The sequence below is a fragment of the Bos taurus genome, chromosome 21 (genome assembly GCF_002263795.3).
Source record: "Bos taurus isolate L1 Dominette 01449 registration number 42190680 breed Hereford chromosome 21, ARS-UCD2.0, whole genome shotgun sequence".
NCBI lineage: Eukaryota > Metazoa > Chordata > Mammalia > Artiodactyla > Bovidae > Bos > Bos taurus.
Window position 1 is genome coordinate 62,707,583 of NC_037348.1, and position 144,179 is coordinate 62,851,761.

Genomic DNA, 144,179 nt, shown 5'->3' on the forward strand with positions numbered 1-144,179 from the left:
TTCCCTCACATGCATTGGAGAAGGAAATGGCAACCCACTCCAGTGTTCTTGCCTGGAGAATCCCAGGGACGGGGGAGCCTGGTGGGCTGCCATCTATGGGGTCGCACAGAGTCGGACACGACTGAAGCGACTTAGCAGCAGCAGTATTGGTCTGAGAGAATGGGAATACATGGCTTAGTTTTCCAGTAGAATGAGACTGTCCTTAAAGACATAGTACCAACTTTCTACTGAGGGGAAAAACTTCATTTTTCAAGGCCAAAGTATGGGATTATGGGGAAAGAGGATTGGACTTTGGGCTTGACATTTCTATTCCTGAATGAGACCAGTGGAATTAACAGCCTTCTGAGATGTATGATTTGTTCACTGATTCTTAAAACCTATGAGCTTCCATGTTGCAATTAATTATAGAGAGGCTGAACATTCAGGTGGATTATGAGAACATGGGGCTTCCCTGGTGGCTCAGTGGTAAAGAATCCACCTGCCAATGCAGGAGATGCAAGAGATGTTGGTTTGATCCCTGGTCCAGGAAGATCCCCTAGAGAAAGAAATGGCATTCTTGTATTCCAGTATTCTTTCTAAGGAAATTGCATGGATAGTGCAGCCTGGTGGGCTACAGTTCAAGGGATCACAGAAGAGTTGAACATGCAATGCCAAACTACCACACAATTGCACTCATCTCACATGCTAGTAAAGTAATGCTTAAAATTCTCCAAGCCAGGCTTCAGAATACGTGAACCGTGAACTTCCAGATGTTCAAGCTGGTTTTAGAAAAGGCAAACGAACCAGAGATCAAATTGCCAACATCCGCAGGATCATTGAAAAAGCAAGAGAGTTCCAGAAAAATATCTATTTCTGCTTTATTGACTATGACAAAGCCTTTGACTGTGTGGATCACAATAAACTGTGGACAATTCTGAAAGACATGGGAATACCAGAGCACCTGACCTGACTCTTGGGAAACCTATATGCAGGTCAGGAAGCAACAGTTAGAACTGGACATGGAACAACAGACTGGTTCCAAACAGGAAAAGGAGTACGTCAAGGCTGCATATTGTCACCCTGTTTATTTAACTTATATGCAGAGTACATCATGAGAAATGCTGGGCTGGAAGAAGCACAAGCTGGAATCAAGATTGCCGGGAGAAATATCAATAACCTCAGCTATGCAGATGATCTCACCCTTATGGCAGAAAGTAAAGAAGAATTAAGAGCCTCTTGGTGAAAGTGAAAGAGGAGAGTGAAAAAGTTGGCTTAAATCTCAACATTCAGGAAACTAAGATCACGGCATGTGGTCCCATCACTTCATGGCAAATAGATGGGGAAACAGTGGAAACAGTGTCAGACTTTATTTTTCTGGGCTCCAAAATCACTGCAGATGGTGATTACAGCCATGAAATTAAAAAACGCTTACTCCCTGTAAGGAAAGTTAAGACCAACATAGACAGCATATTAAAAAGCAGAGACATTACTTTGGCAACAAAGGTCCATCTAGTCAAGGCTATGGTTTTTCCAATGGTCATGTATGGATGTGAGAGTTGGACTCTAAAGAAAGCTGAGCACCGAAGTATTGATGTTTTTGAATTGTGGTGTTGGAGAAGACTCTTGAGAGTCCCTTGACTGCAAGGGGATCCAACCAGTCCATTCTGAAGGAGATCAGTCCTGGGTGTTCATTGGAAGGACTGATGTTGAAGCTGAAACTCCAGTACTTTGGCCACCTGATGCAAAGAGATGACTCACTGGAAAAGACCCTGATGCTGAGAGGGATTGGGGACAGGTGAAGAAGGGGACAACAGAGGATGAGATGGTTGGATGGCATCATCAGCTCGATGGACATGGGTTTGGGTGGAATCCGGGAGTTGGTGATGGACTGGGAGGCCTGGCATGCTGTGGTTCATGGGGTCGCAAAGAGTTGGACACGACTGAGCGACTGAACTGAACTGATCAACTAAACAACCCATGATGGCATGAGATACCCCCAGACAGATTTAGGTTAACTCAACTGTGAGTGTCAGCTAGAGGAAATGGATACAGAATTGGATTATAAATTGTGCTATATGTGTGTGACTGTATGCTCAGTTGCTTCTGTCATATCCAACTCTTTGTAACCCTACGGACTTATCCTTCCAGGCTTCTCTGTCCATGGGATTCTCCAGGCAAGAATACTGGAATGAGTCACCATTCTCTTCTCCAGGGGATCTTGCCGACCCAGGGATCGAACCTGTGTCTCTTAACATCTCCTGCATCGGCATGCAAGTTCTTTACCATGAGCCCCACCTGGGAAGCCATACAGTGTGCTACACAAAGGTAATTCTTGCAGTTTTCTGAGTGGAATTAGAGAGGATTTTGGAGGCAAACCGTCAATAGTTTGATCCTAGATTCTTCCATATCCTGAGTGGGTTTAGGCAAACAAATTAATGTCTATATATTAGTAAAGATAAGCTGAGCTCTGCTTCAGTAACAAGCCCCGAATCTCTGTGGCTTAATAGGTTTGTTGCCTGTCATACAATACATCTACTGGGGATATGCCTCATCCCATTAGTTGGGAAGCAGGTGCAAAAAGAGTTCCCCCATTTGGAATCATACCTTCCAAAGGCACGGCTTCCCTAGTTGCAGTAAAAGGGGAGGCAGCTGCAGAATGTGTGTCATTTCCTCGCTGCCTGGGCCTGGATAAGACTCAGGTCCTTGTGCTCACAGTCCATATGCCTGACTACAAAGCGGCTGGAGATGCAGCGGAGGTCATGGAACGCTCGTCTCTGTGCCTTCGTTTCCCAGTTAAGTCCACACGGCAGAGACGTGGGATTATACAGCGTTCAGTGTGATCTGAACCCACCGAGCTCTCGTCCCTAGACAGGATGGTTTAGGAAGAAGGAAGAAGGTTTACGAAGAAGGAAGATGGCTTAGGTAAAAGATGAAGAAGGGCCTCTTGCCTGGATCTTCAGCTTTCTGGAGTTCCCATAACTCTTGTTGAAGAGATACAGGTCGGGGTACCCCTGTGACTTGACATTTTAATAGAAATGAAGATAGAAACTAAATTTGTTAAACAGTTTATAGAAGAGAACTTAGCATTTAATCTAAATATCCACTCAAAGTAAAAATTCATAACCCCCCAAATTTAAATTCAACTTTTTCCGCCTTATCTTCTTCCTTCTTTATTTCTTCTTTTTTGATTTACTTCTAAATAAAGTAAGACAAGTTCCTCTTGCTTTTATGATGTGAGTAGACTTGAGATATGTGTGTGTGAGTGCTCAGCTGTGTTCAGCTCTTTGCAACCCCATGGGCAGTATCCTGCCAGGCTCCTCTGTCCATGGGATTTCCTAGTCAAGAATACTGGGTTGCCATTTCCTACTCCAGGGCATCTTCCAGACCCAAGGATCAAAGCGTCATCTCTTGCATTGGCAGACAGATGCTCTACTACTGTGCCACTTAGGAAGCCCAAAGTTGAGATATTCTTGGCCTTTAAGCCATGGCAGACTCTTCTCATGAGAGATATTTCTCCATCTAATGTATTTCTTCACTAAGTATGGAGTAAATTCAAAATGAAATGCTGTGTTAATACCATGACTTCCTTCTGTGGGCTTTAGGATATGCAGAGTATGTAGCTAAATGTATGTTTCATCTCTTGGAACAAAATAAATGGTATGTAAAACTCCACCCCACATCTCTCCATATTTATTCATTAAGAAGTTTTCCAGGTAAACTCTTGGAAGGTTCTCATGTATTGGCTCAAAAGCCACATGAAGCAGAGACAGCAGAACACGAGGGGCAGTGACGTGACAACCACCACAAGCCTCCCAGGCTTGGAGTCTGTGCCAGGCAGTGCACTAAGTCTGGGTGCGTTAGCTGTCAAAGTTTGGTTCTTATCAAAGCAGTCTTTGAAACATGGATTAGGTACAAGTATTTATTTGGGAAATGACCCAGGAAATACACTGTGGGTGTGGGAATAGGAGGCAAGAAAAGGAAGAACTCCTATAAGAAGTGTGCTAGTGATCAGATTATCACAGCTGGGTTACAAAGCTCTCAGGAGCCTGTGAGAGGCACACCCTGTGTGCATGCCCAGTTGCTCAGTCATGTCCAGCTCTTTGCAACCCCATGGACTCAAGCCCACCAGGCTCCTCTGTCCCTGGAATTTCCCAGGCAAGAATACTGGAGTGGCTAGCCATTCCCTTCTCCAGGGGATCTTCCCAACCCAGGAATCGAGCCTGCATCCTTGGTGTCTCCAGCACTGGCAGGGGGACTCTTTACCACTGCACTACCTAGGAAGCCCCTGAGAAGCACATTACAGGTGCTCAGAAACACTTCCTGGAATTTGGGGTCAGATTTGATGATTATGGAAAATGATAGAACTTGAAGAAAATGAATTATCTATGGTAGTATACCAAAAACAGTAACATGTTTTTTTCTAGATTTAGTCCATTGCTTCTACCCTGTGAGTAATTTAAAGTCCATTCCCTCATCACTGAAGCCAGAGGTCCTCAGAAGTAAATTTAAGTAAGCTGTTTTTTTTCAAAGACTATACAAAGGGATCACTTGTTTTAAGATAGCTGCATCCCAGATATAGAAAGTGAACTTAAAATTATCAAAATGGAAAAGGGAAGGAGGGATAAATTAGGAGCTTGTGGTTAACAGATACACACTGATCTATATACACACTGATCTATCTATCTATACATTGATGTATAGATAGATAGATAAATGTAAATGTATAACTGAACCACTTTGCTATACACCTGAACATAACATGACATTGTAAATCAACTATACTTCCATTAAAAAGAGAGATGGATCCAAGATATTGGGAATCAATCATTAATTAAAACACTCAAAGAAAAGATCAGAGAAAAACATATAAGAGAGCACATCTTATGCCAAGAGAATGGAATAGCTAAGTGAGGCTTCAGCCATTTGTTATTTCTGCTTTCCATCACTACCCTAGGGAATGATCTTTACTAAACATAGTCCGATCTTGCTATCTCTCACTTAACAGTCTGCAGCAGCTCCATGCCACCCATGAGAAGGAACTCAAACATCTTGCCTAGGCCATTAGGGCTTGTGCCAAGCTCATGATTCTGGTCCTACCTCCTCTACACACCCACAGACTCTCCTCTACACACCCACATCTTCACTCACACCACTCCTAATTATCTAAGCATATTCTAGCATTTTAGCCTGGGTTTATAGTTGTTGCTCCCTCTCCAAGAAATACCCTTTTTCTAACCACCAAATATTGTCACTTCCTATACTTATTCTCTTCACAGTTCTTCTTCAACTCACAAGGGGGTTATTTCCTAATACCCATCGTAAGTTGAAAAGATCATAGTTGAAATGCATTTAATTCATCTAACTTACCAAACGTCATAGCTCAAGCTAGCCTCCTCTATCATGCCTGGAATATTTACATTAGGCTTCTGTTGGGCAGAATCAGCTAACAAAAGTTCACTTCGTAATTAAGTGTTAAGTATCTTACACAATTTATTGACTACTGTGCAGAAAATAAAAAACAATGATTGCATGGATACAGAATGACTGTGAGTGTATGGGTTATTTACATTTGTGATCATGTGGCCAACTGGGAGCTGTGACATGCTGTCACTGCCCAGCATCAGGAAATAGTCCCCCTACCACACAACCTTAGCCCAGGAAAGGATCAAAATTCCAAATTCAAAGTACAATTTCTACTAAATGTATATCACTTTCACTTGTATGTTGAACCACTGTTTAGTAGAGAGCCATTTGTATATAATCTTTTTTATACTTTTGATATAGTATTTTCTCAAATTGCAAAACCTAGCTTATTTAGATAGCTAATGCACACATGACTATAGAGAATTTTTTTTAAATTTATCTTTGCCCTTTGAGCCTATTACTGTGTCTAGTATATAGTAATATATATACTATATATTACTGGGTGGGTGCTCAGAGAACATCTACAAGAAGAAAAATGGATGGGTGGATGAATGGCTGATAATGTTATCCCATATCTGTGGTCATAGACTAAAAGTGTAAGCACACATTAAAAGCTCTTTAATCATATCTTTAAGCTGTATATTGTCACTCTGCTTATTTAACTTATGTGCAGAGTACATCATGAAAAATGCTGGGCTGGATGAAGCACAGGCTGGAATCAAGAATGCTGGGAGAAATATCAATAACTTCAGATGACACCACCATTATGGCAGAAAGGGAAGAAGACCTAAAGAATCTCTTGACAAAAGTGAAAGAGGAGAGTGAAAAAGGTGGCTTAAAACTCAACATTCAGAAAACTAAGATCATGGCATCTGGTCCCATTCAGTTCAGTTACTCAGTCATGTCCGACTCTTTGCGACCCCATGAACCGCAGCACGCCAGGCCTCCCTGTCCATTACCAACTCTTGGAGTCCACCCAAACCCATGTCCATTGAGTCAATGATGCCATCCAACCATCTCATCCTCTGTTGTCCTCTTCTTCTCCTGCCCTCAATCTTTCCCAACATCAGGGTCTTTTCCAATGAGTCAGCACTTGGCATCAGATAGCCAAAGTATTGGAGTCTCAGCTTCAACATCAGACCTTCCAATGAACACCCAGGACTGATCTCCTTTAGGATGGGCTGGTTGGATCTCCTTGCAGTCCAAGGGACTCTCAAGAGTCTTCTCCAGCACCACAGTTCAAAAGTATCAATTCTTCACAGGTCAGCTTTGTTTAGAGTCCAACTCTCATATCCATACATGACCACTGGAAAAACCATAGCCTTGACTATATGGACCTTTGTTGATAAAGTAATGTCTCTGCTTTTTAATGCTTTTTAAGGTCATAACTTTCCTTCCAAGGAGTAAGCCTCTTTTAATTTCATGGCTCCAATCACCATCTGCAGTGATTTTGGAGCCTCAAAAAATAAAATCTGACACTTTCCACTGTTTCCCCATCTATTTGCCATGAAATGATGGGACCAGATGCCATGATCTTAGTTTTCTGAATGTTGAGTTTTAAGCCAACTTTTTCACTCTCCTCTTTCACTTTCATCAAGAGCCTCTTTAGCCCCTCTTCACTTTCTGCCATAAGGGTGGTGTCATCTGCATATCTGAGGTTATTGATATTTCTCCTGGAAATCTTGATTGCAGCTTGTGCTTCCTCCAGACCAGCGTTTCTCATGGTGTACTCTGCGTATAAGTTAAATAAACAGGATGACAATATACAGCCTTGATGTACTCCTTTTCCCATTTGGAACCAGTCTGTTGTTCCATGTCCAGTTCTAACTGTTGTTTCCTGACCTGCATATAGGTTTCTCCAGAGGCAGGTCAGGTGGTCTGGTATGCCCATCTCTTTCAGAATTTTCCACAGTTTATTGTGATCCACACAGTCAAAGGCTTTGGCATAGTCAATAAAGCAGAAATATATGTTTTTCTGGAACTCCCTTGCCTTTTCCATGATCCAGCGGATGTTGGCAATTTGATCTCTGGTTCCTCTGCCTTTTCTAAAACCAGCTTGAACATCTGGAAGTTCATGGTTCACGTATTGCTGAAGCCTGGCTTGGAGAATTTTGAACATTACTTTACTAGCGTGTGAGATGAGTGCAATTGTGCAGTAGTTTGAGCATTCTTAGGGGCTTCCTTGGTGGCTCAGAGGTAAAGCGTCTGCCTGCAATGTGGGAGACCTGGGTTTGATTCCTGGGTCAGGAAGATCCCCTGGAGCAGGAAATGGCAATCCACTCCAGCACTCTTGCCTGGAAAATCCCATGGATGGAGGAGCCTGATAGGCTACAGTCCATGGGGTCCCAAAGAGTTGGACATGACTGAGCGACTTCACTTTCACTTTCACTTTGAGCATTCTTTGGCATTGCCTTTCTTTGGTATTGGAATGAAAACTGACCTTTTCCTGTCCTGTGGCCACTGCTGAGTTTTCCAAATTTGCTGGCATATTGAGTGTAGCACTTTCACAGCATCATCTTTCAGGATTTGAAATAGCTCACCTGGAATTCCATCACCTCCACTAGCTTTGTTTGTAGTGATGCTTTCTAAGGCCCACTTGACTTCACATTCCAGGATGTCTGGCTCTAGGTGAGTGATCACACCATCATGATTATCTGGGTTGTGAAAATCTTTTTTTTTTTACAGTTCTTCTGTGTATTCTTGCCACCTCTTCTTAATATATTCTGCTTCTATTAGGTCCCTATCATATCTTCTGTTTATTGAGCCCATCTTTGCATGAAATGTTCCCTCGATACCTATAATTTTCTTGAAGAGATCTCTAGTCTTTCCCATTCTATTGTTTTCCTCTATTTCTTTGCATTGATCTCTGAGGAAGACTTTCTTATCTCTCCTTGCTATTCTTTGGAACTCTGCATTCGAATGGGTATATCTTTCATTTTCTCCTTTGCTTTTCACTTCCCTTCTTTTCACAGCTATTTGTAAGGCTTCCTCAGATAGCCATTTTGCTTTTTTGCATTTCTTTTTCTTGGGGATTGTCTTGATTCCTGTCTCCTGTACAGTGTCATGAACCTCTGTTCATAGTTCATCAGGCACTCTGTCTATCTAATCTAGTCCCTTAAATCTGTTTCTCACTTCCACTGTATAGTCATAAGGGACTCGATTTAGGTCATACCTGAGTGGTCTAGAGGTTTTCTCCACTTTCTTCAATTTCAGTCTGAATTTGGGAATAAGGAGTCCATGATCTGAGCCATAGTCAGCTCCCGGTCTTGTTTTTGCTGACTGTATAGATCTTCTCCATCTTTGGCTGCAAAGAATATAATCAATCTGATTTCGGTGTCGACCATCTGGTGATGTCCATGTATAGAGTCTTCTCTTGTGTTGTTGGAAGAGGGTGTTTGCTATGACCAGTGCTTTCTCTTGGCAGAACTCTATTAGCCTTTGCCCTGCTAGGCAATTTGCCTGTTACACCAGGTGTTTCTTGACTTCGTACTTTTGCATTCCAGTCCCCTGTAATGAAAAGGACATCTTTTTTAAGTGTTAGTTCTAGAAAGTCTTGTAGGTCTTCATAGATCTGTTCAACTTCAGCTCCTTCAGCATGACTGGTCCTATTACTTCATGGCAAATAGATGGGAAAACAGTGGAAACAGTGACATATTTTATTTTGGGGGGCTCCAAAATCACTGCAGATGGTGACTGCAGCCATGAAATTAAAAGATGCTTTCTCCTTGGAAGAAAAGTTTTGACCAACCTAGACAGCGTATTAAAAACCAGAGATATTACTTTGCCAACAAGGGTCCATCTAGTCAAAGCTATGGTTTTTCCAGCAGTCATGTATGGATGTGAGAGTTGGACCATAAAGAAAGCTGAGTGCTGAAGAATTGATATTTTTGAACTGTGGTGTTGGAGAAGACTCTTGAGAGTCCCTTGGACTGCAAGGAGATCCAACCAGTCCATCCTAAAGGAAATCAGTCCTGAGTATTCATTGGAAGGACTGATGCTGAAGCTGAAACTGCAATACTTTGGCCACCTGATGCAAAGAGCTGACTCATTGGAAAAGACCCTGATGTTGGGAAAGATTGAGGGTGGGAGAAGAAGAGGACGACAGAGGATGAGATGTTGGATGGCATCATTGACTCAATGGACATGAATTTGAGTAAACTCTGGGAGTTGGTGATGGACAGGGAAGCCTGACTGCTGCAGACCATGGAGTTGCAAAGAGTCAGACATGATTGAGTGACTGAACTGAACTGAAGCATATCTTTGTGTTTTTATTAATTCAGGAAATTGTGTTTGTATTTAATCCCTAAATCCAAGGAGGTAGATATCTTTCCCCAGCTGAAGAGTCTTTGAAATATCAGCCTGCCCTTACTATTATCTTCTAGATCTGTACTCATCAATAAGGTAGCTGCTATCCATATGTGGCTATTGAAAATTTGAGATGCAGCTACCTGGACTGAGACCATGAATTTTATACCTTATTTGATTGCAATTAATTTTAATTTTTAGTTAAAAGCTGATGCTTTATTTAGTTCATGGAAAACTTCATGCTTGAAACATCTTGGATATGGAAATTGATTCTTTTAACTGTAAATTTAAGAAATCTAAATACAGATAATGTATTTTAGATGAAGATTTAGCACCTGAAGTTATAAATACAAGCTAGATTTTAAAAACGTAGAGCTAAAAAATCATAAAATATCATTAATAATTCATACATTACAAATTGAAAAGTTCATATTTTAGATGTATTGACTTGAGTAAAATATATCACTAAAATAATTTTGTAGCTTCTATTTTACTTATTTTACTGTGGTTAGTAGGAAATTTTGAATTGCTAGCATGGTTTGCATTCTATTTCTGTGGCACAGGGCAGCTCTAGATCAGCGTATAGCAGATGCTGGATCTTATCTATTCCCAAGTGGATAGTAATGATCAGTCTTGGTTTGAACTTCCCGTATGCAAATTCTGCCTTTGCAGTGTACAAAGGTAACTTATTTATTGACTTTAGGCTCAGAACCTCACTACTGAACTCTGATCTGAAATGCTGGGGCTGGGATTTTACAACTCCTTTTCCAAACTCTCTGATCATTTAGCTTCCCTTAAGCTTTGGCCAGTCTTCCTAGGTAGCACTAGTGGTAAAGAACCTACCTGCCAATGCAGGAGACATAACAGAAGCTGGTTCGATCCCTGGGTTGGGAAGGTCCCCTGGAGGAAGGCACGGCAATCCACTCCAGTATTCTTGCCTGGAGAATCCCATGGACAGAGGGGCCTGGTGGGATATAGTCCATACTGTTGCAAAGAGTCAGACATGACGGAAGGGTTTAGCACACACAAAGTTGGCCAATAGAAGAAGGTTGGAAGGTGAGGGGGAGAATGGTACAACTTTTTCTCTGTCTTCCTATTCCTAGCAACCTCACCCCAAGAGCAATAATTTTTTTCCAGCCTCAGGGTATTCTTAGCACTCCCAGAATTGATCCCCAGTGCCTACTCTAGGACACCAGAACAGTGGAATACCAGCTACTTAACAGAAATCTCAGTACCAACTTTTTCTTTTTCTTTTTAATCTCAGTCCTAAGGTGGCAACTGTTCTTGTAGTTTTTATTTCAGAGCTATCTGAGCTTTTACTTTGTACACTTTTCATTTTTCAGTACTTGTGTAATTACTTAAATCTCTTGAAATATATAATGTTGTTCTGTTTTTCTGATGAGAACCCGAATAGTACACATATGTTTGAAAATGTAAAGCACAATTAAAAATAACTTAAACACCAAAGAATAAATCATAGTAACAACTGAAAATAATTATTTTTATAATTCCATCTTATGCAATTATAATGAACACACTATGGGCCTTCCCTGGTGGCTCAGATGGTAAAGAATATGCCTGTGATGTGGGAGACTGGAATTCAATCTTTGGGTTGTGAAGATCTCCTGGAGAAGGAAATGGCAACCCACTCTAGTATTCTTGCCTGGGGAATCCCATGGACAGAGGAGCTTGGCAGGCTATAGTCCATGGGGTCTCTAAGAGTTGGACATGACTGAGCGACTAACACATTTATAATGAACACACTATAATCAAATGATGTGAGATGCAGCTAAAGCAAGATTTAAAGTGAAATTTATAGTTTTAATCAGCTTTATTGGAAATAAACAAACAAACTCCTTCAAAACAAAATCAGCGACCTTAGGGTACAAATAAAGACATTTTTAAAAGAACATAAAAACAAACCTTAAACAAACAAAAATGATAATAAAAAGTAGGAGAAGAAATAAATTAATAAAACTAAACAAACAATAGAGAAAAATGAACCAAACTCTTTGCAAATCATATATTTATATCTGATGACACATATTAAGCAAACAGAGAAAAGCTAAAAAATATTGTAATATGAAAGAATACAATTGCAGATAGAGAAGAGATAGAAAGTATAAGAGGAAATTACAAACATTTAATGCAATAAATGTGAAAAACATAAACGTGAAAATAGTTGGAAATATTAAATTTGTAAAACATGCTTTATAAAAAAGCTAGATAACCGAAAAAGAAATAAAGTAATTGAAATACCAGTTAATGATTACTTAAAAAAAATGAACTGTATTTTACATGGAAGTTTATGTCAGGGAAAACTTAATATTTTCTTTCTCTTATCTGATCAACAGAAGAAAAAAAGTGAGAGAATACACTTTATTTTGTGATTCTAGAATAACCTTCTTACCAAAACTAGAGACATATACTATGAGAAAAAAAAATTATGGTAATTTTACTTGTGAATAAATATAATTTATGAATGTAAGTAAAATAATCTGAAATAAAATAATGCAGAATGAATTAAGCAATGTGCAGGTTTAGATTAACCCAGAAACAGAAGGATAATTTTTAGACAAATTAATATGGCTTACCATATTAAGGAGGAGAGTGAAAAAGCTGGCTTAAAACTCAACATTCAAAAACCTAAGATTATGGCATCTGACCCCACCCCTTCATGGCAAATAGAAGGGGGAAAAGTGGAAACAGTGGCAGAATTTATTTTTCTGGGCTCCAAAATCACTGCAGATGGTGATTGCAGCCATGATATTAAAAGACGCTTACTCCTTGGAAGGAAAGTTATGACCAACCTAGACAGCATATTAAAAAGCAGAGACATTACTTTGCCAACAAAAGTCTGTCTAGTCAAGGCTATGGTTTTTCCAGTGGTCATGTATGGATGTGAGAGTTGGACTGTAAAGAAAGCTGAGCACCAAAGAATTGATGCTTTTGAACTGTGGTGTTGGAGAAGACTCTTGAGAGTCCCTTGGACTGCAAGGAGATCCAACCAGTCCATCCTAAAGGAGATCAGTCCTGGCTGTTCATTGGAAGGACTGATGTTGAAGCTGAAACTCCATACTTTGGCCACCTGATGCAAAGAGCTGACTCATTGGAAAAGACCCTGATGCTGGGAAAGACTGAGGGCAGGAGGAGGAGGGGACGACAGAGGATGAGATGGTTGGATGGCATCAGCAACTTAATGGACATGAGTTTCGGTGGACTCTGGAAGTTGGTGATGGACAGGGAGTCCTGGCGTGCTGCGGTTCATGGAGTCGCAAAGAGTTGGACAAGACTGAGCGACTGAACTGAACTGAACTGAAGGCTGAGTGCTGAAGAACTGATGCTTTTGAACTGTGGTGTTGGAGAAGACTCTTGAGAGTCCCTTCCTTGGACAGCAAGGGGATCCAACCAGTCACTCCTAAAGGAAATCAGTCCTGAATATTCACTGGAAGGACTGACACTGAAGCTGAAACTCCAGTACTTTGGCCACCTGATGCAAAGAACCAACTCATTGGAAAAGTCTCTGATGCTGGGAAGGGTTGAATTCAAGAGGAGAAGGAAGTGACAGAGGATGAGATGGTTTGATAGCATCACTGACTCAATGGACATGAGTTTAAGCAAACTCCAGGAGATAGTGAAGGACAGGGAAGCCTGGCATCCTGCAGTCCATGGAGTCACAAAGAGCTGGATGAGACTGTGACTGAACAACAACAACCATGTTAACAGAATAAAGGAATAAAATCATGTTGACAGTAGATGCAGAACGTTAATTAAATTAAAAAATGATCTATACTTAAAAAAAATCTCTTAACAAGCTAGAGATTAACTCTGTTAACTTTTCGAGTCTAAGAGCATACCCACTAGTAACAGTTTGGTCTTCCGTGAGTAGTTAAGTAAGACTAGTGGCTCTCACGTCACTGCTCAGGCTAGCACTGTGTTGGACTAACTAGAACAGAAAGCAAGATAAATTAATAAAAGGACAAGGATTATAAAAGGAGAGACTAAATGAGCATTACTAGCGAAACTATGGAGAAGATTTCCGCAAATTAGCTGGATACGTGTACAGTTTATTTAATCCATTATATTTCTATAAAGAGACATGATTGCAAAAGTTTCTAATACTATTAATACAATAACAACAAAAATGCAAAGCATCATAAAACAAATCCAACTAAAATTTTGCAATCCATAGGCGCTATTAGCTTGACGAACTTAACTATGACTACGTGTGTGCGTGTATTCGTGCCCCGTGTTTATGCTGCGAAGATGCAGTCATGATAAGACGTCACTTCTACTCAATTTGGTCTCTAAATCCAGTGTTATTTTGATCAAAATCTCAGTGAGGATTTTATGGATCTTGATAACTCACTAAAATTTTTATAATAGAGCAAAGGGCAAGATCAGTGTGGTGGGACTTAACTTCTCCGACATGAATGTTATGGAATAGAACAGAAAATTCAGAACCTAACCCATGTATTAATACATATGGAAACAATTTCTGGCAGAGGTGGTGAAAAATATCATTAAGTGTCTTTTCTCAGAAAACGCCAGCTGCCTTATCAGGCAGATACCACAGCGTTTTGACACAATAGAAATTATTCATTTCTACTTCCTGAGAAGCCCTGATTGTCAGGTGCCTCTCCTAACAGTTGTGATTCCAGGACCTATGTTTTCAATGTTGTGATTTCAGCATCTTCCCCATATGGTCTCCCTGTCCGCCTCAATCAACCAACTCAAGCTAGTGAAGAGACAAACATGGGGAGCCACCTGTGGGAGCACTTTTGTGAGCCAGGCTTGGAAGTGTGAACATCATGATCATCCATAGGCTATTGGATTGGACTCAATCCTACTCAACCATCAAAACTCAGGAGTGCCTGGGGTGGGGGGGCAGGGCAGGCTGGGGGAAGGGGGGAGGGAGACGTCCAGTTTGCTGGAAGGAGGAAGAGAAATCAGGTTTGATGAATAGTATATTAGTCCTTGCCACACATTGGAAATAATATTCTATTTGATGAATGGTGCAAGATAATTGGTTTTGCTATGAGAATAAAAGAAAATGAGAGTTCTACTTAACACCGTTCACAAAACTGCCTTCTAAGTGGGTTAAAGACCTAAGCGTAAAAGCAAAACCTCAGAAGATAGAGAAAAACAGTTTTTATGGTCTTACGTTAGGTAAGAGATCTCTCTCTCTCTTTTTAAGGAAGGACATATAAATCTCAAATAAAATTGGAAATTCATAAATAAATTTTACTAAATTTACTAATCATGGAATAAAAAACTGAAAATGTGAAGCAATAAATGTATCCGAGATATCAGTATTCAGAACACATAAAGAAAACCCATAAAACAATAAGAAAAATATAAGCAATTGTAGAGAAAAATTTGGCAAAAGTATGAATAAGCAGTTCAGTAAAGAGGAAATCTGGAGTGTTGAAGACATCAAAAAATGTGTAATATCACTATAAATCAGAGAGAAAAAATGCTGTGAAAATATCCAATTTTTAAACCAAATTGATCATAGTAAGAATTGACAAGAATCTGTAAGTGGGATCTCTTATACACAGCTGTGGGAGTATAAATTGGTACACATACTTTGGAAAATAAATATCAATATTTAGTTAGGTTGAAAATATTTATGTTCTATAAGGCTTTTCTAGTGGCTCAGCAGTAAAGAACCCACCTGCCAATGGAGGAGACATAGGTTCCATCTAAGGTCAGAAAGACCCCCTGGAGAAGGAAATGCCAACCCACTCCAGTACCGTTGCCTGGGAAATCTCATGGACAGAGGAACCTGGCAGGCTATAGTCCAGGGGGTCAGAGAAGAGGTGGATACAATTTAATAGACTAAACAACAAATTAAAGTTCTATAACCCAGCAATTCCATTTCCAACTCTATAGCAGCTCTCACCATATGAGGGAAACAAGTACAGGAATTTTCACTGGCTTTATTTCTAACAAAAGAACATAGAAACAATCTGAAGCTCTATCAACAGGGGAGTCTATTAAAATTCTGTTATATTCATACCCTCAAATTCCGTACAGCAGTTACAATAAATGAAGTGGAGATAGGTGTAACAACAGGATAAAAATCTCAAAATTGCTGTTTAGGGGGAAAAAAAGAAGATTTACTGGATGTTATGTATTATATGATACAAACAATATAAAGTTGAATATGAAGCAAATAGTATATATTGTGATTATAGATAAAAGGGAAAAATGTACAATTCATATGAGAAGGGTAAGTAATACATTTAACTTGGTAACTGGTTCATTTTATGGAGAGAAAGCAGGATATGTTTGGGAAAGGAGTGAACAGAGGCCTTTATTGGTAATCATGAATTTATTTACAAAATGAGACATAAAGCCTCATTAGACATAGAGACTACTACGTATCAATAGATGGATGTACAGATGGTTGGGAACAGTGTTGTTCTTTATATTATTTGCCATCACTTGCTATATGCTAAATATAGTTTACAATTAAAAAAAAAAAGATTCAGAAAAAATTCTTTGATCTTATTCAGGCATCACCTCTCCTTGGGCTTCCCTTGTAGCTTAGTCAGTAAAGAATCTGCCTGCAATGCAGAAGATCCTGGCTGGATTCCTGGGTGGGGAAGATCCCCTGGAGAAGGAAATGGCAACCCACTCCAGAATTCTGGCCTGGAGAATCCTGTGGACAGAGGAGTCTTGCAGGCCACAGTCCATGAGGTGGCAGGAGTCGGACATGACTTTGTGACTAAACCATAGGTTTCTCCTCCATAAAAAGCCTATGAAAAAATCCTTTTTCCGATTCTAATTTCCATTTCCTCTGCCTCAAGTGATGGCTCTTGACTATTGTTTTTAAAATTTATTTAATTTTTTATTTAGTTTTGGTTGTGCTGGGTCTTCCTTGCTATGAGTGGATGTTCTCTGGTTCCAACAAGTGAGGGCTTCTCTCTAGTTGCCGTGCGTGAGCTTCTCACTGCAGTAGCTTCTTTGTTGCAGAGCACAATCTCTATAGTGTAGGCTCAGTAGTTGTGGCCCATGGACTTAGGTGGCCCATAGCATGTGGAATCTTCCTTGACCAGGGATCTAACTCATGTCCCCTGTATTGGCAGGAGGATTCTTAACCAGTGGACAACAGGGGAAGTCTGGTCATTCTTCACTGGACATCTTGTAACTATGTTACTATGAGCTCACCTGGATAAGAAGCCTGGACTTTTGAGAGCAGATTCTTCAAGGGATAAAACTTCAACTTCTTTATGTTACCAAATATGGTCAAATGGAATAGCTTTCTAAATTCTTAGTTTAAGATTTGAAAAGCAAATACACAAATATGTGGCTTAACTTGTATGTTGATGGATGCAGATAGCTCAAAACCTAACCTGCCCATCGTCAGAAGTGGTAAGGATCGCAAAAGAAGAGGAAATTGTGATTGCGGCTCTGTAATCCATGTCATTGTAAAGAACCCCCCTGCAAATATCCTGGGCCAATAGCTTAACAAGAGAGATGAAAAAGCAGAAGATTAGCATGACTGTGACATTTTCCATGCCTCTGATGCCTGTGAGCTGTTTTCAGAAATCATTTTTGATGAACTAGTGATGATAAAAATGAATAAAATTGTAAAGTTACAATAAGCAAGCAATATAAAGGCAGAATATTATTAGTCACAAAATTATTATGTGTAAATTATTATCATTCTAATTGTATTTTCCTTGCAATAGCCATAATAATGTACACATGTATAACATTTTATGAGTCTAAGTCAACTGCACACACTCTAGTATGCCCAGGACAGCCCTGCTTTATGATGTTGTCAACAAAGTTGGGCTTGTTATTGTTGTTCAGTTGCTAAGTTGTGTCCAACTCTTTTTGGCCCCAAGGACTGCAACATGCTAGGCTTCCCTGTCCTTCACTATCTCCTGGAGTTCACTCAAATTCATGTTCATTGAGTTGGTGATGCCATCCAACCATCTCATCCTCTGTTGTCCCTTTCTCCTCTGCCTTCAATCTTTCCCAGCATCAGGGTCTTTTCAAATGAGTCAACTCTTGGCATCAGGTGGCCAAAGCATTGGAGCTTCAGCTTCAGCATCAGTTCTTCCAATGAATAGTCAGGGTTGATACCCTTTAGGATTGACTGGTTTGATCTCCTTGCTGTCCAAGAGACTCTCAGGAGTCTTCTCCAGCGCCACAGTTCAATAGCATCCATTCATTGGCACTCAGCCTTCTTTATGGTCCAGCTCTCTCTTTATGGTCCAAGTTGGGCTTAACAGTTAGTAGTGTCCTGGTTTGAAGACCGTATTTTAAGGCAGATTGATTTTTAAAAAATTAGTGTGTGTCCTTTTCAATGCTAATTGAGAGAGGCTTGGGGTCTCACTTTATCTCTCTGAACTGGTTTCCTGCTGGCAACACCGAAGGTAAAAACACACCTAACCACCCTTCACCCCAGAGTCCATCCACCACCAAGTCAGGCTAACATTAGTCTTCGTTCTCTCTCCTCTTGAATCTCCGTGTCTCCCACATTGCAGGCATATTCTTTACCATCTTAGCCACCATGGAAGCCATTTGAATCTCCAGCCCTGGTCAAAGTGGCCATTTCTTCTTATTAGGATTGACTACATAACTGGTGGATCCCACTGAAAAATAAAACACATGAGAAGGGGAGAGTGGGACAAACTGGGAGTGTAGCATTGACATATATAAACTACTGTATGTAAAACAGATACCTAGTGGGAAGCTGCTGTAAAGCACAAGGAATTCAGCTTAGTGCTCTGGGATGACCTACGTGGCTGGGGTTGGGGGGGAGCGTGGTCCAAGTGGGAGGGAATACGTGTCGATAGCTGATTTACTTCATTGTACAGCAGAAACAAATACAACACCGTAAAGCAATTATACTCCAATATAAAATAATTAAGAGTTTCAAGATGATGACAGATTGTTAAGCCAAAAGCAGGGGCTTTCTATTTGCAAAGGAATGATGCTAAAGCTGAAACTCCAGTACTTTGGCCACCTCATGCGAAGAGTTGACTCATTGGAAAAGACTCTGATGCTGGGAGGGATTGGGGACAGGAGGAGAAGGGGACGACAGAGGATGAGATGGTTGGATGGCATCACTGACTCGATGAACGTCGAGTGAACTCCTGGAGTTGGTGATGGACAGGGAGGCCTGGCGTGCTGCAAATCATGGGGTCTCAAAGAGTCGGACATGACTGAGCGACTGAACTGAACTGGACTGATGTGTCTGCCACCATCCTAATGCCCACCATCCTGGGCACACAGAAAGGAATCAGGCTCTCCTTATTCAGGGCCGTCCCATGAGTTGAAGATGGTACTCAGTGGCCCTTGAATCTTCCTTTTTTCCTGGCCACACACTCACATATTTGCTTTCTTGTCTGTGGCCTTGGCAAAATAACCAGGTTCTACGCGTTTCTATTTCCTGGTCAGTAAATAGGGAGGTCAATGCCCTCCCATGAAGATAATGCCAAGCTTCAATGAGATCATGTGTTCCAAGGTGCAGGGAGTTGACTAGCCTCTCCCTGCTGTGATGACCACCCCTGGCTTGCTTGCTGTCCTTCACTAACCTTCCCATGTGTGTGATGTGCTGGGCTCACAGCTGGATCTGGGATTCCAAGGCTCACACAGCAGATGTGACAGGCATCCTTTGAGGCTCACAGAGAGAGAGACAGACAGTAGTCCACCGAGTCACCTCAGGAAGAGCCCTGGATTCCTGCCATTGTAAGAAGGTGGAGAGAAACACAGTCCCAGTAATAAGGGAACTGACCCCGGGGAACACAGCTTTCTTGGGCCTGAAACTATTGAGCTAAGATCTGAAGACTAAGAAGAGGCCAGAGAGGAGAAATGGATGGGAGAGACATTCCTGGCAGAGAGTTCAGCATGAGCAAAGGCCCTGGGGACATGTGATGCTTTAAGAAAGGATAGGCATTGAGGCTGAGCACACAGTGGGAGGGAAAGCGGAGACCTTGCTGAGGGCAGAGGAGGGGGAGGCTGGGCTGAGGGCTGGGATTGCTATCCTCAGGGCTGGGAGCCCACTGACGACTTTGAAGCAGGGGTTTCCACTGGCCTATCACAGGGGACATGTGGGAACTGGTTGGCCAACCAGAAGCCACGGGCCTATGATCTGAGAATTCCTCTCTAAGTAACTAAGGATTAAGCACTCAAAATACCTGTTTCTTTTGACTTGTTTTGGCTTCAGCCTCCAAGACACTGCAGGAATAAAACATCCCTGGGAGCAAACTTGGATAAGTGTGGCTCAGGTAAGAGCTGTGCATCCCTTTCTCTGCATCCCTAGGACAGGCCAGGGACAGATGGCCCAGAAGAAGAACCCAGAAAGATCATGGCTTCTTGCCTCCAAACCAAGCTGCTGTGGAGACCGAGGCATCTTATAGGGCCAACACACAGAGGCAGGAGCCCAACTCTCCCTCCTTGTTCAAGTAGACTCTTCTCCCCAGAAGCTGGTATTAAATAGACCAGCCCAGCATGGAGCGAAGGGGGCCGTTGTAAGAGTTTCTCCATGGAGGGGGCGTCTTAACTCTTTTTGCCCTTTGATCTGCCCTGGGAAGGACAAGCAGAGCGCCCAGAGGGCACCTGGACAATCAGTTCAGGTTCTGAGGGTCTTTCTCCCTGTTCCCAGTTCATGGAATGCCAGGCCTCCCTGGAAGGCATCTTGATCATTTATTTTGAGCAATGGAAGGCAAACCTTCCATCTTTTTTTCCCCCAAATAATAGTATATAGAAAAATTTAATGTGTGAACCAGACACAGTGAAGTTGATTTTGCAGAAAAGGGAGCAGGGGACCTAGCTTATCCCTACATTGTCCCCAAACCCTGTAGCCGGAACAGGGTGCATCAGCAAAACTCTAAGATGCAGTGTGCGTGTTAGTGGCTCAGTCATGCCCAACTCTTTGTGACCCCATGGACTGCAGCCCACCAGGTTCCTCTGTCCATGGGATTTTCCAGGCAAAGATACTGGAGTGGTTTGCTATTTCCTTCTCCAGGGAAGATGCAGTGAGGCAACCTGAAATCAATGATCTCATGGAGAGATGAGGGAACATAGGCTGGCCTGAGCTAAGAAAAGTTGAATGTGGCATTCAGCCTCCATCCTGACCTTACCCTCTTATTCTCATGGGAGATGTGACATGTTCTGTGGGAGGGCCTCCAGACCTGGGGCCGTGGGTCTGGAGCTGAGCAGCACCGTGTAGGCATTGGTTCCTCGCTCAGGGCCCTGCTGACCCTCTCTCAGGGACCACCCCACTATGTGCTGTAGTATGGCATTCATTTGCCAGGGCTGCCACAGCCAATCATCACAATTGGATGGCTTCAAACAATAATAATGTGTGTGCTCATTCTTCTGGAGGCTGGAAGTCTAAAACCAGGGTGTTGACAGGAAGTAGATCCTTCTGGAGGTTCTGATAGAGAATCCCTTCCATGTCGCTCTCCCAGCCTCCGACTTCCTTGGCAGTCCTTGGCTTCTAGATGCATCCCTCTCATCCTTTTCTCCACTCATCATCACATGGCCTTGCCCTCTGTGGGTTTCTGTGTCTGTTGTGTCTTCTTTTTTTGACTTGTGATTGGATTTAGGGCCCTTCTAACCCAACTTAGAGTTCACCTTAATTATATCTGCCAAGACCTTCCAAATGAAGACACATTCTGAGGTTCTGGTTAGACACAGGTTTTGGAGGCCACAATTCAAGCCAGGACAGGGATAAAAAGAAATTTCCAGCGCAATCCCTGCCCATGAGAATCACAAGAACCAGAGAGGGGCACACTCCTGAGAGACAATGGCTTTCTCACCCCACCTCTCTGAGTCTCGCTTTCCTCCTTGTAAACAGGGAGACACTTGCGCAAAGTCATGGCCGAGGAGAAAGGGTGCAATTTACACAGGGCTCTGGCCTCAACCCACAGCACCAGCTATGATGATTGTTTAGATCTTTCTGGGTGTGGGCAGGGCTCTGCCAGGGACCCCCAGAGGAGCTCAGTCTGACCAGGGAGAGAGGGTGACCCCTCCTTTGAGACACCTGGGAAGCATGGTGGGAAGAAGATGCCCAGATTCCAGGGCCAGACCATCTGAACTGAGACCTTCCAGGGTGCAGCCCAGGCACCGGAAGTCTTGAATACCATGAGGTGAGCCTGAGGCTGAGAACACAGGCTGCCTTTGAAGCATGAGTAAGCACTGCCCACTAAAAGAGGATGGACCTTCCAGGCAAAGGTCTTAGCTTCTGGGAAAGCCCAGGAGTGAGAAACTTCCTGCCTTGTTGGGTGCTGGAAGTTGGTTGGAGCTGCCAGATATCCAAAGGGAGGTGACAGCCATCTCAGCCAGAGAAGATCAGGCGCCTCCAGTGCAGAGGGGGCGGGGACTTCTCTCGAAGGCAGGGGGACCTGGCAGTGGGTGCTTAGCTAGCAGGGTGCCTGATGAACACACCTGCTAAGTCGTTTCAGTTGTGTCCAACTCTTTGCGATCCCATGGACAGTAGCCCACCAGGCTCCTCTGTCCATGGGCTTCTCCAGGCAAGAATACTGGAGTGGGTTGCCATGCCCTCCTCCAACAGTTAGTGCCTAATTAAGAGACAGCGAATCCGACACGACCGGGCAGCAGATGGGTCGAAGACGGAGACCTAAGTGGTGTTTACAGGCCAGGAAGGCACTGCTCCGCAGCCCCATTTGGCTGCTTTGATCCTTAATCCCAGCCTCAGGTGGGTGTCCCCAGAGCCAGACAGCACTAATCAGGGCGACAGCAGTCATACAACGAACGCAAGTGGTGCAGGGTCAGCAAGACAGAGAGAGCAAGAGAGAAGAGGTAAAAAAAAGAGTCTTCACGGGATAAAATTACCAGGCAAGACAGAAGGCTCGGAGCCGCTGGGGCGGGCTCCCCCGCCCAGGAGTCTGCCCTGGCCACCCCAGTCTTCACCCGGGCCAGGCCAGCAGATGCTCCCAGTCTGAGATGGGAGCCTGGGGAGAAGGGCCACCCCGTACCTTACAGTGGGACAAAGGTCAGGGTCTCAGAGACAGGGACTTTCCGAATGCAGAAGAAGAATCTGGAGTCAATGGCTACGGCAAGAGAAAGAGACCCCTGGCCGCCTTGGGTCACTGGAAACCTCACCCCTTCTTCCCTCCTTCTTGTTTAGTCACTCAGTCTTGTCAGACTCTTTTGTGGCCCCGTGGACTGTGGCCCCTCCAGGCTCCTCTTCAGTGGGATTCTCCAGGCAAGAATACTGAAGTGGGGTGCCATTTCCTTCTCCAGGGGAATCTTCCTGACCCAGGTACCAAATCTGAGTCTCCTGCATTGGCAGGTGGACTCTTTACCACTCAGCCCACTAGCGAAGCCCCCTTCTCCCCTGTAACATGTCAAGCTAAACAAGACACAGCCAAAGGCTGGTGTTAGTGCTTAAAGTTTAATGAGAGCTTCAAAACTGTATCTCAGCCATACTTAAATGAATAATTTTTTTTTCTAAAAAAAAAAAAAAAAAAGAAAGGGCGAGAGAAAGGGGAAAAAAAAAAAAAAGATGATGGCTCTGAGATGTATTCTGCCACTCAGGCTTGGATACCGATCAGTTATCTGGATAATTAAGCAGTATCAGCAAGCAACCAGATCCCCGAAACTTGATATTAATCCGTCCCTCTTAATAGTAACACGGCGCTGCCGCAGTAGAACTGAACCGAGACCTGCTAATCCTCTCCCCGCGTTCCGGCATCAGCACACACAGTGCTGCTTTCCCAGAGAGGTTCAGGGCATGCTATCAGCAGCTTAAACCTCATTTCGGCTTTGAATCAAAGTATATTAGGGAAGTCTGAAAGAGTGGAGATGACTGCAGATTTCCCAGTGAGGGAATAATTCAGAACTGCCTTGCCAGTGGCCAAGGGGCACGGCGACCTGCTTTCAGGGTTGTCTCTCTCTTAGGTTTGTGTTCAAACCAAAGGCAGCCAACAACTGCCTCTCTCCCAAGGCGGGGCATCTGGGGTTTTGCTGCCTTGATTCCCCCTCCCCACTCTCACCCCACCTCATACCTCTGGCCTTCAGACCCACTGATGCGCTGTGGGAGCCCAAGAGTGGGGATAAATCTCCACTGGTGTCCATGTCAAGTCTAGGGGGTTCTGGGTCTGCTCCCTTGCTGCCCAGGTTTGGTCTCTCGGCTCTGCTTCTCACTTCATCTCTCTCCTTCCCCTCCGGATGATGCTTTCACTTCTGACTCCTTGCCTCTATCTCTGGGGCCCTCCTGTAGATTACAAACAAATTTCAGTTTTGGTCTGAGGCTTCCCAATGTCTTTACTGTGAGCAAATCTCTTAAGTAGACAGGCAGGACACAGGATCTGGAAAAAAAAACAAAACAAAAAAACTCACATATGTTGATACACACTAAGAAATGTAAATACATTGCTGGGGCTGATGGCTTACAATGATGTCTGTCCTGTAGACATGATTTTGAAAAGCAGCAGAATGACCTTTGTGAAGCACCTGTTTGACCATTTCCCCTGTTACTGAAGCGTCCAGGTGCTGTTTGACCATGTCCCACCTACCTGAGGCATCCAGGTGCCCTGGCCATGCTCTTTGGGAAAGACCAGCATTCTTGCGGGGCCTTGTAGTGTTTTCCTTCTCATACACATCCCACGCTCATCTCCCCCGTGTGCCTTTCAACTTCCATCCAGCCTATGGGCAGTGTCTGTTCTTCCCCAACTCAAGCCATTTAGTCTCTGTCTGAACTCCCTTCTTTGCACCCAGTGGATCCGCCTTGTCTCCCAGGTCCCAGTTTATATCTTTCTTGTCCAGTGTGCCTTCTGTGGCCCCACTTTCCCAGGGCCAGGTCTCAGGGGTGTCATTCTGAGAACTCACTTGGTTGTTCCTTCAAGGCACCTTTGAATAGAGTGGGAATAACAATACTGACCTGGCACCCAGAATGGTTCAGGGTTTAGAGATAAAGGGTGAGAAAAGGCTTGGGTCCATTCCAGAGTGCAAAATATATCCATCATCTGGGGTCACCCCGGCCAGCCTGCTCTTCAGATGGTCCCCAGAGGACTCCAGGCCCTTGTGTCCTTACTTCCTACATCCACCCCAGGGATGGACCCTCAGCCACTTCTGTGAGGAGGCAGCTTTGGGAGGTCAGTTTGCTGAGCACCATAGACTCATGCATTATGGGAACTGAGGCCAGCTTCCATCCCTCTATTGATAAAATAGCAATGAGCTCATTTCTCAGTGACAGAGAGGAGGGTGACGGAGGGAGGGGGTGCACGCAACGGAGAGTGTTGCTACCTTTACCTTTTGACTTATTATTTGTACAAAAATGGGAAAATGTTTTTACAGGCTGAGCCAATGGTGCTACGGAAACTGAATTAGAGCATCCTTAATTAATATGTCAGAATACAAGAAATGATGAAAATATGTATAATTAAATTCTTGTGCTAAAACAGGATTCGAAAATGCGACTGAAATAGCAGCACGGCATTTTTCATTTTACTCTTTCTCCCCCTCCCTCCCTGACCCCCTCCTTCCCCTTTCCTCCGGAAAAAATAATAATAATGCAAAAAAGATGTGTTGAGGCTGTGGCAGCTGCCACCTGCGTCGACCTCGAAGACGAATGGGTGGCTGGCGCTGACAGCCTGGGCACCCCCAAAATTAGACACAAATTGTCGAGATTAAAAATTCTCCCCCAATCAGGTGCCGCCCGCCTTATTTCCATACGGAGACGCCGCAGGCTGTGTGCGTGACAGCTGGACAGGGTGGTTCTCACAGCGCGATAAGGCTGCTAGAGACAGGTGCCCGGAGAAGCCAACGTCGCGAATAAATACACAATTATTCTACATGGGGGCGATACCAAGAGGAATATTTAATTTCTTTATTCACTTTGGCTCCCAGCATGGCACAGAGGTGGCCCTGGGCACGACCCTACAGACTGATGAGGCGATGAACCTGAATTTGATCAGAATGCATGGATCCCTATTCACCTGATCTGAAGCGTGGTAGAGTCCCTCGGGCCCAGATCCCCCTGAGTTGACAAAGTCTTGAGGACAAAGCCACCTGTGTGCCCTCAAGAAGGAGGAACTTGGGCTTCCTCAGACCTTCAGGGGACTCTGACCCTCGGGTACAAGCATCTTCTCCTTTGGGGAATGAAAGGGAACTTCCAACCCTTTTCTGATCCCTGGAGATGAAGTGTCATGAGGCCAATGTTTTTGGTTTATCTGAGGGTGATGTTGGGCCATTTAGGAGATTGCTTTCTGAGGCTTTCTGCCTATTTTATCCCCATGAAAGGTGATGCTCTCACACTGCCCTCCATGGAGGCAAAAGGGAGGCCTTTTTTAAAGGGGTGATGCTTCTTGTGGGAACCAGATGCTCCTGTGAAGGGAACTGAAGCAGGTTGTTCATAAGAACTAGGTGAATAAGACTGGTGTTTTGTGTGTCAAGAGCTGCTCTGTAAATGTGGAACCGGGGTGTCCTGGAGCCTCAGTTTAAGGGCAGACTTTGGAGACAGACCAAGAGTCAAACCTTGGTTTTGCCGCCTAGTCTGTGTGACCCTGGAGAAGGCAATGGCACCCCACTCCAGTACCTTTGCCTGGAGAATCCCATGGACGGAGGAGCCTGGTAGGCTGCAGTCCTTGGGGTCATGAAGAGTCGGACACGACTGAACAACTTCACTTTCCCTTTTCACTTTCATGCATTGGAGAAGGAAATGGCAACCCACTCCAATGTTCTTGCCTGGAGAATCCCAGGGACGGGGGAGCCTGGTGGGCTGCTGTCTCTGGGGTCGCACAGAGTTGGACACGACTGAAGCGACTTAGCAGCAGCAGTAGCAGCTGTGTGACCCTGGGCAATTTACTGACCTTAGGACTCAATTTTCTTGTAGGTAAATTAAGGATGATGTTACTGCTCTCCAAGAATTGTGGTGGCAGGTGAATAACATAATGTATGTAAAGGCCTGAAGGAGATGTGAAGATGGGCTGCCCAGATGGCCTGGCAAGGAAGTGGCTGGAAGGCAGCCTCCAGCTCTCAGACCTGCACCGTTTCCAGAGGGAGCCACGAGCTGGTGGCTGAGATTGGTGGGGGTACCTGGGCCTGGCCATCGGATAGGGGCCCTCTGGCCCTGCAGGAGCAGAGTTCCTTCCAGAGCTGGGCTGGCTGTGGCTTTGCTGGGCCCCCATCTTGGTGCAGCCCTTCTGTCTGCTCATCTGTCTCCTCCTCCTTCCTCTTCAGGTAAGCGTCCTTCTATAAGCATCCAAGTTTCAAAAATCTGTGTCAGCATCTTCTTCTTAAAAACTCAGCCTGGACAAGATCTTCGCTGTACTCCCAGCTTGGTGTGAGGAAACCAAAGGAGGGCTTTAAGAAAATTGCCCTCCCAGGGCTCCTGGAGAAGTCACACTGCAAAACATCTTATCTTTAAAATTGCTGTCAGATGGTCCATGAGTCCAAGTTACCTCTTCCATCTCTGAGCTTCTTAACAACAGCCAGTGCCATTCATTCCCTGGAGACTTGGTCCTTCCAGTTCCCTGCATCTCCCAGCACCCCAGCACACTCAAATCATAGCCGCATGCATTCAACTATTGTTGTGTGGGGCACTTCTTCCTGGCACAGGAAGAACTTTTTTTTTTTTCTTTCCTAAGTACCTGTGGATGTCTTCAAATGAGACCGACAAATGAATGGATATGTTTGTTTAAAGATAAAGTGACATGTCCCATTTCTTTCAATTCAGCACAAATCAACTCAGCCAACACAGCTTGAGTGTATCATATGCTACATTCCAGGAATTGTGTGTTCTCTAACATCACTTGAAGTGTTCTCAGGGTCCCCAACCTTGTCATATCAAGAATGCTTTTGCAGAAACTAGTGCTCCTCTTACCCTAGAACTTTCTGCCTCAACTGGCCAATCACTAGGAGAACCACTGCCTCATGCTCTTTCTTCTCTGACTGTTCATTCCTCACCACCTTCCCATAAACTTTTACCTGTTTCCCCACTGCTCATCTGCAAGGCAGACAATATCCTTGACTCATTTTCTAAGGCAATGCCATTGAAAGGCCAATCGCTAATGGCTAACCATTTTTATGGAAATACTAAGGAGGTACCAAGAGGACTGCAACCCAAGGAAGGACCACTCAAAGCTGGATACCTCTGTGCATGCTCACTTGCTCAGTCGTGTCTGACTCTGTGACCTTATGGACTGTGTCCTGCAGACTCTGCCCAGTGGATTTCTCAGGCAAGAATGCTGAAGTGGGTTGCTGTTTCCTTCTTCAGCGGATCTTCCCCACCCAGGGGTTGAACCCACGTCTACTGTGTTGGCAAGCAGATTCTTAACCATCTGAGCCACCTGGGAAGCCCTGGAGTTGGATCTCACACAGTATATCAGACACACCTCACAGAGTAAGCTGACCATCCCCAGCGTGGTGTCCTCTGAAATGCCTCTTCTTAGCCCTGGCCACCTGCATGGGCCTGGTGCCCATCTCGTGCTCCTATCAGGGACTTCCTCCTCTGTCATGGCCCAGGGAGTTACTAGAAACTATCCCCGATCAATTCTTCACTCTTAGAGGAAATAAAACATCAATTCATTTCACACTATGGACAAACAATGTCACCTGCTATATCAATAAAAAAAGGATATTAAGGCCATCAAGCCAACTGACTGTACCAGTTGAGGGAATTCAGGATGATTAAAAGCAACATACTGGACTTAGATAATTAATCATCAAAGGAATGATTTCAATGAGCCCAGACTCTCACATCTTCCCATACATAGAAGAGTGCTCAAGTCATTAACTTGAGATGTCTGTTTTTACTTTAACTAATGATAATCTTTTAATGTTCCAATTACCTGGTTTTTGTGGCAAAAAAAACTCTATCCTTTCTCCACCCTTACGTCTTCAGAACAATCCCTTAGAGCTATCTGAGAGGCTAACTCCTGGGCTTAAGTCCTCAGAAAGTTCACCAAATAAAACATAATTCTCAAGTTTTAGGTGGTGCATTTTTTTCGGTTGACAGTACTTATACGCTTATATGTAGTAGAAAAGAAGGATAGAAGGAGAAAAGGAAGGAAGGAAGGAATGGGGAGAGCTAATAATATTCTTATACAGAGAATTGTATCTCCTTATTGTCTCAAATCAATCCCTTAAAACTAGGATTTCAGCCTTTATAACCAACAAAGCTATTAAAGTAATTTCTCAAACATAAAACCAATCCTCTCCTGAAGGTTAATTTTGCCTACCCTCCATTGGAATAAAAAGTTCTTCAAGTATCTTTCAAAATAGCCCCTCATTTGTTCTCACGACCCAAACACATGCCCACAGATATGCATATAAGCACATTAAGAATTCACAATGTATTCCAGACTCTTCTAATATGTAGGAGTTCACTGAAACATACAATGGCACGAGGAAGATTCCATTACCCCAGTTTGACAGATGACAAAACTCAGCTAAGAGACTTAAGTGATTTACCCAAGCTGGTAAGTGGCTGTCTGGGACCTGAGTTCAGGGAGACTTGCTCTAGGGTCTCTGCCTGAGAACAAGTCTTCACATTGCTGCTTTCGTTTAGTTGTTAAGTCATGTCCGACTCATTTGTGACCCAATGGCCCAGCAGGCTCCTCTCTCCATGGTATTTCCCAGGCAGGAGTACTGGAGTAGGTTGACATTTCCTTCTCCAAGGGATCTTCCCAACCCACAGATCGAACCCACCTCTCTTGCATTGGCAGGCAGGTTAACTCTGAGTCACTGGGGAAATCCAGTCCTCACATTACACGCCTACAAAAAGCTACAGTCCTGGCATCTGCTCTCGGATGTCCCCAGTACCCAAGAAAAAGTCCTTACTGAGCCTACATCACACAGACTCCACTGGTATTGCTGCCATTTGATGGGAGTGAAACCACACAACTCAGATGCGGACTGAAGCTCACCGTATTTTAATTGAAATCACAGGTCTCAGGACTCAATGAAGCTCAGGCTCCTTATGTCTCATCACGGAAAGAATTCAGTAAGAGAAAAGTGATAGGTAAAAAGCACATTTATTTAGAGACAGTCACATTCCATAGACAGAATGCCCTGAAATTTTGAGTAGTTAGAGTTTATGGGCTGAGTAATTTCATAGTCTAATGAGTGGGAGGATTATTCCAAGTATTTTGGAGAAGGGGCAGAGATATCCAGGAATTGGGCCACCTTTGGCCTTTTATGGGCTTCTCTGGTGGCTCAGCTTGTAAAGAATCCACCTGCAATGTGGGAGACTTGGGTTTGATCCCTGGTTTGAGAAGATACCCTGGTGAAGGAAACGGCTACCCACTCCAGTATTCTGGCCTGGAGAATTCCATGAGTGTACAGTCCATGCTGTCGCAAAGAGTCAGACATGACTGAGTGACTTTCACTTTCATTTGGCCTTTTATAGGTAGCCTTGGAGCTGACATGGCACCTTCTGGTGTGTCATTTAGCTAATGTATTATCAATTCAGTTCAGTTGCTCAGTCGTGTCCGACTCTTCGCGACCCCATGAATCGCAGCATGTCAGGCCTCCCTGTCCATCACCAACTCCCAGAGTTCACTCAGACTTACGTTCATTGAGTCAGTGATGCCATCCAGCCATCTCATCCTCTGTCGTCCCCTTCTCCTCCTGCCCCCAATCCCTCCCAGCATCAGAGTCTTCTCCAATGAGTTAACTCTTCGCATGAGGTGGCCAAAGTATTGGAGTTTCAGCTTTAGCATCAGTCCTTCCAACGAACACCCAGGACTGATCTCCTTTAGGATGGACTGGTTGGATCTCCTTGCAGTCCAAGGGACTCTCAAGAGTCTTCTCCAACACCACAGTTCAAAAGCATCAATTCTTCAGCACTCAGCTTTCTTCACAGTCCAACTCTCACATCCATACATGACCACTGGAAAAATCATAGCCTTGACTAGACGGACATTTGTTGGCAAAGTAATGTCTCTGCTTTTGAATATGCTGTCTAGGGTGGTCATAACTTTCCTTCCAAGGAGTAAGCGTCTTTTAATTTCATGGCTGCATTCAGCATCTGCAGTGATTTTGGAGCCCAGAAAAATAAAGTCTAACACTGTTTCCACTGTTTCCCCATCTATTTGCCATGAAGTGATGGGACCGGATGCCATGATCTTAGTTTTCTGAATGTTGAACTTTAAGCCAACTTTTTCACTCTCCTCTTTCACTTTCATCAAGAGGCTTTTTAGTTCCTATTCACTTTCTGCCATAAGGGTGGTGTCATCTGCATATCTGAAGTGATTGATATTTCTCCCGGCAATCTTGATTCCAGCTTGTGCTTCTTCCAGCCCAGCGTTTCTCATGATGTACTCTGCATAGAAGTTAAATAAGCAGGGTGACAATATACAGCCTTGACGTACTCCTTTTCCTATTTGGAACCAGTCTGTTGTTCCATGTCCAGTTCTAACTGTTGCTTCCTGACCTGCATACAGGTTTCTCAAGAGGCAGGTCAGGTGGTCTGGTATTCCCATCTCTTGAAGAATTGTCCACAGTTTATTGTGATCTACACAGTCAAAGGCTTTGGCATAGTCAATAAAGCAGAAATAGATGCATTATAGTGAGCACTTAATGAGATTCAAGGTCCACTGGAAGTTGAATCTTCTGCCATCTTGGACCTAGTTTGTTCCAACCAGTTTGTGTCCTATTCTTAAGGGCTATATCATTCTTCTAGAAGTTGTGCCCTGCTCCTTCCTGCCTGTTTCAGAAGTATACTAGGCAGTACTTCTGCTCATGACCTTGAAGAGATGTCCAGAATTTGTAAGGAGTCCATCCTTCATTTCTCTGCCCCTTATTCCCATTCATAATAAAGCTGGGAGAATCATTACCCAGACATTTCTCCAGGAGCTCTGGAATTCACTGCTATCCTAGGTCAGCCCATCTAAGAGTCATGACTCTGTAGGAATTTGCTTTGAGTTGATTTGACCATCAGTCCTCCATACCAGCACTGACACCAAGCATCAGCCCTCTCTCAGGGGTCATGTGAAAAACCACACCCTAAAAATGAGGCTGTGGTCACTACTGGCTGATTTTTTTTGAGGGGGGGCACTGTTGAAGAGCCTCAGAAGCAATTTCTAGGTTCTTTTTTCAGAAAGAACAAGACTACTCTGGAGGAAATGGTTTGTTTTATGTTATAGATGTAGAGACTCAGGTAAATAACCCTGTTTATCCAATCCTGAGGAAACTCAAGACCATATGTGACTTCCAGAAAAGACTCTCATCTTGGGCACTCACTCCATCCCAGCAGAAGATCTTTCTCCTGAAATATTTCCCAATTTTCCTAAATTCTTTACTTGTATCTATTTGGCTGTTCCAGGTACATTTTTGCCTAGTCTGAAAAAACTAGGTTTCTCTAGTCTTTTCAGGGTGGGGGAGGTGGGATACATATAAATCGTAAAATTAAATTAAATGTTGATGGCTTTTGAAGTTTTAAGGTTTAGACCTGATGGTTCAGTTGGGTGAGAGTGGTCTTCTCTATTCTCATGTTTCTTATCCAAGAACATTTCTTATACAAGTTTTGTTTTGTTTTGTTTTTGCTGCGAGCAGGAAAGGTTGTAGGTGAATTTGCTGTGGACCAAAGACACATCCTGTTAAGTTTCCCTCCAAGCGGGCTGGAGAACTCCCCTGGTTCTCAAAGGAGTCAAAGGGCTGCCCCAGAGGGCTGGCTGATCACACCTTGTTAATAGGCTTGGGAAGAGCTGGCCCCAGGCTGTCCTCTGGCAGGGAAGTGGCCTGTCTGGACTCAGAGGTGGGAATCTGGCCCAGTTGCTGGTGAACAGGTGCTCATGCCTCAGTCCTGCATCCCTGCTCCCCGGGGAGCTGCTGAGGGAAAAGGGATCAGGTGTTCTCATGGGTGTCCCTTTGGAGCCGTGAAACCTAAGCTCCGTGGCAAGGAGTGGGGCTCAGGCCTCATCAGTAGCCACCCTTTCAGCTGGGGTCTGTGTGATGCCCACGGTATGTGTGTGTTGGGGAAAGAGAGAGGATTACAGGGAAAAGCAAACTGCTCAGCAATAGTGGCATTTTATTCTGTTGTATTTGTTTATCTCCTGTATCCCTACCAGACAGTGTAGTAGAGAGTTCAATATGCTCTGTGAGGGGATAATATTTGTCCGTCTGGCTCACCAGTACTTCCCAAATGCCCGGAATAGTTCAGTTCAGTTCAGTCGCTCAGTCATGTCCAACTCTTTGTGACCCCATGGACTGCAGCATGCCAGGCTTCCCTGTCCAACTCCCAGAGTTTACTCAAACTCATGTCCACTGAGTCTGTGATGCCATCCAACCATCTCCTCCTCTGTCGTCCCCTTCTCCTCCTTCCTTTAATCTTTCCCAGCATCAGGGTCTTTTCAAATGAGTCAGTTCTTTGCATCAGGTGGCCAAAGTATTGGAGTTTCAGCTTCAAAATCAGTCCTTCCAATGAATATTTAGGACTGATTTCCTTTAGTGGGTACTGGTTGGATCTCCTTGCAATCCAAGGGACTCTCAAGAGTCTTCTCCAACACCACAGTTCAAAAGCATCAATTCTTTGGCACTCAGCTTTCTTTATGGTCCAACTCTCACATCCATACATGACTACTGGAAAAATCATAGCTTTGATTAGATGGACCTTTGTTGGCAAAGTAATGTCTCTGGTTTTTAATATGCTGTCTAGTTTGGTCATAGCTTTTCTTCCAAGGAGTAAGCATCTTTTAATTTCATGGCTGCAGTCACCATCTGCAGTGATTTTGGAGCCCCCCAAAATAAAGTCTGTCACTGTTTCCATTGTTTCCCCATCTATTTATCAAAGTGATGAGACCAGATGCCATGATCTTAGTTTTCTGAATGTTGAGTTTTTTTTTTTGTTTGTTTTGTTTTTTTGAATGTTGAGTTTTAAGCCAACTTTTTCATTCTCCTCTGTCAAGCCCAGAATAATTCTTGGCTTATAATAGAGGCTCAGTAAATATTGTGAGAGGAAAAGAGAATGGATGGAGGAGGGAGAAGAGAAGGAAGGGAGAAAAGGAGGAAGAGAGAGGAAAGAAGGGAACGAAGTTCCCAGTATGTGGTTAGTCTGAATTCACCTGAATGGATATAGGCAGGTATAAAAATATCAACAGTATATGTTAGCATGTAAAGTATGTCTGATAAAGAGAGGTACGAACAATCTTCTTGGTGACCTAAAGATGACAGAAGTGGAATTAATTCCAAACAGAGCCAGGAAAGACTTCTCAGATGAGGTGATTTTTTTTTTTTTATTGTGCTTTGAAATGTGAAAGATGATTATTTATGCTTTCCTTAAAATATTTTCAAAATTATAGGCAAAATATTTTCTCATTAGAGAAAACTTAGAAAATGCAGACAAGTATAAAAATATTAAAATCTATCATAAATTAATCACCTAGTTGAAACTGTCATGAGCATTATGATGTATGTTTTATTCCAGTCTTGTTTTTTTTCTGTATTTTTCCTCATAATTGGAACTATCATCTATGTATTGTATAGATTTTAATTAGTACTATATATCATTAATTTTAAATATTAAAAATTCTAAGAAAATATTTTTAATAATTGTATCTAGACCATCACTGGAGAAGGCAATGGCACCCCACTCCAGTACTTTTGCCTGGAAAATCCCATGGATGGAGGAGCCTGGTAGGCTGCAGTCCATGGGGTCGCTAAGAGTTGGACAGGTCTAAGCAACTTCACTTCCACTTTTCAGTTTCATGCATTGGAGAAGGAAATGGCAACCCACTCCAGTGTTCTTGCCTTGAGAATCCCAGGGACAGGGGAGCCTGGTGGGCTGCTGTCTCTGGGGTCGCACAGAGTCGGACACGACTGTGACTTAGCAGCAGCAGCAGCAGCAGACCATCACTAGGCTATTTCATAATTTACTTGACCATTTCAAAATCACTTGATATTTATATCTGCAACTTTTTCTTTATTATGGATAAGGAGTCAGGAGATATTTTTTAAAAAATTCACATTTGGACTCTCCTTAGAATGACAAATGAAAATGGAATTAGTCAATGGAATATACGCTTTTAGGCTTGGATATAAATGAAGGCAAGGAAGGGCAAAGAGAATTTTGTACACTTGACAAAGGTCTCCAGAGTCACATTTCTCTCTGAATCTTGAGTGGAAGATACAATGTGGAGCTGGCCATGGTGGCAGTGATTACGGACAGGGTGGAGATGGTTTGAAGATGATGATGGTGGTTGTCAAGGTGACGATGGGTAATGGTGGTAGAGGCTGCAGTGATGATAATGGTGGGGATGGTGGTGGGGCAGAGAGACAGTGGTGGTGGATGAGGTGGTGTTGGTGGTGGGTGTGACGTCTTGCAGAGGTGATGGTAGCGATGGTTTTGTCGATGGTGAATGCTGATGGTGATGTGCATTTTCTAATGGAAACGTGACAGTAAATAAAGCTGGGGAGAGCTTTCTCTCTTTGACTTCTCACCAACCGGCCAAATTCAATCAAGTTAAAAATGTGTTATCAGTAATAACCATTGTTGAAATCGAAGGACCCCTTTGTGTGTCTGGGATGACAAAAATAATAGGAAAAATAAATTTGCTGGACACCACCATAAAAGGCGGTCTGTGTGAAGACCCGTACTCTACCTTACTACATGAGGTTGACCTCAGTCTTGCTTGTGATCGTATGCTTGTAAAGTCACTTGTTTTATGGAGAAAATAAGTTAACTTGTGATTCTGGTGAGCTCAGGTGACACTAGAGATAAAGAACCTGCCTGCCAATGCAGGAGACATAAGAGACACGGGTTCAATCCCTGGGTCAGGAAGATCCCCTGCAGGAGGAAGTTGCAACCCCTTCCAGTATTCTTGCCTGGAGAATCCCATGAACAGGAGCCTAAAGGGCTACAGTCCATGGGATTGAAAAGAGTCAGACACGACTGAAGTGACTTAGCACAAAGCAATTATATATTAATCATCTTTTGTAATCCACACACCCATACATAATCTCCAAGGAAACATAATCTCCAAAATCATGGATCCCCTTCTTTCTTATTCCACACATATATACATATATATATATATATATATATATATATATATATTTTTATATCAGGGATCAGCAAACTATCACCCATGAACCAAATCCAGTCTACTGCCTATTTTTGTGTGGACCACAAGCAAAGAATGATTTTTGCATCTTTTAGGGGATCATATGAAAAAATCAAAAGAATACTCATATTCTATGACACATGAAAATGATACGAAATTCAAATGTTAGTGTCCATAAATAAAGTTATGTTGGAACATATCTGCACTCATTCACGGAAATGTCTCTGGGCACTTTCATGCTACAGGGACACAACTGAGTATTTGTGACAGAGACATATGGTTCCCAAAGCCTGAAATATTTACTACCTGGTCCTGTACCGAGAAAGTTTTCCAACCTCTGTGCTAGACCATGCCCTGGTAAACAGGCTGCCTCTGGAGACCCCGGCATGGATTTATGTTGTAATCCAACATGAGCCCTGGAGTTTGCCCTGACACTTACTGCTTCTGTCACTTCAACCTCTGAGCTGGGGAAATAGTATTTGCATCATAAATGGGACCAACAGCATTTAAAGATTATTATTACTGAAACAGAGCAGGACCCTACGTTCCTTCCCCCCATGTCCTCAGCCTTTACTATAGACTTTTGTCTATAGTAAAGCTTTAGTCACAAAAGAGCTTTAATTGGAGAAATAAGAACATGTAGAAGTGAAGGAAAATGGTCAAACAAGACTACATAATAATAGTTTTGTCATTAAACAAAGTCAAGAACATTTTGTTTCCCCTTAAGGGCTATAGATAATAATACTCTGAACCATATCCATTGAGCTGTCTTGTAGATACTGAAGCGCCCACCAGGTGGAAGGAGTTAACTGCATAAGCTGTTGCAATTTGGCTTCAAATTAGACCCTGGACTGACCCTGGAACTAAAGATTAAAACAAAAAAGATGACACTGGTCAGACCACTGATGACAAATTTCGAGATGACTGTCAGAGCTGACTGTGCTGTTTCTGCTTATAGCCCCCTCCCTCTGCCTATACACCCCTGAGACTACCCTTTAGCAGCCCATGGCCACTGATTGTCAGTGGTGGAGTCAGCCTTTGGATCCGCATCTCTCCCCGCCTCCAACCCACTCCAGTTGCCAGTCTCCAGAATAAAGCAAACTTTTCTTTCTACCAACCTTGCCTCTCAGATATTAGCTCTACAGCAGTGAGCAGCCAGACCCCACTTTTGGTAACATTACTGTGAAAATGTAGTGTATAAGATCCTGCCTAATCAAGTTGAACTGAAACTTTAGCCTTGAGCTTCCTGGTAACTGGATCAAGAAAGGAAAAGCTGGACCGAGGGACAGGTAATTTGGGGTGAGCAGGTGTAACTATTATATATAGGATGGATAAACAACAAGATTCTACTGTATAGCACAAGTAACTATATTTAATATCTTGTGATATGTCATAATGAGAAAGTATATAAAAAAGAATGTCTATATGTGTATAATAGTCATTGCTATACGACAGAGATTGGCACAGCATTGTAAATCAATTATGCCTCAATAACAGTTAAGAAAATGAGCTACCATATACTACAATCTCACTCCTGGGCAAATATCCTGAGAAAAACATGATCTAAAAGGATGCAAGCGCCCCAGTGTTCATTGCAGCACTGTGTACAGCAGCCAAGGCACGGACGCAACCTGAATGTCCGCTGACAGAGGGATGGGTAAAGAAGATGCGGCACATATACACTCAGCTATTAAAAAGAATGAAACCATGCCCTCCGCAGCAACATGGATGGATCTAGAGACTGTCACACTGAGTGAAGTGAGTCAGACAGAGAAGGAGAAATATCACAAGGCATCCCTCATATGTGGAGTCTAAAAAGAAACGGCACAAACCAACTTACTTACGAAACAGAAAGAAACTCATGGACTTAGAAAATGAAATTATGGTTGCCAGGAGGAAGGATGGAGGTGGGAGGAATAGTTAGGGAGTTTGGGATGGACGCTTGTACACTGCTGTATTTAAAATGGATAACCCGCAAGGACCTCCTGTATAGTACGTAGTACAGGAGCTCTGCTCAAAGTCATGTGGCAGCCTGGATGGGAGGGGAGTTCGGGGGAGAATGGATACACGTGTATGCATGGCTGAGTCCCTTTGCCGGTCACCCGAAACTATCACAGCATTGTTAATCGGCTACACCCCAATGTGAAATAAAAAGTTTTAACAAAGGACAAGGTGTTTATGATTCTCATGGTCCCCAAATAATAAAGTTTATCATGCAAAACAGACTACTGCCTGGCCTAACCCCCTGAAAGGAACTGTTATTCTATGAGATTTTGTGAAGGGGCATGTACAGAGCCTCCAACAATCCCTCACCATTTTTGCAGGAGAGTCTGCTCTCCGGAGAAGCTGAGGTCAAAAAGTCAAAGACATTTGATAAGAGGAGTTCCATGAGCAAAAGTGACAGGGACCAAGTACTAACTGCTCGAAGAATGAATTCCCCCAAAGATAGGTTGTCCATGAGTCTTTGGAAAATGCCTTCATTGTTATTATCTCCTTCTGAGAATTTTTTTTTAAGTTCTCTCTCCTCCTTTACATCATCAGGCCCAGGAGACCTCTGTGTTAGTTTGTGGGACCAGGGGGTGGGCCACAAAGAGGAAGAACCCAGCACCCCCATCCTTGAGCATTTAACCCAACACACAGGCTTGGCTTGGCTAACGCAGATAAATCATAATGTATTTTCAATTAGTTTGCACTCCTACTAGCTGCTGTCCTAAATAATTAGGAAAACAATTCACATTCTGCCAGGCGCTGATCTGAAGTGTTACCCCTGGGATAATTATCTGTCTGCAGTTCAGTTTCCCTGCTCCTTGCAGGTCAGCCCGGCTGCAGGAGGACACCCAGAGAGCATTAATGAGCTCTCATTGAAGATGTTAAAAAGCTTGTATTGATCTGTTTGTCCAAGAAGGAGATATTTAAGCCTCTCTGCTGAGGGCAGGAGAGACAGCGAACCCTATCAGAGAGCCTTTTAGCAGGACTCGAGCCCCTGCCTCCCCCACCAGCCTCCTCCCAGCAGGACTCTATCCGGAGGTCAGATTTTTCAAAACTCACCATGCTGTTTTAGTCTCTGCTCTCCTTGCCACTCTCCCAGTATCTGCGTTCCCTGCATGTGTGTGTGTGTGCGCGCGCGCGTGTGTGTGAGAGAGAGGATGAAGAAAGAAGGCAAGTATACACTTGAGTGAGTACAAATCCCTAAGCCTGTATCAATATAAATGAAAGAACAAATGAATGAGTGAGCAGACTGGCAAGAATAGAAAGCTCTTTCTTACCCTAAGGTGCCAGCTACCAAACACAGAAGGAAACAAGGAATTAGGCAATCACCAATTGGCAAGCATCATAGTAAAACCTGACCCAGGCACCAGAGGATGATGAAGAAAGAATACAGAGCTTCCACATATCTTACAATGGGATACTTCTCCGTTAGAAGGAGGAAAAGGGCACCTTTATGGTGCAGACACCTTTAACCAAATGGTCAACAATAATGGGACCAATCACCATCTCTTGCCACTTGACATGGTGTGTCCAGGAGGACATGGAATTGCTTCTGGGGCGTTTCCTGCACAGCTCCTGAACTGAAGCACCAGGAAGCAGCAGATGCACTCAAATGAAAGGACATTCTGCAGAATATCTGTCCCGTGCTCCTCACAAATGGCAGGTTCATGACAGGTAAAGGGAGACTGCGAGATGGTTCAGATAAGGGAGAAAAGAGGCAGGACAGGGAAACGTAGTGTGGATTCCAGATCCAATCCTGGACCTGAAAATCTATTTTGCTATAAAGAACAATACTGAGATAACGGGCAAAATTTGCATCCTATCCGTGAGTTAGATTGTAGTGCTATGTTGGTGCTAGATTCCTGGTTTTATTGTTGTACTATGGGGATATAGGAGAGTATCCTTATTTCTAAAAAACACACATTGACGCATTTATGGGTAAAGGAGAGCACAATTCACTCTCAAATGACTCAGGAAAACAAATAACATTGAGTGTGTGTGTGTGTGTGTGTGTGTGTGTGTGTGTACAAACCTGCCCATTGATTTGCCTGTCTACCTATCCATCAATCTGTAGAGATCGTGGTAAATATTAACTTAGGGAAACCGGTTAAAGAGTATACAGAAATTCTTTTTACTTTTTTTGCAAGTTTTGTTTCAAATCCAAATGCATTTTTTAATAAAAAGAAAGGAAGGAGAGATAAAAGGGAAGGAAGGAAGGAGGGGAGGAAGAAAGGAGAGAGGGAGGGAAGAGAGTATAAGGAAGCAAATGAGTAGAAATCGGATTTTTTCTCCAGCAACTCTCATCAAGGGTGGGAAGGACTTCATCAGGAACCAGTCCATGGAGGACCCCATGGCCTGAGCCCTGACTCTTGGGGTCTTCAGCTCAGCAGTTAGTACATGAGAAGAGCCCTGATCTGGGGGCTAGGACATTAGGAATCTGGCCCCAACCCAGTGATTAAGAAGCAGTATGACCCAGAGTGAATCCCTAACCTTTTCTGAGTTTGTGGTTGTCCAGTTCTATTGGGCTTGGGGGTTGGACTTTGGAAGTGAAATCTCTATGAAGTCACAGGCTTTCTTTTGATCAGAATAACTGAAGGGGCAGGGTAGACCCTTCCTAGGCCAGGTCACTGTGCTAGCCTAAATAAAGAGGAGCAAGATAGCCTGGAGAGGTGCTGGGGAGGACATTAAACCCCAGACTGGAACACCTGGACTTTGCATCCTGACCCCAACAGGTATCAGTTGTACAGTTTTGGAGAAGTGTCACCTCTCCGAGTCTCAATGTCTGCCTCTCTGGAAGGAAGGCGCTGATGGTGGGCTGCACCCATATACTGCATGGTCTTTCACTGAACGACACCTGAACTGGAAGGCCCTGAACTGGAAGGTGGGAGAGGTTGCTCCAGGGACATAAGACAGATGAAAACAGGTTAGAAGTGGTTCAAGCTTTGGAGTCAGGCAGATATGGGTTTGTACCCCGGGATCTGCTATTTGGTTACTTTACTTACTGAAGTTACTTTACTCGCTGAAGGGTTTTTCCTGTTGGCTCAGACAGTAAAGAATACACCTGCAATGCAGGAGACAGAGGTTCAATCCCTGGGCTGGGAAGACCCCCTGGAGAAGGGAATGGCTACCTACTTCAGTATTTTTGCTTGGAAAACTCAATGAATAGAGGAGCCTGGCAGGCTATGGGACATAACTGAGGGACTAACACTTCCACACTTTCACTTTTTCACTCACTGAGCCTCGGTTTCCTTATCTGGAAAGTGAAGACACTACAGTCTGCCTGAGTAGCTGGAGGTTTGAAGACAGTGACAGATGCAGATGCTCCGGAATAAACAAGCACTTGGGCAAGTTTCAGTCAATCTGAAAGGAAATCCTTCCCGAATACTCGTTGGAAGGACTGATGCTGAAGCTGAAACTCCAATACTTTGGCCACCTGATGCAAAGAACTGACTCGTTGGAAAAGACCCTGATGCTGGGAAAGATTGGAGGCAGGAGAAGGGGATGACAGAGGATGAGATGGTTGGATGGCATCACTGATGCAATGGACATGAGTTTGAGTAAGCTCTGGGAGTTGGTGATGGACAGGGAAGCCTGGAGTGCTGCAGTCCATGGGGTCACAAAGAGTCAGATACGTCTGAGCGACTGAACTGAACTGGACAAGTTTCGCTTCCTCATCTCCCACTCGCACCCATCTCCTCGTACACCCTCAAAACAAGAGATCATCAAATTACTGTATCGGCTGGTTGATGCTGGAACAATTCCATCTTTGTCCCCTGGTCTTACCTAAGCATCAGATCAGTTTCTATTGAAGTGACAACCCGCCCCCTTCCATCTGCCAGCTGAGAATATTTCATGCTAAACTGCTGCTTTTTCTCTCTCAGAAATAAAGACAGCCCCCGCCCCACCCCAATCTCTGCATGCTCAAGGTGGACTCTGAAAGGCACCCAGCTGATGGGTGAAGGGTGTAGGAGCAGGTGAGCCCGGAGGCTCTGAGAACACACCTTTTGTCTCCTGAGAGGTCATGCAGCCGCGGCCCCAATTAAGAGCTTATATCAGAGATCCATCTGCCCAGCTTCAAGATGGCTCTTCATCAGAAAATATATTCCTTTGTCTCTCCCTGCCTGAGTACACAGACCTGTCAAAAGATCAGTGTTAAGGAGCGTGGGATTGCGGGGACCTCAGGAAGAGTGGGAGGGACGTGGTCAGCCCTGGTGGGGATAGCAACTTCACTGGTAGAACCTAAGGCTAACAAATTAACAATAATGGCAATAATAATAAAGCTTTTCTGGATTTAGCTACTACTCAGAGCTGCCAGAAAACCTACCACCAAGAGCATGCGCTTTTGGACGAAACAATAGTTTGAAATCTTTTGAGAGGGACAGTGCCTATCAAATAATGATGCATTATTGATATGGAAATTTTTATATTAACAAATGTGTGCTAGAAATGCTGTGATTTATTATGTTTTTTCTTGGAGGGGAAAAAAAGTAGCTTGCATGTGGCATCAATAATGATATGCTAATGACCTGCTTCCAAATTTAGATTTAAAAAAAAAGTTAATTGGCAAATCTCGGATGGCGCTGAGAAGATGGCATTCTTGGTGGTGACCCAGTTTTAAGGTCCAAATGTAACGTTTAGTACATTTAAATTCCAGATTCCAATATAGGATCTTTATAAGTAGGATATGGACTTGTTTAGGGGGTTGTGGATTAATTATGTTATTGGATCTGTGGTATCTGGATTTACAGCATGCTAGTTAGACAGATAGCACCCATCAAATGTTACCTGGGGCCTCCACGTCCCATTTTTCAGTACGCATCCATGTGAACTCACAGAAAGGAGTGCAGAGGCCAGGTAAACTCTCAATTTTTTTTTTTTAAATATAGAAGCATCTTCCCCGATGAAAACAAAGGTGAATTGTTTTTGGTATATCATCTAAAATAACTTCTGAACTATATTCATTTTCTCTATAACTTGGAAGAAAAGATATTTTCTCATATGAGAGAGGGGATGATATTGGTCCAATAAACTACCAGCAAGGCAGAAATATCATGAGAGAACTGAATTGGGATTTTAAAAAAACAAGAAAAAAAAAAAGTTGGATAATCAAGAATAATCCCAGAGTCTGCCTCAGATTCATTCTTGTTTCCTTTTGATCTTTCTTGTCCCTTCTCTTGTTCACTCTTTCTTTTATTCTCTCTCCCTGCATCCTTTCATTTCTACTGCATGTGTGCGTGCTCAGGTAGTCAGTTGTGTCTGACTCTGTAACCCTATGGACTGTAGCCCACCAGACTCCTCTGTCCATGGAATTCTCCAGGCAGGTTGTAATTTCCTCCTCCAGGGGATCTTCCTGAGCCAGGGGTTGAACCCACATCTCCTGTGTCTCCTGTATTGGCAGGCGGATTCTTCACCACTAAGCCCCCAATTCTATCACATCTCCCCTAACCCATCTCTCATTGTTTCCTCATTCTCTTTCTACTTTCCTTTTCCTCCCTCCCTGCATCTCCTCTCCCCTCTTCCTTTATTTCTCTGCACTTGACATCAAAGCATCAGGATAGTGATACCCTAGGTGATCAGAAGAGGGCAGAAGCCAGTCTGAACTAAGCCCCAGGACTTCTGATTAATCCACAGAGACCATTCAGCAAAGAGAAGCCCCTTCTTTGGTTCTAGATGGACTTTTGACCTCGCCAAGTATCTGAGTTTTTTTAGCAGGAAGAAAAGTCCAGTGAAGAAGCCTAGACATTCTGATGTGTCTCTTGGGGATACTGGCTTTGGGCTCCTGATCCAGGATGCAGACCAATGTGTCAGGGAGTGGAGTCCAAAGGTAGCTTCAAAGAGCCTCCTCTGCCCAAGGCTTTTTAAATATGGATGGTAGATAACATTAGAAAATTCTAGTGATTGTCTTATTCCCATAAATTTGAAGTTGGATAAAGAAATCAGTTCTCAAAAGCTCCGTTACTTAGAACTATACAAAATTAGACAGTGGCAATGTCTCTAAAGAACCGTATGGTAAACAATAGCTAATGTTTAAGTGCTTTACTATGTGTTAAGCATTTTTAATCTAAACATCAAATAATCCTCTATTCTTCTAGCCCTGCTGTAGATAATTGTCTGAAGGGCACGTTAAAAGTCCGTGGCCTTGAAGGACATTGGTCCCGCTCAAAACATCTACTGAGACACTTGGTTCATCCCAAAAAGTTCTTGCTATTTGCTCCTGTCCAAAAATTCCATAAAGACATTTGATCCATGTCGAAAACGTCCTTAAAATTTGGCCCTGTCTGGGAAATTTGGTCCATGCCAGAAAAGTCCTTGCAATTTGGTCCTGTCTGAAATATCCTTTGAGACATTTGATCCATGATTCATTAAATAAAGCAAGCACTTAACTTTGTTTAAATTGTATTTACATTATTTTATTGTAATTCATGGTCAATTTTGAATTTCACATTTATTTTTTTTCTTCCTTGTCATGAAGTTTGGCAGGGTTACTCTTGAATGAATGAAAGAGCAATGGCTCTCAGGTACATATCAACCTGATTATTAGCTTTGTATTTGTTATATCTGTTAATATCAGTTATACAAATTTGATTTTGTCAGCATCATTATGAAGTTGGTGTCTGTATTTGAGTGTGACTATGAAGACCCCAAGTGATAACTTGTTCATTGCTTTGCTTTTGTCTTTTAACACTTTAAATTGAAGGATGATGTACTATTACCAGCTGCTGAAATTTACTACTCCAGCTTTCACTGCAGTGTCCATCCAGTGACCACTGTTCAATACAGATGCATAAACATTCCAAGTTTCCAGTGGAATCCTTTAACTGTTGGTCTTTTTCTGACTCTGACATACATTCCATGGACATACACTCCCAACGTATTCCATTAGGTTATCTATATTTTCTTCTTTATTCTCTACAAGGAACTCAAAAGTTTCATATACTTCTTTCAAACACACAGATCAAAGCTCAGACAACATGGATGCACACGTATGAGTGTTACTTTCTGTTGTCATGTATCTGGTGTTAGATCCAAGGAAGATATTTTTGCCACAATGATTGTGAAAAGTGAGACAGGCATCACTTGGCTTGTCTTTTCAGTTAGGTCATAAATCTGGCTTCAGTTCAGTTCAGTCGCTCAGTCGTGTGCGACTCTTTGTGACCCCATGAATCGCAGCACGCCAGGCCCCCCTGTCCACCACCAACTCCCGGAGTTCACTCAGACTCATGTCCATCGAGTCGGTGATGCCATCCAGCCATCTCATCCTCTGTCATCCCCTCCTCCTGCTCCCAATCCCTCCCAGCATCAGAGTCTTTTCCAATGAGTTAACTCTTTGCATGATGTGGCCAAAGTACTGGAGTTTCAGCTTTGGTATAGCCTAAAGCAGCAGCAATCCTACACCAGGTAGCACTTCCCAGATAGTGCTGGTGGTAAAGAACCTGTCTGCCAATGCAGGAGACACAAGAGATGCTGGTTCAGTCCCTGGGTCAGGAGGAGCTCCATGGCAACCCACTCCAGTATTCCTGCCTTGGAGAATCCTATGGACAGAGGTGCCTGCAGGCTATAGTACATAGGGTCACAAAGATTTGGACATGGCTGGAGCGCCTTAGCACGCACACACACATATTTGGGACATGACACTGATTTAGCAAACTCCACAGGCAGGACTGGACTTCAAAATACCTTCCAGTTGCATGGATTCTTAGTCCCATTTTATAGGAAAAAAACAAACTGAGGCTCAGAGAAGTGACAATGACTTTTCCATGGCCACTGGGTCTAACGCAGAAAGAAAGGCAGAAACAGTCTGTGTGTAACCAAATCTTGTTCAGTCACTAAGTTGTGGCTGACTCTTTGCGACCCTATGGACTACAGTGTGCCGGGCTTCCGGGCCCTTCACTCTCTCCTGGAATTTGCCCAAACTCATGTCCACTGATTCCCTGATGCTATCCTATCATCTCATCCTCTGCCACCCCCTTCTCCTTTTACTGCCAATCTTTCCTAGCATCAGTGTCTTTTCCAACGAGTCAGCTCTTTGCATCAGGTGGCCAAAGTTTTGGTGCCCAAAAGTATTCTTTCTCTATTACCTCCCAACTGTCTGTCCTGAGTCTATGGACCCTGGAGCCCTGGGTGAGAACCCTCTCCAGCCTCAGCACTTCTGGGGCAGCTGATCCATTCTACAGGTTAGTGCCTTTCCTGGAAGCTTGCCATCATCCTTATGCAGCTAGCCACATCCCCTCCTCACTGGGCTTACTCCTATCTATGCTTCTAATTTCAGCTTAGAAAATTAATATTCCCAGAAGCCTGCCTTGACACTAAAAATCCAAATTTGGTGCCCTTTCTCTGTCTCTCATGACATCTGGTATCTCTCCACCCACAAAAATGAGAATTTAACAGCAGTCTAGCTCCATGTCATCTTTTTACCTGCCTGTCTCCCTCATTTGGAACGTGAACAATTTGAAGGAATATTGTTCTCTTAATAAGTTTTGATCAGCAAAATTCAGACACTATTGTCCTAGGCTGAACCTACTGGACTCAGTCTCTGCTTCTATAGAATTTACATGCTCAAGACTGGGAGGATAAACAGATTGAGATCTCACATTACTGAATCTCTAGGCACAATTCCTGGCACATTAGAAGTGCTCAATAGGTGCTTTTTGAATGAATGGATAAACAAATAAAATAGCATATGTGTAAAGTGACTGGCTTCTATAAAGCAAAGTAATGTATTACCTTTGTATGTGAACTATTTAATACATGGGAATTATTTTTCTGCTTCCTGATGAGGAAATTCAGGTGGGGTGAATGCATGCTGGGAGGAAGCAGGCAGAGAAGCCAAGACCAGAAGTTGAGCTGCAAGCTCTGCATTGATACCTACCCCTCATGCATGTGGGCTAAGGCACTTCGGTCAAGTCCACTTTCTTGGTGGACTTGAATGTGGTCCACCAGGCTCCTCTGTCCATGGGATTCTCCAGGTAAGAATACTGGAGTGGGTTGCTGTGCCCTCCTCCAGGGGATCTTCCCAACGCAGGGATCAAACCCATATCTCTGATGCCTCCTGCATTGGAGGGTTCTTTACCACCAGCACCACCTGGAAACCTACCCTCACCTCTTGCCTAAGCAGCCAGTTTGGCTTCCGGAGCTAACAAGACAAAGGGTCTTATTATTTACATCACAAGCTTGTGTCCTCGCTAAGTGCTTTCTGGTGATTTACCGGAGTGTTGATGAAGCAAACAAGGGAAATGACAAGGTACTTTTTTCTTAATTTATTTTACTGTCTGCATCTTGGTTTCCTGGTAGGCAGCTCCAAAGATCCATTTGTCTGTCATCATGCACTAGATGTTGGAGAAATGAGGCTCTCCCCACCCAGGGCCACTGAGAATTGAGAGGAAACGAGGGCGGGGCAGTGGACATGTAGATCAGTGGTTCCTGGAGCAGGGGAACCAGGGAAAGGAAGGGGGAAGAGGTAATGGCACCAGCTGGCGAAGTGGCAGCAACATGAGGAGTAGCTCCCCTGCCACTGTGCAAGGCAGGAAGTCATGGCAGAGGGAGAGGGCACACGTCCTGGGCTGAGAGGCACGTAGAACGTATGCTTCCCTTGCTCACAGCTTAATATCCAGAGAGGCAGCAGGTGCACGCTGCTGCACGACTTTCAGCATCCTGGATTCTAGTTCACAAGCAACTGCTTCCTGACCCTGCCATTGTGGGCGGGTCACTGAATCTGTCTGTACCTAGGCTTCCCTATGCAAACAAAAGGGATAAAAGTGCCTACTTGAGAAGGGCGCTAGGATATTAAATGACCTATTTCTGTGTCAATGCCCAGTGGTCCTCTACTGTCCAATGAGAAAGAGCATCCGTCATCTCCTCCCCACATTTTACTCCCTCTGGCCCTCAACTTTCAGACCTATGATATCCAATTAATAACCAGTGGCATCATAGAGTTATTGACAACCTGAACACAGCTAGTCTGAAAAGAAGTGCTCCACATGTGTAAAATTTTGCCTGTCGATGTTGGAGGCACAAGAGAAGCAGGTTCAGTCCCTGGGTTGGGAGCATCCCCTGGAGAAGGAAATGGCAACCCACTCCAGTATTCTTGCCTGGAAAATCCCATGGACCAAGGAGCCTGATGGGCTACAGTTCACGGGGTCATAAAGAGTCGGAGACCACTGAGTGACTGAGCATGCACCCACACATATGTGTCAAATTCACACACTGGCACTTGAAGTTTTAGTACAAAGAAAATAATATAAATTACCTCATCAATATATTTTACATTGATTACATGTTAAAATAGCAATACTGCAGATATAGTAGGTTAAAGAAAAAATGTTGTCCCTCAGGATATAAAACCCTAACTTCTATGCCTGCTTCCAAACTTAAACTCTGGTAGCCTGTGGGATTACTTTCATTTATGCATTGGGTTTCTGATCCATGTGCATATTGATCTTGCTTTTGATTATTGCCATGTGCTCTCTACTTTTCTCTTTTACTAATCTATCTATCTCACTCTATGTTTTGAGGTTGGGTAGGTAAACTCCAGAAAATGGTGAAGGACAGGGAGACCTGGTGTGCAGCAATTTGTGGGGTTGCAAAGAGCCGTGCATGACTTGGCAACTGAATAACAACATCAGGTAAACTCAGCTTCAAAGTGTGAATGCACCCTAATATTTTCCCTGAAATCAGCATGGCCTTTACTGTGGAACCAAGGCTTTTGGACCTAGAGAGAAGCTACACCTTTTGGTAAATAATATATGGAGACAATCTAGATGAATATTAACTGTGAAAGGTATGCATTATTTATTTATGGTTCAAGGTGACAGGGTTAAGCCTGATAACATCCTTTTAGTAGTATTAGGCTGTGATAAGGCACTTGCTACTGCTGTCCCTTTATCTGACATCCCAGGAGCTCACTGCCAGCACTAAGGGTCCAAGCAGAGGCTCCAGCAAGGACACGGGTGCTTAGATCAAACACATTTGAACATTTATAATTGGGATGGCCTGGGGAATTTTCCCTCTGACTGCCTCACTCACACCCCCTTTGTTTTTCCTAGTGCCGAAGGATAATTAAAGAGTTATGGTAATGATAGACAATGAATATCTGTTATGTGAATGTATATTTGAAAAAAATATGTAAATAGATTAAATTTATGGATGAATAAATGAATTGGTGGATAAATGAATGAGTAAATGAACCAACTAACTTCTGAATAATTTGATGGATGGATGGATGGATAGATCGATGGATGAACAAGTAAAATATCAAATGCATACTTCTTTTTGTATAACTGGATGGATAACTGAAAGAATGGCTAGTTGGTTAGTAGGATGGAAGGATGATGGATGAAGGAATATAAATGAATGAGTGACTTGATGAGTAGATGAATGGATTGATGCACAGATAGATAGATGAGTGGATGAATGGATGGATGATGGATGGATGGATGCATGGATGAATGGATGGATGGTTGGATGGGTGGATGAATGGATGGATGGATGGATGGATGGATGGGTGGATGGATGGATGGGTGGATGGATGGATGGGTGGATGGATGGGTGGATGGATGGATGGATGGATGGGTGGATGGATGGGTGGATGGATGGATGGGTGGGTGGATTAATGGATGGATGGATGGGTGGATGGATGGATGGTTGGATGGGTGGATGGATGAATGGATGGATGGTTGGATGGGTGGATGAATGGATGGATGGATGGATGGATGGATGGGTGGATGGATGGATGGGTGGATGGATGGGTGGATGGATGGATGGATGGATGGGTGGATGGATGGGTGGATGGATGGGTGGATGGATGGGTGGATGGATGGATGGATGGATGGGTGGATGGATGGGTGGATGGATGGGTGGATGGATGGATGGGTGGGTGGATTAATGGATGGATGGATGGGTGGATGGATGGATGGATGGGTGGATGGGTGGATGGGTGGATGGATGGGTGGATGGATGGGTGGATGGGTGGATGGATGGATGGATGGATGGGTGGATGGGTGGATGGATGGATGGATGAGTGGATGGATGGATGGTTGGATGGATGGATGGGTGGATGGATGGATGGATGGATGGATGAATGGATGACTGGATGGGTGGATGGATGGGTGGATGGATGGATGGATGGATGGGTGGATGAATGGATGGATGGATGGGTGGATGGATGGATGGGTGGATGGGTGGATGGATGGGTGGATGGGTGGGTGGATGGGTGGGAGGATGGGTGGGTGGATGGGTGGATGGATGGGTGGATGAGTGGATGGATGGGTGGATGGATGGGTAAATGGATGACTGGATAGCTGAGTTCAGCACAATGTTTAAGTGAAGTTTTTTCTGGTGTTTTTTACCTAATGTGTCTACTTTCCCCACTCTTGACATTCCTTTCATCCTCTGCTGTGCTTTTTTCTATTATTATTGTTTCTGTTATTGTTTTAGTTGCTAAGTCATGTCTGACTCCTCCGCGAATCCATGGTCTGTAGCCTGCAGGCTCCTCTGCCCATGGGATTTCCCAGGCAAGAATACTGGAGTGGGTTGCCATTTCCTTCTCCAGGGATCTTTCTGACCCAGAAACTGATCCCATGTCTCCTACATTGGCAGGCAGATTCTTTATCACTAAGTCACCTGGGAAGCCCCATTTTTAGTAATTACTAATATCAAATATATGATATAATTTACTTACTATGTTTTTCAATATCTTCTCCACTAGAGCATGAACTTCAGGATAACAGGGAATGTTCTCTGCTTTAGGTACTACTGCACCCCTGTAGCCTTTACTAGTGATAGTGCAAGGGGCTCTAGAGGTCCAAAGGGGGCCTCGCTGTACTGAGGACGTTGTTCTGAAAGCCACGAGAGCACAGGGTGACGCGCGTCACAGGACAGCGGCGGGGGAAGGGAGGCACCTGTCCCCATCTCCCCATCTCTCTGGGATGGTGAGGAGGCTTTCTAAAGGAAAGGCCATCTGAGCCAACATTTCAAAGACTGATAAGAAGGCAGAAGGTGGAATTGTTGGCTGAGGTTCTGGTATGTGCAAAAATTTAGGGGTTGAAAGGAGGTTGAGTTTAATGAAGAGGTTGGAAGAATGGCAAGAATCAAGTAAAAGAGTTGTGTATGGACAGAAATCACAGTGTAACAAGTCCTATACTACATGTTGGAGTTTGGATTATGTCTTATTTGCAAGATTTCCATGCAGTAGAGTGATGGACCCAGATATCATACATCCAGGTTCAAGGAGAGTCCAACTCATGGCCTTTGCAGTCTATATAGTAAGGTCTGCCTGAGTCACATCAAAGGGATTTGGACCACCAAGCTTTTCAGTGGGGAGTAGATTTTGATGTCTGTTCTCCCTGTATCTTCAGTTAATTACTCACATGCTAAGGTATAATGAAAAATGATGATTTATTTGGTCTTAATCCTTAGTTCCTGGTGTTCTCAGTTCATCTCCTAAAACAACTGGAATGTCCTAAGTAACAGGGCACTATCTTTCTGTCATTAGCAAGAAACCCTTCCTATCAGATCTGAATTTATGCTAAACACATGACTAAGACTGGGGGGTCCCTAGATGGTCTTTAGGGAAAAGGTATTTTTTTTTTTTTTATAAAAGGGACAAATATGGCTACTCCCAGTTAGCTTTCCTTCTTTCCACTTTGAATACAGACGTGATGTTGGTTCTAAGAAAGTAGTTTATAACTGGAGAGCAGCAGTTGATATACCTGTAATGGAATAGCATAGCAGAAAGATACACCGAATCTGAGTGTTAAATGGTATCGTGAAGCTGCTACTATTCCAGCCTTTCCCTGCTTACATCTAGAAATTTAAGGTGAAAATAGCAACCTCCTAATTGCTTAATTGAATAATTATTGGATTTTCATAATCTACAGAATCCTTTTCTGATACAGTAGAATTCCAGCTTGATCACTCTTTTTGGTATATGTCTGAGGGATTTAATATTCCCTGAATGGTTTATAGCCCCTAACACTTTTTAAAATTGTTTGTTTGGGGACTTCCCCAGTGGTCCACTGGTTAAGATATCACCTTCCAATGCATGGTGTGTGATTTCAATCCCTGGTCAGGGAACTAAGATCCCACATGCCTCATGGCCCAAGATCCAAACACATAAAACAGAAGCAATATTGTAACAAATTCAGTGAAGACTTTAAAAACTGTCCACATAAGAAAACAATCTTTAAAAAATTGTTAAAGTGGGCAATATATTAATTGATTTATCTATCCAACAAATATTGACTGTGTCAACCCAATGTTTTAAGTGTTTGGGGCTTATCAGGAAATGAACTGGACTGAGATCCTTCTCCTTGTGAGGATTAAGGCCCACCTATTCCTTCCCCTCTATGCACTTCAGAGATCTTCACTGGAGTGCATCCAGCACATGAGTATTGTTCCTCACAAGTTTCTCAGCGTCCATGCCAAGATCATCATCAATTTCCTCCGGCAGAGGCTGACCCAGGGAATGTCACTGACACCGTCATCAATCACAATTTAAAAAACACACAGGACATAGAAAGCACAAATGTTTTGCATTTTCAATCACTGACATGGCTATCTTGATATCATCCTGAAAACAGAAAAAAAGTGGACTCACATGACCAGCTTTCCCTTCTGCATCCCCTTCTGCTCTGGACACAAGAAGGCAAGGTCTGTTATCACAGAGAAGGGCTTAGAAAACATCAGAGTTCATCTTCAATGCTGTAGCATTTCAACAAATTCTTTTTGGCCTTTAAATACGACTTTGGGAATTCTCCTACATCTTGCCGTCTTGTCTTTCTTGGATGACAATGTCTCCTTATTTCACTGTATTATTTTTTGTTCATTTTCTCGCAGCCTGCTGTGGATCTTAAAATATTTTTAGAATTGTGGGGAGATGCTCAAAGTTTGGATGTGTGTGAGGCAGACAGTCATATTTATCAGTGCCTTTTCTGACTTGGAAAGAAAAAAAAAAAAAGGTCTACATCTAAATTTAGTGAGGAGAAAATATCCTAAGTTGGGGCCTTTCCTGAAAGAGAGAGAGAGAAAAAAAAATCTCATCTTTTAATATTATAAATATGTCTTCTCAGATGAGAATTGTTAGTGTCATTTGAAAGTAGTAAGATTCAAAGTTGCAGTAAAAGCAAAACTTTTGTAATAAGAAAAAAAAAAGAGTAGAATCTATAAATGGTTTCATTCAAAGGGCTGTTTTTAATGTTGCTGTGGTGACAGATTAAGAAGGAGAAACTTGAACCAGACCTTTGACCAGTTGTGGGGTCAGGGGTTGCCTCTGTCTGTGTTCGGGCTCCTCTGACAACTTCCTGTATAATTTGACTATTATTTCCGTGTCTGGGCACTGTCTGACCCTGGAGTCTGGAAAAATGAGAAAGGCAGCCTGCATTTCCATGCCATATGGGCTGCAGTGAGGGAGGGAGCGTTTAATCAGATTTGGGTGGGAAACATCGTTTGATCCCAGGTTAGAGGAAGAAGCGTGCATGGGCTTTCCAACAGATTGGGGGAGGAAGGGTCAGATGACAGACATGGCCGTGATTTAGGGCACATGGCCCCCGCCAGACGCTGGTGTGGCTGCAACTACATTTTAAATTTGGAAGCAGATCAATTATGAGAGAAGGGAAGAGAGGTGCTGGTGGCATTTCAAACTGCAAGTGGACTTCTGCCATGAAAGTCCAGAAAAACTAAATTTTCAAAATCCAAATAAATGCATTTCTAACACAAACTTAAATAACAAGAAAATGGGCCCTTTGGGCAGAAATAAAGAACTTAAAAAAAAAAATGTAGGTATATATATATGGGCTTCCCTGGTGTCTCAGATGGTAGAGAATCTGCCTGCAACAGGAGATGTGGGTTCGATCCCTGGGTGGGAAATATCCCCTAGAGAAGGAAATGGCAACCCAGTCCAGGATACTTGCCTTAAGAATCCCATGGACAGAGGAGGCTGCTGGGCTACAGTGTGACTCTTTGGATCACAAAGAGTAGGACACGATTGACCAACTAACACATATGTACGTATCTATGTGTGTGTATATATATATACAATATATGATTTACTTACTTAAAATATAACAAATGTATTTCTCTACTTAGGGGACTTAATACAAGAAAATTGTATAATAGTACATCCAAGTTTCTGAGCAGCATGAAATAGTTTACATGGCCATGCAAAGTTCTTAAAATGTTACCAAAGGTAAAGTCTTAACTTTCTAACCTGTAAGATGTTATCATGTTAAACGATATACTCACAGATTTGAAAAGCCCTGGATTTTATTAAGAAAATTCCCAGGACCAGTGACCTCACTTGTTACAAAGGCTCATCTTCTTGACACCCATTGCAGCCTCCTGAGATGGATGGCAATGGGGGAGAGTCCAGGGCAGGTCTCAGATGGCACCCGCTTACCTTTGGATTCATAAAGATAGACTCTCAACAGCAATCAGTAGCCATGTCTGGGGGTTGGAGCCAAGAACTTGGGCATTACTTCAACAAAGAGAGTGAAGGTATGATGAGCGAAACCCAATTGGTCTTAAAAGTCTGTAAGGGAGTAGGGAGCAAGGCAGGACCAGCTCAGGGCATGGTCAAGAGCCAAAGGTCTTTTTAGAGAGTGGGTTATAAATGCCTGAGCTGAGCCTGGAAGGAGGGGGAGATTTAGGGAAGAGAGAAGAAGGGAAGATGAAGAGGAGCGAAAGGACCACGGAGTTCAGAGCTAGGTCAGACTTTTCAGATATCACCATACTTGACTCTTTTCACTTTACAGACAAGGAAACTGGTGGGGCTTCCCAAGTGGTACTAGTGGTAAAGAATTCGCCCGCCAGTGCAGGAGACACGAGATGAGGGTTGGATCCCTGGGTAGGGAAAATCCTCTAGAGAAGGAAATGGCATCCCAGTCCAGTATTCTGGCCTTGGAAATCCCATGGACAGAGGAGCCTGGTGGGCTACAGTCTCTGAGGCCGCAAAGAGTTGGACACGACTGATCTACTGAGCACCTGAAACTGGGTGGAGACAGAGCTCAGTAAGTTGGCCCTAAGTTACTAACATCTGGTTAGGTAAAAGCAGACCTGCGTTCAGTCCCAGTGATGTGGCACCTGAAGTGTCAGACCCCAAGGTCACCCTGAAAGCAAGGACCCCAAGTCCCATGCTTTTTCTGCTTCAAGTGCAGAAGGAGAAAGCATCTAATTTCTACATGTTAAAAGATCCTCAGGCTTTAGATATATGAGTAAGTTTTAAGTTTTAGTGAGTTCATAGAAAGATAAAGGATCATAATCAGGGAGGTTTTGGTCTTAAGTTCCGTCTGACCAAAACTAGGATCTTAGCAAAAAAAGACTTCTTTTCCTCTTCTAAGAACCATACTACAAAACACTTTAGTTAATAGATCAGAGCTATTCTATTAAAATGTATCTTCTGGCTACTATTTTTTTTTAAATTTTATGCCTGTTTGTTTTAGTCACTTTAGTCCTGCCTGACTCTTTGTGACCCTAAAGACTGTAACCTGCCAGGAAACCTCTGTTCCTGGGATTTCCCAGGCAAGAATACTGGAGTGGGCTGCTGTGCCCCCCTCCAGTGGGTGCTCCTGACCCAGGAGTGCAACCCATGTCTCCTGTGTCTCCTACATTGCAGGCGGATTCTTTACCACTGAGCCACCTGGGAAGCCCCTAGGGAGGACATTTATTATGAAACGTATTTCATAGAAACGGACACCACTTACGGAGCATCTACTGTATATTAGAGGGTGTTTAGTAGTTCATAAATTCATTTAATCACAAGACCAAAGCTGAAGATGCATATTCATCACCTTGCTTCAGAGCAGAAGAAACTGAGGCTCCAGAATAATGAGCCAGGTGGCTGCAAGCTTCAGTCCCCACCCAGGCCCGCCTTCCTGCAAGTTCCTCCCACTGCACCCTGCTGGACCCCTTAGGGCACCCAATCCTGGAACAGCATTTGAAGAAAGCAGTCTTACTTCCTACATGAGGGTTGCTGCACTTTGCATTTATTTTAATTGCTAATTTTTAAAAATGTAATATTCTAGTGTTAGTAACTCGGTCGGTAAAGAATCTGCCTGTAGTGCAGGAGATCCAGGTTCAATCCCCAGGTCGGGAAGATCCCCTGGAGAAGGAAACGGCAACCCACTCCAGTATTCTTGCCAGGAGAATCCCATGGACAGAGGAGCCTGGGGGGCTACAGTCCATGGGGTCGCAAGAGTCTGACACGACTGAGCGACTGAACCACCACCACCGGTGTCATAAATAGGAATTAAAGAGAGGTAGACATAGGAGGAGCCTGGGGGTCCAGGTTGAGGACCACATCATGATCCTCTTGATCCTCTCTGGACCCAGACCTTGTCAGGTCTTCCTTCTGGGCCTAAGTGACTTCACCCAAAAGGGATACAAAATGTACTGGGGACCAGATCCTCTCTGAGGATTCTTCCACTGTAGAGAGAGAGTCTGTCTTCCCCTTTGTTTCTTGCTTGGCATCGCCAAGAGCCTCAGACCATTGCAGAGTGGGGGAGGCAGAGGACATCCTTGCTCCCTTTTCCAGAGACCCGAGCCACTCTCTCTCTCTCATGTTTAGGGACACGGAAGCTGCTAGGGTCCATGCCCTGGTGTGCTTTGTCACAGTGGAGGTACTGGTGTCTGGCTTGGTTTTAAGACTCCCCTTTCCCCTCAGGCCCTGTGTCCCCTTTCACAGCATGCCGTGGGGAATGTCGAGCCCTTATTAAATATCAGGAGCCCTCCATCTGCCTCTGTCTTTCCTCTGAGACGACTGCCAGACAGCCAAGGTCAAGGCCACATGTGCCCCGCTGATCCCACGGCAGGAGGGGTGGGGGTCGGGGGGGCTGGAGGCTGCCTGTCTGCACAGGGCAAGACACAAAAGCACTGCTATTTAGAAGATTGCTCTGTACCGTGGGAGGATCAGGAGTTGTACACCCACACCACACACTCCCAAAGCCACGTTTTTGTGTTGCTTTTTTCCCATTCGCTTCATCAGGCTGTCACATTCAACTGAGACGTGAGGACTCACTTTGGAGTCAGAAGAGGGAGGTGAAGGGAACAGTTTTTTCCCCCTGCTGACGTCTGTATCTGATGGAGGCAAGGGATGTTCAGTTCAGCTTTAAGCCTTACTTGAGATCAGGTGTTCAGATTATTTGAACCAAACGATGATTGATCCAAAGACAGAGGTGTGTGCATGACTTCAGATAAAATTATTTCTCTGAAGGAGATGATAGTGAAGCATTTGGGTAGGAGGAAAATTTCCCCAGCCCCTGGCTTTTCACTTCCTAGCCAATGGGTCTGGATGAGTTACATCACCTCTCTTTGCTGTGGGCAATAATAAAACCTACTGCTTTGGATTTTGGTGAGGATTGAATGAATCAGTACCCAAGAGCGGGATGTGGCCAGTGGAAAAATGCACAACAAAGGCTGATTGTCATTCTCAATTTTATCATTGTCATTGTTTGGGGACTGTATCATTGCCCTTAGCCTCGGTGTCCCAAATTGTAAAATCTGAATGGGGAAAAAAAAAAAAATTTCGACTTGTCTTGCAGGTCAGGGCTCCTAATTTTGGGCTCACAAAGGAGTTCTACAACAGCAGTGGGGCTGTTTGAGAAAGGAGGCCTTGATTCTCAAACTGATTCATTTCTTAGATGCTATCCCATAATCAAACTTGGGCAAACTCCAGGAGATAGTGAGGGACAGGGAGATCTGGCATGTTCAGTCCATGGGATCGCAAAGAGTCGGAGATGACTCAGTGACCAAACAGCAACAGCAATCCCATAATCAGAGGGGGAAAAAAAGGGAGAAATTAGAAGGCCACAAATACGAAGGCTTACCTTGCTTTTTCCACTTGAAAGTCCTCATTTCAAGAATGTTCCCTTGGTCCCCAGAGTTCTTGTGTCATTATCTCCTGTTAAAAGGATTCAGATGACATTATTTGTATGGAAACTCGCATGCCAAAGACGCCATCTATGTCAAAAGGCTGCGTTACAATGAAGGGAAAGATGACTGTGTCATGTGGACTTGCCTTTCCTAATGCCTTCAAATCAAGTCAATACTAGCAGTTCTCAACTGCCCAAGTCCGCTGAAAATACATCACTTCTTGTATGGAAGGACTACTTCCATATAAGGACTATATACAGGTCACATGGCATCGACGTGTAGTGTAACTGTTGTCATTTAACCACTGAGTTGTGTCCGACTCTTTGCAAACCCATGGACTGAAGACCGCCAGGCTCCTCTGTCCATGGGATTTCCCAGGCTAGAAGACTGGAGTGGGTTGCCATTACCTTCTCCAGGAGATCTTCCCAAGCCAGAGATCAAACCCTACATTGACAGGTGGATTCTTTACTGCTGAGCTCCTGGGGAAGCTCACGGTAGCCCAGGCAAAGATAGCTAAACTGAGGCAGGTGTAGGAGCTTTGAGTCAGCAGGGCAAGATAGGTTAACAAATTACAACCTTTCCCCAACCAACACCATCATGACTTGATGACAGTGTTTTTAATATCTTCTCAAAGCAGTTGCCCTTGGAAATGTCTGCAGGAAAAAAAAAAGAATGACTCTGTTGACAGGTGGGTCAGCAGACCTCAGATGGCCTTCTATTGGATGGAAACAGCTCTGAAGTCTTGTCTAGAAGACCAAATACTCTCTCTGTGTATAAAGCAAAATTCACAGGGTAGTCCAGGAAAAGAGCATTTAGGGAGTATGAAACAGAAAAGAAGAAGGGCATGAGATGTAGGATAGCGTGTCCTTATCAGTGAGTGTGGGAGAAAACACATTTATCCAGAGACCCAGCTGCACAGTTATGATTAGAGATGCCAATGGCAGGAAAAGGGAGTAACTAAGAGAGATGTCTTCACCCTGTGAGACAAGACAGGGGAGTGGAGGCCATGGACTCATCCCATCTTCTCTTGTGGGCTAATGCTGGGGGCGACTCATTATAAACCCTACAGTCTACCAGGGCAGGCTGGGCACATGAGAGCCAACCAGCAAAGAAAAAAAGGGAGTTCTATGGTAAGGAAGTTATCCAGAATTGTACAGCAAGAAAAGCTAAGAAAGAGCTGACAGTAACTTAGAACAACTACAACAGCACCAATGAGCATGATAGTGGTCATAACCACACAAGCACACTTAATGCTATGGTTACTCCCCTCTTCCCTCTCACATTTTGCTTTCTGGGTCCTGGAATGCCTCCCTTGCACCTTCACCTCTGGGATCTCACCTCCACTTCCTAGACCTTGTGAACTGAATGCGTTAAACCTGGCATCCCTGGCAAAGGCTAAGAATGGCAGCCATCTCTCTGCCTGGGGCAGCCTTCACCTGTTTGAGCCTAACCCCTAGCTGTCCCCGGGAGACACAGCCCTGAGACCACAGCTCTCATCTTTGGCTGATGTGACAACAGCATTACCAAGTCTTATCCTAACTAGGGGATTGGAGAATGTGTGCCCCAGCATGCTTAACGTGTCCCTCTAAGATAGCGACTATCACCCACTTTTCTGGATGCGGGGATGTCTGTCCACACCACTGCACCCGGAGCATCCTTGGTGAATGAATGAGTCCCCTCTCATCCCCACTGTGCTCGCCTCGAGATCTTATATCATCATCAGGATGAGAGCAGCTACCTGCGTGGTGCTTCACTGTGAGCCTGGCACTGAGATGGCTGCTAATTTTATCCCTATTTTACAGCCAAGGAAGCGAAGGTATCAAAACAGACCCAGCAAAGCGCCCCAAATCCCTGTGAAGACAAAGCAAGGCCGGGACTGGAAGAGTCTAGCCCTGAGTCATGCTCTAACCAGCAGGCTTACTGCCTCTCTTAGAAGGCAATCGCCAACTGGCTTTTTAATTGAATGAAGCATGTATGATCCTGTCTTTCAGAAAAGAGTGACCAAGAAACCACAAAAGTGATTATCCCTTTGGGCAGGACATGTTTACCTGGTCCCCAGTGAACTTAAAAATTCTCATTTTCTGGGAAGCCAACTCCCTAACCTTTTGCAAACAGCACATTCAGTGACACTATGTCATAGGAGCGTACAAAAATCAAATGTTATAATTAAATTTTTTCTCAAAGGGGGGGTAGTTTCCTGCCAAAGATAAGTGTCCATGATGATCAAGAGACAAAGCTTAAAAGAAGGGGGTCGTTGAAAGCTCCCTTTAGCTCTTCTTTTTTAATATTATTGCTACCACTGAAATATAATTGAAACATCCTTCAAAGCAAGCTACGCCAGCCACCCTTCAGCTTTGATACAGCTTTTTAATCAGGAGATATTGTTGTGGCTTCACAATGAATATGGAAAGCGTTTAAACTATTTTGTGGATGGAGTGCATTGCTTCTGACCTCAGTCAAAAGACCACATTAAAAGGAGTTAAAAAGAATTCACTCTGAGTCCTCTGGGCTCCAAAACCCTGAGGGCATGTGGAACAAGGTGAAGGTCAGATTCATCCAGAGAAGAGGATTCAGCACCATGTCAAGGGAAACATGAGAGGTCAGCTTTGCCTCCAGAGGTAGAGTGTGGTGTGTCAGGGCACCAGGGATGCTAAAAAGATCCTGGGCTTTGCCCTGGAGCAGTGGGCATAATTGCTTTCTTCTGGGGATCCCTTAGCTCAGGGTTTCTTAAGATTTAGCCAGTGGACTGTTGGTCCAGAAAATAGTTCTCCTTCACCTGATGCCGCTGGGTCACCCGAGCCCAGGGGACGTTCCGCACTGCTGATTAACCACAAACACAAATGGATCCAAGGAAAGTCACCCAGAAAAGCATTCTCTGTAAGGCTTTAAAAACTTGAAAAAGACTTCTTCAGGGCCTTTGTTGTTTGCAGGACATAGTTTAGGACAAGACACTTGACTCAGAAAGGGAAAGAGCATAAGGGGTTAGGAGCGGTCTGGAGCGACACCCTGGTTAGGCCTTGAACCTGTCTGCCACCTCCAAATCCTATTTCCTCCACGCTCATCTGATTACATGAGTGACCAGGAATAAGTCAGATGTAATTAGTTGAGTTTTTTTTTTTAATAACAAGATATAGATGATCTGATCTTACTAAAACAGGAGTTGGGATAGTATAAGACATAGAAATAAATAAGTGTAACATGAAGAGGAATGACATCAATACCTGAGTGGGGGAAAGCCTCTCCAGATGGAGGAACTAGGGGAGGTGGGAGGGGGATTCCCGGAGAAGAGTCCTGGAGGCAGGGTGGGAGGCAACGCACACCTTGAAGCAGGACTACAAGGTGTGCGTGTTTCCTATTAATGAGAAAGAGTCAATGATGCTCTTCTCCAACTCAAAAAAGGACAGTATCTCATTGTAAAAGAATTATAAAGAAGAAATGTGTCATCCATCACTCTAGCAATGAAAGATACCTGTGAGGATGCTCTTTCATATTCCTGTTCTTTCTCTATACAATACACAACTGTCTTTGCAAACAGCTTATATATATATGTGTGTGTGTGTGTGTATATATGTGTGTGTGTGTGTATATATGTGTATATCATATACATACACACACACACATATATATATATATATGCTATGCTAAGTCACTTCAGTCGTTTCCGCCTCTGTGCGACCCCATAGACGGCAGCCCACCAGGCTCCCCCGTCCCTGGGATTCTCCAGGCAGGAACACTGGAGTGGGCTGCCATTTCCTTCTCCAATGCATGAAAGTGAAAAGGGAAAGTGAAGTCGCTCAGTCGTGTTTGACTCTTAGCGACCCCATGGACTGCAGCCTACCAGGCTCCTCCATCCATGGGATTTTCTAGGCAAGAGTACTGGAGTGGGGTGTCATTGCTAAATATATACAATATTTAGCATATATGTGTGGGCTTCCCAGGTTGCTCAATGGTAAAGAATACTCCAACCAATGCAGGAGATGCAGGTTCAATCCCTGGTCTGGAAGATCCCCTGGAGGGGGAAACGGCACACCACTCTAGTATTCTTGCCTAGAGAACTCCATGGACAGAGGAGTGTGGTGGGCTACAGTCCATGGGGTTGCAAAGAATCTGATATGCTGAGCACATGACCACATAGTATAAAGATATATATAACATAATACGCATATTATATATAATATAATATCTATGACTTTGTAGTGTCGGTTTTTTTTTATTGGCTTATAATGGCAAAAGAAGCCTATATTTCTTCCAATCATTCTAATCATTTTCTAATATTTTCCAATTTGACAGATCATTATTTGACTAAGTGATAATCTCTTATCAAATAATTTTCCCCTAATTTTTATATTTTTTAATATTTTCCATAACAGCTAAAAACATTTTTGTGCACACAAATTTTACCATATATCAAGTTATGCTCTTAAGGTAAATGCCTTAATGATTTCACTAGTCTTTTAGGGTAAAGAGATGCCTATCAATATGGCATTGATTTGGTGTATTGACATGCAAAGTGTTCATCATCCTCATGGACACATTCTTTGAATTTTCAGCTTTGTTCCACAAAGAACTTTATCTAAATCCAGACAGACGGATATGAGTCACCTACTGTCTGGGGGTGGGGGGCTGGGGAAGAGGGTCAGATTCAACTCCAAAATCTGATTCAAAGCTATGAAATTTTAACTTCTCAGTTGAAAAAAATTACTCTTCAAACGTGAGACTGAAAGTTTGGAAAAGGGATACAGATGGAAAACGTGTCTCCTCTTCCTTGTTAAACTTCTGAAGTCCTTTGAACTGAAGGGGAAGACAGAGAAAAAGAAAGAGAGCATGTGAGTGAGGGTTTGTTGGAGGGGGGACTCTGCACCCTGCCTTCCGGGCTCCCAGCCTCTGTTCCAGAAGAAGAAGATCACAGACACCCTACTTTGAACCTGGGAGATCCAAGAGTTAGGAGGAACTGCCCACATGACCCGTCTCTTCTGGAATTCTCCTTGACAGCTGACCTGTCTTATTGTGACTCCAGCACAGAAGGTGAGGATGGCAAGGGAAAAGAGGACAGGGCACCTGTGAGCTGGAGAAGGTCACCGCAGAATGGAAGAGCCATTCAGAGCCCATAACAGTGGTGCAGAGCGCTGAGGAGGGAACCAAGGTCTGAGTTGATCTAGTGACTGAGTGCAGATGGTGCAGGGTGGGTTGTGTGTGTGGTGGTGGGGGTGGTCTGAAGCCTCCTCTGAGTAAGCTGAGAGCCAGGGCAAGGCGGGAAGTTGGAGTGTGAGCAAGAGGCTGGCATCCCTGCCCACAGCTGCCCTGACCATATAATAAGCCCCTGAGAGTTTCAGACCTATACCAAGAAGGTAAAATCCTCGAAAAAACAGAGTAATTGCCTGTAGAATGTAGTTGCACAAAGTTAGTTCTAATAGGGATTTCAGATTTGTCTGAACCCTCTCATTTTGTCCATAAGGAGCCTACAGCTCAGTAATTAGCCAAGACCCACTTGACAGTCAGAGGAAGGCCAAGAAACCAAATCTTTGAGTTAATCCCTGCTGTCTCACTGGACAAATCTACAGCAATTGACTGACCAGAGCAGAGTTCAATCGTAGCAGCATCTTCAGTGATGCATGACCACCTGTAGGAGAATAAGGATGGAAGGCAAGAGAGGTGATGACGACAACTGTGTTCAGGTAAGGGTGACACAGTGTGGTCCACAGGCAGGGGCTGGTGCTCCTAGCTCATCCTAGTCACAAGAGGCCACTTCGAAGGGACCAGCCAGAGGAGGACACTGTGACGCTCTCAGAAGCACAGAGCAGTGGATGTAAAAACTCCCGGCGTATCTGGGCTTGTCTTTACTTAACACAAACCAATTGCATTCACTTCTTTTCCCAGGACTTTTGATCGTTGAATTTCAGGATGAGGCAGAGACATATTAAGGATTTATTATGTATCAGACCTGAGTTGAATTCCCACCTTTTCTGCTCCATAGAGACATAAGCCACTTGAGCCACTTATCCTCTGTTGGCTTAGTTCCCGCATCTGTAAAGGTGGGGATGGTGATGCCTACTCTAAACTGAGTGTCTTGCATGAAAGAGCACACACAGTAGGAACTCAGCTCAGGATCAGGGGCTGACACTTTTCACACGCCATGTCTCGTTGACGTCTTATGAGTTCTCCTGTGAATGTGGTTATCCATTTTATAGGCCAGGCAGTGAAAGTTCACTAAGTTGGATAATTTACAACAGACTGCGGAGTGAGTGTCTTGGCTGTTGTATATGTATGTATATCCCCTGTTAGGACAAACGAAGATCGAAATTCCCGAGCCCTTAGGCCACAGTGATGGGTTCAAAAGATGGTCATGGTTCCCAAGTCTGACCCATCACTGGTCCTTCTGATATAAAACATAAAGAAGGCTCTTCACTCTTCTGATTGGCCACCTGGCATTGTCCATGGCCAGGCCTGGGCCACACAGAGTGACCGGTCTGAGAGTCTGAAGGTGACACAGAGGGGAGTCAAGACACAGCAAGACGGAAGGTCTGGATTACAGACCCATTTATCCCTGGGGCCAACTCCATCTCCGCCTCTGTCCCTCTTGTGCTTTAATTTATGACTCATAACTTCCCTCTTTCAGCTTTAGCTAATTCCAGTGGAGTTTCTATCACCTTAAATCAAAAAAGTCCTGGTGAATGTAGAATATGGACCTAGCCACCTAAATCCAGAGCATCTCTGTGTTCACTCTACTCCCCTAGAAGGAAGAAAGGAAAGACGTAGGCAAAGGAGGAAGAAACACTTTCTCCTTAACTCCCCAAACATCAAATGGGAGCTTCCTAGGGTCTCTCATGAGATGGCCAAGGTGAGCTTGAAACGCGTGCTTGCATTTTTAAAAGAGCGCCCTTTCTAAATCACCTTATTTTGATGTAACTGCAAAAGGCAGTACTATTTTGGGTTCTTGCTATGATAAAACTGAAGCTGTAAGCTAGGGACTTTCATGAGAGATTGCACCGAAATGTCAACAGATGGCTTGCTAATCATGTTAAAAAATACTCATTTCTTTTCAAAAATGGCATCCCCCTCCCAGTAAGTAGATCAGAAAGCAGTGTTTATGATATAAAACATATTAGTCACAATGCCATTTAATTATCCTACTTAATCATCAAGGTCATAATGATAATTGTTTCTAAAAATTAACACCTCTTCCCTCAGCAAGGAAGCTTATCCAGAATTTATGGTCAGAAACACAGAACTGATACATTTAGATAGGATGTGAGCATTAAACGGAGACAAGAGGAATAAGCACAGAGGTTGTGTGAGACGATTCACAAGCCTTTTGCCTTTGCAGTCTAAGGAATACCAAAGAATGTGTTGATTCACTTTTGCCCAATGGTCCCATTTTTCCCCAGCAAGGAGGAGGCAATGGAGGCTTAAAATCATTCACTCATGATTCATCATGGGCACCACCATATTTGCATTTAAAAACAAGTGGGTATCTTAACAATACTTAACTTAACAATACTTAACTTAACAAAACTTAACAATACTCAAACACTGAAGACCACACCACATGGATTCTCTTTCCTGACTTGCAACAACCTCCTTACATCGGCTCTTGGGCTCTCCTCCTTGATTTTATTGTTGATCCTTTTCTAGCTTTTTTTAAATGGCCTCCATTACTCCAACTCTATTCTTTTTTTAACAATTAATTTTTATTTTATATTAAAGTGTACTTCATTTGCAATGTTGTGTTAGATTCAAGTGTACAGCAAAGTGGTTCAGTGATACAAATGCATGTATCTATTCTGTGTCAAATTCCTTTACCATATAGCTCATGGCAGAATGTTGGGCAGAGCTCCCTGTGCTATACAGTATGTCTTTATCAATTATCTATTTAATATATGATAGTGTGTGTTAACCCGATTCTGTCCTTAAATGTCACACTTTCTGGGCTGTCTCACTACCCCTTTCCAAGAGTAGGATCTCCCCTTTCTGTCTCCTCCCTTCCAGACGCAAATCCTGGATGTAGTCTTCCGAGTCAGCATCCTTTAGCAGACCCCTCCATACTTCCGATGCTCTTTTGAAGAATGCTTCAAATAACTGTATCACCCTAGTTACTTGGAGTTTTACCCATCAAGCTGGTTTACATACCAGTGACTGAAGCTTATCTTTCTAAGCATCTCAAACAACTTTTACCTCTTCAGCTCTCAAGTCCTTCTAAAATGAGTTTCAGGGGCAGGAAAAGAAATAAACTTCACATTAATTCTTCGTAATGATTACAGGTTATTATTTGGGATTTTGATGACTCTAGGTGGCTCAGTGGTAAAGAATCTGCCTTACAATGCAGGAGACAACATAGGAAACGTGAGTTTAATCTCTGGGTCAGGAATGTCCTCTGGAGAGGGAAATGGCAACCCACTCCAGTGTTCTTACCTGGGAAATCCAAGGACAGAGGAGCCTGGTGGGCTACAATCCGAGGGGTTGCAAACATTTGGACATGACTTAGTGACGGAACATGGATGCATGTTCTCTTGGGTTGACACCATCAGAGCTACCAAGAGGAAATAGAATCATTTGATCCTACATAAAACGACTTGGGTTTTTGAGCTTTTGAATTCTTGTGTCATGCCATTAATTATTTGCCCCTTGATCTCAGGCTGCCATCTGTCACTTCTGACCACAGCTCTTCCCTTGCAGGGTCAGACTTCTCATCTGCAATAGCCTCAGGCGTGGAGTGCCCACCTGCTTTGACTTGGTGTCTGAAAGAAACTGGAGGGGTTTTGTTGGGTTTTGTTGTAGAGCTGCCTCCTCCAGGAAGCCTCCTCTGCTCACCTTTCTTCCCTCTGAATGGTATAGGTGTTGGGAATACTCAGAAGGCCTAAGTTCAAATTCTTGCCTTGTCACTTACCAGCTAGGTGACCTCGGGTAACTTGCTAACATTTTTTATGCCTCAGTTTCCTCTTCTGTAAAGTAGGAAAGATCATTGTATCTAATGCGTGGGGGTGTTCTGGAGATTAAATCCATGAATATTTGTAAAGCGCTGAAAGTACTTTCTGGCACTACTGTATATTTGTTAACTAAGTGGGGTTAAATCTTCTTTTTTTTTAGTCCCTCATTGCATCATTCATACACATGAAAATACTTAATTTGTTCTCAAGTTTATTTCATCAGTAAAGGAAGGAAAAGACATCATATGTGACTTATTAATGTCTTGGGTGCATAGCTGCTCATCTTCCCTTTTTTGAATTTCTCACCATTCTTTTAGCTAAATAGCAGCACCCTAGTCCTCCACCACATCCTGTAGTGGGGGGTCTGTACCCCTGACCAGATTATGGTCAAAGAGATTATACCATAATCTGTCACAGATTATGAAACAGACTATGATCATCTGAGTCAAGGTCAGCCCATATCTAGCTATTGCTCTGACCAGAAGCAAAGGTGGGTTTAGGAGGCCTGAGCAAATGCTATTTGGGGATCCTCTTTATGAAAAAAAGTATAAAGTTTGTTTATGACATCAAATACATATTTAGAATGAGGAAATGCATTTCAACAGATTTTTAAAAATTAACAGATATTCAGGAGAACAAATAACTTGTATTTATTACTGCCTGAAACATCTCAAAGATTCTTTACCCCTGCATTTTTGGCTGCTTGTACATATAACTAAATTTTAAAATATAATTTTCTCCAGAGAGGAAAAAAAGGTAATTCATAGGTGATTTTGGAGCCTATTATACAGAGTGAAGTAAGCCAGAAAGAAAAACACCAATACAGTATACTAATGCATATATATGGAATTTAGAAAGATGGTAACGATGACCCTGTATGCAAGACAGCAAAAGAGACACACATGTATAGAACAGTCTTTTGGACTCTGTGGGAGAGGGAGAGGGTGGGATGATTTGGAAGAATGACATTGAAACATGTATAATATCATATATGAAACAAATCGCCAGTCCAAGTGTGATGCGTGATACTGGTTGCTTGGGGCTGGTGCACTGGGACGACCCAGAGGGATGGTACAGGGAGGGAGGTGGGAGGAGGGTTCAGGATGGGGAACATGTTTATACCCATGGCAGATTCATGTTGATGTATGGCAAAACCAATACAATATTGTAAAGTAATTAACCTCCAATTAAAATAAAAAAAAGGAAAAAGTTGGTAATAAAATCTCAAAAAAAATTAAAAAATAAAAGTTATTGTCTGAAAAAGCTTGCTTAAAGTTCACAACTCATTATTGTTCACAACTCTATATAGATTTTTTTAAAACAATTTTTATATAATTTTAGGGCTTCCCTTATAGCTCAGCTGATAAAAAATATGTCTGCAATGCAGAATCAAACTCCTGGTTTGGGAAGATCCTCTGGAGAAGGGATACGCTACCTACTCAAGTATTCTTGGGCTTCCTTTGTGACTCAGCTGGTAAAGAATCTGCCTGCAATGTTGGGACCTGGGTTCAATCCCTAGGTTGGGAAGATCCCCTTGAGAAAGGAAAGGCTACATACTCCAGTATTCTGGCCTGGAGAATTCCATGGACTATATAGTCTATGGGGTTGCAAAGAGTTGGACACGACTGAGAGACTTTCACTTCACTTCACTTCATACAATTTTTAAAGGTTAATTTCCATTAACAGTCATCACAGAATATTGGCTATTCATGTTGTTTTAACATGTGGCCAAGTACGAAAAATATTGTTAAATTTCTTATATAGATGCGCTGTTTCAAAATAGAGACATAGACATAGGGACTGGATGGATGGATACCAAAGGAGGAAGCAGGTGGGATGAATTGAGAGATTAGGATCAAATACTTTGTATAAAGCGGATGACTAATTAGAGCCTACTGGATAGCACAGAGCTCTTCACTCAGTGCTCTATGGTGACCTCAATGGGAAGGAATCCAAGACAGTGGGTATATGTATATAAATAACTGATTCACTTTGCTGTTAGTAGAAACTAATACAATATTATAAGGCAACCCTACTTCAATAAAAATTAATTAAAAAAGAGATCTTGATATCCTGAAAAAAAATATATGCTGTTTGTAGCTATAATAGGGACTTTTGTTCTACAAATCCAATTTCACTTTTAAAAGAACTGTGTGTTTATACCTGAATATGTTGCACAGTCTAGTGCATTTGTGATGGGACAGAACTTCCATTTTTACCAAGTGTTACTGAGAACCCAATGTTCTCCTACAGTATTACACATCTGCTAAGTGGAAGAACTTTCCACAAATAGCTTCTGTCTCTGTTATGTCTCCTCCTTTACTCATCTACCTCCAAGCCTGAGCACTGAGAATGCATTCACATCCCAATGCCCACCTCCAGCCACACTTCTTCCTGTTATCAGGGCAGGCAACTTAGCACCACAGATAGCATTTACATAAGGAGAGCAACCAAAATTTAGCTTTTAAAAGTACCTCACTTTGCTGACTGACAAAGGTCTGTCTAGTCAAAGCTGTGGTTTTTCCACTAGTCATGTGTGGATGTGAAAGTTGGACCATGAAGAAAGCTGAGTGCTGAAGAATTGATGGTTTCAAACTATGGTGCTGGAAAAGATTCTTGAGAGTCCTTTGGACGGGCACGGTGATCAAATCAGTCAATCCCGAAATAAATCAACCCTGAATGTTGGAAAAGACCCTGATGCTGGGAAAGATTGAAGGCAGGGGGAGAAGGGGATGACAGAAGATGAGATAGTTCGATGGCATCACTGACTCAATGGTCATGAGTTTAAGCAAGCTCCAGGAGTTGGTGATGGACAGGGAAGCCTGGCATGCTGCAGTCCATGGGATCACAAAGGGTCAGACATGACTGAGCAATTGAACTGACTGAACTGAACATTCATTGGAAGGACTGATGCTGAAGCTTAAACTTCTAATACTTTGGTCACCTGATGTGAAGAGCCAACTCAGTGGAAAAGACCCTGATGCTGGGAAAGATTGAGGGCAGGAGGAGAAGCGGGTGACAGAGGATGAGATGGTTAGATGGCATCATTGACTCAATCGACATGAGTTTAAGCAAACTCTGGGAGACAGTGAAGGTCAGGGAAGCTGGGGTCCTGCATTCCATGGGGTCACAAAGAGTTGCACATGACTTAGTGACTGAACAACAACAAGTAACTGTGAGTGTACAACCCCCAAACTAAACGTCTCCCCACCTTCCCCTTCTCTGGATGCCCAAAAATGTTTTGGCTGTCCCAAGATCGCCTGGGAGGAGAGAAAGAGTAGAGACAGCTGTCTTTACCAATGTGGATAAACTTTCTTACCAGAGCTCAAGTTCCAAAGATATAAGACTGGAGGAACACATTTCTAGGGTTCTTCTTCAAGGGGCCCAAGCTAGCAAAGATATAAATCTTAAGCTTCATTAGCTTCAAGGTATGTGTGCTTTAGCCAGAGACCACAAGTCTCTGTGGACTAGTGGGAAAAGATGAGCTGATTCAAGGAGATCTCTTGCCAAGGGTTATAGAAGTGGAATTCTGAGCCTATTGCCAAAAAGCTATAGGGATCTGAGCTAAAAGTCCTGGGTACGCACTGACTGGGGAAACTATCAGGGTATTATCTGAAACAAAAGGGAAAGATGCTGATCAAGAAGGAGTGAGGAAAAAAAAATTAGACATGCTCCTAAAATAATGACCAGGACCTTGAGCGAGATGTCCAGGAAATGCATAGACTTCCAAGAACTGCTAACATTATAGCCTTTTCTGAGATGTCTTGTTTGTTTTTTTCTGAATCCCCAAGCCATCACTCAGGCTTCCCTGGTGACTCAGACAGTAAAGAACTTGCTTGCAAGGCAGGAGACCTGGGTTTGATTCCTAGGTCGGGAAGATCCCTTGGAGAAGAGAATGGCTACTCATTCCAGTTTTCTTGCCTGGAGAATTTCACGGACAGAGGAGCCTGGTGGGCTACAGTCCATGGGGTCACAAAGAGCTGGACACAACAGTGACTAACACACACAAGCTATCACTTTGTATCTGCAGAGTAAACCCCATTAGTTGAGCCAGTCCGAGTAATTGCTTTATCCCTTCAACTGAAAAGTGTGCTACAGTTGCACAATATCTGCTACTTTTGCATGACTTTTATTTGAAAAAAAGGAAACCACTAGAATGGGTCCACAGCCATGAGGGCCTCAGGTATCGATTTAAGTTACTCAGCATGGTCATTTGTCCCTTTGTTGCCATAGAGTAGTTCTGGGCAGCTGAATTGATGAATGAGAAGTTATTCTTATGTGAAGCAAGAGTGTGGACAGTAGGGTGTAATTTTAGAGGAAGATTGAAGGTAGTTTCTTGTCTACCCCAAGTCTCGGGGTGCTCCTGAAAGAAGTTTGTTCTTGAAAATCACAAGCACACATCTCCGGAAAGAAAGGAAAACTCTTTTCTCTCAAATGCCATATTCTTTCTGATGCTTTCCTATTTCTTTCTGTTAGTGAGTGTTTAGCTTAAGCTTAGGATGTATCTTGGACTGTTCTAGTCACTTTCAGTTCAGTTCAGTCGCTCAGTTGTGTCCGACTCTTTGCCACCCCATGAATCACAGCACACCAGGCCTCCTTGTCCATCACCAACTCCCGGAGTTCACTCAGACTCACGTCCATAGAGTCAGTGATGCCATCCAGCCATCTCATCCTCTGTCGTCCCCTTCTCCTCCTGCCCCCCAATCCCTCCCAGCATCAGAGTCTTTTCCATTGAGTCAACTCTTCACATGAGGTGGCCTAAGTACCAGAGTTTCAGCTTTAGCATCATTCCTTCCAACAAACAACCAGGGCTGATCTCCTTTAAAATGGACTGGTTGGATCCCCTTGCAGTCCAAGGGATTCTCAAGAGTCTTCTCCAACACCACAGTTCAAAAGCATCAATTCTTCGCTTTACAAGATATAAGAATATGGAGTCTTGTTTTAATTCCTTGATAGCCTAGTAATTACCTTAGTTAGTTAGTTGTAGTAGCTTAATCGTGGCCAACTCTTTGCAACCCCATGAACTGTAGCCCGCCAGGGTCCTCTGTCCATGGAATTCTCCAGGCAAGAATACTGGAGTGGGTTGCCATTCCCTTCTCCAGGGGATCTTCCCGACCCAGGGACTGGACCCCAGATCCCCTGCATTTCAAGTGGATTCTTTCCCATCTGAGCCACCAGGGAAGCCCAGTAATTACTTTATGTCCTTTCAAAACCATTTCCTATTAAAGGCCTGCCATCATTATGAAGTTCACAGACATTTTCAGAAATTAACTGCCCCAAAGGAAACCACAAAGCCTCTCTCTTTTGAAAAATACCATCATCTTATCATTTAGTTCTTTTGAATGAAGACTGTTTGAGAAACAGACATATTTTTATAACCATGCAAGAATTTTTCATGAATAAACATGCACATCAAAAAATATATATCTTTTTCTTGGGACCATATACATTTCAACTTAGATTTAGAAAATATGATCACTTATTTGACAACTAATTAGTTATTCGGTAACACTGTTAGTTTCCATTCCTTCTAATTTTGCCCCAATTTCTCAGTTGGACTACAGTCTCCTACGATAAGTATTACATTTAAAATACTATAGTGTTTCATTCTTGTTCTTTCTACATGTTCTATGGATGGGTGTGAATTGTTTTAAAATGTTTGGACTATGGGATTCCTCTCTTTGTGGGATTACACCCTTTATAATGATTTAATTACTACTTTTTGATTTTCTAATATGGTCTATAACCTATATTTGGTTTCTGAAAAATCTCTCTGTAGAATAAGACCATTTTATTACTAACACACAAGGAGTCTTCATTTTAGAGAAGTTTCAGAATCTTCCAGCCACGAACAAGGATGATGTTATGGAGAGTTTTCCCGCCATTGGCTTTGTCCTCTTTCAGCCAGGTCATGGGGTCTCTCATAATGTCAGTTCCCTGATAGCTGATGGTCACCAGGCACAGAATTGGAGGCAACGGACTGAGTGGATAAATAAAAGAAAACTAGAGATGAGCTATCTTATAGTAATCATTGCTGGCCCACTTTCTGCACCAGATCATATGCGGGTGTCTAACTCTTCTCCTAACCCACCTCTGTGCTGTGCTGTGCTAAGTTGCTTCACTCGTGTCCAACTCTTTGTGACCCCATGGACTATAACCCTCCTCTGTCCTTGGGATTCTCCAGTTAAGTATACTGGAAGGGATTGCCATGCCCTCCTCCATCAAGGTAATGCGCTATAGGATCTGATTCCAGAGGTTTTGGACTATTGGGGAAATAAATGAACTGTATCCTTTCATCAATAGACTCCTAGCTTTTCCAACACACCCTGGGGTCAAGGGAGGTCCATGCTTCCAGATGCTCTGCCTGGAGTTACTCTCAGGCTACTGTCCTAATTGTCATTTACTGGACTAGCTGGGCTCCTCTGCATCAGCCATCAAAGTTCTGGTCGCTGACAACAGCCCAAAAACCTAGAGAGAAGGGAAAAGACTTGTGTTCTCAGTATCTCCAGATGGTGACCGTAAGTCAAAACCCCACTATAGTTTCTATGTTGGTGTTCTGGTAGCATGCAGGTATATGCACTAGACCTTCTGTCTTCTGTTATTTGTTTCTGGAATATTCTGAGGATTGCCAGAATCCACAAGCCCATCAGCTACAACTTGGTTGCCCAAACAGTTTGCTGTCCATGTGTGACTTCACATTGCCAAATTAACATGAGCCTGGTGGGGCTGTAGGTGGGTTTTGGAGTTTTCCCCATGCCTCAGAAATGTAACAGCCAAGTGACGATAGAGACAATGAATTCAACTCTCTCTCTCTCTCTCTCTCTATATATATATATATATATATATATATTATTTTTTTTTGCTGATATTGCTTTGATTTTTAAGTTAATGAAATAAACATACTTAAAAAAAAAAAAAAAAAACTAAGCATTGCATGCGAGAGCCTCAAACTGTCAGCTTAAACCAATCTGAAAGTTATGCCTTTTAATGCAGACATTGGACATGAAAAAGACCTCACGGGTCATAAAGCTCACCCCCTGCCAATATCAGAGGCGCCCCAGGCTGGTTTGGGGGGTGTGAGTGTCTCGAATTCCCTTCCATCCAAATCAAGGGAGGGTTGGGCTGAATCCTGACTCTTGTTAGTCACGCCCTGTGGGGTGAGTTGGAGCTCACAGCCGCCCTCCCTGGCCTAGACTCCACTCTCAGCCTCCTCTGATCAAAATACATGGGACCATTACTCCCATTACTACCTGACCTTGGACTCTGGCCAAAACCCTGGACATAGACTTTGAGTCTTAAGGATGGTCCATGGGTTGTGCAAACATTTCTAAGGGATCCCAGTCCAGTTCCCCACTTAGTCACCAGATAGGGAGAATCACCCCATCTCTGTTGCTTAATCACATTTACCCCCATGAGGGTTTGGTTGGGGCACAGCCATCCAAGCATTTATCTCAGCTCTGGCCCTGCCTCCCTCCTGCCTCCTCTTTGTGTCTAGGGTGAGACAAACCCAGTGGTTGCCTTCAAGATCACCAGCCTGCATTCCAGCCAGTTCTCATTCTTCGCTTGTGTTGAGAAAAGTGTGGGGAATTTCATCCTGATTTTAAAGCAGTCTATTCTTCTTGGAAGATACCACTCAGTGTCTATGTCCAGTGAATTACTGCAGTTTGACACACTTGGAGAAATATTTTTGCCATAACCCACCGCTTGCTGCACTGTCGATCCAATTATTTGGAACAAGCAATCTGTCATTCCATTGTTCCTTTCCAATAGTTTGACTTTGGTGGCAGTTGTAGAAAAGAAACAAGTATTTATGCTTTCAATTTAAAAAGAGAGGTGACGGGAGCAACCCAAAAGAACATCTTAAATATGTATTTCTGTGGTTACTGGGGACCACGGGTCTGAAGACCTGCTCACTTCAAAGGACAAAGAGTGCTCTTCTTGGACAAATGTCCAGGAATAGGTAAACTCAATCACATGTTTTGGCCACTTTAGAAATAACACACTACCTCCTAAACTCTCTGCCAATGAACATAGCCTCCTGCTACTAAAAGCCACCAGCTTTCTGGAGCTGTGACTATGGGATGATCTGATTAGTTCTATTAATTAAAGAGTTTCTATTTTCTCTAGCCTTGCTGGAAATCACTAGTTGCCATGTTGTAAGTATTGTAAGGTATGAAATTCTTTATTGATTTATGTGCATGTGCTTAGTCACATCCAACTCTTTGCAACCCCATGGTTGTAGCCTGCCGGGCTCTTCTGTCCATGGAATTTTCCAGGCAAGAATACTGGAGTGGGTTGATAGTTCCTACTCCAGGGGATCTTCCCAACCCAGGGATCAAACCTTTGTCTCCTGCATCTCCTGCATTGGCAGGCTGATTCTTTACCACTAGTACTGCCTGGGAAGCCCCTGTTGGTTTATATGCCTACTTTTTCAGAACCACAAAAGAGGACTCCTGATTCAAAAACAGGAGTTTTTGAATAACTGAATACAGTTATTTATTTAAATGTGTTTGTTTAAAAATATAAGCATTAAATATAGTATAATATAATGAGAACATTATCTTTATAATGTTGAAGGAGAATCCAACATTCTGGACAAAGCAGGTATGAAACAAACAGTTACTTAAATTATAAAAAAAACATGACATCAATTTGTCAGAATTTGGAATTGACTACGAAAATGAATCCAGCATGTATCGTGTGTTAATTGGCCAGAGCTGCCATAACTAAGTACCACAGACCAGGGGGCTTAAACAGCTAAAATGTAGCGGCTCAGTTCTGGAGGCAGAAAGTTCAAGCCCAAGACGTCCACAGGGTTGGTTTCCTCCGAGGCCTGTCTTCTCGGCTGGGACCTTCTCCTTGTGTCTTCGCATCATGTTCCCGCAGCGTGCCTGTGTTTAAATATCTTCTTATTATAAGGACACCATTCATATTGTATTAGCACCCACCTTCACAACTTCTTTGTGACATGACTATCTCTTAGAAAACACTGTGTACAAATACAGTCAGATTCCAACATTAGGACTCCAGCACGTGAACTTGGAAGGGATGCAATTCAACCTGTATTAGGCCCTTCAAGCCACCACCGCCACCTCTATGTTCTTTAGTACTGACTTCCACGTAACACAGCTTTATCGAAGGTTCCAGGGACCTCATCCTAAAACCCATGGTCTTCGCTAATCCATAAATTAATCCAGACCTACTCACGTGGATCCACTGGATTCTCCCAATTTTTGCATCTTTACATGTGGCTTCTCCTTGCCTCACAAATCCCATAATCATTTGCCCTTCAGCTTTTCTGTCTTTGCTCACCCCATGTAACACCCTTCTTCCTACCTCCTTTCCATTCCACTGGCCATTCCTTGGTTCAGAGCCTGTAGCTCTTAATTTTCAGGTTTCACTGAAGCCAAGGAATCTGAACTCATGTTAGGGAGGAACTTTCAATGCTGAATCAGAGTGCAGTGAAAAATAATCTAGCTTGCAGATTTATTTTCAATTCCAAATACTTACACTAAATTCCCAATGTTAGCATTTATACTGACCTGGTAGCTTCTGAATTTCCCAAAGTAGTCATAAATTTGAATGTGCATTATGGAAGTTATATGTGTCAAAGCAATTACTCCAGTGTAAAACTAAATAGCCAACACATATTAAAACTTCAGAGAAACATTTCACCTTGCTTTTTATTCTGAGGCAAATGAGGCCCCAAAGCCACAGAGGTAAATTGTTAGACATCTGAGTATAGGCTCTAATGTTTTTTAAAACTCTATGTCTTTTGGACACTTGCCCTTCAGAATGGATGCATAGGGTTCCAAGTTATCTGAAGGAAATGCACCAAGTCCAAGAAACACAACATCCTTAGAATAAGCTTGGCAGAAAGAGCAGTTAATATAGATACATTGTAATTCACAAGGGTGCCTGAACAATCCTAATGTTAAATGCCATTCTGGTGGCTCAGAGGGTAAATAGTCTGCTTATAGTGCAGGAGACCCAGGTTCAGATGCCTGTGTGGGCAAGACCTCCTGGAGAAGGGAATGGCATCTCGCGCCAGTATTCTTGCCTAGAAAATTCCATGAACAGAGGAGCCTGGTGGGCTGCAGTGGTCCATGGGGTGGCAAAGATTTGGACATGACTGAGTGATTAATACTTTCACTTTTTCATGGCTGGTGAGAGCATCTGCTGTAGGCTGCTATGGTCAAGAAAGATTCAGAGAAAGATAGGAACAATCCTGAAGTTTTCTTAAGTTCAGGGAGACCAAAATGAACCAGTGCACAGAGAAAGAAAGCACCTAAATGTCCAAATGAGACTGTTATTTTGAATCCTTGTAAAAAAAGATTACATGATATATCTTATCTCCCCAATATACTATGGCAAAGGGGAAGGCAAGTCCTTTGCAGTGTGTTTCTGGAAAGGCAAACTTTTCTAAATTTCAGGATTATGCAAAGACTCTTGCATCAGAAGAATTGGAAGCAAGGAGTTGAGACTGTGGTGAATAACTCTATAAAGTCCTAAATGAGAAATACTGTCAAAAATAGTGAAGGGGGATTCTGGTCATTCCAGGGACCTGATTCAAAGCAGGAGAACCCATAGTGGAAAACGGCCCTGTCTAGGCCAGTGTGGGACACTGAAGAAAATGAGTGAATGACACAGCATCAGATCAAAGAGGTAAAAAAGCACCTGCCCACGACACAATGGAGAACTGTGCTCAGTTCCTAGTGAGATGTTGCATTAACACCAGGCCACAATTTCATGTAGTTTGTGTATATAGGTGGCTTAAATTTGTAAATGAAACCTGACTTCTTCTACTGTATAGAATTTGATTTTTTCAGTGAAGCTTCTCTCCTGCTATTATAAATCTGAATTCAAGATTCCTAATAATTTTCCCTAATGAGATGGAAAGAGATGTCAAGAAGAGTGCTAGCTCTTTTATATGCAGGATTTCTTTGTATTGTCCTAACAATCCTGAAATATGTTATTATACCCATTTTATGGAAACAGCAATACAGAGACTAGAGAGAGGCAAACTCCACCTGCAAAATTTAAGGTGGCTCTCACTGTCAGGTTCCAACCCTACACTGGTATAGCCCTTAGAGCAAGAACTTCCTTAAATATGACACTCTAGATGGCTTTCTTTTCTTTATATACTTTTATTTATTTATTTATTTCTTGACTGTGCTGGGTCTTTGTTGCTGCATGGGCTTTTTCTCTAGTTGCTGAAGGCAGGGGCTTCTCTTCAGTTTTGGGGCGAGGGCTTCTCATTGTGGTGGCTTCTCTTCTTGCGAAGCTTGGGCTCTAGAGTATAGGCTCAATAGCTGTGGCACACGAGCTTAGCTGCTTTGTGGCATGTGGGAGTTATTTGGACCAGGGATTGAACCCGTGTCCCTGGCACTGACAGGTGGATTCTTTACCACTGAGCCCCTAGGGAAGTCCCCTAGATGGCTTTCTTGTCTTGCCCTTGGAAAATAGGTACAAGGAGACCTGGCTACCATTATCAAGCTGGTTCTACTTAGACCTTAAATATCTCCCAATTGAAACCAGCTGACATTTGTCGAGACTCTGGTGGCTCATGGGGCACTATCTTGCCGAGATGTCCCCCTGGCGAAGGGGCTCTAAACCATCTGAACGAGCTCGATTTCTGATCAACTGATTACACGTTACATGAAAGCAGAGGAGCCATAGCAGTGTTCTGCGCAGGCGCACGTGCCGCGGAAGGAAGCAGGTCTGGTCTCCAGGGATACCTGGGAACACAGCCAGAAGGAGGGAGATGATTTGGTGCCAGTTGCTTGACTTTCCCCCAGCAGGAAGGCAAACGGACAAATGGAAAGAAACCCCTGTTGATCCCTGCAGTGGAATCCAGCAAGGCCAGGGTGATGGAGATGGCAGAGGGTGTAAACTGTGGAACAGGACTCCGAACCATTTTCTCTTGGAGCAAAACTGTCCTTACACCCCAACGTGTGGAGCACACAGTGTGCCGGTCGGTGGCTAACCAGCCTGTTCCTGGGAACAGGGACCCAGCAACCTCCTCCCAAGAGGAGAGGCATGTGCTGTGACTGTTATCTGGGAGGGACATCTGCGATCTCAGTGCTCCAGGCACAAGCTCTGGCAGGACACCCTAGCCACCCAGACATTCAGCTCGTCCCTCCGTCTGCTTGGGGTGGTCTGCAGCCCACAGGTCCAGCCACGGCCACCTGTGAGGCCGCATGTTGGGGTGCAAGAGAGCATTCCTAGAATAAGATGTCATTTGTCTATTTATGATGGAGCCAGATGACAGAAGGTAGAGATACAAAAGCTAGGAGTGTTTCCAACTGGAGGTCTCCTTGATGTTCATGTAGCCTGGTGCTGCCTCTTCATTGCACAGAAGAATCTGAAGCCCAGGTAAACTAAATGACGTCTGCCAAGTGCGTAACAGGAGTAGGATGCCAATGGGATTCATACATGGTCAATAGGACCAAGACACATAGTTACAGAGCACAAAGATTATGTTTTTTTTAAACCCTGAGTTAAATTTAAATATATTTTCATTTATTTAGCAGCCCTGAATCAAGAGCAGTACATATATAGGAAACCCAAAGAGGAATGTCTTGCTACAACATGCATTTGCTTTGTATGTTATTTGTTTCTTTCGTTTTGCTTCACCTGTCCACTTAGGTGCCTCGTATCCTGACTGTGACATAGTGTTCTGTTGAATCTATCTCTTCCATATATGTATGTCTTTAATTTTATTGGAGTATAGTTGATTTATACTGTTGTGTTAGTTTCATGTGTACAGCAAAGTGATTCAGTTATCCATAGACATATTCACTCTTTGCATGTATGCATTTGTATCATAGCTAAACATATCCTTTACAAAACGGTCTGTTGAGAATGCAGGTTGACCAGGTGGGAAGCAATCTGAGTTGCCCAATGAAGACAGGACACCTGTTTTGCCCTAAGGTGACGGTAGTGAAGAAGGAGTGATAAGAGGATTCAGCATCTGCTTAGGAGATAGAATTTATAATATTTGCTAATGAGCTGGTTTCGTGGTGGATGGTGGAATATTTGAAAATGTGGGTGAAGTGTTCAGATTCCAAGGTTTTCAACACATGTGGCAGCTGAAGGAGAAACAAGTCAATGACATTACTTCTTGTGCTCAGCAAAGCTCTCTGCCTTCACTTAGACAGAACTCACTGTTCAGGTGACTTCAGTCTGTGGTTTTTGCAGTGGTCACTAAACTCTAGGCAGCATTTGAGAAGTTGTAAGGACTCCTCTTATTTTCCACATCAACATCCTAAAGACTGAAATGAACCTTTGGGATATATGGATACAAAGTCCTACATTTAATGGACCTGAGGTGGAAAAAAAGAATAAGAACACATGTTAGCATTTCAGCAAGTCAGACAGATGGGTCCTCACTGGTCCATGTCCTGTAATCTGGCTGTGTGGCTCAGGAGGGAGAGAGGCAGGAAAAAACATTAAGGGTTAGCTTTATGCTGAGTTCTCAAAATAGCCTCATTTCCAAGAAGTCAAGGGAAAAGGTCATTTCTATTGGAGGTGTTATGGACTGACTGTATCTTCCCAAAAGTCCTATGCTGATTAGGAATGGGAGGTGATTAGGTCATGAGGGATTCAGTTCAGTTCAGTTCAGTCACTCAGTCATGTCCGACTCTTTGCAACCCCATGAATCGCAGCACGCCAGGCCTCCCTGTCCATCACCAACTCCTGGAGTTCACTCAGACTCACATCCATCGAGTCAGTGATGCCATCCAGCCATCTCATCCTCTGTCGTCCCCTTCTCCTCCTGCCCCCAATCCTTCCCAGCATCAGAATCTTTTCCAATGAGTTAACTCTTTGCATGAGGTGGCCAAAGTACTGGAGTTTCAGCTTTAGCATCACTCCTTCCAAAGAAATCCTAGGGCTGATCTCCTTCAGAATGGACTGGTTGGATCTCCTTGCAGTCCAAGGGACTCTCAAGAGTCTTCTCCACATGAGGGATTAGTGCCTTTATAAAAGGGACCCTGGAAAGCTTCTCTTGCCCTGTTTCTGCCATGTGAGAATATTAGGAGAAGGCAACAGTATTCAACCTGGAGGAGCCACCATCTGAACCTGATCATGCTGGCACCCTGACCTTGGACTTCCAGCCTGTGAGAAATAAATTTCTACTGTTTACACAGTGCTCACTCTATGGTACTTTTGTATAGCAGCCGGTATGGACTAAGATGAGAGGGAACAGCACCAACAAAGGCAGAGAGGCAAGAGGGAGCTAGGGCCCCTTGAGTAGGGAGGGGGAAGTTGGTGGATAGAGAAAAGCTTGTAGATTTCAAGCAGGGGAGTGGCATAATTAGGTTTGCATTTTTCAAAGAGAGTTTATTGAGGTGGAAAGCAAAGATCCAAGGTTTGAGAGAGGAGATGGTTAGAAGTCATTAAGTTATTCCAGGAGAGATTAGATGACAATTTGGGGTAACATTGTAGTGGTACCAAGATTTTTGAGAAAAAGTAACAGATTTGCAGATTTGGTTGTCAATCCAAATGCATATATTCAAAACAATGTTGACTGATAGATATATAATGAGAGTCACATATAATTTTAAATGTTCTAGTAACCACGTTGAGATTATCATACTGAGTGAAGTAAGTCAGACAGACAAATATATTGCTTAAATGTGGAATCTAAAAAAATTGGTGCAAATAAATTTATTTGCAAAACTATTTACACTATTATCTGCTATTAAAACTATTATAAAACTATTATCTACTATTTACAAAACAGTAGAGTTGCCAATATAGAAAACAAAGTGTTTTCCCTTTGTTTGGTTACTAAGGGGGGCAAGGAGGGAAGGGATAGATTGGGAGATTGGGATTAACAGATGCACACCACTATATATAAAATAAATAACTAATCAGAACCTACTGTGTAGCACAGGGACCTCTACTCAATACTCTGTAGTGGCCTATGTGGGGATAGAATCTGAAAAAGAGTAAATATATGCATATGTGTAACTGATTCACTTTGTTGTACGCCTGAAACTAACACAAGATAGTACATCAAATATCCTCCCATAAAAATTATTTTTTTAAAGAATAAAGGACAAGAGGAAAGGTCATGATTTCCCTTTCAAATAAATCTGTCAGTATTTTAAAAAACAAACAAAAACAAAACAAACGGAAATTCTCTAGTAGCCACATTAAAAAAGACAGGAATTAAAAAAAATAAAGGAAGAGATTTTACTATTTTATTTATCCCTGTCTATCCAGAAATCATCATTTTGACACATAAATCAGCATAAAATATCAATGAGATAGTTTACGTATCTTTTTTATTCCCCACTAAATCTTGTGGTATTTTACACTCACGGCACATCTCAGTTTGATCTACCTGCATAGTTTGATCTACTGGGAAGTGCTTAACAGTGACACATGCTACCGCCTACTGCCACGCACAGTTTCAGTCTGGAGTTTCTAGAGTTCTCACTTCCGCATGGAGCCGTGACCTCCTGTAAAGATTCGTCACTGCCGTCCCATCACAAACAGTGAACCTGGAGCCAGGAGATTCCGATTCTAGTCTCAGTCCTTCTACAAAGTTTCAGTAAGATCTGAAGACAAAATAACCAACGGCCTGGACTTGAGTCATCCATTGTCTCCCTGAAAGGCCTGGCAGTGATGATCCCTTTTAGCTCTGAGGGCCAGTGACTGAGTAACTTTTCAGTGGTGGTAATGGGGGGAATTCTAGAAGATTCTTCCAAGGGACTGCTACAGTCCACAGTTTCTGTGTGTGGACATTTTTCCTCTGTGGAGTAGTTTCACTCCAAGCCCTATTTAAATCTGCTATGGTCAGATGGGTTAGCTGAGTTAGTCATTGGTCAGAAAGCCTGATAGTGTGTCTATGGGTCCTTGGGAATTGAGTAGGGTGGTTCAGCCTCCAGGCTTGTCCCATGAGTCAAGACTAAGCCAGATGAAGCCAGGGGCCCTGACAGAGATAAGAGGTGGCTTGGACAGATCTCTGGATTCATCACCTGCTGTCCCAAGTTCCTTCTTGCAGAAGGTGAGGTGTTAACCTATCTGGCTGCATTTCAGCCTGGGAAACTTCATTTTCTCACCTGTATTCCCCTATAAGCTTCAGCTGGCCAAACTTTTTCCTTCCTTTCAGCTCCTCCTCCTCAATGGGTTCAGCTGGAGAAGTGCCAAGTTTCAGGAGAAGGTAGGGGGAGATGGGTGTGTAAAAAATATTTTCTGTCGACCACTAAGAGCTCTTGGAGGTATTCTTTCATTCTGAGTTAAGAAAAGAGACAGAGTGCCTATATTCATAAACAGATTGGCAAGTGGATACATGGCGAAGAGAGAGAAACAGACAGATAAGGAGAAAAAGATGGAGACAGAAAGGTTTGTTATGAATATAAATATACACCTACATCTACAAAATTAACAATTGCTCTGATGAGACTTGATAGGTGAGGAAAATATTATTTGCAGAAGCCAAAATAAATTTTACCGTATACATTCTTCAAAACTCCTATACTTTTCTCAATGGAAAAAAAATAACTGGATCCTAATCAAAGCTTAATGGGTGTTCCTTTGCATGTAATTTCAACAGACCTGGTAAACAGAATAATTAGCATGGGTGTGAGTGCTGACTTATAGTGGAAATCTTTTTTATTCCTTTTAATTGAAACTGGATTGAGCTTCACTACTCTGCCATCAGCCCCAACTTGATTTGGCCAAGTCTCTGAGTTCTTTAGGCATTTGTAGGCATCTCCTATGAAGTACTTCTATGAAGTCTTCACTTGAGCCCTCCTCTATAAACTCTTCACTTGAGCCCTCCTCTATAAACTCCAGCTTCCTGTGTCCACTCTCCATACCCTGTCAACTCTCCTGTCTCTGTATTATTCACCTTTTCAACTGAAAAGGATCTATAGGAGAGTTTCTGAATCTCTCCCATAAAAAAGAAAAAAAAAGGGGGGGGTCAGGGGCCAGTTTTATTACAATAGTGCAGGGTAACACTTGAAAAAAAAAAAAAACACCTCTAGATTCTGTTAGGTAGTTAGACTAGGGAAAAGAGTCCAGGATGGCAGTGGCTAAAAGACAAAGAAGGGGAAAACCTGAAAAAATAGAACAAAGGAAGGTCGGAGGACTGGAGTGAGGAACTCAGGTAGAACAAACAGCTCTCCTGGCTAGCCTCATTTATATAGGGCAGGCCCAGGGGAGGAGGAAAAAACATATAAAAAGAGGAGTCAAAATTGGGCCAAGGGCCTCTCTTCTCTTCCATCTTTTGGGTTGGCATGCCATCATGCCTCAAGGATGTATTTTCCCTTATTTTCTAAATAAAACTGAGCTGTAACACTGGTCTGTCCGAAGGTTATAATGCTGGTCCAGCCGTCACGTAACTTCAAATTTTTGTTGCAACGAGACAGAACCGAGGAAGTTACAAACTTCCCTGACAATTCTACCCCAGGGCTTCTGAATTAGAATCAGCCTTTGTAACAAGGATCCGTATAATCCTGCTGCCAAGTCGTGTCCGACTCTGTGTTATCCCATAGACGGCAGGCCATCAGGCTCCCCCGTCCCTGGGATTCTCCAGGCAAGAACGCTGGAGTAAGTTGCCATTTCCTTCTCCAATTCATGAAAGTGAAAAGTGAAAGTGAAGTCACTCAGTCGTGTCCAACTCTTCTCGACCCCATGGACTGCAGCCTACCAGGCTCCTCCTTCCATGGGACTTTCCAGGCAAGAGTACTGGAGTGGGGTGCCATCGCCTTCTCCGCCGTATAATTCTAAAGCTCTTTAAATGTTGAAAATGTTCTAGAATGGCAGTGGATTTCTTGTCTTTGGTTGCATATTGGAATCACTTGGACAGTTTTGAAAAGTACTTCCTGAGTTCCACCTTCACATATTCTGATTTAATTATTAGGTGGTGTGACTTTAAAAATGCAGGATGTTTAAGACTGCTTCAGCTTCCCAGGTGGCCCTAGTGGTAAAGAACCTGCCTGCCAACGCAGGAGACATAAGAGATGTGGGTTCAATCCCTGGGTCAGGAAGATCCCCTGGAGGAGAACATGGCAATCAACTCCACTATTCTTACCTGGAGAATCCCACAGACAGAGGAGCCTGACAGGCTACAGTCCATGTGGTTGCAAAGAGTTGGACACAGCTAATCAACTACCACTACACTACATTACACTACAGCAACTTAAAAATGTATGGCCAAGGTTGAGAACCACTATTTGGGTTTAGGACAAATCCTCTGTAATGTCCTGGCAATTTGTTAAAAGGGACCCAGTGCCCTCAGCGCACGCACATGCACACACACATACATCACACACACATACATCACACACACATACATCACACACACACACATGGACACACACACATTCATACCATCTGCACTGGTATGACTCCCCAGTCTTGTCACATGTTCACCCTTCTCAACAGCCCCAGGCAGAATTTTGAAAGTCAGTCACACCCTAAACTTTGACACCTTGAAGTTGAAACTTAATATTATGAAGCAGTCAGGGGACAATTTTTGCATTTTCTCCAGTTTATTCACATTTGCTGTAACCTTCTCTCATTAGCAAAAGAACATTCTGACACACAATCCTCCATGTGCAGAGTAAACATGCAGACATATCCCCCATCGCCCTTCTGATGGCCTACCCAACTTCCAAGCCGTGGCATACTGATGCCCCCTTAATCCCCATCCCATATCCCAGCACTTATTTATATGATGATCAATCTGAACATCTTATTCCACACTGTGGTTCCATAGGAACAGAGTAGTCTTGGATCCTGGAGTGGAGGTGACCTGAGTCTTGCAACAGTGCTTAATGTTTATATTTGAGAAACGAAATGCATTTTTCCCTCGCTGGTAAATATCTCCTTCATTGATAGTCTAATTTGTTTTTCAGCTAGAAAGCCTGAGGCTGTAGTTTCCTTGGGGGCTAAGAAATGAGTTTGTGGATGACCAAGGCCAAGTGGAGGGTATGCCTTCATAACAGCATGCTTACTGATATCCAGACCCAGGTGCCTGGGTCCTTGTTTTGGTTGTGGGCACCTGAATCAAAACACAGAACATGGTCTGTTCCTCTGTGGTAGTCTCTGCTGGGTGCCATCCTGGCTGCCCACAGCATGGCAGCTGTAAATTTCCTAGGCTATTTTGTCAGAAATCTACATTTAGATAGACTATCTCATGAAGTAGAAAGCCTGACATTTTTGGTGCTTCTTCCCTCCCCCCATTTTTTTTTTTTTTTGGATAGGTAAAAGAGTAATTTTGTAGCATCTTCGATAAGGAAAAATTACAGCACATATTCCAACCTATTATAAATACTGAAAATACATTAATCCTATATTCTTCAAACCCCCCCAAATAAGCTGACATAGCCCCTGGGGTCTCTTAAGTAGACAGATGGCAAGCTCTCAATTGCACACATTTTCTCTTTAATTTAAAGACAGTTAACCTCTCCTTTCTCCTGTTGAAAAGTAGGTCTAGAATTGGTGAGTTAATAACTTAGGGCTTTTTTCTTTTTACAATATGTGCTTTTCCCCTCTGTGTCTTGGTGCTATTCTTGTTTCTTCATTTATAGACTATGAATTTTCTTACTTTTTGCTGGCTCAGATAGTAAAGAATCTGCCTACAACGCAGGAGACCTGGGTTCCATCCCTGGTTTTGGAAGATCCCCTGGAAGGTAATGGCAATCCACGCCAGTATTCTTGCTGGAGAATTCCAAGGACAGAGGAGTCTGGCAGGCTACAGTCCTAGGGGTTGCAAAGAGTCAGACACGACTGAGCAACTAACACTTTCACTTTCATTAAATATATATGTTCTGTGCTCCGTTGCTCATCATGTCCAACTCTTTGCAACCCCATGGAATGTATTGGCCAGGCTCCTCTGTCCATGGAATTTTCCAGGTAAGAATACTGGAATGGATTTCCATTTCCTACGCCAGGGGATCTTCCTGATCCAGGGATTGAACCCTAGTCTCTTGTGTCTCCTGCGTTGGCAGGCAGATTCTTTACCACTGTGCCACCTGAGAAGCCTATTTTATATTTATATATATATCTTTAAGTAGAATTGAGTTGTGACTCAAGACTTAATTAGTTAATTCTTTAAGTGAAAATGTGAATTCTTTAGGGCTTAAATCAGCATTTTTTGTGTCTAAAAATAAAATTAATCTTTTGGTTTGACTAGTCTTACTATGTTTAAAAAATTATTCCAGTGAACTGATCTTTTAATTTTTTTTTCTATTCTCAGTATTTTAATTTGTGTATGATTAAGGATAAAGTTTAATCAAAATGCTTCTCATCTAATTTTCCCAAAACCTCCTTGTTTCAATGCTTAGGAACTTTGCCAGGTCAATCTCGCTTGGAAATTGTGGAAGGCAGCCTCCAATGTGACTCCTAGTGAACCACCTCTCCTGATATTTACAATCTTGTATGGAATTTTTCTCCATTGAATCAGGCTGGACTTCACAGTGAGCAGAATGTGGCAGATGATTTCCAAGACTCAATTATATTAATAAAAGGCTCTGTAGCACTTTTCCTTGATCTTTTGGTCTCCTGGATGGTTAATTCCAGTGTAAGCCAGTCGTACCTCATAATGACTAGAATGGCCAGATATAGCAAATAAAAATGCAAGACTCCTAACTAAATTTGAGTTTTAGAAAAATGATGGATTTTTTTATAAGTATAGGTGCATCCCATGTACTATTTGAGACATTCTTGTACTAAAATAAATCTTTGTTATTTATTTAGAAATTAAATTTCACTAAGAATTACATATTTTATCTTGGAAAAAGGCCCTCCATTTGTGATCAAACCTTCAGATAACTACAACTTCATGAGATACCCTACCTAGAACTCACCAGCTAAAGTACTCCAAATCTCTGACTCACAGATACCTTGAGAGCTAATAAGCAATTATTATTATTTTGGGATATCTTATTTTGGGATATTAGATATAATAGAAAAAATGTTTATAGCTAGTAAAGAAGCTATTGACAGCTTGTTTTTATTTCTGTTTTTGTCAAAGGAGGGTTTTCAGATCATCACCACATCCACTGATTCTGGCAAAGGGAAGAGCAAAGTTGTATGTCTTGATTAAGACAACTTCAAGGGGACTAGGCAAGAGTTTGTCAGCTAAGGGACTTAAATTTAAACTAAGAGGATTCCTGAAGGACCAGAAGTATTAAATCTGATCTAACTTCCTTTGAATCTCTCAAGAATTGAATTTGGGAAAATTAAACCAGTTGACAAACCTGAAAGTCAGGAGTTATCTTCAAAATAAGAGAAAAAAACTCAGACTGGGAGCTGAAAAGAAGATAAATAGGATTAATTTCATGAGTATAAATGAGGAAGGAGGATTTTGGCCAATTTCCCAAAGTGAACCTGAGACTCTTGGCTTGCCATTATTGACCTGTGTTTTCCCTGACTTCTTTAATACTTTTTGTATGCAGCAATGGTACCTGAGTCTTTTTTTGCACTAGGGCTTAGAAGCATCCTGATAAAAGAATAATCAAAACCCTCTTTCTCTCTTTTACAAGTTCAGTATTGTTGTCAGGCGTTTGATGAGTGGTGGTGTCCTTTCTAAAGCTAGCCATTAGAAAAGGACTTCACATATAAGCTCGTCTTTAAGGAAGGTGAGCTGGAACATGATCTCATTGCCAGGGCCCTTGGCTTGTGAGGAAACTTGGCTTCTTCAGTGCTTATCTGAGCCCAGAAATCTCTCTAGACCTGCCCACCCCCCCATCAACCATGGCCATCATATAGCTTCAGTGGCTGAGACTGGAGTATAATTTGACCTGAAAAGTCTGAATGAGTGAGTTAATCTCTAGAGAAGAGGATAATTATCCATTGGATTATGGAGCTCCATGTCCAGTGGTGATTCCCAGTGACACATAAATCCCTCATGGCTTAGCATTAGGTATGAGAACTAACCTGTTTAGACTGAGTGTTTGGATTAGTTACATAAAGTGATGTATCTTTAAAAGGGAGATATTGACAAGCATGCTAAGTTGCACAAGTAGAAAATTCAGTAAATAATTATATATATGGAACAAGATCATATTGTAACTCAAATGAAGTCATTCCTGACAGTTGCATGTTACATAAGGCAAGCTTGGAAGGTTGTCTGGATCTGTATTATGTTTTAAAACCAAACTGAGAAATTTGAGCTTAATGTCATAAGCCAGGAATTCTCCAACTTTAATGGGCATCAGAATGACCTGGAGAGCTGATTAAAATATAGTCACTAGGCCCTGTGTTGCAGAGTTTCTGATTTAGTAGGTTGGGGTGGGACTCCTGTGCTTGCATTTCTAATATGCTCCCGGGTGATGCTTCTTCTTCTGGTCCTGGGACCACCTTTGGGAACCACTGTTGTAAGCAGCAAGGTGTCAGTGCTGATTCTGAGCAGAGAAATAATGCATGCTGGTGGAAGGCTCTGGTTTAGAATTACGGGGCTGAAACGAGGTAGAAAAATCAACTGAGGGGGCAGAGTTTCCAGACCAGGTCAAACTGGGTTCTCCTTGTGTAGTGATTGAAATCCTTGGGAAGATGCTACAGAACAATTTGAATCCTCCTCCAGTGCCTGGAACTTGCTATTCGGTTATGGCTTTTCATTCTGAGAAATCCAACCTTTTAGCTTCTTTCTTTCTTTCTTTCTTTTTTTTTTGGTATGCCATTCTATTCAGGGAACTATAAAATGGATTTGAAAATATAAAGTGGAAATATCATTACATATTATTTCTGGCACTCTTTTTATTAATATATTTAGTAATCTTTAAGACATATTTACACTATCATTTACACTATCTCAAAGTTTTCTGTTAATTATTTTCTGACAGAGAAAAATCTTTTGTATATTTATTTATATGTATTTTTATTGAAGTATGGTTGATTTACAATATCATATTAGTTTCAGGTATATAGAACACAGACTAAGTAGTTTTACAGATTATCCTCCATTAAAAGCTATTACAAGATAATGGCTATAATCCTCTATGCCTTGTTGATTATCTATTTTATGAATAGTATTTTGTATCTCTTAACCTGCTACCCCTAATTTGCCCCTCCCCTTGTTGGTAAACACAGTTTTTTTCTATGTCTTTGAGTTGCTTTCTGTTTTGCATATACATTCATTTGTATTCTCTCTTAGATCCCAAGTGATATCATACAGAATTTGTCCTTCTCTCTCTGACTTATTTCACTAAGCATAATATTCCCTAGGTCCATCCATGTTTCTGCAAATGGAAAGATTTTATTCTCTTTTATGGCAGACTAATATTCCATTTTGTATGTATGTGTGTATATATATATATATATATAGCATTGTGTGTACGTTTGTATGGCATCACCGATTCAATGGACATGAACTTGAGCAAACTCTGAGAGATGAGAAGGGGCAGGGAGGCCTGGTACACTGCAGTCCATGGGGTTGCAAAAAGTCTGACACAATTTGGTGACTGAACAACAACAGTATATATAAATACACGTTTTCTTTATCCACTCAGCTGTTGATGAAAACAGGTGCTTCCATGCCTTGGCTACCATAAATGATGCTACTATGAACATTGGGGTGCATGTATATTTTTTGAACTAGAGTGGCTATCACTGAAAAGTCTACAAATAACAAATGTTGATGAGGAGGTAGAGAACCTCTGTATCCTGTTGATGAGAATTCAAATTGGTGCAGCCACTTTGGAAACCAGTATGCTGCTGCTGCTGCCAAGTCGCTTCAGTCACGTCTGACCCTGTGCGACCCTATGGACAGCAGCCCACCAGGCTCCTCTGTCCACAGGATTTTCTTGACAAGAAGACTAGAGTGGGTTGCCATTTCCTTCTCCTGGAAATGAGTATGGAGGTTCTTTAAAGAAAAGAAAAACCAAGGCCTAGGAGGTAGAAGAATCCCAGCTTTCGTCCCGCCAGCACACACCATATGACCCAGCAATGCTCCTCATGGATTAATCAAAAAAAACCCCAAATCACTAATCAACTGGTTTCTTAGTTAAGGAAGAATAATGATATTTAAGGTTGTTAAGACCACACATAGGCTTTTCAGTGCAAATGCGTCTCACATTCCAGTTGTTAGAACAGGTGATGTCACTGATTTGGTGTAGGTAAAGCTGAGGTCAGAGGCAAAGGAAGTCAGGTGCTCTTACCCCAGAAAATTCTGTGCAGTTTGCTTTCAAACTGAGCTCTGACATCCTCCCCTGCTACTGAGGAAATGATCTACTTGAGGAAAGAAAAATGTTTCTTATGTGTGTCCGTGTGTGTGCTGGCGGGACGAAAGCTGGGATTCTTCTACCTCCTAGGCCAGACTTCCAGCTTCGTGCTTGCCAGATGCAGTCAGCAGCTGGCACCAAAGACAGAAAGCAATGTTGAGCGGCTTTCTTCTTTCTTTTTCCCCCTTGATTTTCTCAAAAGATTTAGACAGATGAAATAATACTCCTTCTGCTCCTTGCCCCTGCCATAATGCAGTCCATTTGTCTAAATTACAGACTTCAGCAATTATTTGTGCTTTTTTTTTCAGATTGAAAGCAAATTATCTCCATTCTGAGTGAAGGTGGCGAAAGCAGCAGTAGAATCATCTCTTGTCAGGGAGGAGGAGAAGTTTATTGAGTCCCTGCGCTGTAGTACTTATTTTGTATGTTATCTCCTTGGATCCTTACTTCAGCCTCATGAATTAGCAATCTCATTGGGCCCATTATTTTAATTCTAAAAGTTTATTTTAAGTAATGTTAGGTTTGCCGAAGAGTTGCAATGATGGATGGTACATCATCTCTATATACTCTTTTTATAAAATTGTTGTTTAATTGCTTTACAAAATCATGTTACTTTCTGCTGTACAGCTAAGTGAATCAGCCACAGATAGACATTTATCAGGCTTCCCTGGTAGCTCAGTGGTAAAGAATCCGCCTGCTGATATAGGAGACGCAGGTTTGATCCTTGGGTTGGGAAGATCCCCTGGAGAAGGAAATGGCAATGTACTCAAGTATTCTGGCCTGGGTAATCCCACGGGCAGAGGAGCCTGGCAGGCTATAGTACATGGTATCACAAAGAGTGGGACATGACCTAATGATACAACAACAAAACAAAATACCTATATCCCCTCTTTGTTAGTACAGAGCATTGAGCCTTGCTATCTGTTTTATATATAGCTATGTTCATGAACCCCAATGTTCATTGCACCACTATTTATAGTAGCCAGGACGTGGAAGTAACCCAAATGTCCATCAACAGAGAAATGGACAAAGAAGAGGTGACACATGTATATGATGGAATATTATTCGGCCATGAAAAAATGGAATTGTGTCATTTGCAGAGACTTGGATGGACCTGAGACTTCTAATGTTAACATCTCACATAACCACAGTAGCTTTTAAAATTAAGAAATTATCATGGATAGACCACTATTCATTCAATTACAAACTTTATCCAAATTTCATCAGTTTTCCCACAGATAATGTCTTCCTGTTCTAGGATTCCATTCAATGGAATTATATTTCACAGTCCTAGCTCCTCTGTCTCCTCCAGTGTGTGACAGTTTTTCAACATTTACCTGTTTATCATGATTTTGACACTTTTGAAGAGTATTTTGTAAATGAAATAAAATAAAATAAAAAGCTCCTCAACATTGATTGGTCTGATGTCCCCGCATGATTAGACTGAAGTTGTGAATTTGGGGAAAGAAGACCATAGATGTGATGTGATTGGCTCCACTCTGCAGATGAGAACAGTGAAATTCAAGGTGACTTAATAAATCAGTCAAGGTTACTCAATTCAAAAGCTGTTATCTCAAATTTCTGAGTCAATTCTTCAAAATACTTCCATAGGAAGAATGAAACAAAAGGTTTATGACAGAGGCAATGAGCAGAGTTTGGCTTTAAGGAGAAAGGCCACTTGAGGTGGGGGGATGGCCCTCTCAGAAATTGTCTTTATTCTTGGCATCACCTGGGACAACCTCCCGGTGCTTTATTTTAAAGTTGAAAGCAGTCTGGGAGGACATCAGTTCAGTCATGTGTAGATTTTAGATTTTATCCATTTCTATGGATTTTTTTTGTCAGTTTTGATTATCAATGCAAACAACATTCACTCAGGCTGTCGATCATCTACTGCACAGCGTGTTTGTTTGCATCCCTTTTCCATTCATTACCAGCTTAGGGGAAACCATAATACTTCGTAAATGATTTGTATGTTTTTAGAACATTTTTACAACATGAGTCTCATTTAGCCCTAAAACAAATCATAAGACTTTTTTTCTTTTTGACTCGTCCAATGCCTTCACTTTAAAACTGGGAGACTGAGCCTCAGTCAGTGTATCTTGAGTCACTCATCTAAGGAACATTATTGAACCTAATCTTTAAAGCAATACTCTAAAGCAAGTTTTAAAATTTCCCTTTGAAACACAAGGTAGTGATGAGAATCATCACCCACTTCAAGGTTTTAAATGATAAAAGCAATGCTTGAATGCAGCCAGATCTGCTAAACCCCAGCCTAGAGCTTTCTCACTTGCCATTCTGCTAGCTCAAAGCATTTGCCAAACCTCGTGGTGATCTCACAGTCTGACACAGTGATGAATCAGTATCCAGTGTATTGCCTCATAGTAAGGAGACACCTAAAGGTTACCAAGCCTTGGGCATGTTTGCCACCTCTATTCCATATTTTAAGAGCAACAGGATTTGACATGGAAGATTAAACAGGATACTGAAAAGATGGCCTTAATCCCCCCCACCCAGGTGGGTAGACACTATTGTTTTTTTTTTAATTTCCCCATTGATTAAGTAGTATTTTTAATCATTCAACAAACATGAAGAATTCTCTGTGTCTAACACATTGTCTTAGATGCTTTGAGAAACAAAACAGATGAACTGGGTGTGTCCAGTCATCAACAAGTTGGTTACCTTGCACCTTTCCCTCAGGTTCATGAAAAAATTCACCAGAATCCATAGAACTCTACTCGTGTCCTTCTGCTGAGCTGCTCTAGTAGGGAAGAGACGACGTGGTAACTCACACCATATAATGTGACCACCGAAAAATTCATGGCTAATACCAACCGTAAACTTAGTTGTTCAGGAGACTGTTTTTTCTTTGCACCCAGAAGATTCATCAAAGGTGTATGGAGAAGTGAATATTTGATGGCGCCTCTATGGTGAATATCTTTCTTTTGTCTTGTTTGTTCAGGGCCCATATTCCACTCCCATTCTGCCCTCTATCTTGAGTCCACAGGTTTCTTAATGGAACTGACCCAACCACAGCTCCAGGGATGGGACTAGGACACAAGCCCGAATACTCATATTTAAGATAACCATGTGACCTAAGGAGAAGGGGACGACAGAGGATGAGATGGTAGGATGGCATCACTGACTCAATAGACATGAGTTTGGGTATAAACTCCAGGAGTTGGTGATGGACAGGGAAGCCTGGCATGCTGCAGTCCATGGTGTTGCAAAGAGTCAGACACAACTGAGCGACTGAACTGAACTGAACTGAACTGATGTGGCCTAAAGCATGTGGATGAGAACTGGACATGGGAATTTTGTAGAAAAGAGGTTCCCTTCCTCTGCTATTCTTTATGCCATGGTGATGTAAAACCTGATTAAGACAGAGACCAGCATAAGGGGAAAAGATTCTTACATACATCATTTGTATGACTAGATCTAGCTATGCCTGAAACCCAACCAGTCCTGGATTTCTTAATTAGTGGAAACAATAATTAAATTTTGCTAGGTTGCTTCCATGTCCTGGCTATTATAAACAGTGCTGCAATGAACATTGGGGTACATGTGTCTCTTTAAAGTCTGGTTTCCTCGGTGTGTATGTCCAGCAGTGGGCAACCTAGATGTCCATCAGCAGATGAATGGATAATAAAGCTGTGGTACATATACACAATGGATTATTACTCAGCCATTAAAAAGAATACATCTAATGAGGTAGATGAAACTGGAGCCTATTATACAGAGTGAAGTAAGCCAGAAAGAAAAACACCAATACAGAATACTAATGCATATATATGGAATTTAGAAAATGGTAACGACAACTCTGTATGCGAGACAGCAAAAAGAGACACAGATGTATAGAACAGTCTTTTGCACTCTGTGGGAGAGGGAGAGGGGGAGATGATTTGGGAGAATGGCACTGAAACATGTATAATATCATATAAGAAACGAGTCACCAGTCCAGGTTCAATGCACGATACAGGATGCTTTGGGCTGGTGCACTGGGATGACCCAGAGGGATGGTACGGGGAGGGAGGTGGGAGGGGGTTCAGGATGGGGAGCACGTGTACACCCGTGGAGGATTCATGTTGATGTATGGCAAAACCAATACAAATTGTAAAGTAATTAGCCTCCAATTAAAATAGATAACTTTAAATTAAAAAAAAATTTCTCTCACTTGCAACGCAGTGATTCCAGGTGAATGTATTCTGTCAAGGGGAGTGGGGAAAGGCAGTTAATGGTGTAGTTGAGGAGGGAGGAGAACAGCAGATTTGAGGGAAATGACATGTAGTTTCCACTAGCTGAGGCTCCTGGTCTTTGAAAGGTTGCTTGGAAAGGCATTCCGAGTTTAAAAGGTGTCTCCCTAAAAGCCAGACATTACACGTTCTTGAGATATCCAGAGAACAGCCTCAGAATCTTATTACAACCTCAGCATTTTGAATCGGTTTTCAATTTAGGAAAATCAATTTTGTTCTTCTTAATTCCATTCTGGATGATTGTTAGAACTAACAGGAAAAAAATTAATAGTCACTTCAGCCCTTTTAAAGCAAGAACTGCCCTCTTGGCTTCATATCATCTACTCAGTTCCCAGTTTTCCCCTGAAGGAAGAAGAGACGGGAGAGAGAAATATATATAAAAGTGCATTTTCTTTTATCATCAAAATGTATCACAGCTCCCGAACTGTGTATGTTTTGGCTGCTGGGTATAAATGTGTGTGGTTTTATCAAAGACACGGGAAGCTTAGCAGTGCAATTCCACACACAGTGCAGCTCTGGTGATGTTTTGAATTTCAGGCTGCACCTTAGAGGTTAACTATACCAGAACCTTTCCTGGAGGTGGCCGAGTTAACACTCCCTGTGGGGCAAATGTGCCTTAATATCTGACAACAGTAATAAAGCTTCTACCTCTGAGCACTGATCTGGCCCACTCAAACACTCATTTAGTAACTATTTATTAAATACCTCTCATCTGCCTTCAGGGATCCAGTTTAATCCTCATGGCAATCAAATGAGGTGGTTGCAAAGATAGATTAAGACAATGCAAATACCACACCTGGAAAGGGATGAGGCCAAAATACAGTGGAAGCCCCAGGCAAGACCACCTAACACCTAGAGAGATCTGTAAACTCTTAGTGAAACTTATTTATGTAACATCTCTGAACTGCCACCACCATCCTACAAACATATGAATGGGCTTGCCTCTCTTACTTTGCAACTGAGGTAGCTGCTTATTAGACAGGCTGGACTTCTCCAGTGGAAGATTCAGGGTAATAAAACTTGTTATAATTGGTGTTGCTTGCTTTCTGAGACTTTCAAAGCCCAGGAGTGGCCACAAATCTGAGTGCACATTGGAACAGGGTTTTGATGAGTAGAAGTCTAATGACAGAGGTTCCCACTTTACTTGCATTATATCGATGAAGTTTGAGGATTAGGGGCAACCTCAGAAACCGTCAGAACCTTCAGATTCTACTTCATACTCTCTACCCACCCTCTCTGCCTCTCTCCCATTTGCTACTTTTTCCAAAAATGCTGTAAGATCCTTTCTTCAGACTGTAAGTTTTTGAAGTGTTCTCCTTTTTTCCTTTACATATTCATTGCAGCTGAAATGTTCTGTTAAAACTGGGAAATGTGGTTCTGTTTGTGCCAACTGGTCCCCAAATCCTAGATAACTTCATCAGGCTACAATTCTTTCTTCATGTGATTTCGGGACAAAGCCAGTTTTGGGTGGCAACTCATCAAAATCTACAAAACTGTGTATTTTATCTTTTTGTGAGTTGTTTTTTGTTTTTGTTTTTTAATCCACCCCCCTCTCCTCTGGATAGATAATACTGGTGGGGGGTGGAGAATGTCTGGGAAAGGGTGCCACTTAGGCTGTCAAGACTAAAAACCCTTAATCCTCCCCTTCCCTGTAATGAGTTTGAGACACCACTGATTTGGTTTCCCCCAAGCCTTTCTGGGTGGGCTTCCCCGGTGGCTCAGCAGTAAAGAATCCATGTACAATTCATGAGAAGCAGGAGACTCCAGTTTGATCCCTGGATCGAGAGGATCCCCTGGAGGAAGAAATGGCAACCCACTCCAGTATTCTTGCCTGGAAAATCCCATGGACAGAGGAGGCTGGCCAGCTACAGTCCATGGGGCCACAAGGAGTCAGACATGACTCAAGTGACTTCGCATGCATGCACACAAGCCTTTTTGGTACGATTCAATCCAATCAGTGTTTAATTTCCCCAACTGGGTCTGTGAGAAGATTTATGTCCTTGCGTTTGTCTTGTAGACAATATTTGTTCAAAAACTTTACACCAAACAAGGAGGAAATGCTTATTTATTTATTTATTTTTTTAAGGAAGAAGTTTTTACAGGAGGTGCGTACTGGAAGGCCAGTTGGGCCTCAGCAAAGCAAGCAAGAGGGGAAGCCACTCAACCTGACACTCTGGGTTTCCCCAGTCACCTACCTGTGACAGCTTACCTTAAACAGAACATTCCTGTTGAGCTGTTTGCACTCAGTCTTGTCTTGTATCATGTCAAGCTGTTCTCGTCTTTCCAAGTTTGCTTGTCTATAAACATGCTTCAAGTGTCCACTGGACACATGCTTGGGGTCTCCTTGTTCTCCAGTCTCAGTTCCATGATCAAGGTCTATTGCCTTCTAGGAGATGTTGCCCCCTCCCTAAACTCAAGGGCCATTGCTTTGTCTATTCTGCGGTATTATGAGTCTTCATTTTGCTCATGATTCCTTTCTCCCTAATTACCTGGAGGGATGGACATTTTCCTCAGGGTCAACCAGAGTGTCTAGCATAATGGAGGTGATTCATATCCAATAGCCAATTATTCAACTGCTAACATTACCCATTCTTGGGGATCATTTCATTGTTTAATGAAAGATATGCATTCTCATAAACATGAAAATTTGAGCAACATAAAAAAATGCAAAGACAAGATAGTTAAATTACTAAAATGCTTTCATCGAAAAAATTACTTTCAATAGTTAATATATTTTTAAACTCTTTCTAATGCATACACATAGATAAAAAGCTACATAGTTAAACTAACACTTAGGTGGAAATTATTTTGGTAAAATGTCACATTTACTATACATATAACTTTTTAGGGTTTTAAAAATAATTTATTTGCATGTAAAAGAAAAAAAAAGCTGTGAAACTGAGATCATTGTTGAACTCTAGTTCAATATCTTTCAACAACTCAGATTACTACATACTACTATATATAAAATAAACAACTCAGATTATCCCTTAATACTCAGATTTAGCTGCCAAAAAACAAAATGTGAAAAACAATTAGAAGTTAGGAATCATCAGCAGTTTATTATTTGATTCTTTTTAAAAAATGCTGTAAATATAACTTTGAGATAGTATTCATTTGTTCTTTACCATGAAAAATGAAAATATTTGCACAAACACATTTACTTCTACGTTTTTATTCTCTCTTTGGAATTTTTCAAATATATTATTGCTTTTATATCACCAAGGTTTATAACATGTGTGTTTTATTCTGTAACCATAAATCCCAGAGTTGCTTATTCCTAGCTCAGTGTTCAAACAGATTTAATTCTCAGTGCTGGCTTTTTAATTTTTTTATTTTCTATTTCTAAATTCTTTATTTTGATCTTCCCTCCCTGGAAAGGCTCATTTCTCATGTTCTTTGCTTTTTGAGAATTTTTGTGCATGAGTCTCATACATGAAGGACATTGGATAATATTATTAAGGAGGAAGATATATTTTACTGAAGGGGGATATCACTTTAGAAAATCAGAAATTTAGACATAGAATGTATTGAACCAATAAATTCAGGGAGGGACCCTGAGAAAGGCAGAGAAGATGAGGGGGAATGCCCACAAGGCCTTGCACAAAATAATCCCATTGATGAGTTCATCCCAGGCACAGCTGGGAATCCACCTGGGTCTCCAGAGCTACCAGGTTAAAGCAGTGTTCTGCAGACACGTGTTACCTGTTTTGATGCCCTTCTCTTATTTACATTTCTTTACAGTGGAATGTTACAAGGAGAGTGTCTGGGGTAATAACATTCTTTTGTTCACTTGGTGAATATGTAAAGAATAAGACTGATTTGATATAATTGACATGATTGATCGAGCCAGCTCCATCTTGGAGGATAGATAACATGGGGAAAATTCTGGACAGGACAGAGGTTGAGATCCTGAAGCGATGGAATTGGACCACTTCAGTTTGTGAATTGGGAATTGCCAACATGTTTCCTAAATAAGGATATTGCTAAAGGAAAGGAAACCCCAGAACTGAGAGGTGACAGAGCCTTTGCAAATGTGTTTGGTGCAGTGGTGATTGTGGCGGTTCCCTAGCTTGATGTCATTCCCCACAGAATGCTGTACATCCAAGGCATTAGGTGAGCAGAGATTCTTAAGACACGCATCATTGCCTTCAGAACTTGGGAAACGCTGCATTCCAGTCTCCTGGCACTGGTGTTTGTTATAGAGAAACCTGCAGCGAACTTGAATATTTCCGTCTTTGTCAGTAACTAGCTTTTTTTTTTTTTCTCTTCCTTGATGCCTGTAGCTTTCAGCCTTCATCCTTTTTCAGTAAATTTTACATATCTTGATGTTGTTTACCCCATCAAATTCTTCCCTGGGATCTTGGGACCTACTATGTACTTTTTAAATTAATTAATTTATTTTTAATTGAACTATAATTGCTCTACAATGTTGTGCTAATTTCTGCTTTACACCAACATGAATCAGTCCTCCTTCTTGAGCCTACCTCCAACTCCTCCAGCCCATCCCTTTAGGTCATCACAGAGTACTGAGCCCCTGTCCTTACCCCAGTGTGTACTATACATTTTTACTTCAAATTCAAGCTTTTATCTAAGCATTAAACTTTCTTTATAGCATTGGATATTTTCCTATGACCTTTTATGTTGACCTGTTGATTCACTGTGCTCATTGTCTTCACTCTGACTCTCCTTCCTCATGTGTAGTAACTTCTCTGTAGTCATTTATTACTCAGCCATTAAAAGGAATACATTTGAATCAGTTCTAATGAGGTGGATGAAACTGGAGCCTATTATACAGAGTGAAGTAAGCCAGAAAGAAAAACACCAATACAGTATACTAATGCATATATATGGAATTTAGAAAGATGGTAACAATAACCCTGTATATGAGACAGCAAAAGAGACACTGATGTATAGATAAGTCTTATGGACTCTGTGGGAGAGGGAGAGGGTGGGAAGATTTGGGAGAATGGCATTGACACATGTATAATATCATCTATGAAACAAGTTGCCAGTCCAGGTTCGATGCACGATACTGGATGCTTGGGGCTGGTGCACTGGGACGACCCAGAGGGATGGTATGGGGAGGGAGGAGGGAGGAGGGTTCAGGATGAGGAACAAATGTATACCTGTGGTGGATCCATTTTGATATTTGGCAAAACTAATACAATATTATAAAGTTTAAAAATAAAATAAAATTAAAAAATTTAAAAAAAATGCTTTTTCATTTAAAGCACTGTCATTTTTCTAAGAGAATTTTCTATGCCCTTGTCTCTGCTTTAGTTTGTTTATCCCTCCATTTTCTTTCTGTTTTTTTTTTTTTTTTTTGTACCTTTTACTTCTTTTCATTTTTCTCTAATACCCATTTTCCTGACCTCAATTTCTTTCTATTTAATCTTACCATCTAGTCATCAGTCGGTTGCATCTCTTTCCTGAGCTGTTTTCCCAAAACACCAATTTCAGGATTGGTGTCTTCAATGCCTCCCAACTCTTCATCTGTTTCCAGGATTTATTCTTTCCCAGATTTATGTGTCTTACCTGATATGTTCTCATTTCCCTCCTTCCATTCTTTCTCTTTCCTCAACAACTTTTGAACACCCTGATACTTGCTTTCTGGTATTTATTCATCTTCAGTAAGAACGGTCCTTTCTGGGGCTAATATTTTTTTAAAAGAGTGGGAAGCTGGCTTAGTCTGAGATTGTTCATGTTGTAATAGATATCTAATACATCCATTTCTCGCAGTCAGGTAGCTTGTAAGCATCCCGCGGGACCACATGACCCATAGCTGCTTGTGCTATGATACGTCAGTTACGGCTTCCTCCCCCTTCTGCACCTTATCTGGTCTCCATCACTCCTTTTGGTGAAGAGATAGAATCTCAGAAAGTGGGAACAGAGCATCTGTGCTCCGCCTTCACCTCTACCAACCTTGACGTTATGCAGCACAGAACTGTGTCTAGAGAAACATCTTTCTACCGTTTGCTTTCTTTCTTTGCTCCATTTTCCCCTCTGTGTCTAATCCATAAGTCAGGGTCTAAGGATTTAAAGAATCCATCTGCAATGCAGGAGACCTGGGTTCGACCCCTGGGTTGAGAAGATCCCCTGGAGAAAGAAAAGGCTACCCACTCCAGTATTCTGGCCTGAAGAATTCCATGGACTGTATAGTCCATGGGGTCACAAAGAGTCATACACGACTGAGCGACTTTCACTTTCACCTTCCACCCAAAGTCTGAGGAGATCTGTGTTGGCTCTTGCCCGCCTTCCACATTTGGATTCACATTTTATTATATCTGGCAGAAAGTCTTCATATTTTGTGGTTTGGGATTGTGGCCATTTCCTTGTCTCATTGAAAATGATGGTCTCTTCTTTACAGTGTGTGTTTCTCAGAAGAGAGATAGACTTTCTAGCAAAAACTATATCCTCTGACCATGCTTTCTGCATTGTTACAAAAGATACACAGAATTTTTTGAGATGCACGAGAGAAAACAAAATTTTTAATAGGTTGAATTGCCTGATAGTCTTTCTTTTTTCACAAAAGGTCTGCATGAAGAGAAAACTAATGTGGCAAAAGGGCCATGTTGATAACTTACCTCTCTAGAAGCTAGCGAATTTCCTGACAGTCAAGGCAATTCTGAGAAAGCTGCTTTTAACAGGTTTGACTACTGGATTTCTAAGTTACTTTGCAAAATAGAGTTCTGCTTTTTGTCACTGGCCTTGGAAGTTCATACAGGCAGTAGTAGCTAAGAAAAGAAACAACAATATCTCAGATTTCTAAAACTGGCGTTTTCCTTAGCTATATAACTTTGGTGACATTATGTAGCTTCTTTAAAGGCTCAGTTCGGTCACCTGTGAAATGAGTATTTGTGTTGATAAAGTGAAAATGAACACAAGAAAGAGCTTTTTAAACTATAGGCCCCTCTGCCTGAGAAATAATGGCAGGAGAACAGGTAGAAAGGCTGAGAGACATGGCTTTCAGTAAGAATTACTCTCCTGACCTGCGAGACACTTATTTTCACTGACTCTAACTTTCTTCATCAGTAAAAGAGATAGTCTATGCAAGATGATTGAAAAGATTTATTAAGACGATCACATAAGTAGAGAGTCTGGAGGCAAAGATAGGGAAATTGTTGAAATTCAATTAATGACTGGCCCTCTTTAAATTCTTGCTAATTTACTTTGTCATGAAAGGTTCAAGGTATTTATGGGTGTCAGAAATTCCGAGGGACCTTTGCAGGCCCCAGGCTTCCCCTGTAGCTCAGCTGGTAAAGAATCCGCCTGCAATGTGAGGAACCTGAATTTGATTCCTGGGTTGGGAAGATCCCCTGGAGAAGGGAAAGGCTACCCACTGCAGTATTCTGGCCTGGAGAATTCCATGGACCCTATAGTCCATGGGGTCTCAAAGAGTCGGACACGCCTGAGCAACTTTTACTTTTGCAGGCTCCCGGTCAAGGTCCTTAATACTCTTATTTTATGAATACTTTCTATCTGCAACTACCAGTGGAGCCACTGACATTGTGAAAAAAATAATAAATAAATAACGTGGAGGGACAGGCAGGCCTGTACCAGGGCCAGGACCCACTGCAAACATGGCTGCCCAGTCCTGCTCTCTGGGTCTCCCCAGTCCTTCTTCCTCACCACGGTGGCCTTTTATGGGACTGACCCCATTTCTCTGAAATCACAGTCCTCTTATTCATGAATGGCTTCATTTGACAGTTCTGCTTCTTACCTGCCCTCTCTGGCAGTCAAGTCTAGATTCCTCCTGACACTTGCCATCACAGTCTCTGCTCATTCAAAAAGCATCCCCATTTCTATGAGTGCAAAATGATAGGGTTGGGCTAGATCGTCTCTAGGACTGCTGTAGAATGTGGCGGTTTAGTCATTAAGTCATGTCTGACTCTTGTGATCCCATGGACTGTAGCCCACCAGGCTCTTCTGTCCATGGGATTCTCCAGGCAAGAATACTGGAGTGGGTTGCCATTTCTTTGTCCAGGTGATCTTCCTGACCCAGGGATTGAACCCAGGTCTCCTGCATTGCAGGCAGATTCTTTACCGTCTGAGCTATGAGGAGGGAGAATGCAAGAAGACAAAAGCATGGGAAAGATTCGCTCCTATTTCCTGAGCCAATGAGGCACAACTCTGTAACAGGGCACTTTTCTATCTGGCCTGGAAGGATTTTGAAATCTCCTTCTACACCATGGTCCAGCATCAGTTGTAGGTGAATTAAAATCTCTTCACTGTGCAAAGACCAAGAGACAATGGAAGACAGTGATTTCTCCTGCTTCTCTAAAAACCCAGCACCAAGCCCAGTGCCTAGGACAGGTGGGTGCTGAATGGGTGCCTGACGAATCAATTAGTCTCAGCCATCAAAGCTCTTGCTCCTACATCTTTGAAGCTGGAACTGAAAAGTGATGTCATCTCTCTGGGAAGGAACATTGAACACTCCTTTATTTATTTGAAAGAGAAGCGGCTCTCTCCACGTCTTGGAGATGATGTAAGTTGGGCAGAGGACAGACCATTCTCCAAAGGGAAGAGACATCATTAAGAGCAATCGCAGTTCCTGCCTTGTTGGCTTCTTCTCAGAAAGCAAAGAGCAGTTACTGTAAGGAAGCTGGCTGTCTGGGCCAGCGGCGTTATCAATGAATAATTTCCTGAAAGGAAGAGAATCTGTAGAGACCATACACTATATTTGATCTCGGTGTGTGCACCAAGCTCGCAGGACTATCTTTGATTCAAAGGAAGCGAGATAATTGTTTCCCAAACAGACTCTTGCTGGAGAGCGTGCTCCCTCCCACTCGGGTGACCCGTGCACCAGCAGCCTGGGGTCTGCCCCAGACAATTATCCTGTTTTGCTAGGGAACAAATTGCTCTTTTGGGGTAATTCCGAGCAAGTTTGCCAAGTTCACAGCCATCCCAGGGGAGCCTCTGGGGGAAAAGCACTCTCCAAATCCCCTCTCCGGCCCTTTGAAAGGAAAGCAGGTCATTTTTTACAGAATTCCAAAGAAAGCAGCTCATTCTGAATGATCCATCCCACCTTGCGAGAGGCCTCGGGGGCCATCCGCTGAGTTCCTTGTGCTGGTCTGAAGCTAGGGAATCAATTTCCCATGCAAGTAATTATGTGTACAATTAAATAATTGTAGATGGAAAGGGAAAAAAGAAGAGGACAATGCCAAAAAAGAAGTTGTGTGCCTTTAACTTTCAAAAGACAGCCTGTAGGACTTGGGAGTTGAACCCCATTTGGATCTGAGTCTTGCAAAGGACTGAATAAAATCCAGAGCTTGGAAAGAATAAACGTTAGCTATCGTGTAGTACTAAGAATATGGACCCTGAGGCCACCTTGTGCGTGTGCAAAGCATGGACCTGTCATTTGTCTGCCGTGGGATTTGGGGCAGGTTACTTAAGCTTTCTGCACCTCCCGTTATTGAGTCAGGTTAATAATTGAGCCAGTATCACGTGGTTGCCAAACTTTAAATAAATAAATGGCGTTAAGTCACCAAGTCATTTCCAACTTTTGGTGACCTCATGGACTGTAGTCTGCTAGGCTCCTCTGTCTTGCCTGGGTCCCAGGCAAGAATATTGGAGTAAGTTGCCATTTCCTCCTCCAGGGGATCTTCCCAACTCAGAGATCAAACCCACATCTCCTGCACTGGCAGGCAGGTTCTTTACCGCTGAGCCACGTGGGAAGCCCATGTATGTGTGTGTATATATATGGGTTATATATGTGCATAGAGGTGTGTGTGTGTGTGTGTGTGTGTGTGTGTGTGTGTGTGTATGTATGAAGTTTAAAACAGTACCAGACATTATAAAATTAACTATTATTGCAGTTTAACTGATGATATTTTAACTAAATCCTGAGCAGTCATTTTATTAAAGAGCTAAGGTACTCATTCAGCTTTTTTGGGAATTCTTTTCTTGTGACCTTTTCCCTTTAGTCTTAGAAAATCAACCCAGTAAGTAAAGGGTAAACAAGTAAAAAGTGCTTGGTTAGGAGATGACAAAAAAGTACTCTGAATCCGGCAGGGAAACGGTCAAGGCCACGACCCTCCAGGACTCCCCAGAGAACGGTGTTGTTTACAGTATATGTTTAAAATAATATTCTTGCTTAGTTGGGGCTCCCCTTGGGACAATGCAATTTCAACAGTAACAGAGGATTAATTAAAGCTGGTCTCGCTGGTGAGCCTGGTGATTTGGGAAGCAGCAGCGGGGTGCACCCCCCGCTCCATGGCCCCCACTGCCCACCAGGAAGGGGCCAGGCCTGCTGGAAGTAATTAGTGCAGCCCAGGGGCTCCTGATGCCTTTGCCCCATTTGTATGATTTTGATTAATACTTTCATTTCACCTTCTTTGAATGCAGAAGAGGCAAGAAATGAACAAGGAAGATGGAGCCTCTCCAAACCAAAATTAATAAAGACTGAATCCTTTCTCAGGCCACCTTGGAAGGGGTTATCTATTTTTCAGATGTTGTGGGAAAGGGCCTCTGGATGGATCATACCTGTGCTGTGAAGGGTGGCTCCCAGCAGATTCGTTTTTGAAAACAGACACAAAGGCATACGTTGGGGACAGGGAGTGAGCTGGTTTGGAACCCCAGGGGCTGCAGGAAAGAGAGCAGACAGCCCTTTTATGCCCCAGGAAATATCCGCAGGCTGCCCACTGTCTGCTGGGCCACGCAGATGCTCTTGGCTTAGGCTGCACATCTTAGGGTATCAGCCCTGCATCACTCCAGCCATCCTTCACTGGCTCAGGGAGCAATCCCGTGACTGCTTCCCTATCCTGGTTCAGATCTTCCAAGAATGGGCTTCCTGGGGTCCATGATCCTGTCTGGAAATTGTGTACCAAAGCATGGAAGGGGAGATAGAGTCCATAGCTCCCTGGCCCTAAAGGGTTAAGAACCACAGCTCTAGGGCATCCCTATTCCCTTTAGGACAAGGGTTTCCCTGATGGCTCAGCAGGGTAAAGAATCTGCCTGTAATGCAGGAGACACAGGAGATGTGAGTTTGATCTTCTAGAGTAGGAAATAGCAACCTTCCCTGGTGGCTCAGAGGTTAAAGTGTCTGCTTGGAATGTGGGAGACTGGGGTTCAATCCCTGGGTTGGGAAGATCCCCTGGAGAAGGAAAAGGCAACCCACTCCAGTACTCTTGCCTGGAGAATCCCATGGAGGGAGGAGCCTGGTAGGCTACAGCCCATGGGGTCACAAAGAGTCGGACACAACTGAGAGACTTCACTTTTTTTTTTTCCCTAGTATACTTGCCTAAAAAAATCCAATGAACAGAGGAGCCTGGTGTGCTACAGTCTAAAGGGTGTACAAGCACATGTGCCTTTTAGGACAAAGCCCAAGCTCCTCAGTATGATGAGCCAAACTCTCTAGGATCTAGGATCACACCTCTCTGGGCTGTTCCCTCCCCACACTCCCATCATGGGAGTCCACAGTCCACGCCTAGAGCCTCTTTGATGCCCAACCCTTCCCCTTTCTGCCTGGAGCTCTCTGCTCAGACCCAGATCAGGCTTTCCTTGATAACCCTTGGCCCAGCTGAGCAATCCCACCCTGTTCTATCTTCCAGATACCCCCAGATCACAAAGGTGAGCTTTGGAACACTGGACCCTGTGTCCCTATGTCTGTATATAGTTGGGAGGAGAGTCTGGTGAGGTGTTGGACTCAATTGAGTAATTAGGATTAGGACCTTGGGGCTTTCCTGGTGGCTCAATTGTAAAGAATCCACCTGCCAGTGGCAGGAGAAACAAGTTTGATCCCTGGGCTGGAGAGATCCCCCGAAGAAGGAAATGGCAACCCCCTCCAGTGTTATTGCCTGGGAAATCCATGGACAAAGGAGCCTGGTGGGCTATAATCCATGGGATCACAAAAGAGTGGGACATAACTTAGTGAGTAAACAACAACAGCAACGATGATAGGACCTTGGGTAAGGCAAGCAGTCCAAGGCTCTGAGCTTGGAACACAAAAATGTTGATAATCAAACGAAATCTATTAGAACAGGGAAGATTCTCTCGGACTGTGATGTTGGATGGATAGTCACTAACCATGTGCGGCCATTCAAGTTAAATAAAATGGAACATTCCAGGCCTCAGTTGCTGGAGCACTTCCGGGCCGCGCAGTGACCTCTCTCGGCTCACGGCTTCTGAGCTGTCCTGCACTGTGCAGTATATTGCAGAGTGTATGTACTTGCGCAGAATGTTGCATGGGACGCAGCCATCTTTGTGGACATTTCTGATGGACAGCAAGGCTCTAGGTAGCTCAGTTCCTCCACAGCTGGCACACTGGAAGTTTAGAAACCTGCAGATTCCTTCCCTGTTGGCCCTTTCTCCTGCTGATCCCAGGCTTTCCTTTCAAAGTGACTGGAATTACAGAGAAACAACTCCCTGCTCACCCTGTGTGCATTCCCTGCACTTGGATTTTTTGGATTGTCTTCCTTGAGGCAGGGAGAGCAGGAAATGGAGGGTCTCTTCCCCTCCTCCCCGGGGAAACCCAAACAGACCCTCCTCTATGCTGTGGGTCACCAGTGGGGAGGGATGGGGCTCCTGGGGTTCCTGTGGACCAGATACATCTCAGGGTGGGCCTGGAGATGAGGGTGAGACCCTTCAAGTAAATGTACCCCTGGATAAGCCTTCTGGCTTATTCAAACCTGGAGCTTTGGAAATAGGTTCTGGGACAGAAAACTTCAGGCATTTGGGAGGAAAAACAAACAAATGTTAAAAACTGAAAGAAAATTTGGTGAATTTTTGGAAAAAGACTCAAGTACAGAGTTCAGACAAGCTCTGTTTCCAAGCATAGGAGGCAGGGGCAAGCTCCGGCCAGGGAACTGAAGAGGCTCATTTTAGTGCCTCTTTGCCACCCACTGGCAGGTGATCTACGGTGAGTCCCTGCTCTCTTTCTGGGCCAGCACACTCCCCATCTCTTTACTAAAGGTATAAGCGAGAGCTCTCAGTGTCCTTTATTCCAGAGTAGGGTGCCGAAGGGTGCCAGTCTGTTTCCTTTGGTAGCTCTTAGAATGGTGCAATCAGGAATTCCACTGAAGGCCTTTTAGGTCTGTGGATGGAGTCTGCTCTCTTGAGGGTCCCCATGAGGCAAAGTGGGCCTTAGAAAGCATCACTACGAACAAAGCTATTGGAGGTGATGGAATTCCAGTTGAGCTGTTCCAAATCCTGAAAGATGATGTTGTGAAAGTGCTGCACTCAATATGCCAGCAAATTTGGAAAATTCAGCAGTGGCCACAGGACTGGAAAAGGTCAGTTTTCATTCCAATCCCAAAGAAAGGCAATGCCAAAGAATGTTCAAACTATTGCACAATTGCACTCATCTCACACGTTAGTAAAGTAATGCTCAAAATTCTCCAAGCCAGGCTTCAGCAATATGTGAACCGTGAACTTCCTGATGATCAAGCTGGTTTTAGAAAAGGCAGAGGAACCAGAGATCAAATTGCCAACATCTGCTGGATCATGGAAAAAGCAAGAGAGTTCCAGAAAAACATCTATTTCTGCTTTATTGACTATGCCAAAGCCTTTGACTGTGTGGATCACAATAAACTGTGGAAAATTCTGAAAGAGATGGGAATACCAGACCACCTGATCTGCCTCTTGAGAAATGTGTATGCAGGTCAGGAAGCAACAGTTAGAACTGGACATGGAACAACAGACTGGTTCCAAATAGGAAAAGGAGTTCGTCAAGGCTGTATATTGTCACCCTGCTTATTTAACTTATATGCAGAGTACATCATGAGAAACGCTGGACTGGAAGAAACACAAGCTGGAATCAAGATTGCCAGGAGAAATATCAATAACCTCAGATATGCAGATGACACCACCCTTATGGCAGAAAGTGAAGAGGAACTCAAAAGCCTCTTGATGAAAGTGAAAGTGGAGAGTGAGAAAGTTGGCTTAAAGCTCAACATTCAGAAAACAAAGATCATGGCATCCGGTCCCATCACTTCATGGGAAATAGATGGGGAAACAGTGGAAACAGTGTCAGACTTTATTTTTCTGGGCTCCAAAATCACTACAGATGGTAACTGCAGCCATGAAATTAAAAGACGCTTACTCCTTGGAAGGAAAGTTATGACCAACCTAGATAGCATATTCAAAAGCAGAGACATTACTTTGCCAACAAAAGTCCGGCTAGTCAAAGCTATGGTTTTTCCTGTGGTCATGTATGGATGTGAGAGTTGGACTGTGAAGAAGGCTGAGCACCGAAGAATTGATGCTTTTGAACTGTGGTTTTGGAGAAGACTCTTGAGAATCCCTTGGACTGCAAGGAGATCCAACCGATCCATTCTGAAGGAGATCAGCCCTGGGATTTCTTTGGAAGGAATGATGCTAAAGCTGAAACTCCAGTACTTTGGCCACCTCATGTGAAGAGTTGACTCACTGGAAAAGACTCTGATGCTGGGAGGGATTGGGGGCAGGAGGAGAAGGGGACGACAGAGGATGAGATGGCTGGATGGCATCACTGACTCGATGGACGTGAGTCTCAGTGAACTCCGGGAGTTGGTGATGGACAGGGAGGCCTGGCGTGCTGCGATTCATGGGGTTGCAAAGAGTCGGACACAACTGAGCAACTGATCTGATCTGATGAGGCAAAGACTCAACATCAGGCCCGTATTCACCACTCCAGCCTTTCTGGGTCTCTAAGCCTGAAACTGGTGGAGGAAATGAGCCACCTGGATGTTTGGAAATGACTCTGAGTCATTCTGGTGTGTGCTGCTGATGTGTTTCCCACATCTCCACAGTGCCTGGGTGATGGAGGCCCAGTCAATTAGAAATAGATGACCAACAGCCCCCAGTCTCATGGTCTGCACAGGCTTCATGCTGTCACCTCTCGTCCCAGACACCCTCTCCTTTAACATTCTCATCAACTCCTCCAGGAGGGCAAGCTGGAAATTGCAGGTGTGGCTGCATGACAGAAGCAGGCCTTAGAATCCTCCAGCATAGCTCAGCAGAAGTGGAAAAGCTGAGTTTCAACTCAGGGCCTCTGAGGCTGGTCCCCTGGGCAGGTTGGATTTAGAGTCTCCTCCTTTGGAGGGAAGTAGGTTAGAGTTGGACTATAAAGAAGACTTGATGCTTTTGAACTGTGGTGCTAGAGAAGACTCTTGAGAGTCCCTTCGACAGCAAGATCAAATCAGTCAATACAAAAGGAAATCAACCCTGAATGTTCACTGGAAGGACTGGAACTGAAGCTGAAACTCCAATACTTTGGCCACCTGATGTGAAGAGCTGACTCATTAGAAAAGACCCTGATGCTGGGAAAAATTGAAAGCAGGAGGAGAAGGGGACGACAGAGGATGAGATCGTTGGATGGCATCACCAACTCAGTGGACATGAATTTGAGCAAACTCCTGGAGATAGTGAAGGACAGGGGAGCCGGGTGTGCTGCAGTCCATGGGGTCCCAGAGAGTCTGATGTGACTTAGTGACTGAACAGCAACAACAACAAAGTGAGTCCATGAGCTTCTGTGAAACTCTGTGCCGTTCCAACCAGAGGCTGGGCCCGAACACCGCTTGCTGTTGTAAACCTACAGTCATAGATCACAGGGAGGTATTGAGAAAGCCTGGAGATGAAATCAGGTTCCTCTTCCTTTTTTCTTGTGAAGCCAGAACTTGTGCAAATTCACCTCCTGCAGGCTTACAGTCCTCCTTTGCAACAGAGAAGGGAGTCCCTGCCCTCAGGCTTGTTTTGAGAACAGAAGCATGGTAATGAAGCTCTTAAAGTAGATGCCCCCGTGGTCTTTTTCCTTTCTTTATAACAGCTTGCAAGAATGGCTGAAAATAGGCAGAGAGAAGGACAAAGCTTCGTGTTCCTGGCCGGGGACTGAGCACTGAGACTGGTGAGCAGATGCTCCTAACAGATGTGAGACTGGTTCTTGCCAGACGACTGTTTTGGATGGTGGAAGCTTCTGCAGAAAGTAGGGAGGTGTGGCTGGGACCATGAGAACCTGCACGGAGACCCCAGAGCCCAAGGACTGAGTCTTTCTCTTGTATCCCCATCCACCCAGGCTTCTCCAGCTCCTCTGTTCACTCCTGGCATGATACCCATCCCTTCAGCCAAGCAGGGAGGAGGTGGGGTTAGGGGTGATGGCAGATTCCTGCCACTGAAGGAAAGAGGCCAGGCTTTGTCCCCGTGTATGGTGGGGTGGGTGACTCAGGGCTTTTGCTTAATTTAGCAAGAATTATGTGAACTCAATCCCGCCCCCAACCCTGCCCCGCCCCCAGCTGGCAGTCCCAGACATTGCTCTATGTGACTTTCCCAAAGATGGTGATTGAGTTCAGAGTTGGGATGGGAATGAAGCTGCCAAGTGCCGTGGGAAAGGGCCGGGCCTGCAGAGAGCTCAGTGACCTCTCCCTCCCAGGGTAAACAAAAGCAGCTGCCAGGGGACCCTGCCTCTGATGAAAAACTGACCTCTTGTTATCTGACTCTTTTATTTTCTAGAAAGAAGAGAAGAAGATAAGGAGCTCACAGGGACCTGGGAGCCATGGATTCTGCTCCACCTCCTCCCTAACTTTAGGTGTGACTTGAGATCAGGAGTGAGTGAAAGGCACTCAGTTGTGTCCAACTCTTTGCGACCCCATAGACTACAGCCCTCCAGGCTCCTCTGTCCATGGGATTCTTCAGGCAAAAATACTGGAGCGGGTAGCCATTCCCTTCTCCAGGGGATCTTCCTAACCCAGGGATAGAACCCAGGTCTCGTGCACTGCAGAAAGATTCTTTACCATCTGAACCACCAGAGAAGGAACTCAAATATAAATGAAGAATTATGACCTAAGATCAGATGCTACAAGTCACATCCAAAACACTGTTGGCGTGTGCTCTTTTAAAGAAATTAGCCCCCTTTTTCCAAGTTGTTTTTAGCAGTAAATTCACACAGGCCTATGGGGGCAAAGTCTCTGGTCTCCCCCCTGAAATAGAAATACTCTCCTTCAGTTCAGTTCAGTTCAGTTCAGTCACTCAGTCGTGTCCGACTCTTTGCGACCCCACGAATCGCAGCACGCCAGGCCTCCCTGTCCATCACCAACTCCCAGAGTTCACTCAGACTCACGTCCATCGAGTCAGTGATGCCATCCAGCCATCTCATCCTCTGTCGTCCCCTTCTCCTCCTGCCCCCAATCCCTCCCAGCATCAGAGTCTTTTCCAATGAGTCAACTCTTAGCATGAGGTGGCCAAAGTACTGGAGTTTCAGCTTGGTTTGTGTATTTCCTTTTTTTCTCCTTGTTTATTGTCACGTATCTTTCCTGCCAAGAAGAATAACAACTGTGATTAATTTTATTGGGTTCTGACAATGAGTCAAGTCCTGTCTAAACACTTTCCCTGCCCTCTTACTTACTCCTCAGCAGATCCATGATGTCGTGGCACTGTGAGTGACCATTTACAAATGAGGTGACCGCAGTTCAGAGGAGGGAGATGTCTGCCCAAACCCCCACTCTTGGTCACTTGAGAGCCCAACTCTGTGGCCAGCTCCTCTGCTCTCAGGGACTACCTTCTCCTTTGGAGCACCCAAGCCTGGGGTCGGCCTGAGATCTTCCCCTCGGGTCATCTGGGCTCACAGAGTGGGACTCCCAGTCTCCCCACTTTCCTACTGGGCTCCAGGCTCTCAACACCTGGGGTGCCTTGAGAAGTCCTTCTGGTCTCTCGGGGCAGGACCCATCATTCCTGCAGGGGCTACTCCGAAGAGCTGCTAAGGGTAGGGGCCTGTGAGAGTCTTCCCCAGTGTCCTGAAGAAAGTGAGTGAGGACGAGGGGGAAGTGGGGGCAAGGGAAGGGGTTTTACAGTGCATTCAAAGGCAAGCATTAGTGTCTAGATTTTAAATCGAAGCTAAAATGCATCTAGGGGCTTCCCTGGTGGCTCAGTGGTAAAGAATCCACTTGCCAATGAGGAGCCACCGAGATGAGCAGCCCATGCACTGCAACTGGGGAAAAGCCTATAGAACAGTGAAGACCCAGCACAGCCAAAAATAAATAAACAGACAAAATGCATCTAGGAAGGACCATATTTGCCCTGCTTCCAACACACAATGTCACCAGAGGTGCAAAGGACTTGAGGACATTCCTATTTCGAACCTCAATTAAGTCAATAGGCTCGATGAAAACAAGCAAACAAACAATCTTTGTAACTGAGTTTATTACAGAAAAATTTAAGGGCTATATTCATCGACAGGCAGATGCCAGAGGACCCATAGTATTTCTTAAAGGATGGAGTGAATGGATGAACTAAATATAAATGATTTAGATTATTAATAATTGGCTTTAGTCTTTGGTACATTCTTACAAATGGCAATGATTGCAGTCTTGCGAGAGAATGAGGTGGATCTGGAGACTGAACAGAAAGGTGGCCCTTCTTTCCAGACTGGACTCTCCTGACGGAAGGTCTGGGGCTGGTGGGAGGGCGCACTAGATGCTGACCAAACCTACTCTCAAAATTTGGCTCCTCTGCTTCCTAATTCTGAGTCTCCTGAAAGCCATTTAAACTAGTCCAAGTTTCTTCATTTATAATGCAAATTACTTTTAGAAGTTCTCTTGACATTTTGTGAGGACTCGAGGCTTCTAAAGCATCCAACTCAGAGTCTGAAATACAGTCCTATATAGAGAAAGATAGGGGGATCAAGAGCGGGGATCCTACCTATTAGCCAAATAGTTATAGCTGTAGTTCTAGTTATAGCCTAACTGCCTATTAGCCCACAGCTCCAGGAACTGTATCACTCAACTGCCTTTAACTATTCTGGGTACAGGACATGTTGAATCCAAAAGATTAGCAGATTCTTTGGCTTTTCATTCACATTGGATTCTGGGAGCTTGAGCTACTGAGATGTCAGTCAAGGAAAAGTGTTGGATGCTCAAAATAACACACAAAGTTGTGTCTCTCTCAGGGTTGTCCATCTATCCAATTGATTGTCCTTATCTCAGGCTGAGTCAGAAATTCAAACACCAAGGCTGTCCTAAGGCTAAAGGGATGGAGTCTATCAAGTGAGTAAAGCACTGGACCAGCTATTTAAGGATGCTGGGTCCATCTTTAACCACCTATGAGTATGCGAAAGTCATTAACCTCCCTGATCCCCAGTTTCCTCATCTGTAAAATGGATTTGATAAAGCTTATCTCCTAGGGCTATCATGAGGTTAACTGTGATGAAATATTCAAAAGTCCCTATCTCATTAAGGTATCAAAAATATCCTGGCAACTTGGGTATGTTGATGAACAGATCTAAACTTTGTACGTTTCATAAATGATTTTCCAATGTGACATCTGTGGGACCCAGTCTATGAAATGCACCTCCGTTTCTCAACTGAGCTTTCAAGACCAGGATTCCATCAGTCAGGCTCCACTGCACAGACACAGAAGGAAGTCAGAGGGTAACAACTTGCCTTGGGCACATGAAGAAGCATTTTGAGAGTCAAGGTAAACATTCATGACTCCCAGCCCCCTGCGGCCTAAGCTGCATCAGTCATGTCCAACTCTGTAACCCTATGGGCTGTAGCCCCAGACTCTTCTGTCCCTGGGATTCTCCAGGCAACAATACTGGAGCGGGTTGCCATGCCCTCCTCCAAGGGATCTTCCCAACCCAGGGATACCATCTACATCTCTTCCATCTCCTGCATTGGCAGGTGGGTTCTTTACCGTCAGTGTGACCTCGGAAGCCAATTCCCCTATAAAGACCACCTCCTGCTGACATAGAAACTTATAAGGAAAGCTTGGGGTCAGCCAGGATTTACCCTCAAGGTGGGCTCAAGTTCAGCACACATAAGAAAGATTTTTAGCTATTATTCTGAAATCTTTCTCATCTTAAGTGATTCCTCCATCTTGGAAGGCAGCAAGTAAATAAAAGAGACCTCACCCAGACTTGCCTTCACTGTGAGCCCATGAAAACCTGCATGACTTCACACACCAGAATTTACTCTCCTGAACCTTAGCATCTCACCTCTGAACTGGGAATAATGAAAAGTCTTTAGGGAACAAATGGAATGAAATGTGTAGAGTGCTTAATCAATGCCCCTGCCACACCTATCTCCTGAGATAGTCACATTAAAAAAAATTATTGATTTTTAATGGAAGGATAATTGCTTTCCAATATTGCTTTTGTTACTACCATACATCAGTATGAATCAGCCATAGGTATACCTATACCTCCTCCTTTTTGAACCCCCTTCCCACCCCATCCCATGCCTCTAAGTTGTTACAGAGCCCTGGTTTGAGCTCTGTGGGTCACATAACCAATTATCCCCAGGATGTCTGTTTTGAATTCAGAGAACTTATCGAAGCTTCAGAAACTCTCCCACTTGAAAGAGCCTGGGAAGCAGCTGGGAAGATTGTGGATTTGGACTCTGTGGTCTTGGGTAAGACCTGAGATTGAGACTCTGCATTTCCTACAAGCTCTCGGGATTCTAGTGGTTCACGAATTCCATTTGGAGTTTTGGTGACTTCCTGGATGAAGGAAGGTAGAACCAGGAAGCATGAAGCCAGGGATCTGATTTGTCTTCAGCTCACAGGGGGCCTCCTCTTTGTATGCACAGAAGCGCAGACACACTCCTGCTGACACACACACTCCTGGAGACACACGCAAGCATGTCTTGGTGCACACTCAACTGTGCACAGACTCCCACTGCACTTGGCCTCACCAAGCTGGTTGACTCCATACTCCTTCTCACAGGCGGAGTTCCAGCTCCTGTGCTAGCTGCAGTTCCTGAGCACAGGATTGATCCTGGAGCCTGTTCTGGGTGTGACAAAGCTCATTTCACAAATGGGAAATCTGAGTGCCACAGATGGAGTGCTTGTGTTCCCTCAAAATTCATATGTTGAAATCCTGATACTCTGCTACCCACCATTCCCACTCGCTGCCTTGAGACCATATTAGTACCCGGAGCCTTTGGGAAGTGATTAGGTCATGAGGGTGGAGTCCTCATGAATGGGGTTAGTGCTCTTATAAATGGTGCGGTAGTAAAGAATCCTCGCACCAAAGCAGGAGATGGGGGTTTAATTGCTGGGTCAGAAAGATACCCTGGAGGAGGAAACGTCAACCCTCTCCAGTATTCAGTCAGACACAACTGAGTGACTGAGCACACATGCAGCACACATGCACACTCATAAAAGAGACCCCACAGGGCTCTCTGCCCATTTCTACACGCATGGTCAAAGAGAGAAGATGGCTGTCGGTGAGCCAGGAAGACGGTCCTCCCCAGACACCAAATCTGCTGACACCTTGATCTCAGGCTCCCCAGCTTGCAGAACTAAGAAAGATATAAATTTCTGTTGCTTATAAGCTACCCAATCTGTAGTATTTTGCTATAGCAACCTGAATAGATTAAAATACCAAGTCTTGGGCTCATAAAGAGAGATGACACAAGCCTCTCCAGGGGTAAGTGGCAGCTCAGAAGTTGTACCTACCCTGGCTGACACTTTTCACTGTTACTTGGTCTTTCCTCCTACACAGGAGTCACAAAGAGGAAGATAAGAATAAATTTTGAAGAAACATTCACATGTGAGAATTATAGATGGTCGTAGTGAAGGAGAATTTATGTAGAAGATAAGAAACTTGGGCCCTTAAAGGAGAAAAAGCTTGACTGATAACTGGAGGTCATGGGGCTCACCAATGACCCTGACATCACTACACCAATCCATGGAATCTTCTCCAGGCTGGTGCCGTGGTGGAAGGTGGGCTGCAAGTCCTGTTCTCAACTCACAATCCTTTATCATGTAACACACATACAAGCACACATACACACAATCACACACAATTTGAATCATGGGAAGTGTTGTGTCAATTCCACTGAATCTAAACTTTGTGTGGGTTAGTTACTCAGTCATGTCCAGCTCTTTGTGACCCCATGGACTGTAGCCCATCAGGCTCCTCTTTCCGTGGAATTCTCCAGGTAAGAATACTGGAGTGGGTTGCCATTTCCTTCTAAAGGGGATCTTCCTGACCCAGGAATTGAACCTGGGTCTCTTGCATTGCAGGCAGATTCTTTACCAACTGAACCACCAGGGAAGCCTATCTAACCTTTACAAGGCTGTTATTTCAGTCTCTGATCCTCTGATTGTCAAAGGCAACCTCTAATTTCACTATTTGCAGAGAACCAGGGTTTGGTCTCATACAGGTCTCACCTAGTTGTACACATGGGAAAGTTCATGGAACTCAGTATTTTGGGTGCCCTGGTGTGATCTAGCTTCATGCTCATACCCTCTTGTTACATTATCCAATTCATTGCCAAGACAGATTTCTCAACGATACAGTAAGATGTGGATTTTAGACAAAGGGATTTCTGTGAAGAGTCAGGCTGCTTCGTGATGAAATGTTTATAAGGTGATATTTCTACACATGGTCCTCTCTACCAGATTCATTGGTGTTGTGATAAAAACCACATTGATCCACACCTATTTGTCTTGTTGTCTCATCTCTTTCCCACTCCTCACCATCTTTGCTTACATGCAATATGGCTTTCCTTGTAATTTCCTAATTCAATCCCGCTGTTTTTAGACTTCTGTGCTCTTCCTCATCCATTTGTTCTGCTTGGAACTCCATCCTTTCATTTATAAGACATCTCAGGGATCCCCCTGAGCAAGCCACCTGCCCGACCACAGCTCTCCTTTTATCCAAAGAAGTTTATCTTCACGACTGTCCAACACTGTGCATGGGTTTCTATCTTAGCTCCTTTCTCCATATATTTCAAAGATTTTCTTTGCATTGCATCTCCTCTATAGGCTCAGGAGTTCCTGAAGTTGATGAGTTTCCTATTTATCCCTGTAGCTCTAACACAGAACATAGGGCCTGGCACGGAAATACTTCCACGTGGCTGGTTCAGTGAGTGAACAAGTGGATGGATGGGTGGATGGATGGATGGATGAAGACATGGATGGATGGATGGATGGAGGCATGGATGGATGGATGGATGGATGGGTGGATGGATGGATTGGTGAGAAGGTTAAGGGGGGACAGCTAAGTAGATGTTGGGAGATTTGCTCCACCATAGTGAAGGTCGCTCAGTCGTGCCTGACTCTGCAACCCCATGGACTATACAGTCCTGAAATTCTTCAGGCCAGAATACTGAAGTAAGTAGCCTTTCCCTTTTCCAGGAGATCTTACCAACCCAAGGACCGAACCCAGGTCTCCCGCATTGCAGGCGGATTCTTTACCAGGTGAGCCACCAGGGAAGCCCTTGTTCCACCATAGCGAAAGAGTAAATCCACATGGGAGAAGCTTTACAAAGCTGAGAAAAATTCATTTTTTACTGAAATTAGCAATGAAGAGTCATAGACACTGCTTGTGTAGGAAAGAGATTAGATCAGAACAGTCCACAGGAAGAACTGAAACTCTGTAATTACAACTCTGCTGTCTTTTCCTGATCATACTCTCCATTGCTCGTGATACTCCAGCCACACTAGCCCTGCTGTATTCCCCTTAAGCACACCAAACCTGAGCTCCTCTTCTACTAAGCTGCTCATCAGCAGCTGCTTTAAAACTGGAGCTCCAACATTGGGCTCCTTCTTATTCAGTTCAGTTCAGTTCAGATCAGTTCTCAGTCGTGTCCGACTCTTTGCGACCCCATGAATCGCAGCACATCAGGCCTCCCTGTCCATCACCAACTCCTGGAGTTCACTCAGACTCACATCCATCGAGCCGGTGATGCCATCCAGCCATCTCATCCTCTGTCGTCCCCTTCTCCTCCTGCCCCCAATCCCTCCCAGCATCAGTCTTTTCCAATGAGTCAACTCTTCACATGAGGTGGCCAAAGTACTGGAGTTTCAGCTTTAGCATCATTCCTTCCAAAGAAATCCCAGGGCTGATCTTCAGAATGGACTGATTGGATCTCTTTGCAGTCCAGGGGACTCTCAGGAGTCTTCTCCAACACCGCAGTTCAAAAGCATCAATTCTTCGGTGCTCAGGTTTCTTCACAGTCCAACTCTCACATCCATACATGACCACTGGAAAAACCATAGCCTTGACTAGATGGACCTTTGTTGCTAAAGTAATGTCTCTGCTTTTCAATATGCTGTCTAGGTTGGTCATAACTTTTCTTCCAAGGAGTAAGTGTATTTTAATTTCATGGCTGCAGTCACCATCTGCAGTGATTTTGGAGCCCAAAAAACTAAAGTCTGACACTGTTTCCACTGTTTCCCCATCTATTTGCCATGAAGTGATGGGACCAGATGCCATGATCCTCGTTTTCTGAATGTTGAGTTTTAAGCCAACTTTTTCACTCTCCTCTTTCACTTTCATCAAGAGGCTTTTTAGTTCCTCTTCACTTTCTGCCATAAGGGTGGTGTCATCTGCATATCTGAGGTGATTGATATTTCTCCCGGCAATCTTGATTCCAGCTTGTGCTTCTTCCAACCCAGCATTTCTCATGATGTACTCTGCATAGAAGTTAAATAAGCAGGGTGACAATATACAGCCTTGACGTACTCCTTTTCCTATTTGGAACCATTCTGTTGTTCTATGTCCAGTTCTAACTGTTGCTTCCTGACCTGCATACAAATTTCTCAAGAGGCAGGTCAGGTGGTCTGGTATTCCCATCTCTTTCAGAATTTTCCACAGTTTATTGTGGTCCACACAGTTAAAGGCTTTGGCATAAGTCAATAAAGAAGAAATAGATGTTTTCCTGGAACTCTCTTGCTTTTTCAATGATCCAGCGGATGTTGGCAATTTGGTCTCTGGTTCCTTTGCCTTTTCTAAAACCTTCTTATTACTCAGGTCCTAACCCAGATATCATATCCTTGGAGAGGTCCTTGAGCCCCGCCCTTGTACTGCTAGTCCACCCACCACTCTGTATCATATCACTCTGGTTCATTTCATCCACAGTACTTTTCACTATTCAAAAATATCATGTTCTTTCTTTCCTGCTTTTTTTTTTTCCCCCCACCAATAAGAATGTGGCTTTTCATTGACTTCAATCTGGTTTATCTTGTATTCAGTACTAGGATTGCTTGGCATAAAATAGAAGCTCACTTAACATTTCCTGAATGAATGTATGAGTGAATGAATAAAGAATGGATGGAAAGATCCAGAGAGTAAAGACAGGACATCAGTTAGGAGGCTGTGTTAGCCAAAGCCTTGGGAAAAGGGAAACATCCCTGAGAGGGGAACAGTGGCCATCGGATAGACTGGATTTGGTACTATATTTCAGTTCCAAAGGCAAGGAAAAATCTGTTAACACCCCCATAACCAATGCTTCACTGGTGAATTGACAGAGGCCCTGGGGGTAGAGAGAAGACTCAAGGAATCAGCTTGGTGGATGAAGAAAAAGGGGTTGTAGAAGGAGGAGCCCAGTACTCTTTGACGGAAGAGTCATGCATTTCTGGGTGTGATTGAATTGTCAGCTGGAAATATGGGACTGGAGTTGAGGAAAGAGATTTGAGGCTGAAAGTAATCATTTGAAAGGTACTCATTCATTCCTTCATTTATGATCTGACACTTTATAAAATCCAACTACAAACTGAAAACTTACTGAGACACGTATTGAAAAAGCAAAATAAATAAATAATTAAACCAGTGCCCTGACCCTGTCCCCAGGGAGCTGACAGTTTCATTGGTCCTTCTGAGCTTGCACATTTTCAGATGAGATTTCTGAGGATTTGGGTAAAGCTAGTAAAAGAGAAAGAGTTTGCTGTCTACTCTGGGCAACAGGAGAGATGGGGGGCGGGGGGAAAGGAGGCATTAGAAAAAAAGATTGGAAGTAAGAAAACAGGAGACTTTACTGTCACAGTAGATAGGGGAATCCCACTGAAGAGAGACATTTCCTTTTGTTTATGAATGGTTGCACTGTATTTGATGCTACGGTACCTTAAAGGTACAAAGAATGGATGCTGTTGAGTGAGGCAGCCCTACACTGGTGTCCCAGTGCTTCAGTGAGCTCTCCTGCTTCTAGAATGATATCAAGACTTTGATACGCCTCCTCTGGTGCATCCTGGGACCGGAACAAGACATAGAAAAGGGAGAGCGGCCAGGTCTTTGCCCTCACAGTTGCAGCTTTTGGTAGATCAGAAGCTCTGCCCACTTGCAGTTTCGGCTGGAGTCTTGAGTCTCGTAGCCTGACAGCATCCTGGCGCCCTTGGCCCCGTGTGACCTCACATCCTCTCTATTTAAATGATGTGAATTAATTCATGAAAAGCTCTTGAACCAATGCCTGGTATACCTTACACTCTTAAAAATAATATTACTCTCCCTTATTATTCCTTGTCGATGAAATCTACAGCCATCTCTAAAAGTTGTGTAAGTCTGCCAGGACCTTCAAGCAGTCAAGTCACACCGAGGAACCCCCTTGCTCAAAGGACCTCTTCGTGACCCCAAGCCAAGGCTCTGTTAAGTCCTGATGCACAGAAAAACTCTTTCAGCCATTGCGGTCCACAACTACTTAATTTGTTAAAAGTATATTTAATGACTGTTTGCCTTTATCAGATAGCGTGTTTTACATATCTGGCAATTATATTTCTCCTTTTAATCCAAGGAGGTTTTTTCCTGAACTCTACATGGAACATCTCACATTTGTCCTTTAATGCCAGAGGGGGAAAAGGGTGTTTCATTTTATTAGCAAGAGGGACAATTAAAAACACCCCCTGCCCAGTTTTATAGCTCTCCTAAACACTTTCAAACACACTTGCAGTAGTTACATGAGGTTAGTGTTAAATGCTCCACGTCACTAGATGGAATCATGGCTCAGAGAAGTTGTGTGATTTGCCCAAAGTCACTGAGCTAGAAGGGCTTCCCTCATAGCTCAGCTGGTAAAGAATCTGCCTGCAATGCAGGAAACCCTGGTTCGATTCCTGGGACAGGAAGATCTGCTTGAGAAGTGATGGGCTACCCACTCCAGTGTTCTTGGGCTTCCCTGGTGGCTCAGCTGGTAAAGAATCACCCTGCAATGTGGGAGACCTGGGTTTGATTCCTGGGTTCGGAAGATCCCCTGAAGAAGGGAAAGGCTACCCACTCCAGTATTCTCTCCTGGAGAAAATCATGGACTGTATAGTCCATGGGGTCTGCAAAGAGTCAGACACGGCTGAGCGAGTTCCCTGAGCGAGGAAGTGATTAAATGGGGAATGCCCCTTGGTTGTTTCAATTCACAAATTATGTTCTTTCAAATATTTCCAGGTGCTTCTAAAATTCGGAATTGCATGTAATTTGTAATTTATGACTCAAGTTACTCATGTATATGCTTTTAGGTAGCTTCCCTGGTGGCTCAGAGATAAAGAATCCACCTGCCAAGCAGGAGACAAGGGTTTGATTCCTGGGTCAGGAAGATCCCCTGGAGAAGGAAATGGCAACCCACTCCAGTCATCGTATGGACAGAGGAGCCTAATGAGCTACAGTTCACAGGGCTGCAAAAGAGCTGGATGCAACTTAGAGACTAAAAACTATAAACGTATATATTTATGCATGAAAATAAATCCCTACCAATGTTCTGTGTAGTGGAAATAAGCAACTCTATAGCCCATGGAAGGGGCCATGTAGGTGGTTATCTGAGTGTGGGGCTGTGTTCACCAGTCTTGGGCTTAGGTGCTAGAAGATTCTCTCTTGGAAAGAGAAGGAGGTGCCTGGAGCTTAAACAGATGGGTTGTTGGCCTCTCGCTGAAAAGAACAGCACTGTATCAGAGTCTGCTGGGGTTTCACAAACCCCAGACAGAGGCAGAGGTTGTGGCATAACCCATAGGAGAAAAATTAAGCGAATGCTGAAACCTTTCTTTGAGAGAACGGCTTCCATGTGAAGACTGCCACTTGGTTGGTTGTTGGCACGTCTCCTGTCCTCGATGGCAGGGTTCCACCCGACGCCCCAGCGCCTGCCTGCCCATCGTCCCTGAGCCGCCCTGGTGGGGGACCGCCAAAGCACACAAGCACACATCCCTGCGCTCCCGGCCCACGGCCCCCTAAAAATAGCTTCTTGCTCTCTGAGTCTTGAGAAGAAAATAACTTGGTTCGCTCGAGGCATTTTTGGGTTGTGCTGCTCTTTGTGGTTGTTCTGTTGTTGTGTTTTGCTCACTGAAAAGAGAAAGTTAACATTTGTTCCTCCACACAAATCTCTTCTCCATCTGGAATCAATGGGGGGGGGGGCCCTCAGCAGATCACCCCTGAGGACTGGCTGATGTTTATAAGATCTTAATCCTGGGGGGACAGGCTGGCTGAGGAGGCTGGTAATAGGATAAGAAACCTCTCTTCTCCAGGGTACCAGCTGGAAGCCAGCCCAGCTCCTAATGACGGGAAGTTTCCAGCTATCACGAGGTTCTTTCTGCTAAATGTGGTGGTGGGCTGAGTCCAAGGTGGCTTCTGCTCCATCCCCCCCCCCATTCCTGTTTCCGGGTTCCATGTCAAGGATTTCCACTCAGTGTCAAGGAGGCATTGGGGCCTGAGGACATGCTCACCATGATCAGTTTGCAATGGACACAATGCAGGAGAAATGGGGACGTGTTTTCCCACCAGACAACCTACTTGTGCCAAATGCTCTGCAAGGTCAGAGAACATGCTGTCCCAATTAACCCTCAGAGCCATCCCCTGCTTCCCAGATGGCAGCAGTGGTAAAGAACCCACCTGCCACTGCAAGAGACATAAGGTACTAGTTCAATCCCTAGGTTGAGAAGATCCCCTGGAAGAGGGCGTGGTAACCCAATCCAGTATTCTTGCCTGAAAATCCCCATGGTCAGAGGAGCCTGGCAGGCTACAGTCCATAGAGTCACAAAGAGTCAGGCACAACAAGGGATTTAGCATGTATGCCATCTTCTGCAGATGGCAATGGCACCCTGCTCACACAGATAGGGAAACCGAGGGTCAGAGAAGGGGGTGTAATTTACCCAAAGCTGTACAAGTAAAATGCTTTCCTGATGCCAGAATCTGTCGTCTTTTCATTTCTCATTAATGATACGGAATTAGGAGAAGGGGTGCATGTTACAAAAAAAGAGATTGGAGTGAGTGAAGGCCTGGGGTACAGAGTGACTCTGGAGATAGGGAATAGTCTGGCACAGGGGTGTGACCCAGAGGAAGATCAAGACCAGCTTAGGAAAAAACTGAATGCTGGCCAGAGATCTCTACATGTGGTCTACAATCTCCACTGGGTTTGTACATATTCCAAGTGCAACTGGAAAGGAGATTTGAAATTGCATGTCCAATGATTTGAAACTGATTTATGGTAAGGGAGAAAAACACACATGTGGAGGTACAGGAGAACATGTGCTTCTGGAATCAAGTGGGCCAAGAGGGCCTGGCTGTAGCGATAGGAGCCGAAGGTCCAGGGGAGCGAGACATGCAGAGCAGAAGGCGGAAACGTGCAAAATCTAAGATCAGCCCAACCTTGGTGAAAACATACACCTCTGGCTGTGTGACCTCAGTCCAGTTGCTTAACCTCTCTGTGTTTGAGCTTCATCCTGTCCTTTGACTCTGAGTGAATGCTGTGTACCATTCAAGGATATGATAACAGTGACAAGAGGTGGTGCCAATGACACATGCAATCTGTGTCTGAGGTCTGTCCCTGTGTGTGCTCAGTTGTGTCCAACTCTTTGTGACCCCCATGGACTGTAGCCCACCAGTCTCCTCTGTCTTTGCGATATCCCAACCAAGAATACTGGAGTGGGTTGCATTTCTTTCTTCAATATCAGAGGTGTGTTAGGACCTTAACAAGCACAGGGAGACTTTCTCTTGTCCACGATCAAGACATGTGCTTCATTCAGAGCAGAGCTGTTGAATTCCTCCCTGATTGCAAGGGCAGAGCATCCTGCCTTCAGCTGGGGTGGGTGGGATGATGGGATTCCCATGAGGACATTGCTGCCTTCCTTGGGAAGCCAGGAGGAGAAATGGTTTCATGTCTATGCCACATTTGCTCTCTGCACATCAATTCTTGAGTCTTTCTTGAACACCCCAAGCCCAGTTCTCCCTCTCAGCAGGTGCATAGACTTTCCTCACTTCCAGAAATATCTCTCATTTCTTCTTTCCTCTGAAATCTCCCAAGGCCCAGACCAAAGGCCACCTTCTTGGTGAAAAGTCCCCTGAGTTTCACCTCTGTCGTTCATGATGGTCCCACTCTAATGTCGTGACGAAGCTGCACTGTTGATTTATGTCCCTCATTTTCACTTTTCACTTTCATGCATTGGAGAAGGAAATGGCAACCCACTCCAGTGTTCTTGCCTGGAGAGTCCCAGTGACGGGGGAGCCTGGTGGGCTGCCGTCTATGGAGTCGGACACGACTGAAGCGACTTAGCAGCAGCAGCAGCAGCCACCCAGAAAACCCAAGTTTCTCAAGACCAGGTTTGAGTTACCTTTGTGAAAATAGCTTCTGACATCACGTTTCTATATTTTGTGCAGATTAGGTACAAATGATGGTACAGATTGGAGAATGAACAGAATCAGAGATAAAATAGATACTGTATCTTGGCTGCTGTATACAGTCCTGGCCTCATGCTAGGAGTTTTGTGATTAATATTTATTTAATGTTATTTTTTATCTAATACAATGCCTCATCAGTAGATGTCATTTTCCTTGACAAGAAAGGAAACTGAAGCTCCAAGTGACAGAACACTGCAAAATCTGCACTCAAAGCTGCCTGCCTTTCAAAGCATAGGTCTTCAAGCAGACCATCTCTTTCCCCAGGACCTGGAAATAGCATGCACAAACAAACATCCTCCTTGGCTCTGCTCCCTCAACACAGGGCTGTGCTGGGTCTGTGGGATGTTCTGAGCGATGTCCTTGGGGTTCATTGTGGTCACCCTGCTCCACCGGTGGCCTTAAATGCACATGGAGACTGAATGCCCTGGCACAGCCGAATTTCTCCTGCACTCAAAGGCCCCTTCACCGACAATGACGAATTCGAAAATGGAGACATCTTCCAAAGGCACACATTTGAATGGGGTGAGAACAATAGCGTCATCCTTGAACCAAGGGGCGGGCAGAGTGACTGCTTCAAGTGTCTGGTTTCTATTCTGTGTTTTAGTCATCTCAACGCTGCATTTGTACAAAGGAGCAAGAAGCGTCTCCCCGTATGTGCTGTCCAGCTGCACAGGCAGAGGCGGCCGGGTGGGGGGTGGCCCGCCCTGGGAGGCACAGCTGTTTGTAGAAAGCCACTGAGCCCACATGATGAAGTCCTCAGATGGGCAGGATTAGGGCCGCCCAGAGATGCCTCATAGTCCCTAGGACCCAGGAGTAGATTACCTTTGGGGGGAAGGGGACTTTGCAGGCGTCTTTCAGATGTTGAGATGGGGGAATTATTTTAGATTATCTGATTGGGTCCTAAATGTAATCACAAAGATCCTCAAAATCAGTGGACCTTTCTTGACTGAGTTCAGAGTCAGGGGGAGAAGTAAATACAGAAAACTCAAGAAGGATGTGATGGTTATGGCTTTGCAGAAAGAGGAAAGGGTTCTTGAGCTGAGGCATGAGGGAGACCTTTATAAACAGAAAAAGGCAAGGGGACATTTTCCCCTAGAGGCTTCAGCAAGGAACAAGCCAGCTGATACCTTGACAGTGGCTTAGTGAGACGGAGATAGATTTCTGTCCTACAAAATCGTGAGATCATATGTTTGTGTTGCTGTATGTCACTCAACAGATGCTAACTGGCTAAAATGATAACAGAAGACTAACACACATATCCACTCTTCGGTTTCCCCCAAAACAAACTAACTTCTCATGAAAGGGCAGCCAGCTCACCTTCAGCTGCGGCTTTCTAGCACCAAAATGCTTACAGCCCAGGACACCTTTGACATCTCCAGAAATGGACTCGTTGTGACCCTAAGGACCATAGCTCACCAGACTCCTTTGTCCATGGGATTCTCCAGGCAAGAAGACTGGAGTAGGTTGCCACACCTTTGGGGGATTTTTCCAATCCAAAGGACTGTACTTGTACCTCTTATGTCTCCTGCAATGGCAGGTGGGTTCCTTATCATTGGCACCACCAGGGAAGCCCTAAATAATCAGTGCTGGATCCCAAAAGACAGCATGGGATACGGGAATATTCTTGGGGTTTTCAGTCAAATCTGCTGAGTTCAGATTCTGCTTTATTCATTCACTGGCCTTCTGGCCTTCAATGACCGTGATCGGTTTAGTCTGAAAATCATAGCGTGTGACTTCTGCTTATGTTGAGGATCACACAAGACGGTGACTCTATTATCTAACTGTCACCACTGAAACCTCGGAGATGCTCAGTAAATTGTATTGTTTTTATTATTTTGCTGCTTTTCTTTAGTTTATGCCTTTATTTCCCCCCAAATATTGGAACTAAGTTATTCAGTTACTTCATATGAGTATCAGTGATAACTATCAATCCAATATCTCCTTTTATGAATTTCTGAAATTTTTATTAAGTAGTAGGTGGATATCATTTTAAAAAGTCAAATGGTAGCACAAGAATTGCCACACAAATAAGCAGAGTTCTCTACTCAACACAGACTCCAGACTTCTCTTTCTAGAGGCAAACATTTTTAATTTCTTTAGTCTTTTTGATGATATTTACCCCTCACTTTATAAATAATATTCTTATAATACCATTACATCTTGATTTTCTCTTTTGTACATACTGTTATATTTAAAATGAATAGCCAACAAGTATCCGACTGTATAGCACAGGGAACTCTGTTCAACGTTATGCGGCAGCTTGGATGGAGAGAAGCTTGGTGAAGAATGGATATATGTATCTGTATGTCTAAGTCCCTTTGCTGTCCACCTGAAACTATCAAAAACATTGTTAACTGGCTGTATCTCACTATAAAATAAAAAGTTTAAAATAAATAAATTTTAACTTCCTAATTCAGAGAGTGATTTAGCTCTCTTCAAATATACACATACATGACTTCCTATGTAGCTTTAATAGAAACTTTCATAAATCATAAGTGTTTGAATAAGTTAAATACTGAACCATTTATTGATTACAATTTTATATGCTTGGTGGTGAAGCTATTTTCCCCAAAGTAAATGACTATTTTTTAAATTATTATTTAGTTTGCTTAATTTTCTGTATCACTATTTATTTATCTAATTTTTATCTTAAAAATTGTAATATGGTTCACATTTAGTCAGACACTGGTGGTTTATTAGAATTCTTTATTTCCCTCAGAAATATCCATTCTCCATTTCTCTGTCATGCTTCAGTGAGATAGGCTGTTTCTGAGGCTGACTTCTCAGCTTTGACTGAGAAGTCTTCAATCTCAGCTCAGAATTTCTCTCTGCCTCCTTCTCTATCGCATCCCCTTGTCTTGAATTCTGTCTTTGTTATTATTGGTTTAATAACTTATTCTGTTGGAGAACAAACTAGTAACCTCCTAAGGCAGCTTATGGAAGTTCAAATTTCAATTTCTTTCATGTCTGGAAATTTCTTCATTTTGCCTTCATACTTAAGAGTCTGACTGGAAGTCATATTCTCTCGTGATAAGAAAGGCATTGCACATCTGTCGTCTAGTTTCATTATCACGGCTGAGAAACCCAATTTTACCACCATCTAGTTGTTTTTCTTTTCTCTTCTGTGAATGTACAGGATGCTGCATTTATTCCCCGTGTCGTGAAATTCTATGTTGACATGCCTTGATATGGATGGCTTTCTGGGAACTGTGCCAACCGCTTTGGAGAGATAGTTGTTGTTTAGCCACTAAGTCATGTCTGACTCTTTGTGACTCCGTGGAGTATAGCCTGCTAGGCTCCTCTGTCCATGGATTTTCCAGCCAGTACTGGAGGGTTTACCATTTTCTTCTCCAGGGGATCTTCCTGACAGAAGGATCAAACCCTTGTCTCCTGCACTGGCAGGTGGATTTGTTACCACTGGGCCATCTGGGAAGCCCTTGGAGAGATGGAATAGCTTTCAAATGGAAACTTACGTATTTTCATTCTGAAGAAAATTTCTTGTATTATATCTTGAAAAACATTCTTTTGTTTTCTATTCCTGAAGCTCATATGGAGAAAATACTGAGTTTCTTAAATTTATATATTTATCTTTATTACCACATTTTTATATACTTGAATTTGTTATTTATCTTGAAAATTTTCCCAATCTAATCTTTAATCTCTGTATTGGATTTTTTTCCCTGGACTTTTGCTCTTTGAACTCCAAGGGTTCTATCTTATTCTCTGAATATTATTTCATTGTGTTTTAGTGTTTATTGAATGCAATATTTTTTTTTATTTCACTCAGTATAGTAATTATGTTTATTTGCAACTTTCTTCTGGTCAATGCAGTCTCCATTTCTGGTGGTTTTCTCTACTTGTTTGTTGTTTTGGTGATAATATTCCATGCTACGAGTTTTTATCTAACATCTGGAAGTACTTGGTTGTCAATTTTGACTTGGGAGCTTGCGAGTAAATACCTAAGAGGAAACATTGTATATTTGGATGGAGCCTGTCCACCACTGAGTCTCACTGTTGCTTAAATGGAAAGTCCCCTGGGTTAAGCACATGTAGTCTTTTCTCTCAGGTCAGTCAGTATCTCCTGAGAGGGTACCCAAGGATGGTGTCTAATTGCCAGTGCTGTGACTCAAGTGTGAGAATGTTATTTTTCAAAGACCTCTGATTTAGATTCCTATAATTTCCAAGGCTTGTTGAATTCATATAGAAACATACCCCAGTGTTTCATTTGTTTGTTTTCCACGAGAAACCTCTATTTTCAATACCTGTATTACATTAAAGAGTTATGGCTTCAAACTTTCTCAAAAGTCCAGAAACACAAGCAGTATTTTCTTGGCATCAATCTCCAGGGTCAAGGAGGAAGAGACTGAGGGATCAAGGTCATAAATAGGTGCCAGAATTTCTAGAGAGCAATGTGTCTGCATTTTCTCTCATCTGATCTTTCCAGTCACTTGTGGCAGTTCCCCTTACCCCAGTCAGACAGACGAAGAAGCCAAGGTCATACGACCATATGGTGAGGTCACCTGTCCATGGCTGCATGGCTAATCAATGGTCAGAGCCAGTTCCAAGGGAAGGTCTGGCTAATTTCCTCTGTTCATCACCTTCCCGCTACTCCATATTCTATTCTTCTTGCTATAGCAGATTTACTGAAGATGCTTGTCTACATCAATACTTGGAGCTAGGAATCATACTTATCATTGCCACTTTATAACTGTGAAAGGCTTCGTCACTTGGAGACTTGATATAACTTGATTAAGACCATGCCACTCATGGTGATAGAATGGGAATTCAAACTCAGTCACCCAGATTCCATAGACTGCAATCTGCACACTTTACCACTGGGCCATAAGCCGTCTTCTTTCTTTCTTCTCTTTATTCAAAAGTCTGATATGCTAATTAGTTAAAGAACAAAGTTCAAACTTTTTAGCAAAGCATGCAGTGTTCTTTATCTCTGGCCCCTGCAAATCTCTTGTTCCCCTTTCTTGCAAATTATATATGCACCAAATTCCTTGCAGATTCAGGAACCTGGCACACTTTCTCTTTTTATAGATTTTGCTTGTGTTGGTGGCATTCAAGCATCCAGGTCAGCCACACGTCTCAAGTTGCCTGGGCATTATTGACAGATTTTTCAAGACTTAGTAAGAATGTCAGCTTCCCTGGAATGATTGCTATGCCCCTTCCTTGCACCAGATGAAGACTCAACCCACGATGAATTGGGGGCTCACAGTAGGCTCCTCGGGAATCCAGCATATGCTTTGTATCACACACACACAAATGTCTATTCTTTATTCTCTTTTATTGGCTGACTATCTATCACCCCATATTATAAGGTCAAGAACTGTCTGGTCATCTCTACTTTCTCCATCTAAACACTTTGGCACTTAGAAAGTGCTTTAAAATATCTTCAGAAAAAAAAAAAAAAGAAAGAGAGAGAGAGAAAGAGAGAAAGAGCAGGAGCAAGAGAAAAGACAAGAAGAATAAAAAATAAATAAAACATAAAATGTGAGCTGCAGTTGCTTGGCTGGTTCGAGTTTTTTTTTTTTTTTTTTTTTTATATTCATGTTAACACACATATAAATACTGGGAATTCCCGTTGCTAAATTCAAGTTTGCAAAGCTTTGGTCTTTCATAAGATTACATCATTGGAGAGGAAATCACTACATTTTTTAAAGAGGAGCCAGACCAAATACTGAGAAGTGTATAATGGGAGAGAAAATAATAAACTCCAGAAAGCAATTGCCATAAATGTAATGTTCACCTCCCCACAACACATGCATATGCCAAAAAGGCTCTGCTTTTGCTGAATTTGCAGTAGCTAAAGTCATTAATTAAAACCATGTCCAAATCTACATCGACCAGGATAATAATGCCAAATAGATTAACCATGCTAATCCATCTTTTATAACAGTTTTAAATACAAAAATAATAATAATAAAAATAAATCAAATGGAAGAAGAAAATGTAGGCAGACATAGCCCTCTAACCACTAAAAAAAAAACTTTTTAAAAAAGATGATTAAATAAAAAAAGAAAGAAAAGAAAACTTCCAAAGTGGTTGAACCAGTTCATCGTGGTCTGTTAAGGAAAACACATTTTTTTGTGTGTCATATGGGAAGGTGTTTCTCATGGTATGGTCTAGGCATTCTCTCCAAAGTATGCTGTGTGAAACATTCTCAAGCTTTATTTAGCATCAGGTCATATTCCTCCTTCCAAGGTTGACCACTTGTTGTAAGAATAGATTACGCTGAGCAGTTTGTTCTGAGATGGGCCCACCCCTTTAAAGCCAGGATGGAGTATGTTAAGTTGAAACCAGCCAAACACACGGTGGAAAGAGTAAAGAACACCTTCCTGCAAGTTAAAAAAAAAAATCAAGAGATGGTCATCCTTCTACCATCTGTGTTCTTGCTGCATTTCCCAAGCCAAAGTCCGAGACAAGTCCTAGGCCTTGTAAGGCTCTTGAAGTCTTAAATCTTCCTCACTAGGCCCTTCCTGTGTTTGACTCGCTCTCACACCATGATGCACTGTGAATCCTCTCTGGCCCCATTACAGATCCTTTCCCGGAGGGTAAGTGGAAAACCGGGCAAGGTTTTAGGTTTGTGTAAAGTCCTGCTGAGAAACCCTAACATTTGATGCTTCTGGCTCCATGAAAGAGTGTTTGAAGTAGATTCCAGGTACTAAAAGTTAAAAAAAAAAAATCTGATTTTTCTCTTACATGCCGAAGGGAGGGGGACTAGTTATGGGAGTCTGACTTTATGTCTGTGTGTCTCATATTATAAGAAATCTTGAAGTTTTGATAGACTTAATCCTTACCACAGGAGCATATAAAATAGCAGAGTTAAACTGCCAGCAAAAACCAGGGCCACACCAGGAAAGCCGTGGGCTTTCAAGTGGCTACCTGCCATGTCCTGCCTGGCAAATTCCCAGCTAATGAATGAATGCTCAGTATCCCAATCTATCAAGCTGGACTTGGCTTTGCCCTGGTCCAGGTGAGGTCTGAGGTGGCCATCACTATTCAACACACCGTCTTTCTTGGACGAACTTCTCTATCCTGTGGAAGATGCACACGTGAAGAGAAACTTTTGCTGGAACCCATCTCTGCGTTCCCAGTGCCCTTGTAGGCCTTACCGGTTCTGCTGTGTATGTGCGTGTATTTGTCAGTACTTTCCTCCTACCAAAGTGTCTTTACGAATTATGACAACTCACAGATCTTTCTTTGTCTTTTCCTAGTTGCTGCCGTTCAGACCGATTTTCGTCTTGCATATGATTTTAATACAAGCTCTTGTAATATGATTACATTAACTGTTGAGCAATATCGCCTCAGCACAACCAAACCACAGGGCTTTTTTTAACTGCACTGGGAATGCCAGGGCTGGATCCACACTTTCAATTCTCCATTAAAGTTCAGGAAAGAGAGGTTGGCTTTAAAGCTGTGTGTAACTGTGCATTTGGATGGCTGGGTGTAATGGCTCAGGAGAAGGGCATGGTGGGGAGGTAAATATTGCTTTTTTTTTTTGGACTCAAAGTAAATTTTCCTTCTTCCCTTCAATGATTCTAGTGACTTCCTGGAAATGTGCCCTCTTTCAAGTTTGGCCTTTGGAAGTTTGGATAAAAGTGAGTTCTTTCCTTTTACCAGTTTTCCAGAAGGGAATTCTAGGAGAACTGTGAATTGTGGCTAATGGACAGAGGGAAGGGAAATAATCTGCTGTGGTTTATAGGAAGGAATGCCTCTGAATAAGATTCTGAAGGTCAAATTATGATGATTATGATGACAACGATGATGACAAAGAAAAGAAGAGGAGAAGGAGGAGGGGAAGGAGATTATTCCATTCACCCATGCGTGTGCGTGTTTTAAAATTGTGTGTGATCAGTATAGAAACTTTATGTTCCAATTGTCTTATTCGGTGATTTCTGGAACAGTGTGATGTCAGAATTTCCATGCCATTGTCTTTAATAAAACAAAAAGGATTCTACAATCCCGCTAATGAAAGAGTAAAAAGTATAGCCTCTACACTGCCTCTTGACATGGAAATATTCCAAGAATTGATCTTCTCAGACTGTGTACCTAGAATTTTTCTTTTGGCTCAGAAAATATCACAATCCTGTCATCGAGGGAGGATGTGTATATGTGGAGGGGTTTTATACTGGAGGTGGCAGACGTAACCTTAAGGTATATTCTGATCAGGGAAACAGCACAAGCCACTCAAAGCTTTTGGTCCATTCTCAAACCCTCAAACCCAAATGGATAGGATGTTTTGTTTATTTATTTTTCTTAATCTTCACTTTTTTTTCTCAACACATTATGACTGTACAAAATATGAATATATACATATATAAACACAGATTTTTTTCTTGTTGTTCCAGGTTCACATCTGATGCTCTTTGCTTAGCTTAGAGAGGATGCATCTGATGAGGGTGGCTAAAGTAACCATTCTTATAACTCAAGTGCAGATGTTAATGATTTTGATGCTTAAAAAAAAGAGTTGCTCATGGATCTGCCATTAGTATGATTTCATTCTCTCCCATTCTCCCGTCTTCTTGTCCTTTGATATCAGGGCAGGAGTCTCTTCTGTTCTGAGCTGATGTCATCTGGAAATGCTCTCTTTGCTTGTTCTGGGAGCCATGGCCTGTTTCCAGACAAGAACACATTTCTGAACACCCCTACAGGACTTCTGTGGTCAGTGGCCCTGGTCTGCCAAGACGAAGGGGACTCTGGCTTCCGGAATATTAACACCAGCTTGTGCCAATGACAGACCAGGTATTGCTGTCCAGGGGCCCATAGTTGGGACCTGCTGAGGAGACCCATGGTTTTAAAATGCCTTGGGAGATGATTTATCTTAAAGTATCCTTGAACTTGCTTTCTTATTTCCCAAAAGGGTTAAGAGTGCCTCCTTGTAAAGAGCCAAACAATGATGAAGACACACTATAATATTTTCTTTTGATTACATATGAAGACCAGAAGCAGAGGAACAGTGACGTGCCAGTGAAGTTTAACAACCAGAACTCTGGGAAAAACAGCTGAATGGTTGTTGTTCAGTTACTAAGTCGTGTCTGACTCTTTGTGATCCCATGGACTGCAGCACATCAGGCTTCCCTGTCCTTCATTATCTCCCAAAGTTTGCTCAAACTCATGTCCATTGAGCCAGTGATGCCTTGACTGGTAGCAGTTTTGACTATTTCCATGGTGTAATAGTCAAACTCACCATGGCTGACTTCAAGCTATCTCCCTTAATGTGAATTTGGAAAGAGGTGCCTGTAATTGGCTCTTATAAGTCAGGACTGAAATGGAGCAGAATCCTATGGTCCTTGCCCCTGCCTCCAAACTCCCCAGTCCTCAGCCTGCCTTTTGCTTGTGGAAAACTTTAGTCAAAGAACAACTTTAATCAGATAAATGAGAACATGCAGAAATGAAGGAAAACAGTCAAAGGAGACTAATTAATAATAATGTAGTCATTAAGCATAGGAGAAGGCACTGGCACCCCACTCCAGTACTCTTGCCTGGAAAATCCCATGGATGGAGGAGCCTGGGTAGGCTGCAGTCCATGGGGTCGCAAAGAGTCGAACGCAACTGAGCAACTTCACTTTCACTTTTCACTTTCATGCATTGGAGAAGGAAATGGCAACCCACTCCAGTGTTCTTGCCTGGAGAATCCCAGGGATGGAGGAGCCTGGTAGGCTGCTGTCTATGGGGTCGCACAGAATCGGACACGACTGACATGACTTAGCAGCAGCAGTCATTAAGCATAGTCAAGGACCTTTGTTCTTTCTCAAGGGCTATAGACATTATTCTGAGCCATATTCTGTGAATTTTCTTATAGGTACTGAAATCCCAGGTGGAGAAATTAACTCATGATGACCAGACTGTACCCATGACATCAGCTGCCACAGTTCTGAGAACGGGTCTCAAAGATACGGAAACAAACCGAACTTGGAACTGAAGATTAACTGTACCTAAAACAATCAAGATGACACTAATCAGACCACCAATGATCAATTTGAAGATGGCTGTCAGAGCTGACTGTGCTGCTTCTGCATGTAGCCGCCTCCTTCAGTCTATAAAAGCTCTCGTCCCACTTGTTGTCAATGGCAGGAGTTGGCCTTTGGACAGATGTCCACCTTCTCACCCAGTTGCCTACATCTGAAAAAGAGCAAATTTTCCTTTCCACCAACCTGGCCTGTTTACTGGCTTTTGGATGGCGAGCAGCTAGACCCTACCCCATTCGGTAACAGGATCAACTTTAGCACAGCCACTGCTTTAGGCTGTGGAATAGCAGATGAAGAGAGCATGGAGTTTGGAGAACAAAGAGCTGGCTTGGATTCCAAATATATTTTTTCCTGACTCAAGTATTGCTAAGCTACTTTTGGATCCTCTGTTGTTCAGTTGCTAAGTCATGTCCATTGAGTTGGTGATGCCATCCAACCATCTCAACCTCAGTCATCGCCTTCTCCTCCTTCCCTCAATCATTCCCAGCATCACAGCCTTTTCCAATGAGTCAGCTCTTCACATAAATGGGCAAAGTATCAGAGCTTCAGCATCAGTCCTTCCAGTGAATACTCAGGGTTAGTTTCTTTTAGGATTGACTGTTTTTATCTCCTTGCTGTCCAAGGGACTCTCAAAAGTCTTCTCCAGCACCATAATTCAAAAGCATCATTTCATTGGTGCTCAGCCTTCTTTATGGTTCAACTCTCTGCTGCAGCTGCTGCTGCTGCTAAGTCGCTTCAGTCGTGCCTGACTCGACTCTGTGTGACCCTATAGACGGCAGCCCACCAGGCTCCCCTGTCCCTGGGATTCTCCAAGCAAGAACACTGGAGCAGGTTGCCATTTCCTTCTCCAATGCATGAAAGTAAAAGTGAAGTTGCTCAGTCGTGTCCGACTCTTAGCGACCCCATGGACTGCAGCCTACCAGGCTCCTCCGTCCAGAGGATTTTCCAGGCAAGAGTACTGGAATGGGGTGCCATTGCCTTCTCCGAACACTCTGCTAGTACCTCCAAAAAATAGAAGAATGTGAGCTTTTCCAGCTGAGTGTAACCTTACTAAGGAAATGCATGCGGAAGTTTTCTCTGGCAAGCGCATTGTCTTCATCTGGACTCACCTGAGAGGTACTGGGCTGCTCCAAGGGTGCCACTGGATTCCTCTCAGTTTTTCCTACTGTGCCTTCTCACGTGTAAAATGCAAAATAGTTTTAATTTACAAAATAAAAACTGTCTCTGAGAAGTGAAGAAATCCCCTCATAAAACTCACCCGCTCTCGTCTGCATTTCTACACAGCCTTTTCATTGCAACTTCTGTGAGATGAGAAAGTATTTATTTTATACTAATGGATATCCCTTTGGAATTTTTTTTTAAAGGGAATTTCCTAAAGAGAGAAAGGTGGCAAGATCCTTGTGCTATACCAATTCAAGTATTAATAACATCCTTTTATCTCTTCCCATCAGTTAAAGAATGATGGACTGTATACAAAAGGCATTCTTGTGTTCTCTGAACACAGGATTGATTGCTTTCTGGGAGCTGTGAAGACAAGCTAGCCGTGTCATTGGCTTATTTATTTACATTCCACTTCTAAGGAAGGTAAAACCTAAAGGTCATGAATTGGGGATTGCAGGATGCTGGCTTCTCCCTCCATCTCTTCCATTTACTGCATGGCTGGCCTAGGTTGAGGTCTTCCTTTCTCCAGGAATCAGAAGAACCTCATCTGGAAACAAAGAATATTCATAAATTCCTCATTGAGTCTGTGTGTGTGTTTGCAAGACAGAATGCAGATAGTGAGTGCAAACTCCCAGAGGGCAGAGTCTGCCTCTCCCAGCCTTTCACCTTCAGTATACATCTAGCTGCAATTTTGTTCCTATTTGATTAATAAGTCGGTCAAGAGTCCGGAACAAAAACCACCAACAGAATACACTTAATAAGTGTCAGTGGTATTGAATCCAGACCCTAAGAGCCTGTAACAACCTCCTCAGACTTCTGGAAAATGACAGCTCTATGGTTGTACCATTTCCAGATCAAGAGAGACACGTATTTCTTCATTGTGAGCTTACTTTCAATGTGAAATGACTTCTCCAAAATAACCACCACAAGCAGCTAATAAATTGGGAATAAATCATGTACAACACTGCAAACTGCATCCCTAATAATCTGTCATACATACATCTACTCTGGATCATGCAAGCCAACCATGACACCTTGATTTAATTGGACCAGTGAGTGGTGGCATATGCATTATGGTGGTCTCATTGACATCTTTTGCACCCAAGGAATCAAATTAAAGCCTACCTGCATATTAAGCACTATGTGGTCCTTTCTCCCCTGGAAGTGAACATGTGTTGCTATAAGCCTGGGCTTGACGGCATGGGAAGAGAATCTTGGGGTGCAGTGGTGAGGCCAGGCAATATCCTATTGATTTCAGTGGGACCGTGTATTCTTTGAAATGATCTGCCATGGTCCCGGATGGTCTCTTTCTCGGTCCAGCTGCAGTGCTAATAAAAGTGCTTCGTAATAATGACCTAATTACATGCGGGGGCCTGAAATATTGCCACATATACTGTATCTTCTCCATCTTTGCCTCCGAACCACTTTGATGCTCTCTACTAGGAACAATACCAGAGCCACCCAATCAGATGACCTCGGCCACACCTTAGCTGTGCTCAGGAATGCTAAGCTGGCCAATTCCATCTCATTTAGCATCAGAAGGGCAGTTTAATTCTAGCTGCTTCAGTCCTGGGTCTCAGAGAGCAGAGTATCAAAGCAGTGCTGAAACAAATATCAGATTGAATACATTTTGTACCATCCTTCTCGAGGAGAGGTTAGCGTGCTGGTCTCTTCCATTGGAGGGCAGGGCAGGGAATGGAATCATCACGGGGTCCTTGGGAAGGGGAAGCACAGAGGGACTTGCTCTTCCTCCTTCTCTGAGGGCTGCTTGGCTGTGTCCAGCAAGCCCACCTCCCCGTGGTCATGCCTGCCCCCGCCTGCATTATGCAAATCAATCTCTCCTACAAGCTTCTATTCACTGGCGGGCAGGAATCTCAGCCTTCCCAAGCCCCAAGCCTGGAAGCTGAGCAGCTCTAGGCAATTATCTGTTTTGAAGGAATACACTGATTTGACATTCTTAAGAAGTCACAGACGTCTGATTTCATAATATAATTTGTAGAAGTAAAAAAGGCAAGTTAAACATTTGCTTACACATATCATGTTTACATGTGTTCAAAGAACTTTCCAAAACTTTGCAGTCTCATCCAACTGCATCTTTTTTAAGCTCGCTTCGCTCTTGTAGGTTTGCAAACAAATTCCACAGCACATTCAACCGCAAATTGATTTACTTTTGGGGAAACTCCTTGAGTTTCGCGACTTTCTTCTTGCTGTTTAACGTACACACAGATGCAAAAAAGAAAAAACAATCTCCTAACACAGGAACACAAATCTGGCATCCGGAGGAGTCAATTTTTTCATTTATTCTCAAAGTGAAGGGAAAGCAGCAATGGATGAGATCCAGATTGCCAAGGAGTGTGCAAATGACTTCTTGGTCCCCGCTGGCGGTGTGACTGACAGCGCATCTCAGGGTAGGGTGGCGGAGGGAGACGGGAGCGTCCCCGCACGAGGGAAGACCATTTGTTTAACATGTAACCTGGGTGTCCGGCCTTCCATCACTCAGTGAAGGGCATCACCACTCTCAGGCGTTCAACTGCATTGTCTCTGGTATCTCCCATTGAGTAATCAGTCCCTGAGGCTGAGTCCCACTGAATAGGAATCCTGTCTCCTGCATCTTGAATTTGCTTCTTCATCCCTGATACTTTAGCACTTGGATTCTGGCAATAACTTCCCCCCAAACTGTGCGGACCCAGCCTCCTTCTGTCCCATACATGCTCCTCATTGCTACCAGAGAGAGAAATACAAGCTGTCCATCTGACCCCAGGGACATCCTTGTTAAACGTACAAGGACTCTCCCTCCTTCAGGATAAAGGGTCAACTCCACAGCATAACTTTGGAGGCCTTTTATGATCAAGCCCCTGCTTTCTTTGACTCTGATTTCCATGAGTATGTCTCAAGCTCCAACCAAATTCTGGGTAGGTGTCTTTCTGTGCATCCCACAGGGCCTTTGCATATGCTGTTCCATTGACCATGAATAACCTCTTACCATTTTCACCCGGAAGACGCCTACTCATCCTTCAAAATCAGCTCAGATGCCATGTCTGGATCATTCCTGAGTGCCCCCCAGAACAGGGTTAAGACTTTCTTTCCCCTGTCCCTAGCACCCTACACTTCTCTACACTAGCATCTGTTATTCTCTATAATCACTTGCCTCTTCACTGATGCATATCTCACTAAACTTTAATTTTCATGAGACTGAGGTGGTGTCCATCATGAGATTTGAAATCTGTATGTCTTTTAGCACCGCACTTTGATCACTTTTCTCCATATGACAAAAACAGTTCCTGGAATGCAGTAGGTGCTGCAGAAAAGGTTCACAAAAATGAATGGCTACATGAAGGAGATAGGTCATGAAGTGGACTGGTGAGCAATAGCTCAAAATGCTATGGCTCAGGCCCTTCTGCCTAGCAAAGGTGCCTCCTAAAAGAGCCCAGATTTATTACACAAAAGTCAGGCCACTGAATGCTGCGAACTCCGTAGGCAGTGGGTAGGAAAACCACTTCCTCAGGGGCCTGAAATAAAGGCAACATCATTGCATCATTGCATTGGCCCCAATCTTTAGACATTAGCCTTCTTACACACCTACCACTGCATTGGACGGCTTGATTTTCTGCTGATGCTGGAGGGGGCCTCAGAGAAGCTGAGGGTGTAAAGAGAGGGCTAACACCTGGAAGGGAGCCCATGGGAGAGCCAGAGAGCTGGAGAGAGGATGGCGGGGTGCCCCCTCCTGCAGCTGAGCTGGCCCAGGGCTTACTGGACAAGGATCTCTCATCTGTACGGTGCCAGCTTCTCCTTGGCTGGAGTTTCAGAATACCCCCTGCCCTACAGTCTGTGCCGTGAGAGGGGATGGAGACCTTACTGACTCCCCAACCCCACCCAGCCGGGTCTCTCCTCACTTTAAAGTCACCTCTCTCAGTTTGGCAAAGATGCCAAAGGCCTGGCCACTGACGACAGGCCCCATGGAAAGCAGCCTTCACAGAGCACAGTGAAGGACGCCAGAGTTTACCAACAAATAGGACTTCCAATCTGCCTGACTTCTGTCTGTGAGTAAAGGAGCATCTGCCCAGCCTCCCACCTTCCAAGTTTTGCAGTTCTGTTTTTTGTGTTTGCTTTCTGAGAAGTTTGTAAGTATCCCAGTGTCCAGGCCGTAAAGGCTGACTCCGGAAAGATCTTGCTGGATTATAACCTGGTTGGCAGCTGGCTGCCCCGGGCCGTCCTTGTCTCCAGCCAGAGCTCTGCCATTAAGGCTTGGAAAGCCGCAGCGCTAATAGGAACCAGGCAGGGAAAGTGAAGCTGAAACCAGGAATGTGTGGCCAAGGCTTCCAGCTCTGCTCAGCTGTGTGGGGCCCGGCTCAGTCACGCATTGCTGCAGCTGGGTCGCTCCAGACCAGGGCGTTGGCAACTGGGTGCCTGGATTTGGCCCCCAGTGTTTTCTAGGTGCTTTTGTCCAGGATTTTGGTTCCCAGACACCCCTTCTTTGTTCCTGGGAGGCAGCCTGGTGTTGAAACCCCAGCCCCCGTGGGACTCACAGTCTATTCTTCAGCCTGGTCCTTGCAGGCATTTGGAGTGAAGGGTGTGGAAGAGCCCTGGATACAGTAGAGTTATTTTGGCCAAGGGCTCGCTCTGCCAGATCTGCAGACCTCGAGGTGTGACTCATGGACCAGAAGGAAGCAGGCGTGGACACTGACCATCAACATGGTCACCTAATGGGATCATGGACAGAAAATTAATTGCAGGCTACCAAGGATTGATGCTTTAGAATTATGGTGCTGGAGAAGACTCTGAAGAGTCCCTAGGACAACAAGGAGATCAAACCAGTCAATCCTAAAGGAAATTAACCCTGAATATTCATTGAATGACTGATGCTGAAGCTGAAGTTCCAATGCTTTAGCCACCTGATGTGAAGAGCCAACTCATTGGAAAAGACCCTGATTCTAGGAAAGCTTGAAGGTGGGAGGAGAGGGGGACAGCAGAGGGTGAGATGGTTGGATGGCATCACCGACTCAATGGACATGAGTCTGAGCAAACTCTGGGATATTGTGAAGAACAGGGGAACCTGGTTGCTGCAATTCACATCTCAAAGAGTCAGACACGACTTAGTGATTAAACAACAACAACAACAACACATCAATCCAACTTCAAAAGCCCTCACACAACTGTCCTTGGAAGAGTCATCTACATGCACGCCACCTAAGAACTCTGATGTCACTGAGGAGCTCAGTTTGAATGCCCTTTAGAAGCATCACCTTCTAAACTCCACTTCAAGTAAAGAATCTGCCTGCAATGTTGGAGACCCGAGTTCGATCCCTGGGTTGGGAAGATGTCCTGCAGAAGGGAAAGGCTACCCACTCCAGTATTCTGGCCTGGAGAATTCCATGAACTCTATAGTCCATGGGGTTGCAAACAGTTGGACACAACTGAGCGACTTTCACTATCTATAACTGTCTAACCTTCAGCCTCCCTGTAGGTCTGACAGCTCTCGCTGCAGGCTGGACTGCCCATCCTGGAAGCTCTGTGCTGCCAAGGACAACACAACTGCTCTGGCCAAGGGGGTGCCAAGCTGGGGGTGGGGTGGGGGGCTGGGGCAAGAACTTTGGGAAATCTTAATACTGTTGCAGAGCATTGGTAGCACAGACAGTTAAGAATCTGCCTGAAATGTGGGAGACCTGGGTTCGATCCCTGGGTCAGGAAGATCCCCTGCAGAAGGGAATGGCAGCCCACTCCAGTATTCTGGCCTGGATAATTTCAGGGACAGAGGAGCCTGAAGGGCTAGTCCATGGGGTCACAAAGAGTCGGACACGACTGAGCAACCAACACAATGACAACAACAATACTGTTCAGATCATGACTAACCCTCAGGAGCTGAGGGAAGTGGAGGCTGGGAATGGGGAGAGGGTGTCTTCCGGACCTGGAATATACACAGTACTAAGTTAAGTGAATGGCCTACCACTGGCTAGGTTCTCTAATTTTTCCTTTGTACCTGCTATTTTGGGTTTGTTTTTCCATGGACAAGCTGGCGTGATTCATACAACAGAGTTGGCAAGTGAATTGACAGCATGCATGGGAGGTGCTGTCTCATTACCTGCGTGCGTGTGCGTGTGTGTAGAATACTTGTAGATTTGAGATAGGTATAGATATAGATACATATTTTTATAATCATGAAAGAGAATTTATTCTTATTGTAGGAAACTTGGAAGACATTAAATAGGTCAGTTCAGCTCAGTGGCTCACTCATGTCTGACTCTTTGCAACCCCGTGGACTGCAGCACTCCAGGCTTCCTGTCCATCACCAACACCTGGAGCTTGCTCAAACTCATATCCAACAAGTCAGTGATGCCATCCAACCATTTCTTCCTCTGTCACCCCCTTCTCCTCCTACCTTCAGTGTTTCCCAGCATCAGGGTATTTTCTAAGGAGTCAGTTCTTTGCATGGTGGCCAAAGTATTGGAGCTTCAGCATCAGTCCTTTCAATGAATATTCAGGACTGATTTCTTTTAGAAATGACTGGTTTGATCTTCTCGCAGTCCAAGGGACTCTCAAGAGTCTTCTCCAACATCCAGTTCAAAAGCATCAATTCTTCCGTGCTCAGCTTTCTTAATGGTCCAACTCCCACATCTATACACAATTACAGAAAAAAACATAGCTTTGACTAAATGGACTATTAAATTGGTAAGAAAATGAAAATCATTCATGATTGCATCATCCAGAGACTCACATCTTAACATATTTTGCTCTGCTAGCAAATATTATTTTACATGTTTGAAGTCACACTGAATACATGATCACATCTGGCTTTTTTTTTTTTTTTTTTCATCTAATGTTGTGTTGTAAGTAGGTTTTATGCCCCCTGCCCAGGACATAATTCTATTTTAGCTTAATTTTCATTTTGTTTAATAAGGATACATTTTTTCATTTTATCTGAGTAAGAGAGAGCAGGAACACTGATTCCGGACAAGAATTCGAGCAAACTCTGGGAGATGATGAAGGACAGGGGAGCCTGGTGTGCTGCAGTCCATGGGGTCGCAGAGAGTTGGACACGACTTGGTGATCGAGCATCAACAGCAAAAAGAGAACAGAAACTCTGAATTTCTTTTAAATGTTTTCAGCTGTTGGTATTTGTTCACTCTCTGGATTTCTGCAGCCTTTTGGTAGTTTGAACAAAGAAAGAATAAAGTCACCTGCTATCCACGCCCAAACTATAGGTCAAGTGTGTGAAAGGAAATTAACCACACAGAGCTGAATGGTAGTCTGATCTTCTTATAGCAGAGTCATGTGAGGCCCGAGGAGGCAGAGGAGGACTCTGGTGCCACAGAGTCAGAGGGCAGAAGCAGAGGTGGAGGGCCCTGCTCCTGACAACTCTGCCGAGGGGCTGCAAGCACGTTTAACTTCCCATTAGCCATTTTACTGCCGTGTTTATTCTTTCATTCCTGTACAGAAATCCATGCGTAAGCGATAACCTTGCATGTCAAGCATACGTAATCATGGTGTTTCTTAACCAAATTGAAAACATTCAGACCAGGGCCAGATAGGAGGGTGGTGGGGTATTTTCAATTGTTCATGCCAAAAATGGGACAGAGACACTGTTTTCTTTCTTTCTTGCATGCGTGTGAAGTTTGAAAGAAGGATATACTAGGGTGTGGAGTAATGGAATAAAAGGCAAACTTAATCCTATTTTGACATCAAGCCTTCACTTCATTTTGCTAGGATTGGTTTGAAAAACAAAACAAACCTTTGCTTGGCTAAGCACCCAACTTGCCAATTTGTAGATCTGTATGTAGGTGTGCACACACATAATGGCTCGCTTTATCCAGGGACTCTTGGGAAATTTTCAAGTGATACTCTTTCACGAGCTCCTCGGTG